This window comes from Bufo bufo, chromosome 1 (assembly GCF_905171765.1).
Source record: "Bufo bufo chromosome 1, aBufBuf1.1, whole genome shotgun sequence".
NCBI classification, from domain to species: Eukaryota; Metazoa; Chordata; class Amphibia; order Anura; family Bufonidae; genus Bufo; species Bufo bufo.
The window spans coordinates 443,882,254-444,004,149 of NC_053389.1; the positions used below are offsets into that span (position 1 = coordinate 443,882,254).

Genomic DNA, 121,896 nt, shown 5'->3' on the forward strand with positions numbered 1-121,896 from the left:
CAAGCTGGTAAAAAAGGTGGGGGGCAGCAGGAAAGACATAGTGGGGGATTTATCAAAACTGGTGTAAAGTTAAAACTGGCTTAGTTGCCCATAGCAACCAATCAGATTCTAGCTTTAATTTTCCAGAGGAGCTCTGATAAATGAAAGCTGGAATCTGATTGGTTGCTATGGGCAACTGAGAGTTTTCCTTTACACCAGTTTTCCTTTACTCCCCATTGTTAGAGAAACCCTTTTGCATTAAACAATGCATGAAATTCCATATTTGAAATTTATTACGGTAACTTATTGAGCTCTTTGGTGATACCGACACCACACTCCTTAGATGTTGGATTTTAACATGTTGATCCTTTGTTCTCACAGGAGGATTAGGCTGGAGCTACACAATGCGTTTGGCCTCACACATTGGGCAACCAATCCAAAGTTCACTTAGTAGTACATCCTCACAACATAATGGAAGTGGATGGAGTTAGAAGTGGCAACTCTCTGGCCACCATACAAGCCCATTCCTTTGCATTATTTAAAATTGAGTCAGTGCTACAAAGCAATCTTTGGTCATGGGCAAAGTCACTATGTAGACCCAGCCTTATTTCCTTCTCCCTTTCATATATGGCACCGGTTTCCCTAACATCCTCGAAACCCTAATGGAGGGGGGCCATTATCCCTAGCACACTTTCCACCTTTCTCCCGATCCATTTTCCCTAAAGCATACTCTCCACCCTTGCAATGAATAGGAGTAAAGAGTAGAATGAAGGTAGAGTTAAGGGAGAAAAAGGGGGTGTATGTAAGGGAGAAAGATATAATGGGGTGAGGAGATGAAGGGGTGTACACAAGGGGTTAGGGGAGGGTTGGGAGAAAGGTGTAGGGGGCTTAAGGCAGACAGGGTTTGTTGAAAGTGAGCTGTGCAAGGGTAATGGGGGGGGGGGGGTAGAGATGGTGATGAGAATGGGTTGTAGCAATTCTCTTCCCCTACCCCCCCCCCTTCCCTTGCGTGATTGACCTCCATTTTCTCCAGCCTAAATGGGCAATGCAATGGTTAAAAGCCATAGGAAATACAAGCAGTATCACCTGAAATGAAGATTAAAAACCTGCAGCACAAGTCAGTTTACGCTGCCACACTGTGTGTTATAGATATGTAAAAATCTCATCCACTTTGCTGCGGAGGCAAATCCAGTGTTTGGCAAAAATCACAGAAACCCCTTTGCTCACAGGAACTAGACAAGGCTAGGAACCTAAATTGCTCAAGCACCTTCCTGTAGAAGGAGGAGCCTTTAAATACCTCCTGCAGACCACCCATAGGCTATGAAAGATAGGAGGCGTGCGAATGCTGCCTCACATAAGGAGGAAAGACAAGCCCGCACACACCCTAATTGCACACAAGGAACTCTGAGCCAGAGTGCAAGGAGGGAGATGCTGGCGGCAGAATACAGTGAGGAAGCCCGGCACCCGTACCTGCGTGTGGGGACAGAAAGGTACGGGAAGCCGGGTTAACAATGTGGCAGAATTCTGGGCTGGTAGAAAAGGTGAAGACAGGCGGATTGGCCATAGGCCTTACAGGGAAATTTCCTGGTAGGCCAATGTCCAAAGGGCCACCCGAGCCCTCCTCTCTGCCGCTGACCGGGTACATAATGAGCTCTCAGTGGTAATTAATGCTGTGAGAATCAGGTAGTCATGTACCTGGCTGGTGAGCGCACATGCCCTCCTGAATTCAACTGCTGTGCCCAACTCTTACTTCCTGAGCCCCCAGCTCCATATCTTATGCTATATTCACACTTTCGCAACGTGTTTTGCGGATCCGCAAAACACGGACAGCGTCAATGTGCGTTTCGCATTTTGCCGGCACTAATAGAATATGCCTGTTCTTGTCCGGAATTGCGGACAAGAATAGGACTTGTTCTATTTTTTTGCGGAACGGAAGTGCGGATCCGCAATTCCGTGTCCAGGCAGCACATCGTGCTGCCCCATAGAAATGAATGGGTCTGCAATTCCGTTCCGCAAAATGCGGAACGAAATTGCGGACGTGTGAATGGAGGCTTAATCAGAGAGAACTGGTGGAAGAGGGCAGAAAATGGCAGCTATTGAGCAGCTCTTTGGGCAATATAGTGTGCTGCACTGCGATATATGGTTCTGCTGGGATGGTATTTTGCTCTATGGTATTGCCTACCCCGCTCAATTGTGTTGCCCTGCCTTCTGTCAATTTGGACTCTCTCTAAAACATGGGGCCACTTTTCGTTTTTTTCCGGGGCCACTTTAAGTTTCCAATCCGTCCCTGGGTGAAGATCTGCTTCAAAATTGAGGATCTAAAAAGGATGAAAATGACTCTTACTGGTAATTGGCTTTTCCATTAGCCTTCACAACAGTACTTAACAGGAGAATTACTCTGCTTCTCAAGGGACAGGAAACATGGAGAACAGCAATTAAAAGCTCCCCTCCCCTTTACCTGCTCAGTTAGTTACCTAGGACAAAAAAAAAACATATTATTACTATTCAGAACATAAAGTACCAGCAAGGGTGGGAATCCCCGGTGGCGTTGTGGAGATGAATGAAAAACCCAATTACCAGTGGGAGTAATTTTTATCTTTTCCACACACGTCTCCACAACGGCACTTAGGAGGATTTACAGAGAAACTAAAAAAATTTGGGTGGGACAGCAGCCGACAGAACTTTGCAGCCAAAAGACAAGTGTTTGTTAGATAAGAGGTCCTTGTCTGCAGAAAGTGGACAGACTGGCCAAAGTAGCTGCCTGGCAAATCTTGTTATAAGAAAGCCAAGGCTCTCACAGACCATAAAGTAGACATCACGCTGGTAGAATGGGCCTTGAGACCATCTGAGACCAACAGAGCACAATGGTCATTCTACTCAAGAAAGCAATTGTAGTTTTACTCACAACATTTCCCTTATTGGCATCCAGATACTAAATAAGAAGATGGTCCGACTTTCTTATATGTTAAGTAGCGTCCAGGTAATTTATCTTTGAACATTCAGATTATGAAACTGAACTTTTTCAAGAGACCCAGACTGAGAGCAAAATAAGGAAAGAGAAACTTCTTGTTGACGGTGAAATTTCAAAAATATGTTTGGCAAAAAGACAATGTTTCAGGACAATTCTGTCATCAAAAACAGTCAGATAAGGTGTCTTACAGGTGACCGTCTGTATCTCACCCACGCTCCTAGCTGCGGTTATGGCCAAGAGAAAGGGAGCCTTCAGAGAAAACATTCTGAGAGGAATCTCCTTCATTAGCTTAAAAGGGTGATCCAGAAGTACTAAGCGGACCACATTTAAGTCTTTGGAATGGTAGCTAGGACGAATCCTTCTAGCTTCTTTGATAAAGCATTTGATCAAATCAGTGCCTGCAAATCTTACTTCTATAAATGAGCTGAGTGCTTCCGTATGGACTTTAAGGGTAATGACTTTAAGACCTTTATCGAGACCTGGCAGTAAAAACTCCAAAAGAACCTTACCATCTGGAAACATACAAGGCTCCCATGAACCAGAGGAAGAATATAGAAAAGCTTTGCCTGTCCTGTCCTGAGATACTTTTTTGAAGTTACCGGTTTTCTGCTTTGAATTAAAAGGATTCTGTCACCTAGAGTTTGCATATATTGCTGTTTATAGGGTCTTCCAAATCTCCTATAGCATGTCTGCAATATACCTTTACCATAGATATGAATGCTTTATTTTATTCAGAAAATCGATTTTCTAACGTCTGGAGCCCGACCGCGCCTACTCTGACGGAGCCCAGCACTGCCCCACATCCCAAAGTCCCCTACTAGCTCCCTCGACGTCACTCAGAGCACTCGGCGCAAGCGCCTGTACTCCTGATGTAAGTGCCCACCCGGTCTTCCATCCCTGTACTGGCATCAGCCTCAGAGAACGGACTGCGCATGTGCAGTCTGTTCCCTGAGGCTGATAGTAATTGGTATATAATACCCCCCTAGTCTCCTAGGATTATTTTTAGGAAAACATGTTATCTGTTTTTGTTAATTTTTTAGGAATTTTTGCTTTTTCCCCCCCCCCCCCCTCCAATCTCTTGAACGAAATGACAGTATGTTTCAAAGCACATTGTGCCGTCGAATGTGTTAAGCTTTTTTATATTTAAAGCTTTCAAAAATTCAAAACACACATGGTGTTATGGGGGGGGGGGGGGATTAATTGTTGGGGGACCAAGCGTCCAAAAATTTTGCCTTGACGGGGTGAGAATGCCTACCCATATGACATGCATACGTATTAATTGTCAGAAGAAAAATTGGATCGTTGTGAACAAGCCTAGAAAATGTTTCCTTTTTAATTGGGAGCAGCAGCAGTAGAGTGTAAATGTGAAAAGTCTAATCATTAGACTCTAATGTATCAATAGTAGCAGAAGCAGCATAGCATGGAACATACAAGGCAGTAGATCAGCTGTCTATGGGTGGTAGTAGTAGTACTGGCAGTAGGGGATTAGCAGCTAAGGTGGTGGCGGCAGCAGCAGCCATATGGTACATGTTGGCAGGCAGCTGCATGATAGAGGTAGCAGCAGCAGTATGGGAACATGATGGTAGGCAGGCAGCAGTAGTGGCATGATAGAGGCAGTCACAGGTAGGCAGGCAGCAGCCACACGGAAGATGATAGTAGGCAAGCCGACAGCAACAGTAGCAAGATGGGGCACCGTCAGCAAGGCCTGATCTATTCATCAGCCTTAACCAGCGTATGAGAATCTTCCCAAATTCAGGCTTGGTTAAATTTGACAAAAGTGATATTTTGGAAACTGGCAGACACAACTTGGTCCATTTGGGTTCTTTGTTGCCACTTCTTAGGAAAAAGGAAGGCGTCCCACAAGGAAGGAGACGTGCAGACAGAGAGTACTCTACTGAAAGCCTTCTCTGAGGCTGCAAGGAGGAGGAGCAGGAGGAATGCTGCGAACCCTGGAACCCTGGGTCCAAGGCACGGTGTCAGACTTAGAAGTCACCTCCATGTCATCCTGCTGTGACCAAGAGGAGGAGTGAGCCATCCAATCCACTTTTTTATCCTCTTCTCCTCAATGATAATGTTGTGCCTTTTCAAAGCCAGGAAAAATTGTGGACTATTACAACGACTACTACTTCTGGACGGATTGCTGATGCTGCTACCACCCACATTTTGGCTTTGGGAGGACAAGGCCTGGCCCTGGGTCTTTCGTTTGGAACCCTTCCATATTCTTGACATTTTTGGACCTAATGTACACAGTCACTCAAAGTTGGCAAGTCTGTTATCTGGAACTTAGAAACAGAGAGGCGCAATAAAATGTCCTCCCAGATCCAGAGCTCCCCCATTCATTCCTCTGTTAGACTCTCGTCAGACTGGCACCTCAGGGGTATGCTCTTTTTCAGAGGGGGTGTCCTTTCTGCTGCAGCTCTTTCCCTGTAACTGTCACAGTAGATATGGCTTATGGCAGTTGAATGATGGAATTGAGTAGACATGCATATTACTATACAGATTAAACACCAGGGGGCACCATTTTAATGAAGTACAGAGAATATATCACGATTGGAGCGTTTTTGTAACAGAAACAAATTACAAAAGTAACGTATGAGTTTTTCATGCAGAATTATATTAAATTCACATTTAATGATGGCACAAACGCTATATATAATCAATATGGAACATTCATTTTTCTTACATATGAAAAGCCTTCCCTCTACACAATCATCCGCATTCTCAATGTATCTTCTCAGAGGGAAAATGGTTGTGTATCCTGTCATGTATACTTTGATGGTAAGGAGTATCATTTATGTGGAAAATCTATGTTTCTCTTTTATTGTATGAATCCTGCTGCATATTCGATTTTTCTCTTTTATCTACAACTCTACAATATTCTCGTCTCAATTGTTCTTTTTCTGATTTTAGGTTTACTCCTTGTCATGTTTATCATAAGACCACAATAAAATAAATGAACTCATGTCACAAGATATGAATGAACTGCCTATATTTGTGCAACCAGGCAGCTATATTAAGTATCTGATATTTCCCACTGCTAAGAGTATCAGCCAGGTAACATGAGATTCCTCTCTGCGGCAACATGGGTGCTTCTTAAAGTATCACGCTGCTAAGCAACAACAATCGTGACTGATATTAAGCTTTTGAAACATGTACCTTCTGCATCAACCAGGCCTAGCATTTAACATAAAGGGCAGTCATATCCTGGCACCATAGTATGTGACCACCGCAGCAGTAGTGATCAGTCAAAATAAGCAAACTGCATGGACGCTTCACTGAAATCTTTGTAATGAGTACATACATATACAGTCATTATTTTAAGTGTCATTTCCCAGTGCTATACATTAGCAGCGCATGTCATAAAAGTGAGCATACAGATAAACTACAGCATACATTATCAAATAATTATTACAAACATATCTACAATGTTGTAAATTTATCAATTTCTTTTAAAGGGGTCGTCCGCTTCTTCTCTTTACTGATGACCTATCCTCAGGATGGGGGGGGTGACTTCTGGCACCCCCACCGCTCAGGTGTGTGAATAGACTGCATCGCTCGTACAAGATCAGCCTTCTCTTCTCTGTTTACATGCTCGCCGTAGCAACCGCAGAGGCGAGCAGTGTAATTACAACTCTGCCATCACTTGAATGCGACGGCTCCTTCCTATTTGAACAGGAAGGGGCCAACCAATTGAAGTGAATTGGACGGTGGAGTTGTAATTGCACTGCTTGCCACTGCGGTTGTGATGGCAATTAGGTAAGCATGAAGAAAACACAGGGCTCTTCAAACAGCTGATCGATGGAGGTGCTGGTAGTCGGAGCCCTGCCAATCTGATATTGATAACCTATCCTAAGGAAAGGTCATCAATATAGAAAAAGTAAACAACCCCTTTAAGCCAAAAACAGTATGTATGAGGCTGCAACTATAGTTGTGATTGCAGTACTTTGGTGATTTGGTTTTTCTCAGTAATGCAGGCACATATGGACATGGGACCAACACAGATGTCTTCAGCTGCCAAGTGCACATGTAACAGGTCAGCCAGTTTCCTAGGTACAAATCTGCAGACAGATGTCCTTTAAAAATTTAAAAGCTGTGCACACCTTTGCAATGATTTTTAATGATCATACAGATTGAGCAACAAAATATTGCACTGGAAACTCTGTGTACAGTTTAGTCCTGGTCCGTTTAATTTGTTTGCTACTTCTTTCTCATTTATATGTGGTAGGTTAGCAGAAGTAAGGAACGGATGGAAAAGAGAATGACTGCAGGATCAGACCATTTCTCTCTAAACACTATGGAGAAACATAGGTGTGCATTGGAGCTGCAAACACCAAATTGTTGGATATTTTAAAGGGGTTATTCACTTATCTGAAGGACTATTGAGCATGTTAGTATACTTCTGAATAAAAGAGGAGGTGGACCAGAAGGTTAAATAGCAGGGGGCGCTACCAGATAATCTATATAAAAAAAAAAAAACGTACTATATTTTTATTGCATGTATATTGCAATACTACTTCATTTGAAATGCTCTATTTGTTGCATAGTAATACTGTGTGCGGTGTGACACAGTAAGGGCCCTTGCAGACGAGCATTGGTCACGCGGAGAGTCTGCAGCCCAGCTCTCGGGGGTCACATAGCATTATATTGATTTATGATGCTATGTAACCCTTACAGTTCTGGAATGTATTGGATAACACTGACATAATGCTGCCAGTGTTATCCAATACATTCCAGAACTGTAAGGGTTACATAGCATCATAAATAAATATAATGCTATGTGACCCCCGGCAGCGCTGGGAGTTCAGGCTGGGAGCTGCGCTGCGGACTCGCAGCGTGACCAACGCTCGTCTGCAAGGACCCTAAAGGGAGTTGTATGTGGAGGCAGGTATTTTCCTCCCAGTGTGTGCTGCTGGACTAATTAGCAGTCAGGTAAGGTCAAACACCGGACTGGATCACAAGTGCCAGTCCGGGTTTTTGTTAACACCTAGCTGCCAGACAACTGGGTTCATGCAGAGGGGATCTCTGTATTGGGATCTGAGGCTTGTGACGGGTGGAGGGCTAAGACCTATGTGAGGGGAAACAGGCCGACTAAAGCCTGCTGATGGACTCTTGTTGGCAGAACAGGCCGCATGGTGTGAACTGACACCAATACTGCAAGGTGACTTTTTTGCTTGAAAGTGTTTTTTCTAACGTGTGAATAAACACTGAACTTTTGGTTTACAAACTGGTTAGTGCCTCTATACTGCATCCGCTTATCCTGTTTACCAGAGCGAATCCTCACAGTGGGTAACCCCTTTAAACAAACCCTTTATTGAAATGCCATCTAATGATAGGCAGCACAGTGAAGTGGAGTTAGTAAAAGACAATAAAAAAGAGCAGGCTGTTCAACCTGCAAATGACATTTCTGCCACACTGGAAAACCCCATAGCATGATTAGATGTCTTTACGGACCTGATGTCTCTTGGGTGGAAAAGAAGTTTGCGGTGTTGGATAACGTCCAGGAATGTGGTACCAAGCAGATTTATGAACTATTTTACAATGTTCAGATTTTGCTGATGATCTCCTGAAAGGAACTAAAGACAGAAGATCACTGTGGGGACCTGACATAGAGGTCTGACAAGCACTCCCTGGACGAGAACAGAGGCTATGTGTCAAGCAGCTTGTTACTGATACAGGCCTTTTTTTAAACTGTGATAGGGGAAACACAGAGACTGCTTCCGAATCATTGTTTTGCTCCTGTATTAACTGGTCCTCTTGATTACAATGCATGTTAGGGTTCTTGAGAAGACGTGCACCAGTCATGGGTTCTAGTCTGCTACCGGACATTACTAAAGAGTGATCTGATCTACTTCCAAATGAGAAATGTAAAGCCTCTGGGGACATTCTGCTGTAGTCAGAATTACTATGGTGTCTTCTTGGTTGAGCACTATATGATTTCCTCTGTGGAGGCTGCTTATCATCCTCCAGCAATCCAGGCACTTTGCTGCTCCAGTGGGGTCTACGGTTTAATTCTTTCAGACAACTAGAAAACAGGATAACACAGCTGGCATTACAATCCTTAAAGGGGTTGCCTCACTTCAGTAAGTGCCATTAGAGAAAGTTGATACAAGCCATTTACTAATGTATTGTGATTGTCCATATTGCTTCCTTTGCTGGCTGAATTCATCTTTCCATCACATTATACACTGCTAGTTTCAAGGGGTTATGACCACCCTGCAATCCATCAGCGTTGGCCGTGCCTACACAATATAGGAAAAAGCACCAGCCTATGTGAGCTCCCAAGGTCCCGACCACCAGAGAGGCCGACAATTTTTCCTATATTGTGCAAGCACGACCACCACTGGTGGATTGCTGGGTGGATGTAACCATGGAAAAGAGAAGTGTATAATGTGACGGAAAAATTTATCCAGCCAGCAAAGGAAGCAATATGGATAATCACAATACATTAGTAAGTGCCTTGTATTAACTTTCTCTACATGATAAATGTAACTTACTGAAGTGACAAAACCCCTTATGTTAAGGGGGAAAAACATCACCAATTTCTAATAATGTTTCTCAATAATTATTACAATTTCAGATGTATAATTATGTAATAATGAAAGAGCATTTGTCACCATGATCATTCCTATTAAACCAGGCATGCTGTCTGGTAGTATTAATCATGGTGACTAAAATGAGCCCTTTTTCTCTGCGATCAGTATTACTGAGGGAGAAATCTTATTTTTCGTTGTATGCAAATTAGATGATCTCACACATGCGCTGGCGCAGTGAAGATCTCTTGTGGTCGTCCCTGCTCTGAGATCCTCACTACACATGCACAAATGGTATTGCCACCGGCACATAAGCGAGATTTCAGGGCCAGGCATCATAGCAGTGAGGATCTCACTGGGGAGGGAGAGGCGGAGATGAAGCAGTGCTCTAAGGGGCGAGGGCAGCTCCTTGGTGCTCTGAGAATCTCACTTAAAAATAAGTAAAAGTAAGAATTTCTCTGCACTAAAAAAATTCGGATTGCACAAAGAAATGGCTTATTTTAAAAATCACAATAAAATGTTACAGCTCCGAATCCAATATTCCTTTAGCCCAGGTGTACAGTGGTTACACCACCTCCATGTGTGAACTACTTTAAATACATTCCAATACACAACTTACTTTTGCTATTGTCCATATATTTACCAGACCATATAAAAAACATTTGTCCAGCTCACCTATTCGACATGTAATATCCTGTGTGCCTGGAGTCAAACCAGCAAGTTCCTGGATGTGTAGAGAAATAGAAAAAGAAAGACGATTCCGGCACTGTATATTCTTCCCATAAAATCTTCCTCTTTATTGAATCACAGCATATGCGGACAGTATCACAAACAAGCAGTTGTTTACGCGTTTCGGAGACCTTCTCCTTAGTCGTAACAATGTGGTCTGAGGGTTTGGAAAATTTAAAGACCCATCTACCCTCCCCCAACTAGTGGGTGGTGGTAACATGATGTCATAGCTTAATCAACCCAAAGACTCTCACCTGAAGTATCATTCTCAGTTAACACATGGATTAAAATAGCCCCACACAATGTGTTCCTCACTACCCTGCGCTTGGACTATGCATGTGGCTGGAAGCCTTTGCATATCAGGAAAGTAAGCACAAGCGCAAGGTGTGAGGAAACGCATCATGTGAATAAGGCATATACAAAATGACAAATAAAATATACATACATATAACCTGTAGAGAACTCTACATGCGAAATGGGTGGAAAGGTGGATTATATACGGCCAGAATCTTCTAGTTGTTATAATATAAATATATACAGTGCAGACCAAAAGTTTGGACACACCTTCTCATTCAAAGAGTTTTCTTTATTTTCATGACTATGAAGGCATCAAAACTATGAATTAACACATGTGGAATTATATACATAACAAACAAGTGTGAAACAACTGAAAATATGTCACATTCTAGGTTCTTCAAAGTAGCAACCTTTTGCTTTGATTACTGCTTTGCACACTCTTGGCATTCTCTTGATGAGCTTCAAGAGGTAGTCCCCTGAAATGGTCTTCCAACAGTCTTGAAGGAGTTCCCAGAGATGCTTAGCACTTGTTGGCCCTTTTGCCTTCACTCTGCGGTCCAGCTCACCCCAAACCATCTCGATTGGGTTCAAGTCCGGTGACTGTGGAGGCCAGGTCATCTGGCGCAGCACCCCATCACTCTCCTTCATGGTCAAATAGCCCTTACTTTCAAAGTTTTCCCAATTTTTCGGCTGACTGACTGACCTTCATTTCTTAAAGTAATGATGGCCACTCGTTTTTCTTTACTTAGCTGCTTTTTTCTTGCCATAATACTAATTCTAACAGTCTAGTCAGTAGGACTATCAGCTGTGTATCCACCTGACTTCTCCTCAACGCCACTGATGGTCCCAACCCCATTTATAAGGCAAGAAATCCCACTTATTAAACCTGACAGGGCACACCTGTGAAGTGATAACCATTTCAGGGGACTACCTCTTGAAGCTCATCAAGAGAATGCCAAGAGTGTGCAAAGCAGTAATCAAAGCAAAAGGTGTCTACTTTGAAGAACCTAGAATATGACATATTTTCAGTTGTTTCACACTTGTTTGTTATGTATATAATTCCACATGTGTTAATTCATAGTTTTGATGCCTTCAGTGTGAATCTACAATTTTCATAGTCATAAAAATAAAGAAAACTCTTTGAATGAGAAGGTGTGTCCAAACTTTTGGTCTGTACTGTATATTGTGATTGGCTTATAAATAAATAGACGAACCATGATAAGCAGACATATAATATTGCAAATATCATCCAATGACAACTAAAGGGTTAGATACTGGCTTCAGATATGAGAAATTATTGGTAAATATACATCAGTTCTTTCTTTTGATTCAGACCTGTTGGTACCCTTGTATTTAAAAGGAAAATCCAAAAATCCTCTCTCAAAAGTATTTTCTTTTGATAGTCCCCTCCCCTAGTTGGCACCATTACCTTCTTAATTGCAAATGCACGGAGGGATCCAGTACCACGGTTGTGTGCGTGAATGAAGTGTTTGGCAGCACCAGATATATTAAGAATAGATGGATTTGAAATGTAGTTCAGATGTTCTAATATTCCGTTTTTTAACTTGCGTATGGTGCTGCCAACATACATCAAGTCACACTCCACACATTGGATAACATAGATCACCCCCGTGCTATTGCAGTTGATATATGTTTTTATAGGAAAGGTTGTAGAATGGTCAGCATTATGAAAGCTTTTTTTGACCGAGACATACTTGCATGTTTTACAAGGATGGCTGCCACATTTTGTGAAGCCTTTGTAACTGATCCACATGCTCTGTAATTTTTTATCTTTGTTGGCCATGTACAGGGAAGGGGATAAGTAACTTGCGATGGTTGATGCTTTTCTGGGCACTATTTTACAGCCATATTTTAAAGCATTGTATAGAATATTGTCATCAAATAGAATAGGCAGACACTTCTGCACAATGCTTCGTATTTTATTAAACTGCTGGCTGTATGTCGAAACCAAAGTTGATGGATCTTTCTTTTCTATTTCCCATTTGTGTTTATCCTTAGCCTGCATGTAATCTCTATTCATAGCTTTCTTACTGGTTTGATTAGCTATTTTCATATATTCACTGGCTTTTTGGTCTACAATTTTTTTATAAGTATTTTTGGGTCCAAATAATAGATCGCATCTGGGTTTATTTGACACAATATTAATCCCTCTTTCTCACATCCAATGCGAATATCCTCTGATTTTTAATCTCCTCTTAATTCCTTCACATTCCTTTTGGAAAGCCACTTCTGTATTACAGTTTCTGTGTGCACGCATGAACTCCCCCACAGGTATGGCCCTTATCACATGCGCCGGATGATGGCTATTGGCATGTAGTGTAGAGTTTCCTGCTGTTTTCTTCCTATAGGTCTCAGTAAAAATTACTTCATCCGGAACACCAGTTAGCTTCAAATCTAGGAAACTAATGGAGACCACCTCCACAGTACACGTAAAACGCAAGTTGTACATGTTGTCATTCAGATAGTGCTTGAAATCCGATACGGCAGACACATCGCCGTCCCATACAATAAGCAGGTCGTTGATGTATCTGCCGTACCACGCCAAACACCGACTGAAAGGACAGTCTACACTGTATATGAATCTCTCCTCCCAGTATGCCATTGTGAGGTTTGCCAAAGAGGGCGAAAATTTTGCCCCCATTGACACCCCTCGTATCTGCAAGTAATATTTGTTATTGAACATGCAATAATTGTGTGTGAGCAGAAAAGATGTAACTTCACAGACATAATCGAAAAGAAAACAAAATACTTTTGAGAGAGGCCTTTTGGATTTTCCTTTTAAATACAAGGGTACCAACAGGTCTGAATCAAAAGAAAGAACTGATGTATATTTACCAATAATTTCTCATATCTGAAGCCAGTATCTAACCCTTTAGTTGTCATTGGATGATATTTGCAATATTATATGTCTGCTTATCATGGTTCGTCTATTTATTTATAAGCCAATCCCAATATATATATTTATATCACAACAGCTACAAGATTCTGGCCGTATATAATCCACCTTTCCACCCATTTCGCATGTAGAGTTCTCTATAGGTTATATGTATGTATATTTTATTTGTCATTTTGTATATGCCTTATTCACATGATGCATTTCCTCACACCTTGCGCTTGTGCTTACTTTCCTGATATGCAAAGGCTTCCAGCCACATGCATAGTCTAAGCGCAGGGTAGTGAGGAACACATTGTGTGGGGCTATTTTAATCCATGTGTTAACTGAGAATGATACTTCAGGTGTGAGTCTTTGGGTTGATTAAGCTATGACATCATGTTACCACCACCCACTAGTTGGGGGAGGGTAGATGGGTCTTTAAATTTTCCAAACCCTCAGACCACATTGTTACGACTAAGGAGAAGGTCTCCGAAACGCGTAAACAACTGCTTGTTTGTGATACTGTCCGCATATGCTGTGATTCAATAAAGAGGAAGATTTTATGGGAAGAATATACAGTGCCGGAATCGTCTTTCTTTTTCTATTTACCAGACCACCCACAGTTAGGTAGCCCGAAAACTCCTTTGTTCAACGGAATTCTTTAAAATACATAGCAAGAACTTTTGTTAGGCGGAGTTCACATCACCGTTTAGATTTCTGTTCTTCTGATCCGTCAGAAGAAGAAAACAAAAATTAAACAAAAACAAAAGGATCCTGTTGTGGCGAAACCAACCTCGCCACTGGGTTTTGGAGAGGCCTGGCTGCTGGCCTCTTGCCCCAGGATTATGGGCCATATACTAACTTTTAAACCCCTGAACCTATTCAAGTGAATTTTGGATAGGTTTGTCCCCAAGTTATACTGTTTAAATTGATGTAAGTTATATGTATGGCCAATGTAAACTCACAAAGTTGTAACAAGTTATAATAAATGTAACTTGTCAGCTTGGGAGGAAAATGCTGGGTGTGTTTCTATTGTGCTATTGTCCCATTGTGTGTTTAAATGGTGATGTCTGTCCTGTTATATCCGCATGTGTATTGGTGACTTCTCTTTGTCTTGAGAGATAATTGGATTATGCCTCGGGTGTCTCCAGGGCAGAGAGGAGGAAACCATGATGCATTGTGGGGATGTATTGTCTCTGTGTATCCTACAGTGCTGCATATCTGTCCTATGTCACAAGTCTTCATTCTGGTCCCCTAGGGGTGTGTACACCAGATGGGCTTGGTTGTTTTATACCTCCCTGTGGGCGGACCTGTATTTGAAAAGACTGTAATAAAAACCAGGCTGGGTGTGCCAGCACCTCAGACCACTGCTTGACCCTCAACACGGAGCCTTGTCTCGTTATTGGGGGGATCCGCTGTATGCTGTTAGAGACTGATTGCCAGGAGTGTAAGCTGATTCATGTTCGTCTGCTAGCAGCTATTCGTGAGGTTCCAGTTTGGAGTGCTACTTTGTATTCAGTTCGGGAGCTTGGTGTCCTGCAGTAGCTGTGCCTGTCTCTCAGAAAGGGGCATATCGCCTAAACGGATTTTAACCCCTTGTCTGCTGAAACGGTCCGTTACATTGGTGGCAAGCAGCGGGATCGTTCCTACAGCCAGAAGGACAAGTACAGGAGACAACATTTCTGTGGATTCTACAATTTAAAGGCAACGCATGTCCCAGTACAGCGACCCTAAAAGCAACAGGATGGAACCAGCAGTGTTATACGAGGAGGAGGACCTGGATGGCCGGGATGCATTAAGGAAAGGCATCTGGTACCAGGCCCTGGATAATGTACAATACCAGCGGGGTGAGAGTCTCCCCAGTGAAGAGCAGCGATTGCAGAAGCAAGTGGCCCTGCGGATGCCCTTCCTGGGAGAGCAGCCCCTGAAGGAATGGGTGAAGGATCTAGAGCACCGGGTATGGCAGGAGCTATGGCTGGAGGATGCCTACCAGGCGCTTTGGTGGTATATGACACAGTATATACCCTGGACAGCCGAACATGACAAGCCAGAGGGAGAGGCGTTTGATGGTCCTGGCTTGTTATGGGAGTCCTTTGCAGAGCCTGACTTCGGGAGCCCTGCACAGTCCAGACTTCAGGACATTTTCTATGAGAGGGAGGCTAGGCATGAGTGGGATGACCCCCATGAGGTAGAGCAAGACCTGGCTCACCTAGCAACCCTGGAGTGGGAACTGGAGCAGGACTACCGAGATCTCTTCTACTCCATTGGGAAGGCTCAGCAGGACGGTAAGGTGACAGACCCAGATCCAGACCCATTCAGCTGGGCAGATATTGTAGAGTGTTACTGGGAAGGACCCCAGGTGGCCGGTAGAGATGGGACCGAGGTCTCTCCACCGGTCCTGCATGGAATTGGGAGCCCAGTCTCCATTCCCCAGCGGCAGTGTGAAATGCAGGGAGAGGAGAGCAGCGTCCTCCCTCCCCAGCGGCAGGCTGAGTTACAGGGGGCAGAGGTAGTTGTCCCTGCCCCCCAGCAGCAGAGTGATATGCCGAGAAGGCAGTGTGAAATGCAGGGAGAGGAGAGCAGCGTCCTCCCTCCCCAGCGGCAGGCTGAGTTACAGGGGGCAGAGGTAGTTGTTCCTGCCCCCCAGCAGCAGAGTGATATGCCGGGAAGGCAGTGTGAAATGCAGGGAGAGGAGAGCAGCGTCCTCCCTCCCCAGCGGCAGGCTGAGTTACAGGGGGCAGAGGTAGTTGTTCCTGCCCCCCAGCAGCAGAGTGATTTTTTGGGAATTGGGAGCCCAGTCTCCATTCCCCAGCGGCAGAGTGTCCAGCAAGGAATAAAGAGCCCAGTCTCCTTTCCCCAGCAGCAGGACACTGTATTGGGAGCGGAGACGGTCGGTCGCCCTCCCCAGCGGCTGAAAGTATGTATGGGAGAGGAGCTCGTTACCCCCTCTCCCCAGCGGCAGCTTAACGCACCAGGGGGAGACAGTAACCCCCACAACAGTGCAGATGGGACCGTGGTCTCTGCACCTACAGCACAGGGGGTAGAGACAGTCGGTCTCCCCCTCCAACAACCAGACTCTAAGCCAGGGAGCAACACAGAGACCGGGAGTACCAGCTTCCAACATAACCTTGGTGGACTCACTGGACAGAGACAGGCTACCAAATGCAACAGGTCCAGTATTGGGTTGTGGGTGGGCTGCCAGACTAACTCAGGTACCGACCGGCGTGAGGTCAGGTATCTGGTTAGTCTTCCCTGGGGGGGGGGGGGAGATGTGTGGCGAAACCAACCTCGCCACTGGGTTTTGGAGAGGCCTGGCTGCTGGCCTCTTGCCCCAGGATTATGGGCCATATACTAACTTTTAAACCCCTGAACCTATTCAAGTGAATTTTGGATAGGTTTGTCCCCAAGTTATACTGTTTAAATTGATGTAAGTTATATGTATGGCCAATGTAAACTCACAAAGTTGTAACAAGTTATAATAAGTGTAACTTGTCAGCTTGGGAGGAAAATGCTGGGTGTGTTTCTATTGTGCCATTGTCCCATTGTGTGTTTAAATGGTGATGTCTGTCCTGTTATATCCGCATGTGTATTGGTGACTTCTCTTTGTCTTGAGAGATAATTGGATTATGCCTCGGGTGTCTCCAGGGCAGAGAGGAGGAAACCATGATGCATTGTGGGGATGTATTGTCTCTGTGTATCCTACAGTGCTGCATATCTGTCCTATGTCACAAGTCTTCATTCTGGTCCCCTAGGGGCGTGTACACCAGATGGGCTTGGTTGTTTTATACCTCCCTGTGGGCGGACCTGTATTTGAAAAGACTAATAAAAACCAGGCTGGGTGTGCCAGCACCTCAGACCACTGCTTGACCCTCAACACGGAGCCTTGTCTCGTTATTGGGGGGATCCGCTGTATGCTGTTAGAGACTGATTGCCAGGAGTGTAAGCTGATTCCTGTTCGTCTGCTAGCAGCTATTCGTGAGGTTCCAGTTTGGAGTGCTACTTTGTATCCAGTTCGGGAGCTTGGTGTCCTGCAGTAGCTGTGCCTGTCTCTCAGAAAGGGGCATATCGCCTAAACGGATTTTAACCCCTTGTCTGCTGAAACGGTCCGTTACACCTGTAAAAAATCTGATCTTGTTGCATCAGTTATGCATAGGATCCTTTTTTTTACAGGATCCTGTTGCATCAGTTGTCATCTGTTTGGACCATTTCCGTCTGAGATCCGTTTGCTTAGAGGAAAAAAGGTTCTGCATGCAGGACTTTTTTCCGTCTAAAAAAACGGATCTCAGACGGAAATTGCTCAAACAGATGACAACTGATGCAACAGTATTCAGTTTTTCACAGGATCTTGTTTTGTTTTTTTCCTCTTCTTCTGATGGATCAGCTGAATGGAAAGATAAACAGTGATGTGAACTGAAGTGTAATCCATAAGGTCCTGCCATGCAATGTTTTTGGGGCCCTGCCCCCTTCTTCATGTATCACCCCCCCGATGCCCTCTGAAACATAACATGGCAGGATCTACACTTCAGCTGAGACAAAGTTCTCACTATTTATATGTATGACTGTACGGAGTGACGCACCTCCATTAGGCTAATGTAGCCGTGATACTAGGTTGCTAGTGGCGAGTGGAACTAGCCCATCCCCACATCTCCAGGAGTATACCTTGGCATCCGCCCCCCATCCCTCCCCTATACTGTCTGACCTATCAGACACTAAGGAGATACGGCCGCAGTAAGGGGGATGGTCTCTTCGCCGCACCCGATCATGTGACTCCTGATAGTGACGTGTCGGTATACGTCATGCGTCACGTGACTGATCATGTGCTGCGGGGGGAGGAGCCTATGCGATGCGCGAGGTTTAAAAAGGACGCCAGCGCTAGTCACCCGCTCCCACTGCCATACGCAGGAGAGGTGCGGACCGAGGACGCAGGTTAACTACTTTGGCAAGCTAAGTATTTCCGATATACTGAGTGGATTGTCTTATTAACTGCTAGAACCTATGACTTAGGCTGTAACAAGCACACATTGTCTTGTTGTTGTTTGCCTGCGTTCCTGGCACTATTTTGGTCCCCTGATGATCTGGCATCTGTCAGTGAAACGCGTAGGGACATTATTCTATTTATTTTCATCTCTTGTCTGCCTGCCCTAGCAAGTGACTGGTCTTTCATTGCTTCTGACGAAGCTGGGCAGTCAACGGATAGGTCTGAGGGCCATCTAGGGGCAGTCAGAGAGGGTTTGCTTATAGTTCGGATACAGGGACGTATTGAGGGGAAGAGACCCAGTATCTGTCTCCCTCCTATATTCTATCCCTGTCTTTTCCTAACTCACCCTCTGAGTGAGCCAGTGTACACACCGCCTGGCTTATATATTTTTTCTCCCTACCAGTTCATCTTTGGTTGGCAATTATTTTGTAACCTCCTAGTGAGGTATTGTTCATATTAATCACCGTTGGGCCTATTATTTTTAATGGTATTAATAAAATACACGTTTTAAGGTACTCCAATACTCAATTTATTCAGATTCTATATTTTGGGCACCATTCATATTTTGTTTGACCAGCTTTCACTTAGGTTGTGTTCACCCATATTTTAAAGAAGGGTATTAAATAAAGGAGTGTTCCTACTTGGACTACCTAAATGTGAGCGCTATGGTGAATGTATGGACAATAGCCTAAGAAAAGTGTGTATGGGAATCAGGGATGACGGCCGCTTCATCCGAAGTCGATTCGCATAAAACTTTGTTAGAATACTGTACAGAGCGAGCGCTCCATACAGTATTAGAATGTATTGGCTGCAATGAACCGAAGTTAGTACTTCACGAAGTCTCGGTAGCAAGGTTTTTTACAGTAGAAATTAATTTACATAGTTATTACTGAAGTCTCGCAAGACTTTGTGACGTAATAAATTCGGCTCATCTGAGCCAATACATTCTAATACTATACGGAGCACTCGTAAAGTTAATTCGCTCATCCCTCATGGGAATATAAAGGGCTCATTTTAGTCACCATGATCAACCCTTCACGGTAGTATGCCTGGTTTAATAGGGTTGATCATGGTGACAGATGCTCTTTAAGGCCTCCTGCACACGAACGTATTTTTTTGCGGTCCGCAAAAACGGGTCCCGTTTTTCCGTGATCCGTGACCGTTTTTTCGTCCGTGGGTCTTCCTTGATTTTTGGAGGATCCACGGACATGAAAAAAAAGTCGTTTTGGTGTCCGCCTGGCCGTGCGGAGCCAAACGGATCCGTCCTGAATTACAATGCAAGTCAATGGGGACGGATCCGTTTGACGTTGACACAATATGGTGCCATTTCAAACGGATCCGTCCCCATTGACTTTCAATGTAAAGTCTGGAGTCCCTTTTATACCATCGGATCGGAGTTTTCTCCAATCCGATGGTATATTTTAACTTGAAGCGTCCCCATCACCATGGGAACGCCTCTATGTTAGAATATACTGTCGGATATGAGTTAGATCGTGAAACCTCATTTCCGACAGTATATTCTAACACAGAGGCGTTTCCCATGGTGATGGGGACGCTTCTAGTTAGAATATACTACAAACTGTGTACATGACTGCCCCCTGCTGCCTAGCAGCATCCGATCTCTTACAGGGGGCTGTGATCAGCACAATTAACCCTTCAGGTGCCGCACCTGAAGGGGTTAATTGTGCTATCATCTCCCCCTGTAAGAGATCAGGGCTGCCAGGCAGCAGGGGGCAGACCCCCCCCCCCTCCCCCCTCCCCAGTTTGAATATCATTGGTGGCCAGTGCAGCCCCCCCCCCCTTCCTCCCTCTATTGTAATAATTCCTTGGTGGCACAGTGTGCGCCCCCCCGCCCCCCCCCCCTCCTCCCTCTATTGTAATAATTCGTTGGTGGCACAGTGTGCGCCCCCCCCCCCTTCCTCCCTCTATTGTAATCGTTGGTGGCACAGTGTGCGCCCCCCATTGGCCCCCCTCCCTCTATAGCATTAACAACATTGGTGGCCAGTGTGCGGCCTCCCATCTAGCCCCCCCCCCCCATCATTGGTGGCAGCGGGTTACTAGCAGTAGTGATTCATACTTACCTGGGAGCTGCGATGTCTGCTTCCGGCCGGGAGCTCCTCCTACTGGTAAGTGACAGTTCATTTAGCAATGACACTTACCAGTAGGTGGCGCTCCCGGCCGGACACGAACATCGCAGCAGCCGGTAAGTATGAATCTTCTACTATTGTACTATTGCTAAGTAACCATGGCAACCAGCGTCCTGGTTGCCATGGTTACCGATCGGAGCCCCAGCGATTAAACTGGGACTCCGATCGGAACTCCGCTGCCACCAATGATGGGGGGGGGGGGGATGGGAGGCCGCACACTGGCCACCAATGTTGTTAATGCTATAGAGGGAGGGGGGGGGCCGATGGGGGGCGCACACTGTGCCACCAACGAATTATTACAATAGAGGGAGGGAGGGGGGGGGGGCACACTGTGCCACCAACGAATTATTACAATAGAGGAAGGGAGGGGGGGGGCGCACACTGTGCCACCAACGAATAATTACAATAGAGGGAGGGGGGGGGGGGCCGCACTGGCCACCAATGATATTTAAACTGGGGAGGGGGGGGGGAGGGTCTGCCCCCTGCTGCCTGGCAGCCCTGATCTCTTACAGGGGGCCGTGATCAGCACAATTAACCCCTTCAGGTGCCGCACCTGAAGGGGTTAATTGTGCTGATCACGGCCCCCTGTAAGAGATCGGGTGCTGCCAGGCAGCAGGGGGCAGTCTTGTACACAGTTTGTAGTGTATTCTAACTAGAAGCGTCCCCATCACCATGGGAACGCTTCTGTGTTAGAATATACTGTCGGTTCTGAGTTTTCACGAAGTGAAAACTCAGCTTTGAAAAAGCTTTTATACAGACGGATCTTCGGATCCGTCTGTATAAAAACTAACCTACGGCCACGGATCACGGACACGGGTGCCAATCTTGTGTGCATCCGTGTTCTTTCACGGACCCATTGACTTGAATGGGTCCGTGAACCGTTGGCCGTGAAAAAAATAGGACAGGTCATATTTTTTTCACGGCCAGGAAACACGGATCACGGATGCGGCTGCAAAACGGTGCATTTTCCGATTTTTCCACGGACCCATTGAAAGTCAATGGGTCCGTGAAAAAAAGCGGAAAACGGCACAACGGCCACGGGTGCACACAACGTTCGTGTGCAGGAGGCCTAACAGTTCATGCTCGCCACTATATTGAACGCTGTGACTCCCATCTCACCACTTTCAATGCAGTAAATGTATTGACTTACATATAGAAACTGGACACTGTGGGGATCATTTATCAAACTGGTGTAAAGTGGAACTCTTAGTTGCCCATAGCAACCAATCAGATTCCTCCTTTCATTTTCCAAAGGAGCTGTGAAAAATGAAGGGTGGAATGTGATTGGTTGCTATGGGCAACTAAGCCAGTTCTACTTTACACCAGTTTGACCCCCTGTATTTTTAGTGAGCTAAAAGACATATAAAGCTGTGCGTGAACTTATTAGATGCACTACAGACACAACATAAAGTCGTCATAGACAGGTTACACAAAAACATACGGATATCTTAATTAGCATGGATTATAGCCATAAGTAGCCAGAAAAGAAAAAACAGACAAAATTCCAATAAACCCAGAGCTGAGTTTCCCAGAAAGGATTTGCTGTCTTCTAGAACTGAAGGTACAACACAGTGTGAAATCTACAAACCTGCTTCATATCAGTTACACCATCTGCTGTATATACTGCTCCAGGCGTCACAGGCAGTCATGCATTTAGTATTAAGTATTGCATACTAAATCTAAAGGGTCTCATCTATAAAGACTAAACCAAAAGCAAAATTGCACATAATGTAGCAGCCAATCAAAACATTTTATCGTCTAATTTTTGCAGAATTAATGAGAGCTTGAATTTGGCATCTATGAAAAACATAAATTTTTTTCTTTTAACTATTTTTTATACATGAGACCCATAGTATATACCAGGGGTACTCAACTAGTTTTATTAAAGGTCCACATACAACGGTCTGCAGTCAGGTGAAGGTCCGAGCTGAATGCCAACAGTAAAGATGAATGCCCCCATTAGTGCCCCCAGTAAGAATAATGCTGACTGGAAGCTCAGGACGGGACCTGCGCTCCAGTGTGATGACGTCTCGCAGGTCCTATCCTGAGCTTCCAGTCAGCAGCGAGTGTTTCCTACAGCGTGAGCAAATGGAGGAGGTACGTTTTTTTAATTTTATTAACACAAGTGGCGGTGGAGGTAAAGGCTGTACTAATTAAGGCTCTGCAATGGAAGCGCTCATTAGTAACAGTCCATACAGGAAAATACCGGAAGGCCACTAAAATACCGGCCTTGCTGGTGAGCTACTGGCCGGGTGCCAAAGCTAGCCGCAGAAGAGACATATGTATTTTTGTTCCACATCCAATCCCCATTATTAGTGGATTGGATGCGGACCCCTTCATTTCAATGGGGCCACAAAAGATGCAGACAGTACACAGTGTGCTCTCACATCTTTTGCGGCCCCGTTGAAATGAAGGGGTCCGCATCCAATCCACCAAGAATGGGGCTTGGATATGGAACAAAAATACCATGGTGTGAATGGAGCCTTATCTTTTTCACCAGTAGGCTACTTTAACAATAGCGTTTTTGCTGGATCCGGCAGGGCTCAGTAATAACGCTTCCGTTACTGATAATACAACCGTCTGCATCCGTTATGAACGGATCCGGTTGTATTATCTGTAACATTGCCAAGACGGATCCGTCATGAACTCCATTGAGGGTCAATGAGAGACGGATCCGTTTTCAATTGTGTCAAAGAAAACAGATCCGTCCCCATTGACTTGCATTGTGGGTCAGGACGGATTAGTTTTGCTTCGCATCCCATGACAGAAAGAAAACCGCAGCATGCTGCGGTTTGCTCTCCGGTATGGGAACGCAACCAAACGGAACGGAATGTATTTTGGTGCATTCCGTACTGTTCACTTACGTTTTGTCCCCATTGACAATGAATGGGGACAAAACGGAAGCGTTTTTCTCTGGTATTGAAATCCTATGACGGATCTCAATACCGGAAAATAGAAACGTTAGTGTAAAAGCAGCCTTTCAGAGAGAGGCACAGGCAAGATGGGAACACACCACTGACACTGTAGAGTCCTTTCCTGAGGTCAGTGATGCGTTCCCGCCCCTGTCTGTACCCCTCAGTCCCCTGCACACCCCCCAAGTTGATTTTACCTTGAGTTTTTAAATCCCGGTCGGCTGTGGAGTGGGAGGGGTGTGTGCTAACCGATCTGGGGCGTGGCTTAGTGGATCCAGGGACAGCGTTTTATAGTACCTCTTTTAAGGCTGGCAGTGGCAGTGGTGATGCCTTCTCCAGCAGCACGTAAGTGTCCTTTGGAGCTTGAAGCTCCCTTACGTGCTGCTTCTGCAGGAGAGGAGGGACTGAGCGCGCTGAGAGAAACCGCTTCCTCCACGTGCAGGCGCCGGATGAAAGCGCTAAGAAAGACAATTCCTGGTGCCTGCGTGAGGAGGGACCTGTCTCTTTCAGCGCGCTTCCATCCAGCACCTGCATGGGGAGGAGCTTGTGCCCCAGCTCTTTCCGGCGCACTGGGAGATTAGAAGGCATGGCAGGGGTCCAGAGAGCTGGCGTCCGCGGTCCGTATTTGGACCGCGGTCCGCCAGTTGAGTACTCCTGGTATATGCCTTCAAACTATCAGCATATACAGTTCACTGAAACAGGCATAACCCTTCATATCAACTGTATACTTATGTGTGTGTGTGTGTGTTATATATATATATATATATATATACACACACACACACATACACTGAACAAAAATATAAACTCAACACTTTCGGTTTTGCTCCCATTTTGCATGAGCTGAACTCAAAGATCTGAAACATTTTCTACATACACAAAAGACCCATTACTCTCAAATCTGTCTAAACCTGTGTTAGTGAGCACTTCTCCTTTGCCGAGATAATCAATCCCACCTCACAGGTGTGGCATATCAAGGTGCTGATTAGACTTCCCACAATACAAGTCCACTCTGAAATGTGCAGTTTGGTCATACAGCACAATGCCACAGATGTCGCAACGTTTGAGGGAGCGTGCAATTGGCATACTGACTGCAGGAATGTCTACCAGAGCTGTTGCCCGTGCAATGAATGTTCATTTCTCTACAATAAGCCGTCTCCAAAGGCGTTTCAGAGAATTTGGCAGTACATCCAACCGGCCTCAACCGCAGACCATGTGTAACCACACCAGCCCAGGACATCCACATCCAGCATGTTCACCTCCATGATCGTCTGAGACCAGCCACCCGGACAGCTGCAGCAACAACCGGTATGCATAACCAAAGAATTTCTGCACAAACTGTCAGAAACCGTCTCAGGGAAGCTCATCTGCATGCTCGTCGTCCTCATTGGGGTCTGGACCTGACTGCATTTCGTTGTCGTAACCGACTTGAGTGAGCAAATGCTCACATTCAATGGCGTCTGGCACGTTAGAGAGGCATTCTGTTCATGGATAAGTCCCGGTTTTCACTGTTCAGGGCATATGGCAGACAGCGTGTTTGGCGTCGTGTGGGTGAGCGGTTTGCTGACGTCAACGTTGTGGATAGAGTGGCCCATGGTGGCGGTGGGGTTATGGTATGGGCAGGCATATGTTATGTACAACGAACACAGGTGCAATTTATTGATGGCATTTTGAGATACCGTGACGAGATCCTGAGGCCCATTGTTGTGCCATTTATCCACGACCATCACCTCATGTTGCAGCATGATAATGCTCGGCCCCATATTGCAAGGATCTGTACACAATTCCTGGAAGCTGAAAACATCCCAGTTCTTGCATGGCCAGCATACTCACCGGGCATGTCATCATTGCCACAATCAACAACCTGATCAACTCTATGCAGCGGAGATGTGTTGTACTGCGTGAGGCAAATGGTGGCCACACCAGATACTGACTTGGTTTTATGACCCCCCCCCCCCCCCCAGTAAGGCAAAACTGTGCACATTTCAGAGTGGTCTTTTATTGTGGGCAGTCTAAGGCACACCTGTGCAATATTCATGCTGTCTAATCAGCACCTTGATATGCCACACCTGTGAGATGGCATGGATTATCTCGGCAAAGGAGAAGTGATCACTAACACAGATTTAGACAGATTTGTGAACAATATTTGAGAGTAATGGGTCTATTGTGTATGTAGAAAATGTTTCAGATCTTTGAGTTCAGTTCATGCAAAATGGGAGCAAAACCGAAAGTGTTGCGTTTATATTTTTGTTCAGTGTATACAGTGAGGAACAGAAGTATTTGAACACCCTGCGATTTTGCAAGTTATCCCACTTAGAAATCATAAAGGGGTCTGAAATTCACATTGTAGGTGCATTCCCACTCTGAGAGACAGAATAAAAAAAATAAAAATTTGGGAAATCACATTGTATGATTTTTAACCCCTTCCCGACATATGACATAATAGTAAGTCATGGCGGCAGGTGCGTTCCTGCATTTTGACGTACTGCAGGGGCCCGGCACTTCCTGATAGCTGGGCCCCTGCTGTATCCGCCGGCATCGTTGTACAAGCCGATGCCAGCGGATTAACCCCTTCTATGCCGCGATCAGGGCTGACCGCCACATAGAAGGGATTTGAGATGGGTGAGGGAGCCCATCGAGTCCCTGCACCGCTGTGGCGGGGACCCGATGGGTGAGAAGGCACCCCGATGCCGTGCAGGGGCTGCCCAATGCCCTGCACGGCATCGGGACCTGCCTTTTACAGGTGTATTGTAATGCATTGCAGAAGGGATCAGACCCCCAAAAGTAAAGTCCCAGAGTGGGACAGAAATAAAGTAAAAAAAAAAGTAAAAAAAAAAAGAGTTTTTAATAAAAAAAATAACGTTTTAAGTAAAAAAAAAACATAAAAGAAAGAAAAAACGCCCCTTTCCCCCGATTTTATAGAAAAAAATAGAAAAAAAAAAGAAAACACACACATATTAGGTATCGCCGCGTCCGTAACGACCGGCTCTATAAATATATCACATGATCCATGCCGTCCGATAAACACCGTAAAAAAAATACAATAAAAACTGTTTAAATAAAAGCCATTTTTGTCACCCTACCGAAGACAATCGCCAATAAAATAAAATAAAACTATAGCTCTCAGAACATGGAGACACTAAAACAACATTCTTTTGGTTTAAAAAATGCAATTATTGTGTTAAAGTAAAATAAATAAAAAAAAGTATACATATTAGCTATCGTTGCCTTCATAACAACCAGCTCTATAAAAATATTACAGTAAAAAAGTAAAAATATAAACTGTGCCAAGCGATCAAAAAGGCGTATGGCCCCAAAATGGTACCAATCAAACCGTCACCTCATCCTGCAAAAAATGAGAGCCTACATAAGACGATCGCCCAAAAAATAAAAAAATCTATGACTCTCAGACAATGGAGACACTAAATTATTATTTTTGCTTCAAAATGTTAAAGTGAAATAAATAAAAAGAAAATAGATATGTTAGATATCGCCGTGTCCGTAACAACCTGCTCTATATAAATATCCACATGATCTAACTCATCAGGTGAACACCGTAAAAACAATAACATAAAAACAGTGCCAAAAAAGCCATTTTTTGTCACCTAACATCATTTAAAGTGCAACACCAAGCGATCAAAAAGGCGTATGCCGCCAAAATAGAACCAATCAAACCGTCATCTCTTCCTGCAAAAAATGAGCCCCTATCTAAGACAATCGGTCAAAAAATAAAAAAGCTATGGAGACACTAAAACAATTTTTTTTGTTTCAAAAATGCTACTATTGTGTAAAACTTAAATAAATAAGAAAAAGTATATATATTAGGTATTGCCACGTCTGTAACGACCTGCTCTATAAAAATATCACATGACCTAACCCCTCAGGTTAACGCTGTACAAATAAATAAATAAAAACTGTGCCAAAACAACCAATTTTTTTGGTCACCTTGCTTTATAAAGTGTAATAATGAATGATCAAAAAATCATATGTACCCAAAAATTGTACCAATAAAAACTTCAACTTTTCCTGCAAAAAATTAGCTCCTGCACAAGACGATTGGCAGAAAACTAAAAAAAAAATGGCGTTCAGAAAATGGAGACACAAGAACATTTAAAAAAATAAATAAAAAATGTAACATTTTTTGTAAAACTGAAACAAAGAAAGTAGACATATTTGATATTGATATAACCGCATCCGTAATAACCTGCTCTATAAAAATAGCACATGATCTAGCCTGTCAGATGAACGTTGTAAAAAAAAAAAAAAAACTGTGCCAAAACAGCAATTTTTTGGTTACCTTGCCTCACAAAAAAACTTAATATAGAGCGATTAAAAATCATATGTACCCCAAAATAGTACCAATAAAACTGTCGCCTAATCCTCTAGTTTCCAAAATGGGGTCACTTTTGGGAGTTTCTACTGTAGGGGTGCATTTGAGGGGCTTCAAATGGGACATAGTGTCTAAAAACCAGTCCAGCAAAATCTGCCTTCCAAAAACCATGTGGCAGTCCTTCCCTTCTGCACCCTGCCATGTGCCCTTACATCAGTTTTATGACCACATGTGGGGTGTTTCTATAAACCTCAGAATCAGGGTAATAAATGTTGAGTTTTGTTTGGCTGTTAACCCTCGATGTGTTAAAGAAAAAAATTGATTAAAATGGAAAATCTGGCAAAAAAGTGAAATTTTTAGATTTTATCTCCATTTTCCTTTAATTCTTGAGGAACACCTAAAGGGTTAACAAAGTTTGTAAAATCAGTTTTGAGTAACTTGAGGGGTCTAGTTTCTACAATGGGGTCCTTTATGGGGGATTCTAATGTAAGCGCCGATAAATGACTCCAGACCTGAACTGGTCCTTAAAAAGTGGGTTTTGGAAATTTTTTAGAAAGACTTCTTACGACCCCCGCACCGCCCCCAAAAAAAAAAAATATTTACAAAATAATCCAAACATGAAGTAGACATATGGGGAATGTAAAGTAATAAATATTTTAGGAGGTATCACTTTCTGTTTTAAAAGCAGAGAAATTAAAATTTAGAAAATTGCGAATTTTTCTATATTTTTGGTAAATTTGGGGTTTTTGCAGAAATAAAGGTGAACTATATTGACTCAAATTTATGACTGTCATGAAGTACAATGTGTCACGAGAAAACAATCTCAGAATGGCTTGGATAAGTAAAAGCGTTCCAAAGTTATTACCACATAAAGTGACACATGTCAGATTTGCAAAAAATGGCCTAGGCAGGAAGGTGAAAACTGGCCTGGGGTAGAAGGGGTTAAAGAATTTATTTGTCTTGCACTGCTGAACATAAGTATTTGAACACATGAGAAACAGCAAGAATTCTGGCTCTCAAAGACCTGTTACTGTGCCTTTAAAAAGTCCACCTCTACTCCACTCATTAATGTAACTTAGCAGCACCTGTCTGAGCTCTTTAACCACCTCCGGACCGCCTAACGCAGATTCGCGTTCCGGAGGTGGCAGCGCTGCGCACAATCACGCATATACGCGTCATCTCGCGATGGCCGGGATTTCCTGTGAACGCGCGCACACAGGCGCGCGCGCTCACAGGAACGGAAGTTAAGAGAGTTGATCTCCAGCCTGCCAGCGGCGATCGTTCGCTGGCAGGCTGGAGATGTGTTTTTTTTAACCCCTAACAGGTATATTAGACGCTGTTTTGATAACAGCGTCTAATATACCTGCTACCTGGTCCTCTGGTGGTCCCCTTTGTTTGGATCGACCACCAGAGGACACAGGTAGCTCAGTAATATGTTGCACCAAACACCACTACACTACACTACACCCCCCTGTCACTTATTAACCCCTTATTCACCCTTGATCACCCCATATAGACTCCCTGATCACCCCCCTGTCATTGATTACCCCCATGTCATTGATCACACCCCTGTAAAGCTCCATTCAGACGTCCCATGATTTTTACGGATCCACTGATAGATGGATCGGATCCGCAAAACGCACACGGACGTCTGAATGGAGCCTTACAGGGGTGTGATCAATGACTGTGGTGATCACCCCATATAGACTCCCTGATCACCCCCCTGTCATTGATTACCCCCATGTCATTGATCAACCCCCTGTAAAGCTCCATTCAGATGTCCGCATGATTTTTACGGATCCACTGATAGATGGATCGGATCCGCAAAACGCACACGGATGTCTGAATGGAGCCTTACAGGGGCGTGATCAATGACTGTGGTGATCACCCCATATAGACTCTCTGATCACCCCCCTGTCATTGATTACCCCCCTGTCATTGATCAACCCCCTGTAAAGCTCCATTCAGATGTCTGCATGATTTTTACGGATCCACTGATAGATGGATCGGATCCGCAAAACGCACACGGACGTCTGAGTGGAGCCTTACAGGGGCGTGATCAATGACTGTGGTGATCACCCCATATAGACTCCCTGATCACCCCCCTGTCATTGATTACCCCCCTGTCATTGATCAACCCCCTGTAAAGCTCCATTCAGATGACCGCATGATTTTTATGGATCCACTGATAGATGGATCAAATCCGCAAAACGCACACGGACGTCTGAATGGAGCCTTACAGGGGCGTGATCAATGACTGTGGTAATCACCCCATATAGACTCCCTGATCACCCCCTGTCATTGATTACACCCCTGTTATTGATCACCCCCCTGTAAAGCTCCATTCAGATGTCCACATGATTTTTACGGATCCACTGATAGATGGATCGGATCCGCAAAACACATACAGGCGTCTCCCCTGGAGCCTTCCAGGGGGGGTGATCACCCCATATAGACTCCCTGATCACCCCCCTGTCATTGATCACCCCCCCCCTGTCATTGATCACCCCCCTGTTAGGCTGCATTCAGATGTCCGTATGATTTTTACGGATCCACGGATACATGGATCGGATCCGCAAAACACATACCGACATCTGAATCGAGCCTTACAGAGGGGTGATCAATGACAGGGGGGTGATCACCCCATATAGACTCTCTGATCACCCCCCTGTCATTGATCACCCCCCTGTCATTGATCACCCCCCTGTCATTGATCACCCCTCTGTAAGGCTCCACTCAGACATTTTTTTGGCCCAAGTTAGCGGAATTATTATTTTTTTTTCTTACAAAGTCGCATATTCCACTAACTTGTGTCAAAAAATTAAATCTCACATGAACTCACCATATCCCTCACGGAATCCAAATGCGTAAAAATTTTTAGACATTTATATTCCAGACTTCTTCTCACGCTTTAGGGCCCCTAGAATGCCAGGGCAGTATAAATACCCCACATGTGACCCCATTTCGGAAAGAAGACACCCCCAGGTATTCCGTGAGGGGCATATTGAGTCCATGAAAGATTGAAATTTTTGTCCCAAGTTAGCGGAAAGGGAGACTTTGTGAGAAAAAAATAAAAAATATCAATTTCCGCTAACTTGTGCCAAAAAAAAAAAAATTTCTATGAACTCGCCATGCCCCTCATTGAATACCTTGGGGTGTCTTCTTTCCAAAATGGGGTCACATGTGGGGTATTTATACTGCCCTGGCATTCTAGGGGCCCCAAAGCGTGAGAAGAAGTCTGGTATCCAAAGGTCTAAAAATGCCCTCCTAAAAGGAATTTGGGCACCTTTGCGCATCTAGGCTGCAAAGAAGTGTCACACATCTGGTATCGCCGTACTCAGGAGAAGTTGGGGAATGTGTTTTGGGGTGTCATTTTACATATACCCATGCTGGGTGAGAGAAATATCTTGGTCAAATGCCAACTTTGTATAAAAAAATGGGAAAAGTTGTCTTTTGCCAAGATATTTCTCTCACCCAGCATGGGTATATGTAAAATGACACCCCAAAACACATTCCCCAACTTCTCCTGAATACGGCGATACCAGATGTGTGACACTTTTTTGCAGCCTAGGTGGGCAAAGGGGCCCATATTCCAAAGAGCACCTTTAGGATTTCACAGGTCATTTACCTACTTACCACACATTAGGGCCCCTGGAAAATGCCAGGGCAGTATAACTACCCCACAAGTGACCCCATTTTGAAAAGAAGACACCCCAAGGTATTCCGTGAGGGGCATGGCGAGTTCCTAGAATTTTTTATTTTTTGTCACAAGTTAGTGGAAAATGATGATTTTTTTTTTTTTTTTTTTCTTTCTTACAAAGTCTCATATTCCACTAACTTGTGACAAAAAATAAAAACTTCCATGAACTCACTATGCCCATCAGCGAATACCTTGGGGTGTCTTCTTTCCAAAATGGGGTCACTTGTGGGGTAGTTATACTGCCCTGGCATTCTAGGGGCCCAAATGTGTGGTAAGGAGTTTGAAATCAAATTCTGTAAAAAATGACCAGTGAAATCCGAAAGGTGCTCTTAGGAATCTGGGCCCCTTTGCCCACCTAGGCTGCAAAAAAGTGTCACACATCTGGTATCTCTGTATTCAGGAGAAGTTGAGGAATGTGTTTTGGGGTGTCTTTTTACATATACCCATGCTGGGTGAGATAAATATCTTGGTCAAATGCCAACTTTGTATAAAAAAATGGGAAAAGTTGTCTTTTGCCAAGATATTTCTCTCACCCAGCATGGGTATATGTAAAATGACACCCCAAAACACATTCCCCAACTTCTCCTGAGTACGGAGATACCAGATGTGTGACACTTTTTTGCAGCCTAGGTGGGCAAAGGGGCCCATATTCCAAAGAGCACCTTTCGGATTTCACTGGTCAGTTTTTACATACAAAGTCTCATATTCCACTAACTTGTGACAAAAAATAAAAACTTCCATGAACTCACTATGCCCATCAGCGAATACCTTGGGGTCTCTTCTTTCCATCTGAGGAAGAAGGCAGATAGCCTTCGAAACGCGTCTGGTGAGGAGCAATTGGACCTGACAAAAGACCGGCTACAATTTTCTACTATTGACTGAATTGAGAAAGCGCTTTCTAAAAAAGGACATCTGAATTGCGGCCAACCGAACTGTGGATCCCTTTGGATATAGTACAGCGGGTGAGACTTTCTATCACCAGTACTGACCCAGACAGGTGGGATACTTATCCTAATCAAAGAAACCTGACGTGGACTCACAGCTTGAGATAGCCAGTGCTCCCGTTTACAGTCGGGTAGACACAGCATTGCCAGCGGATAACAAGACAGACTCTGATCGTGCTACCTAAAGGCAAGTCCTCCTGAACCCATACCACGCGGGACGCCACGGTGGGAGTAGGACTGCACGTGAGTAAAACCGATTCGGCACTGCTATATTTGAACCGGAGTAACATTGCTGGCTACATTTGAACCGCCGTAACATTGCTAGATACATCTGCACTGTCTCTGTAACATTGCCGGAGAAAATTGTATTGTTGCTCAATTACCTTGCAACATTGCTGGACACATTTATATTGCGGCACAATTATCTTGCCGCGCTTGTTGCGGCTGACTGCGTTCAAGCCTGCCTAGGCAGATATTTGCTGGAATCGAGTCTACCTCTAGGAATTGTGTGGATCCAGTTGATATTCAGACCACACTTCCTAATATTAAAGAAAGACTATACCAGTAGGACGCAGCAAATTATTTCATACTATTTCATACTGTTGACTCTCTAGAGATACTTTCACATTTATTTATATATTCATATATTTATATTTTCAATTTTGCACAGATTGTACACCATTTTTTCTATATTCACTATTTTTATATATTTTAGATAGGAGGTATAATATGCACTAAACTGTTTTATATCACATGATACACTATTTAATCATTATTCACTTCATTTATCTATGGAGATATATTTGCTGCTAGCCACTGTTCTAGATAACAGCAATAATCTATTTAGCGCAATTATTTGCACCGGATTTCTATTAGCTACAACAGTGGATTGTTATATATATTTGTGTATCTTTTATTATATATCGTGTATTTTATGTAAGTTTTATCTATTTAGGATATATTGGGGATATTGCTCTATTCAGGTTATAATATTAATTGTGTATGGTTACAATATTATTGATATTTATCTGCACACATATATTGCTATAATAAACTAATATATTATTATCACACCACCCGAGTCGCTTTGCCTACTTTGTGTACCGGATATATGAGTGCCCATTCTATTTTTACTACTATTGTTTTTTGGTGATTGGGTACAACATCTGTTTGGTGCACCTGGCCATCACTAATCAGAGGTGAGCCGTCCTTTACCTCTGTTTCCAGTATAACTACCCCACAAGTGACCCCATTTTGGAAAGAAGAGAACCCAAGGTATTCGCTGATGGGCATAGTGAGTTCATGGAAGTTTTTATTTTTTGTCACAAGTTAGTGGAATATGAGACTTTGTAAGAAAAAAATAAAAATAAAAAATAATCATCATTTTCCGCTAACTTGTGACAAAAAATAAAAAGTTCTATGAACTCACTATGCCCATCAGCGAATACCTTAGGGTGTGTACTTTCCGAAATGGGGTCATTTGTGGGGTGTTTGTACTGTCTGGGCATTGTAGAACCTCAGGAAACATGACAGGTGCTCAGAAAGTCAGAGCTGCTTCAAAAAGCGGAAATTCACATTTTTGTACCATAGTTTGTAAACGCTATAACTTTTACCCAAACCATTTTTTTTTTACCCAAACATTTTTTTTTTATCAAAGACATGTAGAACAATAAATTTAGAGCAAAATTTATATATGGATCTCGTTTTTTTTGCAAAATTTTACAACTGAAAGTGAAAAAAAAAATCGTTAAATTTCGATTAATAACAAAAAAAGTAAAAATGTCAGCAGCAATGAAATACCACCAAATGAAAGCTCTATTAGTGAGAAGAAAAGGAGGTAAAATTCATTTGGGTGGTAAGTTGCATGACCGAGCAATAAACGGTGAAAGTAGTGTAGGTCAGAAGTGTAAAAAGTGGCCTGGTCTTTCAGGGTGTTTAAGCACTGGGGGCTGAGGTGGTTAAAGACCCCTGTCCACCCCACAGTCAGTCAGATGCCAACTACTACCATGGGCAAGACCAAAGAGCTGTCAAAAGACACCAGAGACAAAATTGTGGACCTCCACAAGGCTGGAAAGGGCTGTGGGGCAATTGCCAAGCAGCTTGGTGAAAATAGATCAACTGTTGGAGCAATTGTTAGAAAATGGAAGAGGCTAAAGACGACTGTCAGTCTCCCTCGGACTGGGGCTCCATGCAAGATCTCACCTTGTGGGGTATCACTGATGATAAGAAAGGTGAGGAATCAGCCCAGAACAAGGGAGGAGCTGGTCAATGACATGAAGAGAGCTGGGACCACAGTTTCAAAGGTCACTGTCGGTAGAACACTACTCTGTCATGGTTTCAAATCATGCATTGCATTGAATTTTCCCCTGCTGAAGTCATCACATGTCCAGGCCCGTCTGACGTTTGCCAATGACCATCTGGATGATCCAGAGGAGGCATGGGAGAAAGTCATGTGGTCAGATGAGACCAAAGTAGAACTTTTTGGTCTAAACTTCACTCGTCGTGTTTGGAGGAAAAAGAAGGATGAGTTGCATCCCAAGAACACCATCCCTACTGTGAAGCATGGGGGTGGTAAAATCATGCTTTGGGGGTGCTTTTCTGCGAAGGGGACAGGACGACTGCACTGTATTACGGAGAGGATGAATTGTAAGATTTTGAGCAACAACCTCCTTCCCTCAGTAAGAACATTTAAGATGGGTTGTGGCTGGGTCTTCCAACATGACAGCGACCCGAAGCACACAGCCAGGATAACCAAGGAGTGGCTCCATAAGAAGCATATCAGTGGCCTAGCCAGTCTCCAGACCTAAATCCAATAGAACATCTTTGGAGGGAGCTGAAACTCTGTGTTGCTCAGTGACAGCCCTGAAACCTGACAGATCTAGAGGAGATCTGTGTGGAGGAGTGGGACAAAATCCCTGTTGCAGTGTGAGCAAACCCGGACAAGAACTACAGGAAACGTTTGACCTCTGTAATTGCAAACAAAGGCTTCTGTACCAAATATTAACACTGACTTTCTCAGGTGTTCAAATACTTATGTTCAGCAGTGCAAGACAAATAAATTCTTTAAAAATCATACAATGTGATTTCCTGATTTTTATTTTTTATTCTGTCTCTCAGAGTGGGAATGCAACTACAATGTGCATTTCAGACCCCTCCATAATTTCTAAGTGGGAGAACTTGCAAAATCGCAGGGTGTTCAAATACTTATGTTCCTCACTGTGTATATATATATATATATATATATATATATATATATATCTTTTTTATTTTTTTTGTGGTGATGTGTACGGTAAAGTTGTGGAGGGAGTGGTTCCTCAGAGAAAGATGTATTTGCTTCAGCAGAGCATAGTCTGCTGGAGCTCTTTGTTTAAGTTTGTATGGGCTGGATTTTTTTGGACTGGGAGATAGGCTTGGCAGAGGGATTTTCCAGTCCACACCCTTTCATCACAGGCTTTTCCCCTAGCCCGAGGTAATCTCAGGAGAGGCCTGCTGGGATCATCACTGGGGAATAAAGCAGACCTCAGAAGGTCAGTCTGGGGGAAATGATGCCTGTAGATCTGAACTCTGTGGTCAGAGCCTGGAGACTGGCTGACCGTGAGGCTGATTGAAACCTGATCTCCCCTGGTTCATACATTCTTATATGTGACGTATTATATACCATAAAAGGATGTTCCGGTAGTATGTGTGTGAGCACCAATGTTTATCTTTATGATTGGTTTAACGCTGTTGTTATGCAAACTTTTCTACTGCCTATATAAGGCCAAGCTATAGAATAATAAAGTTAGAGTGTTTCTCAGTGATGTGTGTGTGTGTGTGTGTGTCCATTATTGCCCACTGAGAAACATCTCTCCTGACGTCAGTGTTTCAAACCAAGGTTGTCGTAGAGATCCAGAAAGGTCCAAATCCTTTCAGTGGGGAATCAGGGTTCCAGGCCAGAGAGGGAGCGTGAGAAAGAGAGACCACATCCAAGGGAGGATTCATTTTTTCAAATAAAAAATTATAGAGTTGAAATATGGGAGAAATTATTAAAGCGTAAAAGTGTGAAACTTTTCAAAGTTTAATTACTGAATAATATATAAAATTTTATTCTCTGTCACCTATGCATAGCAGGTGTTTATTCACGTCTAAAATTGTATGTCAACCCAAGAATGTAACAGAAAAATTATTGAAATTTATAAAGCTGTCAACTAGGTAGAGGAGGGGTTTATTACACCCAAAAATTGGTGAATTTCACAAAAATATTTAACTGACAATTTTTTTTTGTTTTAAAAACCTGTCTACTAGGTATAGCAGTGGTACATCACACCCAGAAATTGGTGAATTTCACTGGAAAATGTAACTGACTATTTATTTTTTTAACCTGTCTACTAGGTATAGCAGTGGTACTATACACCCAAAAATTTGTGAATTTCACCCGAAAATGTTAATGACAATTTTTTTTTTTTTTAAACGGCCTACTAGGTATAGCAGTGGTACTATACACCCAAAAATTGGTGAATTTCACACGAAAATGTAAATGACAAAGTAGTGAAATTATATAAAATAAAATACGTACAAAAAAAAATAAAAAAATTTGATTTATGAGGTGGAGTTCCATATGGAGTAGGAGTTTGAGGAGGCGGTGGACGTAGCGGTGTAGGTGGAAGCGGGGGTGGAGGAGGACGAGGTAGCCAACACAGGTTTTTGGTTTTAATAAAAAAAATTCAAATTAGGGTACACTCTAAAAGAGTGTGAAATATCCAAAATACAATGAGCAATTGCGCTGCAGTATAACAATGGCTGGTTAGTGCCGGTATACATGTCTATTCTGCACAAGGTACAGACAAGTCCTGAGGGATCCATGCCTGGTTCATTTTAATGAACGTGAGCTTGTCCACATTGGCTGTGGACAGGCTGCTGTGCTTGTCTGTGATGACGCCATGTGCCCAATTTGGAGACCCAGAAGTTGAAGGGGACAGAACCGTCATTCAGTACGTGTAGGCGTGTGCACACATACTGCTCCACCATGTTGGTGAAATGCTGCCTCCTGCTAAGACGTTCCATATCAGCTGGTGGTGCTGGTTGTTGTGGCGTGCTGACAAAGCTTTCCACATTTCGGCCATGCTAAGCCTGCCTTCTGAGGTGCTGGCAGTGCCCCAGCTGCGTTGGTGACCTCTTCCTCGTCCTCTGTCTTCGCCTTGTGCTTCCACTGTGCCCCGCTGTCAGATGGGAATGCCACTAGCGTGCGCTTGTACTCGCGCATCTTACGATCACGCTCCAGTGACGGAATTAAGGACGGTACGTTGTCCTTGTAACGGGGATCCAGCAGCGTGGCCACCCAGTAATCAGCACAAGTTAGAATGTGGGCAACTTGGCTGTCGTTGCGGAGACACGCAGCATGTAATCGCTCGTGTGCCAGGCTGCCCAGAGGCAACGAAAAGCTGTCCTCTGTGGGAGGTGTATCGTCTGTGTCCTCTGTATCCCCCCATCCACGCAGTGATGGCCATGAGCTGGTCTGGGTGCCACCCTGCTGTGAACATAGTTCCTCCTCCTCCATCTCCTCCTCCTCATCCTCCACCTAGTTATCCTCCAGAACTGTGCCCTGGCTGGACAATTGAGTACCTTGGGTTTGTGGGTGCAGGAACCCACCCTCGGAGCCACTTGGGAATGACTGGCCGGAAACCCTACGAAATGATCCCTCTTCCTCCTCCTCCTCCTGTGCCACATCCTCTTCCATCATCGCCAGGAGTGTTTTTTCAATGAGGCATAGAAGTGGGATAGTAACGCTGAGAACGGCGTTATCGGCACTGGCTATGTTGGTGGAGTACTCGAAACAGCGCGACAAGGAACACAGGTCTCGCATGAAGGCCCAGTCATTGGTGGTGAAGTGGTGATGTTCCCCCGAGCGACTCACCTATGCGTGCTGCAGCTGAAACTCCACTATCGCCTGCTGCTGCTCGCACAGTCTGGCCAGCATGTGCAAGGTGGAGCTCCACCTTGTGGGCACATCGCATATGAGGCGGTGAGCGGGAAGGCCGAAGTTACGCTGCAGCACTGACAGGCGAGCAGCAGCAGGGTGAGAACGCCAAAAGCGCGCACAGATGGCCCGCACTTTATGCAGCAGCTCTGACAAATACTGCTGCAGGTTTTGTCGCCTACTCGCACCTGAGAAAGGGGTTTCACTTGTGCGTGTAGCTAGCACAGATCGACCACGTCCTCTCACTGCAACAGGAGCTCCACCAGCAGCACCACGACCTGGGCCACGTCCCTGATTTGACGCTCTCCTCATATTTTTTGAATTTAGGATCTTGCCCTAAATGGATGTTTAATTAATAGTAGAATAAAACGACAGTATGTACAGGGTGTATCTCACATGGCCTGAACCAGACTAGGCTTCAATAAATAAAAAAAATTGCCCAAAATGGCTGTATTTCAAATGCCTGAATCAAACCCCTGTATGTAGAGGGTGTATCTCACAGGGCCTGAACCAGTATAGGCCTGAATTAAATATTGCTTTGCCCAAAATGGCTGTATTTCAAATGGCTGTATTTCAAGTGCCTGAATCAAACCCCTGTATGTAGAGGGTGTATCTCACACGGCCTGAACCAGTGTAGGCCTGAATTCAATATTGGTGCACCAAATGGCGGCATTTCAAATGCCTGAATTAAACCCCTGTATGTAGAGGGTGTATCTCACACGGCTTAAATCAGTGTAGGCCTGAATTAAATATTTCTTGGCCCAAAATGGCTGCATTTCAAATGCCTGAATCAAACCCCTGCATGTAGAGGGTGTATCTCACAGGGCCTGAACCAGTGTAGGCCTGAATTAAATATTTCTTTGCCCAAAATGGCTGTATTTCAAATGCCTGAATCAAACCCCTGTATGTAGAGGGTGTATCTCACACGGCCTGAACCAGTGTAGGCCTGAATTCAATATTGGTGCACCAAATGGCGGTATTTCAAATGCCAGAATCGAACCCCTGTATGTAGAGGGTGTATCTCACACGGCTTGAATCAGTGTAGGCCTGAATTAAAGATTTCTTTGCACAAAATGGCTGTATTTCAAATGGCTGTATTTCAAATGCCTGAATCAAACCCCTGTATGTAGAGTGTGTATCTCACACGGTCTGAACCGGTGTAGGCCTGAATTCAATATTGGTGCACCAAATGGCGGTATTTCAAATGCCTGAATCAAACCCCTGTATGTAGAGGGTGTATCTCACACGGCCTGAACCAGTGTAGGTTTGAATTCAATATTGGTGCACCAAATGGCGGTATTTCAAATGCCTGAATCAAACCCCTGTATGTAGAGGGTGTATCTCACACGGCCTGAACCAGTGTAGGTCTGAATTCAATATTGGTGCACCAAATGGCGGCATTTCAAATGCCTGAATCAAACCCCTGTATGTAGAGTGTGTATCTCACACGGTCTGAACCGGTGTAGGCCTGAATTCAATATTGGTGCACCAAATGGCGGTATTTCAAATGCCTGAATCAAACCCCTGTATGTAGAGGGTGTATCTCACACGGCCTGAACCAGTGTAGGTCTGAATTCAATATTGGTGCACCAAATGGCAGCATTTCAAATGCCTGAATCAAACCCCTGTATGTAGAGTGTGTATCTCACACGGTCTGAACCGGTGTAGGCCTGAATTCAATATTGGTGCACCAAATGGCGGTATTTCAAATGCCTGAATCAAACCCCTGTATGTAGAGGGTGTATCTCACACGGCCTGAACCAGTGTAGGTCTGAATTCAATATTGGTGCACCAAATGGCGGTATTTCAAATGCCTGAATCAAACCCCTATATGTAGAGGGTGTATCTCACACGGCCTGAACCAGTGTAGGCCTGAATTTAATATTGGTGCACTAAATGGCGGTATTTCAAATCTCTGAATCTAACCCAAATGTATTAAGGATGTATCTCACAATGACATCTGCATCAAAGGCTGCCAACAATTTTTTTTTTGCCCAAACGAGTGTTTGTTTAACAACTGAATTTGACAGCAGTATATAAGCCTGTAATTTCACACGTGCTGATGCTGCAAGGCCTGAAAATTGTGTTTTTTTGTCAAAAAAAAGTGTGTTTTTCAAACCCCAGAAAATGATGGGTGTATTTCTACCTTAAATTGCATACTGACTAATCCAGATGTTGTAGATTGCCAAAAAAGTGTTTTTTTGGTAACAGAATATGAAAGCTGTATATATTAAACTTGAATTTAACACTTGCAGATCAGGGAAATACAGTTTTTTGGCAAAAAAGTGTGTTTTTAAAACCCCAGAAAATGATGGGTGTATTTCTACCTTACATTGCACACTGACTAATCCAGATGTTGGTGCACTGAGCTTGCATAAAATGGCCGCCGCCGCCTCCCGCCTAACTAACAGAATTATAAAAGTTGTTTTTTTTTGGTCAATGGGCTCAGGGCAGGGTAAAACGATTTTGCCCTGCACCCACTCAACTATTTATATGTAGATCGCTGAGTTAGATTCTCTCCTATTCTCTCCCTGAAATCACAAGTCCAGCAGCATTCTCTCCCTACACTTGTAACAGCAGAGTGACGTGCAGCACTACGTGACTCCAGCTTATATAGAGGCTGGGTCACATGCTGCTCTGGCCAATCACAGCCATGCCATTAGTAGGCATGGCTGTGATGGCTTCTAAGGTCAGACAGTTAACCTCTTGTTGATTGGCTGCTCTGCAGCCTTTCAAAAAACGCCAAGAAAGCGCCGAACACCGAACCCGAACTTTTACTGAAATGTTCGGGTTCATGTCCGGGGTCCAAAAATCCTAAAGTTCGGTATGAACCCGAACTTTACAGTTCGGGTTCGCTCAACCCTACTCTCCATGTGTCAACCATATTCCACATACACTGCTAGGCTGAAAATAAATTTACACAGCATATCCTAGCAAGAATCCGTGAATACCACAGACCAGACTTGTGTCATCCGTGATGTGTTTTCATGGACCCATAGACTATGATTTGTGTGAAGGATCTGTAACCACAGACAAACACAGGGCATGCTTCCGTGTCCCCCCACGGTCCATGGAAAACCACTGACGTATGAATATGCACAATAAAATTAATGGATACGTGAGCAGTACGTGGAGACCATGTCTGTGATTCACTGATGTGTGAAAGAGGCCTAAGGAGTATGTTTGAACACCAGTATAAATTTTTACATATATAATTAATCTACATAAAAGTAATACCTTTGTACTAAATGCATTACATAATTTATAATAATCTACTCATACAGTCACACAGAAACCAACTGATTTGTGTGGCCTAATGCAACAGATATTGAGTAATAACCATATAAAATATATATTTACATAAACCATCAAGTAATGAACCTGCTAAGTATTAACTTAGACCCAACTTACAGTTGAACTTCATAGGTCAAAGGGTGATCTATGCCAACAATGCTGGTTCTGAGGTCCAGGGATCTTTTAAGCATTTCAACAGACTCTTTCCTGCTTCCTAAACTATCATATGAAAGTAGCTTTCCTATTGCAATTGATAAAAACAGAAATAAGTTTATTAGGTCTGAAAACTTTTAAATAATCAAGTTAAGGATGATGTCCAGTTTAGAAAGCTAATTTTCACATACCATATTAAGAAATTCTAAGATTCTAGAAGACGGACCCCTTTTCAGGATCTCTTGGTCAGAATACAGAGTTGTTACAAAGATGATCTATTGCTCTGAGGACCTGTCCTGTCCTGCATTACACAGATGGCTATTAGTTTGAATTGGCACTGTTTTTCCCTGCACAGCAGCGCCAAGGTCACCTGCGGTGTAGTGAACTGCAGGGTGGGCCCATTCAAATTGCAGTTTTCTGAATATTTGGGTGGTTGTGGTGCATTTGTGTAAGGACAACATAGAAGCAGACACAGGATTCTATCAGCACCATATCACCTTCATTCTCAGGAACATTAAAGGTCCCAGGGGTCAGGTCTCCACAGATCATAAAGTGATGGCATATCCTCAGGAAAGTACTGATGTTAGGGAAGTACTGGCGGTACTGCTGTCCCTGACGGAGCTAGGTCACTTCAGGTCTGTGAACACTGTCAGCCTCATTAGTATTCACTTCAGTGCAGTAAATACTTATGAAGCTGTGTCACCCTTCTATTAGATATAGGCTGGGGAAGGGGCCCTCTCTCAGCACACAGATTAAAGAAATTATTTTACAGGTCTCTGTTGGGAATTGAACCCTAGACCTTCTGCATGATAGGCTTACCACTTCACTATAGAACCACATTGTTATAAGGATAGGAATGGATTTTCTGTGCCTAAAAAGCTACTAAACACTATTTAGTAGTATTTTCTTCACAGGCATAATATTAAATAAATAGTATTACTGTTTAGTAGCTTTTTAGGCACTTCTACTTTCCAGCTTTTCTTTTACAGTTAAAGAAAAGCTGGATAGTAAAAGTAAAATTTTTCTGCCCTAACTTTTACCTTTTACAGTTCTCTGTTGGTAAGGCTACATTCACAGTAGCGTTCGGATATCCCGCTGGCTGTTCCGGTAGCACTGCTGTCAGCCAGACAAAAAACAACTGAATGCAGAGGTATTTGTCGCCGAAACCCGGCATTTATGACAAAAAGTGGCCAGATCACCGTTGGATCCCATTATAGTCAAAGGGGATCCAGCAGTGACTGGCAGTATACAGCAATGCCAGATATGGTGAAATCAGGCAGGCTGTTCCCCAGACCGTCTGCATGGCAGGCAGCAAGTTTACCACTACACTATAGAACTGCACTGTTTTAAGGATAGGATTTTCTGTAAACAGAATTTCTATTTTCTTCACAGACATAATATTAAATAAATAGTATTAACAGTATATACATTTTACAGTAAAAGAAAAGCTGGAAAGTAAAAGTAAAATTTTTCTGCAAAGTCAGTGTTACTATATTAATTAGAGATGAGCAAATTTCATATTTTGAAATTTGTTCACGCTTCGTTTACTGGTAAAAGGTGAATTGCGTTATGGATTTTGTCACCACGGACCATAGCGCAATTCTATGATGGAATGCTTAATGGAATGTCTTTCGAGGCATTCCGTTATTCATTCCATCGTAATAGAAGTCTATGGGCTGTATAACAGATCCGTCCCGTTTCTGCTATGCAGGAGAGGACTCCCCTGAATAACGGAAACGGGACGGATCTGTTATACAGCCCATAGACTTCTATTATGACGGAATGAATAACGGACTGCCTCTAAAGGCATTCCATTATGCATTCCGTCATAGAATTGCGTTATGGTCCGTGGTGACGGAATCCATAACGCAATTCACCTTTTACCAGTAAACGAAGCGTGAACGAATTTCAAAATATAAAATTCGCTCATCTCTAATTGTATTGTAACTATTACAATAAATGTTTTTTTTATAACATAATTATATAACATACTATTAAATATTACATATGGTATTTTGTATCACTGTAATGATGAATAAAAAAAAATTGCAATTGTTCTTTTTTCCCTTCATTCAATCCATAATATAAATTGCTAGAGATTAAAATCTTACTTATGTGTAAGGCAAAATTGCCTAATGAAAAAAAAAATAAAAACTATGATTGTGAGAAAGGCCAGGGTTTGTGGTTTGCCTTTAACGGGACCTTAAAATCCTGATGGCAGCCCTGGTCACATTTTAATATCTTATTAAAGTTAATATATAATATAAAAGACTTTCGGACTCAAATCTCTATTACTCGTGTTTTCTTCAGCTGTAAGGCAAATCACTTTATATGAAGGTCTTTTATATGTCTGTTGTATTAAACAGGTAAGTGGTTTATGTCTTAAATGGCATTCCTTAGAAATGATTAACCCAAATGCATTATAACTTGTGTACTGTGCAAGACTTTAAGATGCATGTCCTGAAGACAAGAATTCCAACACAACATTACTCTAACATTTCTTGGAACATTGTGTTCTATAAAATTGGCCTTCAGGAAGACGTTTCTTGTTTTTCACTATTTCCCAAGCTAATAAAGCATTTATGCAAAACCAAGTACTCCATATTACCTGATTTCACTAATGTGTTGCTGAGACTTAACCTGAGATACTGTCTCCTCTCTGGGGATGGAGAGTATTTTTCAGTCTCCTCTTTGATTTTTATAACATTTGTGTAGTTTTCGATTGCATGTTGCCTTTGAGAGCTGAAAATAAGGAAAATGTACAAGAAATCATAAAGTGTACTAGCACATTGACATCAATATTGCAACAATATTCCACTGCAGTCTATGTCAGAAGATCTCATGTTCAAGTCCCCTATGGGGACTAAATCACAGTTAAAAAAAAAAAAAAGTAAAAAAAAAGTTTAAAAAAAATCTATAAAACAAAAAGCTGAAATAATAAAAATTCTAATTACCCCCTTTCCCAATTTTACATATAAAAATAAATGAACAATTAAAAAAAACATAACGGGCATTGCTGTAATTTTTTAGTCCCCTTGATCCCACAAAATAAATTAAAAATTATCAAAAATTCATAAGTACCCCAAAATGGTATATTTAAAAACTACAGTTCGCCCCACAAAAAACAAGCCCTAATATAGGTCTTCAAAGTTTTATTTTTTTTAGGTTTTTTTAAATAATAAAATGTAGTATTGCCGTAATCATACCAATCAGCAGAAAGAGGTCATTGTGTCATTTTTAGCACAAAGTGAATGGTGTAAAATAAACCCCAAAAAACCTTGGCATAATTGCATTTTGTTCCAATTTCACTGCACAAAGATTTTTTTTTCCTGTTTTCCAGTACAAGCTATGGTAAAATGAACAGCGCCATTAAAATTTACAACTTGTACCATAAAACATAAGCCCTCATATGACTATGTGAACAGAAAACAAAAAACATTTTGGAAGGCAGGGAAAGAAATACGAAAGTGAAAAAATTAAATTAGGCCATCCCCCGAAAGGGTAAACTAAGTGATGGCATATTGCTAGGATATGCCACCACTTTCTGATTGGTAAAGGTCCAACTGCCAGGACACCACTTATACTGTGAACAAATGTTGGTTTACCAGTTTTTCTATGATACCCCTCTAAGAAAAACACACACTGAAAATAATGGGGGCTATTGTCCGTTTCTTGAGTATGATGCAGTAGATGGAAGACGTCCATCTTCCAGAACCCTCTATTGCTCCATTCAGAGTTAGCAATGTTATATGAGGAAAAGAGAAATATGAAAAAATACATGTAATAACAATATTCTCAAACTTCTATACTGTATGTATCCATTTATGGCTTTATTGTAAGAAAATCTTATACAAAAAACGTACTGACTTATGATGGACAAAAAGCATCTTTATAAAAGCCAGCTCAACTCTCTGAGCATGCAATCACTCTTTCCTAGGGTAATGGGAATTACTGGCAGGTAAATGAGTGTCAGAGTCCTTTTTACTCTTACATACTGTATATGCAGTAAATGAGGCTGTATATAATCCATGGGCTGGCTGTTTCTAGTGCTCATCCATGTTCACACATGGATGATTCGTTGCAAACATTTCTGCAACTGAGAATTTCTTTCTACATAGCTTATTTTTTTTCCTGCAGCTCATGCATTGATTTCTTCAAGCTCCACTCAGATGAACAGAGCAGAAGCAGAAATTTCACCAACAAATCTGCCATGTGTGAACGTATCTTAAGGCTCTTATGACTGGTTAAGGGCTCAGCAGCATAAAAACGGGTGGACAGCAATCCTAAGTGACAATGCAGCGGGTGCTCGTCTCCAGGGGGGTGGTAAAATGCCCCCCAAAAACAACTTGTGAATGTAAAAAATAAAATAAAATGGAGACAGCACGTCCAAAGAAATGGAATTTATTCCAAATGCAACGTTTTGGCTTAGTGATAGCCTTTGTCAAGCATGGTTAAGGGCTCATTCACACGAACATGTGCTGCCTGTTGCTGTATAGCGGCCCGCATTTGCTGATCTGCAATACACGGGCACCGTTCCGTGTGCATTCCGCATCACGGATGCGGACCCATTCACTTCAATGCGTCCGCAAATCCGGAGATGCGGAACGGTGCAGAACGGAAGCACGGAATGGAACACTACGGAGTGCTTCCTGGGGTTCTGTTCCGTGCCTCTGCACCGCAAAAAGATAGAACATGCTCTATCTTTTTGCGGAACAGACGGATTGCAGACCCATTCAAGTGAATGGGTTCTCGAACCCCCATGCGGCTGGGCCACGGTCGGTGCCCGTGCATTGTGGACCGCAATTTGCGGTCCACAGCACGGGCTTTACACGGTCATGTGAACAAGCCCTAAAACTGTAGGCTTGGGGTGCCATCACACATGGCTGAATTTTGTTGCTTCCTGACAAAACGCCCCATTCAAATGAATGGAACTAATTTTCAGTCAGAAATTTTTCTTCAAAAAAGTCTAACATATGTACACTTAGGCCTCCTGCACGCGTTGTGAAATACGTGCGGTTTCCCATGCAGAAAAACCGCAGTGTATTATATTACTAGCACAGTGTATGAGATTACACAAATCTCATGTACACTTTGCACATATTTTCTGTGAGGAAATTGACGGGCATTGGGGATTTCAAAATCTGTAGCATGTCAATTATGTTTGCCGTTTTAGCTGCAGATTTCACCCTTTTCAAGTGCAGGATGAGCTCTGCGGCAAAACTGCACCATATTCGCACCAAAAAACGCTGTTAGACATTGCGGATCTTATGTGCGTTCTCCTACACCCGTGTGCAGGTGGCCTTAGGGATAAAGGGGGAAAGCGGCATATTAGCTCATTATCCCTGCAGTCAGCAAACAATAAAACTATTTGGATCTATTAATGTAAAAAATGTAACGTAACAATAAAGTGGGGTAAATAAAGTGGCGAAAAAATGCAGAAGAGCCGCCATGGGTAAGAATAAAACATAAATATTGATCATGTCCTATAAAATGGATTTGAGATAGAGAAACAACTGAAAGCTTCCTATTGCAGGAGCTAGCATTGTTAGGTAAGTACGGTATAGTGGTATTTATGCACATGTTGGACCCCGTCAACATATCGGTTCCACCGATGTGTCTGTCATATTTTTTCTTTCAAAACTATGGAATTTACTATAGAGCCTCCTAATGGCTCAGATATAAACATGAATAAAAATGTTCTTCTTATGCCCACAGCGCCGCATATCAAACCACTATATCCTTACTAGTTACTGGATCCTGGGTGACTCTGTATGTCCGCTATGTACTCCTGGGTTTCTCCACACAGGATGTGATTCTTGCCGTAAAGCTTGTGTCTGATATCCAAACTCTCAATAAGACATTTTTCCGATTCAGAAATATCACCAATACTAAATCTACAAAAAAGAGCATGGATATTAAAAACCGGTCATTGCTGCATAGCATGCGAGACATTAAAGGGGTTTTTAAAATGTTGTAATTAATAATCAGTATTTTTTTTATTACTGTGTAATTATTCACTGTCACCACAGGAAATATGAACTCACTTGTAAAGACCCTGCCAAAGTTTCAGTGCAGCTTGTTCGTACGGCCCTAGTGTGCGTGGGTCGAGCTGTTGAATAGGATTTTCAAGTATCTGACTTTGCTGTTCATAGCATATTTGGGCTTCCAATGTTGCTTTCAAACACAATAGCCTATCTAAGGAGCAAAACACAGGAATTGCATGCAATTCTAATTAATGTAATTACATTCGAAAACAGATTCCCATTAGTAAGTAATTAGTAATCAATAACTAATCGATTCAATCATGTTCTTTTCAACATCTCTCGAATTTAAGATGTCGATTTTTGTACCTTTTTTCCATCATACTCCCATTTTACACTAGCATTAAAGGGCTGAGTTCCCCTTCGGCTTAAAAGGGGTTATATCACCATAACAACTTTTTATACCGAAGCCAGCCTGTTATCCCTGTCGGTCCAGATTCAGAAACCCCTAGCAGTCAATGGTGAAGGAAAGACTATCTGGCCATATATTTACCATACAAATGTCCTTTTACGTGGTAGCCATTTATATGAATGGTCATCCATGTAAAGCAGAAATTTGCTAAGGAGCCACTATACATATATAATAATTACATATAAATATATTACAAAAACACAATCACTCTCCTTATACATTAAAATTATGAAATGAAAGTTACACTTTAATCTCAAAATATTTACATTTCTGGATTAGTTAAGCGTGATATAAAATTTATTTGTAATACCGGTAGTAGGGTACCTCTAAATGCTAATGTACAAAATGCTAGAATCTGTAATCTGCTTTATATTCTACTGGATTTGTGAGACATCAGATTATTTTGCAGTTCTGTTCTGGAAACAGGTTATTGGTTGTGATAATCATTTACATCTACGGATGACTGTCTGGAAATTCCTCTCGACTTGAAGCTCTATCTAGTGTCTACTGGGCTATATGTGTCTGCTTGAACTAATTGGCTTCTAAATAAGTGGCATTAAAAACTGGAGTCTGGTGCGGAGAGTGGTTGCTTATAGGTTTATTTTATTTTCTGAGAGCGTAGAACTACTGACACAATTTTAAAACTTTTCCTTTGCCATGCACCTTATTAGGGCTGATTCACAAAACCGGCATCGGCCTGGGAAACATAGTCCGTGTATTGTCTGCATTTCCTGGGTCGATCACGGGTCCACTGACCGGAACTGACTGTATCTTACTGGTTTATGATGCAGGCAGTTCATAAGTGATTGCGGATCGATTGTACTGTCCTCACATCTTCATACAGTATGAGGACAGTACAATAGACCTACGAGTAGATATGAACTGACTGCATCATAAATCACTATGATACAGTCAGTTTGGGTCAGGGGAGCAGTAGTAGGCCAGAAAAAGCAGCCGACATGCGGACCATATTTCCCTGGTCAATCAATGTTGTGTGAATCAGACCTTAAAGAGGACCTTTTCATGGGTCCAGACATTATAAAATAAGTATCAGGATATGTAGGGCATAGTGCAGGGATCTAACTGCACTTACTATTTTTTCTGCGCGCCGCTCCGTTCGCCTGCTGTGACCCCCGTTGTATTCTCCCGCCTGGTATGCTAATTTTAGCATCGGTACAGGGAGGAGGAGACTGCCCCGTTTCTCAATGGGCGGATCCTTCTACCTGGCTGTAGCGCTGTCCAATCACAGCCAGGGAGAAAAAATATAACTCACCTTCTCTCTGGCTGTGACACTCTCTGCTGTGATTGGACCGCGCTACAGCCAGGGAGAAGGAGACGCCCATTGAGAAACAGGGCAGTCTCCTCCTCCCTGTACCGGAAGGCCCTCCAAGGTGGTATTCTCCAGAATACTGCCTGTGCCATACATAATACAGGAATGACAGCAGGAGTTCAGGGGGCTAAATGCATGGCTTTAGTATTGGTGTAGGGAAGAAGGTTTTGGGTTCCTAAAGCAATGGGCTGACTTTTTATTGGGGTACAAATTTTTCACTGATAATTTGCACCTGCTGTGCTGGGGGAGCAGCCAATAGCAGGGCGCAACGGGGAACGAGCCTCCCTAGTATTGCGAATGACCTGTGCTGGCGGTGGATCCGCCAGAGTTATGTAGAGGTGCCGCTTCTAAATGTAAGACAGCTTCCTAGCTGTCTTATATTTAGACCATTTTCTATGCCTAAATCAGGCGTAGAAAAAGATGAATGAGAAGGACCTTTGCCCCGCAATCTGCGCCAGAAATACACATACAGGCGTATTTCTGTTTAATAAATTAGCCCCAGAATGTTTAAAATGTTTGAGAATTTATCGAAAAGCAAAAACTAACATTTTGCTCTGACATAAGTGTTCAGACCCTTTACTTAGTTTAAGCACCTTTGGCAGCGATTACAGTCTCCAGTCTACTTGAGTATGATGCCACAAAGTTTGCACACCTGAATTTGAAAATTTTCTGCCATTCTTCTCTGCAGATCGTCTCAAAGTCTGTCAGGTTGATGGGGACCGTTGGTGGAAAGCCACTTTTAGGTCTCTCTAGAGATGTTAAATTGAGTTCAAGTCAGGTCTCTGGCTGAGATACTCAAGGACATTCACAGAGTGCTTAGAGTCATTGTCTTGTTGGAAGGTGAATCTTTGACCCGCTCTGGATCAGGTTTTCATTAAGAATATCTCTGTACTTAGCTCCAATCACCTCACCAGTCTCCCTGTCCCAGCTGTTGAAAAACACAATGCTTCACTGTAGGGATGGTAGTGGGCAGGTGATGGGCAGACCTAGAAGTTCAATCTTGATTTCAGCTGACAAAAAAAAAAAAATCTTGTTTCTCACAGTCTGGGAGTCCTTTAGGTGCTTTTCTGCAAACTCAAGGCGGGCTTTCATGTTCCTTCTACTGAGGAGAGTCTTCTTTATAGCCACTCTGCCATAAAGAAAAATCACAGAATAGAGTGGCCTAACGGGGAGGAAATGCTCAGACCCCAAATACTGTAGCATATTTATAACCGGGGGAGCAGATCCTTCACAAGTGATCCGTTGCTAACGGCAATCCCCAGCAAAAATGCATACAATGGAGGATGCCGGCAGCGGACCACATGTACCACAAAAACATCCTACACAAGATTACATTTCAATGGGTCCGTTGAAAACTCGGCTAATGCACCATTTGTCATCCGCGTCCGTGATCCGTGGTTCCAGTCCGTCCAAAAAATATAACCTGTCCTATTATTTTCGCGGGACCGCTAAAAAACACGGAGGCACACAAGATTGTCATCCTCGTCCGTTTTTTTCCTATCATTTGCATAGCAAACCTGTCTTAGATTTTTTTTTACTTTCCTTCATGTCTGGTGATCCTCCAAAAATAAAGGAAGACACACGGAAACAAAAACGGAAACGGATCACGGAACAACAGAACCCCATTTTACGGAACGGAACACAACAACGGTCGTGTGCATGAGGCCAAATAGGGATGTTTCTTTCCAAAATCATGTCCAATCAACTTAATTTACCACATGTGGATTCTAATCAAGGTGGAGAAACATCTCAAAGATAATCAAGAGAATGGGAGGCCCCCAGATCGAAATTTTTTATTCAAAGGGTCTGATTCTGAATACTTATGTCTATGCAAAATTTTAGTTTTTCCTTTTTAATTAGTTAGCAAAAAATTCTGACATTCTATTCTGACATTATAGGGTATTGATTTCAGAATGGTGAGGAAAAACTAGATTTTTTTATTTTTATTGTAGCACAAGGCTGCAACATAAAATGTGAAAAAAGTGAAAGATTTTGAAGACTTTCCAAATGCATTTTAGCTCCTGCATATCAGGACACCATTAGTACATTGTTTTTGACCCTTTCTGTACTGTTCTGTGTTGTAATCAGTTAATGGAACATATGCCAACAGTGGCACGCCAATGTAGAGTAACAGTAGTGTGTACCTTATCCTACAACATGCTGCAGCTATTGGACTCGTCTCACCATGTGCCTGGCATCATTCACTGCCACTTTCTTGAACCAAAGCATACCTTGGAGTTTCAGCAGTTTGTAATTAATCTGTAAATTATTCTTGATAAGACCTTGAAGGTTATCCAGCGCCTTTTCATAATAAATAATTGCTTCTTGCCTGGAACCAATGTCTCGATAAAGATCTCCAGAAATTTTTTGTCTCCACATCAGTACCTTATTGTTTCTGCTTTCTGCTGCTTCCTGAACAAAATAAGAAAGAAGTAAAATGAAAGAATATGTTAATATGTCTATACAGTGGATTCTGATCATTTCATATGAATCTCATATCTGGTCATATTGGTGTGCCTGCATGCGCTGGAGTTCATTTAGAATATGTGCAAATCTAAATCAATGATCCAATGCACTTGCCGAAAAAGATGCAGCACTTCTTGTAGCATTGTAGCAGACCAGTCAATTACAGGACAAAATAACATTGCAGTGATTTAGAAATTCAGAACACACTATTATACTGCTATACAGTCAGACACACAGCTTCTAGTGGTTGCATTTCATTCTCGGACTTTCTAAGCACATGGTATCATTTTGTTTCCTACCTGATGCACTGCTTGCAGGCTGCACTATCCTGGAGTCCTAACCTGAGAGAGTAGCACCATCTACAGACAAGTGGTGTTACTACATAGCTTTCATTCATTCCTCCTCCACAGACTTCTGTCCAATGCAGTAACACTTTTACAGTTTACATACTGTTAGGTGACAAAAACTGTTAATTACCTGTTATTTTGTCAGTACTGTATGTTAAAAGGGACAGTTTTACTATCAGATTCTAACTGGCTAGGCTAAGGCAAAGGTGGCAATTCAATATGGCTGTACTGCTCTGTTATTACTCTTGCAAAAATGGCTGCTTTTTCTGAAAACTGTTAAAGTGGCAAAAGATGCTAATGCAATTATAGTTGGAAAAAACCCACTACTGCGCTTATAGCCATATTGTCATTACAAAGACCCCTGCACCTGCCCACTCATTCCATTCAGCAGCACCAAGATGAAGTCCCATCACTCTGCTAAGCATCCAATGCTATGCTCCAGGGGACTGGCATTCTTGTATTTTGGGCAGTGATTTTTTTGTTTCTACCACATATACAACGTCATTTTGTTCGAATCACTACTCACCAGATGACGTTCGATAGATGAGAGTATTAAGCCAGCTTCTTTGGTCTTCCCAATATCCTTGAGGCACTGTGCAGCAAATAAGATCACTCTGCATAAAGTCAAATCAGCAGCATTCCCTGTAACAAGCAACAGCACATTAAATAATAACACCAAGAGTAATTACTATATCACACCAAAAAGGGAATTTAAGAGGTTGTGCAGTGCAAAGATACTGATGACCTATGCTCAGGGTAGGCCATGCATCATGCATCATCTAGTTATTGGGCAGACTAGATGGGCCAAATGGTTCTTATCTGCCGACACATTCTATGTTTCTATGTTTCTATCAGGTCGTTGAGGGTCCCACTCCTGGCACCCCAGCCGATCAGCTGTGTGAAGGGGTAGCGGAACTCGTGTAAGCACTGCTTCCACTTGAAAATTACCACGAGTCGTCTTGCTTGTGAAGACAGCACAGTGTAATTACAACTGCTCCGTCCCTTTCCAGTGAATGGGACAAGCAGTTTTAATTACACTGCATGGCCGCTGCAAATGAGAAGGCGCACAGGTAATTTTGAAGTGGAAGCAGTGCTCACACAAGTGCTGCTAGCCCTTAAAGCAGCAGATCAGCGAGGGAGCAGCAAGTTGGACCCCCACCAAACTAATACTGATGACCAATCCTGTGGCCAGGTCATCAATATCTATGCATTTCACAACCCCTTTAAATGTCATGTTTTGATAGGAGCAATCCTCTGCCTCTTTCGTTTTCAAAGAGCACTGAAGGGGTTGCAAAAATCCATATACCCTACATGGAGGTCACAGATGGGAGGACCCTCACTCTAGACCATCTGGAGGAAGGAATTTTCACCCTAGTATGGGGTACGTAGGCCTTTTTGCCTTCCTTCTGAATCAACACAGTAGGATTATCAATAGGTATAATCCTATTGTAAAGTGATTAAATAACCCATATACAATTAATAATGTATATACAACAATTTCTGTGAAGGTTCTCATTTAGCCAGGTCATTGTATATCTGTAAAGAATAAATCAAGGCAACTGGACTTACTGTAGATTTCTTGAAAGCGTTTCACTCGTTCTTCCAAGAAGCTTTCTCAATTCTGAGTGACTGTACAAGAATTCTCTGGGAATAAATATGTAACTGAATCAGCATCTGGTAATTATACCCAGCATGGGGTCAGAGGTCATTATACCCAGCATGGGGTCAAAGGTGTTGACCTCATTATCCTAATTGGATAAGGAGGCCAATTGGTACAAACGAGGTGTGAAGGGGGTCATCTACGTGAAAATGGAGAAGCCAAGCTTGAATAGAGGCGGGTGGGGGGGGGGGGTTAGACATCTATTGTCTGCCACATACAATGCTGTCTTGACACCTTTTTCTGGGAGGTCATTATCACCTACTGACTTCAATTAGGATAATGGAATCAAGACCTTTAACCCCATGCTGGGTATAATTACCAGATGTTGATTCAGTTACATATTTATTCCCAGAGAATTCTTGTACAGTCACTCAGAATTGAGAAAGCTCATTGGAAGAACGAGTGAAACGTTTTCAAGAAATCTACAGTAAGTCCAGTTGCCTCGATTTATTCTTTACAGATATATACAACAATGATTAACTGATCTTGTACACCTGTTGGATTGTTTTCTTTCTCTTCTAACAATATGGTGCCATCTGCTAGAGATGCTGCATCTCTATGAAATAGGACAGCGTCAATGGTACATAAGGCATCACCTGTTATATTGTGTAGCAATGTTTGACATTCCGTTGCTGGATCCTTTCCTGAATATAACAGCATTTGCCAGTAGAGAAGAAGATCCATTTTCATTTGACATCCATGCTTCATGTTTCTACAGATCAAGTCTAATGTCCTGAAACAAAGAAGTAATCAGGCAAAAGAAATCCAACTATAACAATAAGAAATAGGAGCACAAAAGTTAACGTAGAAAAAGTCTGTTACATTGTGTCCGCTCTTCTCTACATAAGTGCACTGTTATCAGCAGCTCTCTACCAATGATAGTACTTATTGATGGAAGGAATATTCACCTTTGATTTAATAGAAACCTGTACAAATCAATGAGCCTGCTAGTCATCTTCAGGTGCCAAGGGACTTCTTCATACACCTGCCGAGAAAATTCTGTTTGCTGGAAGTACTTGAGAAGACAGTGATGAAAATGTTTTCTTTTACGACTGACGGTGTTCTGAAAAGTAGAATCCAGGCATTCACCAACTGGTATGGCGACACCTGCATCAGTGAAGGAAGACAGACTAGTAGTATCGATATAAAGTACAGCATAGTGAAAACCAACAGGTGGAAGCGTATTTAAAGGAATTGACCCATCTCATCGCTAGGATATTGTCACGGACGTTCCCGTGGCAGGTACCAGGAGATCGGAGAGACTGGCAACTCGTGGGTTAAATTGACAAGTTCACTGTGGATCTTATTGTGTCTGTGTTTTGGTGAATGCCACACCCCTTGCTTCAGGTGTTGCTTGTTGGTGATTTGCCTTTCTCATAAGTAGCCGCTTTTCACTCTTGGAGGTGCGGTTTATAGATTTTCTTCCTGCCTTCTAACTAGCTGGTCGGTTGTACTCTGTGGTGCTTCTGGAGTTGCCAGCTACTTTCAGATAAGTCTTGTCTTTTCTTATTGTATTGTGTTTGTTATAGTCCCTGTTTGTATCTGGGCCTGAGACAGGAGACTTCCATGCGTCCATCTGGGGAGGAATGGGTTGTCTCTGGTCCTAACCTCATTCTAGGGCCTTATAGGGATATAAGGGCCTAGGTATCCAGCATATGAATATTGATAAGTAGTTAGGGCCCGGATTAGGGTTGTTTAGGAGGTGACCTGTTCCTTCCCTAGTTTCCAGGCCCAGTTACTCTTCCCCTTCCCTCCTGTGTTTAGTGTGGAGTTTTTCCCCCACACTGATCGTGACAGATATTCCCCCAATGTCTGATAGGTGCAGGTCCCACATTTGGGACCCTTACCTATCTCTAGAATGGATCCCGCAAGGTAATGGAGAGCAAACCTTGCACGTATACTTACCCTACACTTATTTCTATGGGACTGCCGAAAATAGCCGAGCTGACTCGACTATTTCCATCAGCCCCATAGAAGTGCATGTGGTGGTGGCCACGCTTGCGCGGTGTGCTTCACATTCATTTCTAGGGGACTTACGAAAATTTTCAGCACTGCCATAGAAATTAAGGGAGGGTGGCCACACATGCGTGGCCTGCTCTCCTTCACTTTGCAGGCTCTGTTACAGAGACAGATATGGGTCCCAGAGGTGAGACCACACCTATCAGACAATATCCTAGAGATATACCCCCAATGTATAAGATGGGCCAACCCCTTCAAAGGAGAATTCAAGACTTCCACTTTACACAATTTATTACCTATAGACAGACCAATATTGGCTATTTAGATCCATGAGAAATTGTGTTGTTTGACCAATGAAAACCAGAATCATCAAAGATGAAACCTGCTCAAAGATACTGATCTTTGAAAATTCAAATTACAAGAAAGTACAAAATTGTACAGAGTTAACCGTATGTTGCCATGAAAAAGTTTGTACATTTTAAGATGGTTGTCCCGTGATAAAATATTACATTTCTGTACTAAATCATGTGAAACATAACTTTTTGATTGAAATTGTTTTACAAATGTTCCTGAGATTTAGCTTTTACATATATCCTATGGTGCCCCCTGGTGTTCTTTTGATTCCCACACAGAACATCACTTAATGAGTCCAATGATTGTGGTCACACGTGCCCAGTAGCTCTGTCCCACTCCCTTGAACCCCTAGTACAGCCTAGCTAATAATAAATTAGCCCACTGGAAGTGTTTTCTTCTCAGCAGCACAAAAAAAAAAAAAATTATATAGAAAGCTTATGTTTTACTGTGATCTAACAGAGTGGGACAACCCCCATCATGCAAAATTATGCTTTACATAAATTTGATTGACATAAATAATCTTATAGTAAAAAGAGAGTTATTTCCTGGCTTACCAAATAGTAAATGGACAATAGCATCAATAAAGGATTGGTGGCGAATCTGTAGCAATCCATCTGGTTTTTCCCAAATCCATTTTGAAGTTGCTAACCGAAAGGCTGCCCAGTGTAGTGGGGTTACTTCATACTGGTTTTCATACCCTATTCTTTTCAGCAACTGGAGAATGTCATCTTCATGTAAGCCACAGTATGAGGTGGTAAGCAAGCTCAAGACATCTACTACCCACCCTAGTACACCAGGAACACAAGCACAATGCTGTCACTTCAGTGGACAATAACATTTTATTATCTCTCTAACCTAGAAGCATCTTAAATATATATGTAGATTTTATACAACTTTCACTCTGTAGGCGAAAAACATGGGGAGAAAAGAAATGACCAGACTAAGATTCTGTTAAAGGGAGTCCGCCAGCAGTTTTGACCATGCAAAAATGCTGACAGCACTAGGTAAGGGCTGTGTTGAGCAAAGCTTTAATCGTCAGAATTAGTGTGAATATTATGTATCATATAGCATATTGATTAATGCATTATTTGTCTATTTTTGTGTTCATTGTATGCAGGAAGCTCCTAAGCATCCCCTAGTGGTGGCTGCAGGCAGACAGAATTTTATTCATTCTGTGCAAAGGATTTGGAGCTCTCTAGCTGAAAAACGGAGCCTGAACCACGATAAAAACATACTTATACACAATTATGGACTTTTATTGAGTAAAAGGGAAACTAAATCATACTTAGGCAGTGACATTCATTATAAGGCTACTTTCACAGGCTGTTCTTCGGCAGAGAAACAGCATTGCAGGATGTTCCCGGAATGCCCGCCGGCCCCGTTAACTATAATGAAGTCTGGTGGTGATCTGGCCTCTACAGAGCAAAATGCTTTGATTCGAATGGACAAAAAAAACAAGGTCATTCTACGCCGAAGAGCGTGCTGGATAGATGAGCTGTAAATGTGAAAGTAGCCTTGTAATGAATGTCAGTGCTTAAGTATGATTTTGTTTCCCTTGTACTCAAGAAAAGTCCTTTAAAGTCAATATTAAAAAAGTAGCCTAAGCCTCCATAGACATTGGAATAATGTCCTTTTTGGTGGGATGCTCCGACATCTAATATGTATGAAGGCTGACAAACTCTTGGTTGAGTTATCTTACACTTATACACATACAGGCTCAGGTACAAAATATTCCAACAGATGCTCAGTTTTTTGTTTCGTATTCACAGATTTACCTGAATTATGAATGTCACTGCCAAAAGCAGACTTGGGTGTCTTACTCTTCCTTTTCCATTCACAAGGCCAACTATAGTGCTTAACCCAGTGCTTTATGAGAAGCCACCATAGCTGTTCTGTGGACAAGGTTTCCAAAGGACTGTCAATGCAGTAGGCCACATCAGGGCAAATACGGAGCTCACTAGCCAGGACTGCCAGCTGAAGAGGGCTGATTTTCCTTTTCTTGTTTTCAAAGCTCTCCATCAGACAAGGTGGCACTTCTCGGCTTGGCATTGCTAAGTGCTTGCGGAAGATGCACAAGCGTTCATTTTTATCTGATTGAATTTCCAACTCTTCTATCTGGACATCTGAACGTGACATCAAACATTTGTAGGACAGGTGGGAATTCCTGACTGTCATAATCATTTTGCAATAATGGGGTAATTTGGAAGGAAGCCAATCAAACCCTTTTGCCTAGCAGTAAAATAAAAAAAAGTGTTAAAAAGAAAATGTATAAAAAGGTTACTTTGGAGATGTCAAAAGCCATACTAGATTCAGATCACCCGCTGCATCAATATCTACATCTTACTGGCTTAAATACTGGAAACTATGAGGAACATTTATTAAGACCGGCGTTTTAGACGCTGGTCTTAATAAAGGCCCTGTGCTAACGGTGGATCCGCCAGAGTTCTGAAGAGGCGCAAGCCTCTCCATAACTTTGGCGCATTCAGTGCCGGTTCTAAATGTAAGACAGCCTCCTAGCTGTCATACATTTAGACCTTTTTCTACCCTAAAACAGGCATAGAAAATGGTGAATGAGATGGGCCTGCCGGCCCATCCTCTTCCCCACCGCGTCCACAATTTTAAACCTAGTGTTAGCGGGGCAAAGTTGCACACAGTTTCGCAACTAACCATTGCGCCGCCATCTGCGCCTGCAGTACACCTAATTTAGGCGTATTTCAGTATAGTAAATGACCACCTATGTGTGCATATGTGTGGAGATGGATGTGAATGGGAATTTTAATTCACATAAGGATGCAAATCATAAATCATAAAAGAGTGTGTCTTCAGAATCTCTTATTAGTATCTCCTCAGCAAGGACCCCAAAGTGAACAGCTGCACATGCGCGGCCATGCTACGGGAGTTCAGAAAATAGCCGGCTCAGCTATTCCAGCATTCCCATGACAGCTAAAGTAGCAGTGGTCATGTTGGCACAGTGTGCCCTCCATTCACTGCTATGGGACTTCCATAAAAGAATGAATTGATTGTCTCACGTCAGTTGAAGCCTGACAAAAAAAATGAATAAAGTCCTCCAGATAAGTAAGTAAACGAGTTTTAAAAAGAGTTTTAAATTGTGGGATATACCCATTAATAATGAAAATAATAATTAGTGAATCCTATTTGAATTTTTTAACATCCAAAAACTATATAATCTGCTGTAAAGACTATGCTACTCTATGTAAATCACCATAAAAAGGAAGGATGCTGGGACATGTGAGCTCAGCATCTGCAAAATTCGTAATAAAAAATGGGCTAAGATATAAGACGTAACTCTATATCTATAAAAGAGCTATACCTGCTGTGCATTTACACCATGAATTCCCGATAGCTCATCCACTCCATCCAGAATAAGGACACACGGTTTTAGGGCAACAGATGCCAGGAAAGCCTCCACAAGCAGTGGGAATTCCCACAAGTCCTTAATGTTCTCACTGGAATAAAAATCATCCACCTGGATACCTGAAGAATGATGAGGCCCAGAATCAATACGTGTTTATGACAATTTACTATAGAAATGAATACAGGAGGTTGTTAATGCCTTGAAGAGGTTTCCGGATTCTAGATATTGATCACTTATCATCAATTCAGATCATGGGAGTCCAACACCCGACACCCCTACTGATCAACTGTTTGGAGAAGCCCCTGGAGCTAACACTTCAATAGGAGCGAAGCTGCATTAACTTGACATGGCAACTACACAGTGGATGGAGCCTTCAGCCTTCAGCTCTGTCATGTTATTTCTGGTGAAGCTGCTGAGAACGGCTGATCTGTGAAGATGTTGGGTGTTAGACTCTCATGATCTGATACTGATGACCTATCCTAAGGATAGGTCATCAATATCTTGAGCATAGACAACCTCTTCAACACCTTCCCATATCTAACTTATATAGAAGCAGCTAGGTTTCATTTTTTTTTCATCCTGACTTTGCAAGAGCCTTAACTTTTTTACTTTTCCGATCACATAGCTGTATGAGGACTGTTTTTGCAGGACAAGACATTTTTGGCACCATTTAAGTTAAGAAATTTTGGGGTGAAGTTGAAAAAAAAAGAAAATTCCATCTTTGTTATTGGCTTTGCAGTGTTCAATGTGTCGCAGGCAGGACTTCCTAGGAAGATTATAATGCCAGACTTTGCGCCAGAAGGTATCAATTGGTGTACTATTTTAGTACACAAAACTTTCCCCATTGTGTTCCATATCATTCCTCTGGAGAATTGGCCACTCCACCTACGAGGACTGAGAAGATACCGGCTGCACCGACCCCCTGTCCTCACGAGTGTTGTGCCTACGTATGCACAACACCAGAAGGTGAGCACAACCATTGATGTCTTATTTTCATACATCTTTTATCGAACTTACTACCCTATGAGCGCCTTCCTATCTTTTTTCGCCATAATGACAACCAATAGGAAGCCCATGATTTTGCGGTGTGGGGGGAATTGAAGACAGGCAAAGCCCAAGGTGTCACAGGAGACACATTTATATGGATCTTTACAATAGTAATTGCACAAAGAATGATCTAGCCACTTACAAAAAGCAGTGCTTTAAAGGGGATGTCCCAGCTGGACTACCACTTCTAAGAATCAGGCCCGGGATTCTTCTGTTGACGGCAGATCTGGCTTCCTTAAAGGGGTATTCCAGGATAGTGGATAAATACTAGATCGTGGGGGTCCTACCACGTGGACCCCCTCTGATCACAAGAACGGGAGCCCCATACCATGTAGAGCGGCCTGAAATTAACGGAGCGGCTCCATTTATTTCTATGGGAGTTGTGGAGCGCTGTACTCGTCTATCTCTAGAACTGCCATAGAAATGAATGAAGTGGCCTTGCACATAATCGACGGGCCTCTTGGCTTTTTCAGGGGGCTCAACTGAGTACCCCGACAAGCTGTTACCTACTGGGGAGGCTCCATGCTGCCACTCAGATGACTAGGCATGCATGTACTACATGGATGCATTGACTCCAACACAATGGGAGCCAATCTAGCAGTTGCTCTCCACCCTGGCTGATATGACGTGCATATGCTCTAATACAGCATATGGAAGACTGTTGCCAATATGTGACAAACAGAGTCTCCAGAAAGCAGGCAGCTGCAGTATCTTACCATTGTCTATAATCACTGCCTACACAATGAGAACTATGAGTGTATATAGATTGTGAGCCCCACTGGGGACAGCAAGTGATGATAATGTCTGTAAAGGGCTGTGAAATATGTTGGCGCTATATAAGCAAATAAAATATGGATGAATACAATGGATGTTGTAGTGCTGGTGGAGGCTTTCTGGATCCTGGTCAATAGGTTTTCCCACACAGCATTTTTCATTAGGATATTGGCATGTATTCCGCACCAAAATCCACATGAAATCTAAATCCCATTGCTTTTAATGTGTATCTGCGAGTGTGTCCCCATTCCCACATCCATGGATTTTCTTATGTCGCTGCTTATCACGGATTCCACACAGAAACCATACTGGGTTTGGTACATGCAGATTAGTCCCACTGAATGAGCCTAACCCATGTGTGGGCACATGGAAAATCAAGCTACAAAATCGCGGCAGAGTTCGGGGGGTCACCCTCGGATTTATGCCATAGACTCCACATTGGATTTTCCACATACAAACGCATGTGGAAAATCGTTGCCCTAACCTGAGATTAAAATTCTGGATAAAATGGGAAAGAAATGTTAGCATTCTGCTAACTAAAAAACGGCAGCAGTGCGAATCCCTCTCCTGTCCTTGACTCCATACTGATGACTCCTATATGAATGCATATATAATCCCAAACTGCAGTTGCAGTCTTGGCCACTGTGTTTTCTTTCATTCACTGACAGCAAATGTAAGAGTAAAGAACTTTAGAAAGTTTTCTTAAGGCAAAAGCTGAGCTTTGTTTAAAAAGTAACTGCCATTCTATTTGTGTTTTTGTAATGTATAGGGGCAGTGATACTGACCATTTTTGTAATATATTTTAATTACTGAACTAGTATATTTTTATTAGAAAAATAGCTGTAAAGTGGCCCATTTTGAGCCCTAGCAGCGCTCCTCTGTCTTCTGTTTACATAACAGTGGAGACTTGCTAACACTGACTGTGTTATGTAAACAGAAGACAGAGGAGCGTTGCTAAGGCTGAAAATGGGCCACTTTACAGCTATTTTTCTAATAGAAATGTATGATTTCAGTAATTAAAGTATATTATAAAAACGATCAGTATCACTGCCCCTATACATTACACAAATGAAAATAGAACGGCAGTTACACTTTAAAGCCCAAAGTACATCAATTACCATTTATCTCAACAGAGATTAGAGGTAAATGTTATGTTTATTATAGGGTACTCATTATTACCTATTCAGGTCATACATTAAATTAACATTACAGAATTTTATGAATGCTAATAATAGTTACCAAAATAATCACACTGTAGCAAAATGATGCAATGTCGCATGAAGCTCAAGATGTCATCGCTTCGTCCACTACTTCCCACAAAATAAGAGATTACTGAAACATTGGGGCTGTATCTTCTAAATGAGCGCAGCCATTGGGCCACTGCTGTTGACTTTCCACAGCCCCTGGCTCCATGCAGTAACAGAATGGACTTCTCAGTTTCCAACCTGTGGCCAGAGACAGAAAGTGGGTCCATAGGTTAGTGTTTGTTGTACTAGTATGCCATTATAAAAAATATTTAAAGCTCCAAAATCCACTTGGAAAACGTTCTGCATTCTTGGCGCTAATAACATATTTGCAATTTAATAACCTGAAAGGAAAAAGATCCCAACTGATCAAAACTGGCCTTGTTTCCCACAGCAACCAATCACAGCTTTAATTTTTCTATAGCAGTTTAGGAAATTAAAAGGGTTTTCCGAAACTTTCCGCTGATGACCTCTATCCTCTGGATCGATTCAAATAAATCTTTGTCGCACTCTTGTGAGGAGCTGTAAGTAGGGTTCCAACCCCGTTTCCAATGAAGCATACAACTACAGCTTATTTGGTTTGCAATTATGTTGATTCAGGTTTTTATTTGACTTGCGGCAATTTTCATATCGTATAACGTTTCGGCACGCAGGCCTTCTTCAGATACTATGCCGCAGGATTGAAAGAGGAAGAATTGGTAGTACCTACCAATTCTTCCTCTTTCAATCCTGTGGCATAGCATCTGAAGAAGGCCTGCGTGCCGAAACGTTATACGATATGAATATTGCCGCAAGTCAAATACTAACCTCTGGATCAGCGCTTGAAGTAGTACCGCGGCCTTCTCACAGCTTTTTCTAGGCCATGTGACGTCACGCTCAACGGTCAGATGGCCTAGGCACAGCTCAACCAGAATGAAGTGAAAGGGACATGTCCTATTTTCTGCCGTATTTTGCAGATTGCAGAACAATTCAAGTAAATGGGTCCGCATCCGCAGCACAGAGTGCACAGTGCTCGTATATTGCGCACCACTATTTGCAGTCCTCAGCACGGGCACAGAGCCCTTAGGTTTGTCTGAATGAGCCCTAAAAGTCTTGGAAAACCCCTTTAACTTTAATCTCTGGTTGCTGTGTGCAACGACAGTTTTCATATTAGAGAGTTCTGTTGTAACGTAGGGGACCCATTTAGTACCTTTCCGGTACTGCAGCTAAAAAATAAATAAATCACAGTATGAAATAATATATAGTGTAGGAATATAAGGCTGTATATCACTGAATAATTATCCTACTAAAACTTAACTTTTATATCATTAACAATTAAAATAAGTCCCACAAATAAAGTGTTTAGATAGTGTTTAGATAGCTGCATATATAGGATAAGATAAGCTTATGCACAAATAGGCACAGGGTATATAGGCATAAGGAGTACGATTTTGGACTAGATAGTCCCCACTCACGGTTTGATGAATTTGCTGTTGTGGAGATGTATCGTGCCACAGCAGAGTATACGTGTTTGTGGTAGGAAGGTCCACAGGAACAAAATGGTAGATATTCACTGCAGGTATCATAGAAAAGTGATGTAGTCACCGGCTCTCCTTATGCAGGACGGGTAGGTAGCTGGGAGAACTAATGTCCCTAGCCAACCAGTGAGGCCCTGCCTAAAAGCGGAGAGGTCTCCCGCCTATATGCGGGAGAATCACCCCCAAGGGAGCGACCCCACTTATCGATGGCTATCCCTGTTATCCTGGCCCTGAAAAATATTCTCCCAGTGTCAGCACAGCCAAAAGAGAGATAATCTGTTATCCCAACGCGTTTCCTCCGATAAAATATGTCACCGGATTCATGAGGCAGTGGATTCCACTGCAAATGAGGCAGTGGAAAAATGGCAGAAACCCTTCTGTCCTGTGAGGGGGGCCTGGTTTGATTCTCGCTATGGGGTCCTTACTTCTCTATGTACACCACTGGTTGCTAGGTTAAAACATTCTGGACCTGGGACCCAGATGTTTTTTCCCAGGCCCCGAATGTACTGCCTGCCAGATAGATACAATTGTATTGTCGTTCTCAGGACGGCAATACAAATAGGGTGGCCGGTTTTAGGCCTGACAATCCGGCTTTCAGACTCCCTGTCCTCCGTCCGGGCATGGGGCCTGGACGGATGCAGGGATGTCCTCCTTTTCAGTAGCTCACACTCAGGCAGCAGCATTGAGCTATCTGAGCGTGAGCTACAACTACAAACTGACTGACTAACAGGCTTCTCTCACCTCCAGTCAGTCACTTGAGCCCGCAGACATGGCTCCCTGTGGCTGACAGAGGGGGAGAGAAGCACCCCGGGCTGCCCCAGCTCACCTTCCCATGTGAAAGTTCTCTCCCCCACCCTATTTTTTTGGCAGGCGATGGGGGCGTGGCTTCATGGAGCGGGGTGTGGTTTTCCATGTGGCTTAGCAATTTGGGGGCGTAGCTTTCTGGGGTGAAGCCAGTGGCCACCCTAAATGCAATTGAATCTAATGCACTAGAAGAGCTGAAGGACCTGTGATGACATCACAGTCCATGTGATCAATGCTGAAGGCAGTGGTTGAGAAGGACCTGCGATGATGATACTATCATGTGACCAGTGCAGGAGAGGATAGTGCTCAGCAGTCAAGAGGAGAAGTCCTGGGGAAGAAGCTGTGGTGAGGTCTGCTAAAGTAATGCTGGGAATTGTGGTTATTTAACTGGGATTATATGTTAGGGCCAGGGAGGGATGTTATTTACATGGGACTGTATGTTGGAGTGATGTTATTTACATGGGACTGCATGTTGGAGGTGGCTGGGGCAGGCTGATGTTATCTACATGGGACTGTATTTTAAAGGTTGATGTGGGAGGGAGTGATGTTATTTACATGGGACTGAATGTTGAGGAGGTGATGTTCTTTACATGGGATTGCATGTTGGAGGTGGCTGGGGAGGGGGTGATGTTATTTACATGGGACTGTATGTTGAAGGCGGCTGGGGAGGGGTTGATGTTATTTACTGTATATTGAAGAGGCTGAAGGAAGGGGAGTTGTGTTATTTACCTGAGACTGTATTTTGGAGGGGGCAGGAGAGATGGTGCGATGTTATTTACATGGCACTCTATGGCGGAGGGAGGGAAATAATGTTATTTAGATAGGACTGTATGGTGGAGGGGCTGAGGAATTATCATTTCTGAGGACACTAAAGGGAGGAATATAACTACAGGGGGCACTTCAGGGCAAGCATTATAACAGTAGGGGGCAGTATAAATACTGGGAGCAATGTAGGGGCATTTTAAATACAGGGGACATTAGGTGTTGTTACTACTGGGGGGTCTATTGGAGTGACTTATAGATCCGCCTTATTTCTACTAAGAGCACTATGGGGGGCCTTATTACTACTGAGGGGTCTGCAGAGAGCTTTATTACCACTGGTGGAACAATAGGGAGCCTTATTTGTACTCTGTGAGGGCATGATTAATACTGGAGGGCTTTTCTACTAATGGAGGCACTCTTGGGGAGCATAATAACTGTAAGGGGCAGTATTACTAATGAGGGCATTCTAGAAGAGAATTTCTATTGGTGGGACTTTGAGGGGCACTATTACTATGGGCGGGGACTATCTGTATGGCACAAATTTTTCTTCAGGATAGTATTTGGGGGTATTGGGGAGCACAGCGAGCAGCAGGATAACACTGTTGGGTCTCCAGGATAGAAAAGTGAGGAAGCTAAGATGTCTGTGTGTCAAACTCTGCAGAGACGAGAAGCAGCTGAAAGAAGTTGTCCGGACCGAATGGAGAAGATGATGACAGAGAAGATGTACATCAGAGGAGACGTCACCTGGGAGGCCTGTATGTGAGAGGTATAGCAAGTACAGTAAAATGTCTTTAGTGCTAGAACAGTAGTGGCAAACCTATGGCACGGATGCCAGAGGCGGCACTCAGAGCCCTCTTTGTGGGCACCCCCACCCTAGAAAAAGTCTATGGTGTACCAATATGCCTTAGACTTTTCCTGCCATTCATCAGCGCAGGACGCGCTATGAACTGCACAGGCAGCGCACTGAATGTAGGCAGGCTGTTATAGCTAAGGGATAAAGTACATGGAAGATATACTATATTGGACTGTAGTATTCAGGGTAAATTGCTGTGTGGGCACTTTGCAATAAATAAGATGGTTTTGGGTTACATTTTGGGCACTCAGTCTCTAAAAGGTTCACCATCACTGTGCTAGAGTGTCCGGGGGTTTGGTTGGGGGGTTGACTTGGGGAATTGGGCTATATGCATTGGGGCTTGGGCCCCGGATCTTTTGAGACCCTAGCAACGTCCCTGGTGAGATGTTTGATAAATATGGCAAAAATGTTGTCAATGCAAAAAAAAAAACGAATTAAAAAATCCCCCTCATGATAAATTCCCTCAGAAAAAGCAGGTAAAAAAAATCAGTGAGATGAAGGCTTCTTTCAGTGCAAGATACCCACCTTGAAGATGCACTGGCACTATCTGTCTGTTCATTTGTCAGGTGCCCACATGCAAACGTATCCAAAACCGTGAAGAGCTTGTTTAACCCTTGTGAGGCCACAAACTCTTTGCAAAGACGTTCAGCGTATGCTTGGTGGTAGGCTTGTGCAAGGTTGTGTTCATGACCTTAAATACACATAGTAAGGAACATTATCTCGCTGCCAGACAAATAATTCCAGCCTAAAGCATGGAAAAGCTTATCAAAATGTGCAAACTCTGCTCCCTGATTAGATGCAAGGACCAGCATTACCTACCTTGTGCTGAACTGTAATACATCAAAAACTTGAATATTTCATAGCATGTAGAACAAAATGCACAGGGCTGGGAAATACATGGACAGGATTTCTAGAAAACTGTGGTCAGTGAACTAATGCAACAGAGGGTGAAATCTGGGGCGAACCCGAAACAAATTCACTTAGGCCTCTTTCAGACGAGCGTGTCCTGTGCGGAAATCCCATTCAGTGTGTGAGCGTGATTTCCTGTTATGGACACTGCTTGTTTTGCAGAAGGGCATGGCATTATAATGATTTATAATGCTGTGTGTCTCTGCGTGACCTGTAACTACTGAATTCTATGTACATAAAGCTGTCAGTGTAATACTGTAGAAGTAAGGTCATGCAGAGACACACAGCATTATAAAGCATTATAATGCCACACGCTGCTGCAAAACGAGCAGTGTTCATAACAGGAAATGACACCCACACACGGAGAGTGAATCCCGCACAGGACATGCTAGTCTGAAAGAGGCTTTGGGGAGATTTATCAAAACTGGTGTAAAGGAAAACTGGCTTAGTTGTCCATAGCAACAAATCAGATTCCACCTTTCAAAGAAGCTCTGAAACATCAAAGGTGGAATCTGCTATGAGCAACTAAGTCAGTTTTCCTTTATAACAGTTTTGATAAGTCTCCTCCACTGTGTTTTATAGTAGCAGCAAAGTTGATAAGGCATTTTTAATGGAATGATAATAAAGCCTAGCTTAAAGGGCTTCTGTCACCCCACTAAACTATTTATTTATTTTTTGTATACTTATAATCCCTATCCTGCCATATTGCCATACATCATGTTATTAATAATTTCCGTTCAGTAGATTTAGCAAAAAACGTACTTTTATGATATGCTAATTACCTTTCTACCAGCAAGTAGGGCGTCTACTTGCTGGTAGCAGCCGCAGAAATCCGCCCCCTCCTCTTGTTGATTGACAGGGCCAGCCGCGATCTCCTCCTCGGGCCGGCCCTGTCAGCATTTAAAAAATCGCGCGCCTGTGTTCATTCGGCGCAGACGCTCTGAGATAAGGAGGCTCGCCTCCTCAGAATTCCCTCAGTGCGCCTGCGCCGATGACATCACCGAAAGAGAAGACGTCATCGGCGCAGGCGCACTGAGGGAGTGCTGAGGAGGCGAGCCTCCTTATCTCAGAGCGCCTGCGCCGAATCAACACAGGCGCGCGATTTTTGAAATGCTGACAGGGCCAGTCGGGGGAGGAGATCGCGGCTGGCCCTGTCAATCAACCAGAGGAGGGGGCGGTTTTCTGCGGCTGCTACCAGCAAGTAGACGCCCTACTTGCTGGTAGAAAGGTAATTAGCATATCATAAAAGTACGTTTTTTGCTAAATCTACTGAACGAAAATTTTTAATAACATAATGTATGGCAATATGGCACGATAGGGATTATAAGTACACAAAAAAAAAAAAATTAGTTTAGTGGGGTGACAGAAGCCCTTTAACCACCTCAGCCCCCAGTGCTTAAACACCCTGAAAGACCAGGCCACTTTTTACACTTCTGACCTACACTACTTTCACCGTTTATTGCTCGGTCATGCAACTTACCACCCAAATGAATTTTACCTCCTTTTCTTCTCACTAATAGAGCTTTCATTTGGTGGTATTTCATTGCTGCTGACATTTTTACTTTTTTTGTTATTAATCGAAATTTAACGATTTTTTTGCAAAAAAATGACATTTTTCACTTTCAGTTGTAAAATTTTGAAAAAAAAACGAGATCCATATAGAAATTTTGCTCTAAATTTATTGTTCTACATGTCTTTGATAAAAAAAAAATGTTTGGGTAAAAAAAAAATGGTTTGGGTAAAAGTTATAGCGTTTACAAACTATGGTACAAAAATGTGAATTTCCACTTTTTGAAGCAGCTCTGACTTTCTGAGCACCTGTCATGTTTCCTGAGGTTCTACACCCCACAAATGACCCTATTTCGGAAAGTACACACCCTAAGGTATTCGCTGATGGGCATAGTGAGTTCATAGAACTTTTTATTTTTTGTCACAAGTTAGCGGAAAATGATGATTTTTATTTTTTTTCTTTTCTTACAAAGTCTCATATTCCACTAACTTGTGACAAAAAATAAAAACTTCTATGAACTCACTATGCCCATCAGCGAATACCTTGGGGTCTCTTCTTTCCAAAATGGGGTCACTTGTGGGGTAGTTATACTGCCCTGGCATTCTAGGGGCCCAAATGTGTGGTAAGGAGTTTGAAATCAAATTCTGTAAAAAATGACCTGTGAAATCCGAAAGGTGCTCTTTGGAATATGGGCCCCTTTGCCCACCTAGGCTGCAAAAAAGTGTCACACATCTGGTATCTCTGTATTCAGGAGAAGTTGAGGAATGTGTTTTGGGGTGTCTTTTTACATATACCCATGCTGGGTGAGATAAATATCTTGGTCAAATGCCAACTTTGTATAAAAAAATGGGAAAAGTTGTCTTTTGCCAAGATATTTCTCTCACCCAGCATGGGTATATGTAAAATGACACCCCAAAACACATTCCCCAACTTCTCCTGAGTACGGAGATACCAGATGTGTGACACTTTTTTGCAGCCTAGGTGGGCAAAGGGGCCCATATTCCAAAGAGCACCTTTAGGATTTCACAGGTCATTTTTTACAGAATTTGATTTCAAACTCCTTACCACACATTTGGGCCCCTAGAATGCCAGGGCAGTATAACTACCCCACAAGTGACCCCATTTTGGAAAGAAGAGACCCCAAGGTATTCGCTGATGGGCATAGTGAGTTCATGGAAGTTTTTATTTTTTGTCACAAGTTAGTGGAATATGAGACTTTGTATGAAAAAAAAAAATCAAAAAAAAAAATCAGCATTTTCCACTAACTTGTGACAAAAAATAAAAAATTCTAGGAACTCGCCATGCCCCTCACGGAATACCTTGGGGTGTCTTCTTTCCAAAATGGGGTCACTTGTGGGGTAGTTATACTGCCCTGGCATTTTCCAGGGGCCCTAATGTGTGGTAAGTAGGTAAATGACCTGTGAAATCCTAAAGGTGCTCTTTGGAATGTGGGCCCCTTTGCCCACCTAGGCTGCAAAAAAGTGTCACACATGTGGTATCGCCGTATTCAGGAGAAGGTGGGGAATGTGTTTTGGGGTGTCATTTTACATATACCCTTGCTGGGTGAGAGAAATATCTTGGCAAAAGACAACTTTTCCCATTTTTTTTATACAAAGTTGGCATTTGACCAAGATATTTCTCTCACCCAGCATAGGTATATGTAAAATGACACCCCAAAACACATTCCCCAACTTCTCCTGAGTACGGCGATACCAGATGTGTGACACTTTTTTGCAGCCTAGATGCGCAAAGGGGCCCAAATTCCTTTTAGGAGGGCATTTTTAGACATTTGGATACCAGACTTCTTCTCACGCTTTGGGGCCCCTAGAATGCCAGGGCAGTATAAATACCCCACATGTGACCCCATTTTGGAAAGAAGACACCCCAAGGTATTCAATGAGGGGCATGGCGAGTTCATCGAAATTTTTTTTTTTTGGCACAAGTTAGCGGAAATTGATATTTTTAATTTTTTTCTCACAAAGTCTCCCTTTCCGCTAACTTGGGACAAAAATTTCAATCTTTCATGGACTCAATATGCCCCTCACGAAATACCTGGGGGTGTCTTCTTTCCGAAATGGGGTCACATGTGGGGTATTTATACTGCCCTGGCATTCTAGGGGCCCTAAAGCGTGAGAAGAAGTCTGGAATATAAATGTCTAAAAAATTTTACGCATTTGGATTCCGTGAGGGGTATGGTGAGTTCATGTGAGATTTTATTTTTTGACACAAGTTAGTGGAATATGAGACTTTGTAAGAAAAAAAAAAAATAATTCCGCTAACTTGGGCCAAAAAAATGTCTGAATGGAGCCTTACAGAGGGTGATCAATGACAGGGGGGGTGATCAATGACAGGGGGGGGTGATCAATGACAGGGGGGGGTGATCAATGACAGGGGGGGGTGATCAATGACAGGGGGGGGTGATCAATGACAGGGGGGTGATCAATGACAGGGGGGTGATCAATGACAGGGGGGTGATCAGGGAGTCTATATGGGGTGATAACCACAGTCATTGATCACGCCCGTGTAAGGCTTCATTCAGACGTCCGTATGCGTTTTGCGGATCCGATCCATCTATCAGTGCATCCGTAAAAATCATGCGGACATCTGAATGGAGCTTTACAGGGGGGTAATCAATGACAGGGGGGTGATCAGGGAGTCTATATGGGGTGATCACCACAGTCATTGATCACGCCCCTGTAAGGCTTCATTCAGACGTCCGGATGCGTTTTGCGGTTTCGATCCATCTATCAGTGGATCCGTAAAAATCATGCGGACGTCTGAATGGAGCTTTACAGGGGGGTAATCAATGACAGGGGGGTGATCAGGGAGTCTATATGGGGTGATAACCACAGTCATTGATCATGCCCCTGTAAGGCTTCATTCAGACGTCCGGATGCGTTTTGCGGATCCGATCCATCTATCAGTGCATCCGTAAAAATCATGCGGACATATGAATGGAGCTTTACAGGGGGGTAATCAATGACAGGGGGGTGATCAGGGAGTCTATATGGGGTGATCACCACAGTCATTGATCACGCCCCTGTAAGGCTTCATTCAGACGTCCGGATGCGTTTTGCGGATCCGATCCATCTATCAGTGGATCCGTAAAAATCATGCGGACGTCTGAATGGAGCTTTACAGGGGGGTAATCAATGACAGGGGGGTGATCAGAGAGTCTATATGGGGTGATCACCACAGTCATTGATCACGCCCCTGAAAGGCTTCATTCAGACGTCCGGATGCGTTTTGCGGATCCGATCCATCTATCAGTGCATCCGTAAAAATCATGCGGACATCTGAATGGAGCTTTACAGGGGGGTAATCAATGACAGGGGGGTGATCAGGGAGTCTATATGGGGTGATCACCACAGTCATTGATCATGCCCCTGTAAGGCTTCATTCAGACGTCCGGATGCGTTTTGCGGATCCGATCCATCTATCAGTGCATCCGTAAAAATCATGCGGACATCTGAATGGAGCTTTACAGGGGGGTGATCAGGGAGTCTATATGGGGTGATCACCACAGTCATTGATCATGCCCCTGTAAGGCTTCATTCAGACGTCCGGATGCGTTTTGCGGATCCGATCCATCTATCAGTGGATCCGTAAAAATCATGCGGACGTCTGAATGGAGCTTTACAGGGGGGTAATCAATGACAGGGGGGTAATCAATGACAGGGGGGTGATCAGGGAGTCTATATGGGGTGATCACCACAGTCATTGATCACGCCCCTGTAAGGCTTCATTCAGACGTCCGGATGCGTTTTGCGGATCCGATCCATCTATCAGTGGATCCGTAAAAATCATGCGGACGTCTGAATGGAGCTTTACAGGGGGTGATCAATGACAGGGGGGTAATCAATGACAGGGGGGTGATCAGGGAGTCTATATGGGGTGATCAGGGGCTAATAAGGGGTTAATAAGTGACGGGGGGGGGTGTAGTGTAGTGTAGTGGTGCTTGGTGGTACTTTACTGAGCTACCTGTGTCCTCTGGTGGTCGATCCAAACAAAGGGGACCGCCAGAGGACCAGGTAGCAGGTATATTAGACGCTGTTATTAAAACAGCGTCTAATATACCTGTTAGGGGTTAAAAAAAACACATCTCCAGCCTGCCAGCGAACGATCGCCGCTGGCAGGCTGGAGATCAACTCTCTTACCTTCCGTTCCTGTGAGCGCGCGCGCCTGTGTGCGCGCGTTCACAGGAAGTCTCGCGTCTCGCAAGATGACGCATATATGCGTGACTGTGCGCAGCGCTGCCACCTCCGGAACGCGATCCTGCGTTAGGCGGTCCGGAGGTGGTTAAGCTGTATTTGAATAACACAGGGAAATCAATTTTAAGGGTTATTAGCACAGCAGTGTTTCCGGTATGGACACCTACATTATGCAATCATATGGAAAGCATGCAGCAGCCAATCAATGCTCTTATTCCCCCTATTACTGGTAGTAGCACTGACTGTGTGAATATATTTCCCGATTTCCCATGACCACTAGTGACAATCCCTTTAATCCCTCTCTTCTACGTCCTGAGGGCTAATCTGTGACTGTTAACTGAATCGCTCTCATTAAAAGGTCTTCCCCAAAAACGAAGAGTGGCTATGATGTCATTATTAGCCTGGAAATTTCTGGAAGTGGAGCAGTGACAGTTCATATGAGCGCAAGAACACAAGTCCATTTAACTGAATTCATAGGGTACTGACACACGTGGCGGGTGTGCTGGATATTTCTTCAGTGAATCTGGCTGAAATCCACTGTCGTTTTCAGTCTGGAAACACTACGGATTTGTCGCCAATTTTATAGTGTGCATTGTAAATAGTGAAATCAGCAGCAGCTATCCACAAGCATGTCCTGGATTTAAAATCCACACCACATGTCAAGTTACGTGGAGATTTTTACAAAGTATGCTTTAGGCCTGCACACGACCGTTTTTTTCCCCGTTTACGGGCCATTTTTTGCGTTCCGTATACGGAACCATTCATTTCAATAGTTCCGGAAAAAAAAAACTGAATGTACTCTGTATGCATCTCGTTTCCGTATATCCGTTGAAAGATAGAACATGTCCTATTATTGCCCGCAAATCACGTTCCGTGGCTCCATTCAAGTCAATGGGTCAGCAAAAAACGGAACACATACGTAATGTACTCCGTATGTCTTCTGTATCCGTTCCGTTTTTGTGGAACCATATATTGGAAATTTTATGCCCAGCCCAATTTTTTCTATGTAATTACTGTATACTTTATATGCCATACGGAAAAACGGAACGGAAAAGGAAACACAACGGAAACAAAAAATGGAACAATGGATCCGTAAAAAACGGACCGCAATACACTGAAAAAGCCATACGGTCGTGTGCAGGAGGCCTTAAGGTGACCATAGGTCGCCAACCCCCCCACACACACGTGCTCAGCATCTCATACATGTGCTCTCAATAGGGAGAGGGGGAATAACCCACTGCCAAACACCTTACTAAATGGTCAACTAGTCCTGTCAAAATCAGTGTGTTTGGCTGACGTTCATCTAATGTATGAGCACCTTTAGTATTCTAAGTACTTACAGCTGGCATCTACTAGAATAAATGGATTGTACTGTACGTCTTAGACCTTTTACATATATACAAATATGAGTATATGACTGACCTATATTTACAGGTGTGGTGCTGAGGGGATATAGTTTCTCAATGACATCACACCAGTCTCTAAGAACCAGAGTCCCAAGATCTTCTTTTGTCTTGAAAAACCTCACAGGTAATCCTCTGTCCACAATGCTGACCTTAAGTTCCCATATCTTCAGTTCTTCCACTTCATTTTCACTTGCAAAAGATGATAGGACACTCCACTTGTCATTAGCCTGCTGTAATTTATCTTCTAGATACTGATAGTCTCTAAAGTAGAAGTACTGAGACCGAGTATCCTGCAAAAGTAAAGCTTGAATGACCTCAAGTTCTGTGAAGCTACAAGACTTGTTACTTCCCTCTAAGACCCAAGGGTAGCCCCCATTAGCTGCCACTAGAAGATTCTGCTCTACGTCTGATAAACCATCAGCAGCAGAATCAGAGGATACTTGGGTCTGGCTCTCTTGCACACAGTCCCCATAGGTATGACCAAGTATACATATAAGAAAGGGGGCCGAACTGTTAATATGATCCAAACTCAGCTTTAATTGCTCGCGTGTTATATGATGATGCACATGTGACTTGAAATCCACATTATCAGATCTATTTTCTTTTGGCCAATTGAGATCAATGGGTTGAAATGAAGTCCCTCTTGTGAAACAGAGATGGTCAAGCTGAGGGAATATTGCTTCAGCCAAATAGCTTCTCTCTTCTAGAAAATCTCTTGGTGTTGAACATATATATGGCCGGATGGGTGGTCTGCTGGTAAAATAATACTGATGATCTTTCCTTGTAGTAGGCTTTGGCATGGTACGTGGTGATTCCTTCACGAATAAGACAGGTGGTCAGTTCACTGTTGTTATATGAATCACTATGGCTTTGAAAAGAGTCTTATTCACATTCTTCATCGACTAAAAAAAACTGCAAAAAAAATAAGTTATACAGTCACACTGGGATAAAAGATTCATTTTGCATCTTAGATACAAGAGATGTGGCCAAATCATCTTTACCCCTCCATAAACATTCACGTAAGACTTTAAAATGTTGGCTATAATCATGAGAAATCCCATGTATCTCCCATTACTTCCCTATCCGGATATGATATGAACATACTAAAGAAGAAGCTGGGCAGCGCTACTTCTTTCAAGCCTGTCCACATTAATATATTCACAATGCAACCACCCCTTGGATATTTGACAAAGGCACCGAACATTTAAAGGGAACCTGTTACCATGAAATGCAGTGCAATATGCAGGTAGCATGTTCTAGAGCAGGACGAGCTGAGCAGACTGAGATATAGTTTTATGGGGAATATTCCAGAAAACTTGTAATTTATGCATTTATATCTCTGCTCTCTTATGTGGGGGTTCTACTCAGTGGTTGACAGCTAACTCTCCTATTACAGATTTACCATTGAATAAGGACTGAAATCAGTTATTCAGTAATTATATTACTCCATCGTCTATGCCATACTAACCTGCATTGTGTTTGGCTTATGTACTACCATTTACATAGCAAAGTTTTCTATGAAGAGTCATTGATTCTTCTTTTAATACTGTCGACTGCCAAATCCTCATCAGGCCCCACAAAATTCCCTACAGAGTAAGATAATCCCCAGCAGGGGAGCCATCACAATGGTATAACAGGGTGATCTAGGGCATTACTTTCCCCTAAGTGCTACCAGACAGTGGTTATGCCCAGATTGTGCCCCCTCACAGTACTAATGCCCACATTGTGCCCATTACACCATGTAAATGTTGAAGTTTGGGGCTCTATGAAAAGGTTCTTCCACACTGATGTTCATGCCAGAGAAGGTTTGGAGCTCCACAGTTCTTCAGTCAGCAGAGCATTTTTATGCCCTAATCACCTCAGCACTTGGTGACCCCGCTCTGTGACTTTACGTGGTCTGCCACTTCATGGTTGAGTTGCTGTGATTCCTACATGCTTCCACTCTGTAATAATACCACTCACAGTTAATCGTGGAATATCTAGGAGGGAAGAAAAGCAATGAACTGACTTGTTGCAGTGGTGACACCCTATTATAGTACCACGCTGGATTTCAGAGAGCTCTTTAGAATGAGTGATTCTTTCACAAATGTGTGTAAAGACAGACTGCATAAAACACCTGCATTCAATGACTTAAAGCGAACCTTTCACCTCATTTTCACTTTATAAACTAGCAACAGTACCTTATAGATCATCTTCAGTGTGTTCTTATACATGTTAGTGCCGCTTTCCTGCGCTGTTTATTGTTGAAAAAAATTGTCTTATAAAGTTCACATTTCCTGCTCCAACAGTCACGCTAGATGTCAAGGGGGTAGCCCTTCCCTCACCTCTTGCTGTACCTCCCCTGCCCTAACCCCGCCTCTATGCTCTGTAATTGACAGCCGGCTCAGTCGCCGGGACCGCGCTTGTGAATCCTGCGCATGCGCCGTCCTCCTCATTCGCCGTGCGATCCCGTCTTTCTTGCGGACACAAGCGCGATCCTGTAACAGAATCGCGCATGCGCCGTACGCGATGCCTGCCTGTCTGCTCTCCCTCCCGTGCGCGCGCTCCCCTATCTTCAGGCTCCAAGTGCCCCACGTGATCACTGTAGACTTGCCGCAGATGGCGAATGAGGAGGACGGCGCATGCGCAGGATTCACAAGCGCGGTCCCGGCGACTGAGCCGGCTGTCAATTACAGAGCATAGAGGTGGGGTTAGGGCAGGGGAGGTACAGCAAGAGGTGAGGGAAGGGCTACCCCCTTGACTTCTAGCGTGACTGTTGGAGCAGGAAATGTGAACTTTATAAGACGATTTTTTTCAACAATAAACAGCGCAGGAAAGCGGCACTAACATGTATAAGAACACACTGAAGATAATCTATAAGGTACTGTTGCTAGTTTATAAAGTGAAAATGAGGTGAAAGGTTCGCTTTAACCCCTTAAGAACACAGCCCTATTTCACCTTAAGGACCAGGCCATTTTTTGCAAATCTGACCAGTGTCACTTTAAGTGCTGATAACTTTAAAACGCTTTTACTTACCCAGGCTGTTCTGAGATAGTTTTTTTCGTCACATATTGTACTTCATGACACTGCTAAAATTGGGTCAAAAAAGTAAAAAAATTTTGCATAAAAAAAATACAAAATTTACCAAAAATTTTGAAAAATTTGCAAATTTCAAAGTTTCAGGTTCTCTACTTCTGTAATACATAGTAATACCCCAAAAAATTGTGATGACTTTACATTCCCCATATGTCTACTTCATGTTTGTATCATTTTGGGAATGATATTTTATTTTTTGGGGATGTTACATAGCTTAGAAGTTTAAAAGCAAATTTTGAAATTTTTCTGAAATTTTCCAAATCCCACTTTCTATGGACCAGTTCAGGTCTGAAGTCACTTTGTGAGGCTTACGTAATAGAAACCATCCAAAAATGACCCCATTTTAGAAACTACACCCCTTAAGGTATTCAAAACTGATTTTACAAACTTTGTTAACCCTTTAGGTCTTCCACAAGACTTCATGGCAAATGGACATAAAATTTAAGAGTTCTTTTTTGGAAAATTTTCCAATATAATAAATTTTTTCCAGGAACAAAGCAAGGGTTAATTGCCAAACAAAACTCAATATGGGTTGCCCTGATTCTTTAGTTTGCAGAAACACCCCATATGTGTTCGTAAACTACTGTTTGGCCAAACGGGAGGACATAGAAGGAGGGGAATGCCATATGGTTTTTGCAAGGCAGATTTTGCAGGACTGGTTTTGTTTATACCATGTCCCATTTCAAGCCCCCCGTTGCACCCCATGAATAGAAATTTCAAAAAAGTGACTCCATCTAAGAAAGTACACCCCTCAAGGTATTCAAAACTGGGTTTACAAACTTTGTTAACCCTTCAGGTGTTCCACAAGAGTTAATGGCAGATGGAAAAACTATTTTGGAATTTCAATTTTTTGGAACATTTTCCATTTTAACCCTTACTTTATTACTGGAAAAAAAATGGGTTAACAGCCAAACAAAACTCAATATGGGTTGCCCTGATTCTGTAGTTTTCAGAAACACCCCATATGTGGTCGTAAAATACTATTTGGCTAAACGGCAGGACATAGAAGAAGGGGAACGCCATATGGTTTTTGGAAGGCAGATTTTGCTGGACTGGTTTATTTACACCATGTACCCTTTCAAGCCCCCTGATGCACCCCTAGAGTAGAAACTCCATAAAAGTGACCCCATCTAGGAAACTACAGGATAAGGTGGTTGTTGTTTTGGGACTATTTTAGGGTAAATAGGATTTTTCGTTGCTCTATATTACACTTTTTTGAGGCAAGGTAACAAAAAATTTAAATTCTAAAATTGTTTCTACATTCGCTATTTAGTTTTGTGGAACACCTAAAAGGTTAACAAAGTTTGTAAAGTAACTTTTGAATACCTTGAGGGGTGTAGTTTCTTAGATGGGGGTCACTTTTTTGGAGTTTCTAGTCTAGGCTACATCAGGGGGGGCTTCTAATGGGACATGGTGAAAATAAACCAGTCCATCAAAATCTGCCTTCCAGAAACCTTATGGCGTTCCCTTCGTTCTATGCCCTGCCGTGTGGCTATATAGCCATTTACAACCACATATGGGGTGTTTCTGCAAACTACAGAATCAGGGCAATAAATATTTAGTTTTGTTTGGCTGTTAACCCTTGCTTTATTACCGGAAAAAAAGGATTCAAATGGAAATTTTGCCAAAAAATGGATGTTTTGGCACAGTTTTTATTTTATATTTTTAACGCTGTTCATCTGAGGGGTTTGGTCAAATGTTATTTTTATAGGGCAGATTCTTACGGACGCGGCGATACCTAATATGTCTATATTTTAAAATTTATTTAGATTTTATACTATATTATCATTTTAGGAACCCAAAAAAATAATTTTATTATCTCCATAGCCTGGGAGCTACAGTTTTTTTTTTTTTGTTGGGCGACTATCTAATGTAGGGGCTCATTTTTTTGCGGGATGAGATGGCGGTTTTATTGGCACTAATTGGGGGTGCATATGACATTTTGATCGCTCGCTATTACACTTTTTGTGATGTTAGGTGACAAAAAATTGCTTCTTTTTTTTTTTAACGCTGTTCATCCGGGGGGGTTGGGTTAAATGTTATTTTTATAGAGAAGATTTTTACGGACGCGGCGATGCCCAATATGTATGGCTCTCAGACTTTGGAGACACTAAGCAGGCATCCTCAAACTGCGGACCTCCAGATGTAAAACTACAATTCCCACCATGCCCTGCTGATGGCTGTAGGTTGTCTGGGCATGCTGGGAGTTATAGTTTTACAACATGAGGATGCCTGCACTAAAACTAATATTTTTTGGGGAAAAAAAATTGTTTCCGTGTCTCCAAAGTCTGAGAGCCATAGTTTTTTATGTTCTCTAGGGGACTGTTGGGGAACTTGGGGATTATAAAAATTTTGTACTCCATGGAAGTGTGATACTCCCTGAAGCAATCCATAACACAGAGGCCCGGATGATCGGGGCAAGTGTCACATTGAGTGGTGGTGTCCTTCCGTATCCCCCTCTTGTGACATACTCTGCATCTTTTTTGGGTTCGTCCCTTCTTTCCTGTATGGGGGACCACACCTGGAAAGTGTTGGCCAGGGACGATTCGGGCGCCTCCAGTTCCCGAGGTACTCCGGTCTGAAAAAATCAGGTCCTTAAGGACTGCCTCATAGAATTGGAGGAATGTCCCTGTGCTGCCAGCGCTTCGGGATAGTACAAAAGCGTTGTACAAGGCAACCTGTACCAAGTAGACCGCAACTTTTTTGTACCATGCCTGGGTTTTGCGCATGGCATTATATTGCTTGAGGACTTGATCAGAGAGATCAACTCCTCCCATATATCGATTGTAGTCGACGATACAATCGGGCTTGAGGACCGTTGCCGCGGTACCTCGCACAGAGACGGGGGTGGTGCTGTTACCATGAATTGTGGACAGTACAAGGACATCCCTCTTGTCCTTATACCTGACCAGCAACAGGTTTCCACTGGTAAGGGAACGGGTCTCACCCCTGGGGATAGGTACCTGGAGGGGGTAGGCAGGGAGGCCGCGCTGATTTTTCCCCAAGGTCCCACAAGCGAACGTGGATCTGGCGGCAAGGGACCTGAACAAGGGAATGCTAGTTTAAAAGTTATCCACGTACAAGTGGTAACCCTTATTTAGCAGTGGGTACATAAGGTCCCACACGAGTTTCCCGCTAACACCCAGAGTAGGGGGACATTCTGGGGGTTGAATACGGGAATCTCGCCCCTTGTACACACGAAATTTGTAAGTGTACCCTGAGGTACTCTCACAAATTTTGTACAGCTTCACGCCATACCTCGCCCGCTTAGTGGGAATGTATTGGCGGAAACTGAGTCTCCCCTTGAACGCAACGAGAGACTCATCAACCGCGACCTCCCTTCCATGTACGTAGGCCTGCGCAAATTTGGCACCGAAGTGATCGATGACCGGCTGTATCTTATACAGACGGTCATAGGCAGGATCACCTCGGGGGGGACATGCTGCATTATCTGAATAATGCAGACATTTCCGGACGGCCTCAAACCGGGAGCGTGTCATGGCCGTACTGTAGAGTGGGGCCTGGTAGAGGACGTCCCCACTCCAGTATTGCCTGACACTAGGTTTTTGCACTAGACCCATGTGCAGCACGAGGCCCCAAAATGTCCTCATCTCAGCTGCACTGACCGGCGTCCAGCCACTGGGTCGAGCCAAAAAGGAGCCCGGGTGCTGAACAACGAACTGTTGAGGATGCGGATGACAAGAGGAACGTGGGATCATCCTCATCCTCACTGGGGCTCTCGGAGTCGGGGGCTGGGGGGGCAAGGGGGGTCTAGGTTCTCAAAGCTAAAAAACAATACATTTAGACAAAGGTTTTTTTTTTTCCTAAGTAACTTTTCTCTTCTATCCCTGCCTAACGGTGCCTCTCCCTCACTGACCCTAACCTATCTGGAGGGTGATGGGTGCAGGAGGGTGATGGGTGCCGATGGGGGGATCGCAGGAGCCTGGTGAGGACGGTGCTGCATGGTGCAGGTGCTGAAACAGGAAGAGGAGGGGAGAGAGGAGCGATGGGAGTTTGAATCTCCCGTCTCTCTCCAGCACCAATCAGCACCCTGGACAGCGGCCATCAGCACCACCTCTCCCAAATGCTCGGACTGTGATTGGTGGTGTGTAATCACACCACCAATCACAGTCCTTTTCCGGTTCATCGGGTCACCGGAGACCCGAATGGACCGGAAACGCAGCAAACCGCAGGTCTGAATTGACCTGCGGTTTGCTGCGATCGCCGATTGTGACAGGATGCCCGCTGAATGATTAACCCCCGCCGCGCCGCAATCTTGTTTTAAACCCATGACGTACCGGTACGTCATGTGTCCTTAAGGACTTGGGAAACATGCCGTACCGGTACGTCATGTGTCCCTAAGGGGTTAAGGGGGCTGTATCACAAAAAAATTCTTTTGTAATTGCATGTAATAAAACATTTTGTATAATTAATTAGCTATTCAATGAAATGTACATGTATAGCGCCACCTGCTGTTTGTTCTTTTCCACCACACTATTGTCCACAGCCATATTGTCTGTTAGAGGTTGCCATAGTTACAGGGAGAGAGCTGCAGCAAAAGGGACAAACACCCTGAGCTGCCAGTCTGAAATAAATCTAACAGAACAATTGGAGATCTCTGGATCCATGTGAGGTACAGGGCTGGTTCTAGCTTTTAGAAATTGTCATGTCCTACATTTTGACTGATTTTCAGTTTTTACATCAATCATAGCATAACCCCTTTAATAGGTGTGTCCCAATGCTTTTGTTCATCTAGAGCAGGGATGGCCGCCAACCTGTGGCTCTCCAGCTGTTGTAAAACTACAACCATCCCTGATATAGAGTATGTAACCTTAAATGTCTGATAGGTGCCGAGTCCACTTTAAGGATCCTATCTATTGGAAGAATGGGATCCCCTTCTCCCCTGTGTGCCATCCAGAAAGGAAGAGACCATGAATGCATGCTTGTCTCTCCACGGTAGTTTATCTGAGGCACCTCTCCATAGCCATACATTGTGATAGTACTTCCCTGTCCCTGCTCTGCTTTGTGGCATGGCATGGCATTGCGGGACACAAGCACCATATAGAAGAATGATGGCAGAAAAAAGACCACATGGCCCATCTATTCTGCACTTATATTATTTTCTTTTTATCATCTCTCAAGAAGCCCAAGCATCTTAAATATCTGCCTCCCAAGCGACTGCTATTTCTCCCGACTCCCCAATACACACACGCTCGGTCGGCTGAGTATGCATGTGTTGTCACTGTGGAAAGAGGAGGAAGCCACTGTCAGGAACTTCTGATGGCAGCTTATCTCCTGGAAGAACAAAAGAATGGGGTGAAAGATTTCAATTTGCTCGATCCTTCGATGGAACGTTATCTGTCGGGGGAGGATCAGGACCTCTCTATACACATTAGATTGGCAGTCAGTCCTGCCGAAAAAGGTGGGTTTGGCCAATGATACAAGTGTATGGGGGTGTATGGTAAAGAAATGTTTATCTTAGGCATGTGTAAATTTGCTGACTGGTGCTTTTCCTACCACATCTGCTGGAAGTTTGTTCCAAGCATTTTTTACTGTTTCAGTAAAATAATGGAGGAATCCAATATTCATGGCGTCCAGTGTCTGGAGGGGTGAGGTGGCAACTCCAGATAATCATCACTCTAAGGGCTCTTTCACACGAGTAGATCCTGTGCGGGTAATCTGCTGTGTGAAAGAGAGCTAAGCTCCGTTCCGGACAGCAGAGACACTGAGCATTACCCGCACAGCATCCGCTCGTGTGAAAGAGCCCTTAACCTATTCCAATATGAAGCACTCTCCCATTTCTTTTGAGCTACGTGAATCTACCATGAAGGCAGATGTCAGGGGAAAGAAGGTTAGGGCATGTTGGACTTCAATATCCCTGATACTTTATTCCCACATGAGATAAGCCGCTGCCAGAGGTGTCTGGCAGCCGCTTATTCCCTTTTGCACATTAAAGAGGTTTTCCACAAAAAGTATCACTAGAAATTGACTGCTGGAACCCTCAGTGATGCCAAGAACAGAGGGTCCTGGAGCCCCCTCTCTGAACAGAGCAGTAGTGCTCACATTGGTCTACCGCTTTCACTTCTGAATCTCCCAGCATGCCCAGCTGGTTCAGTGTCTGTACAGAAGCTTGGTTTAGTGATTTCCATTATTGCAAATGAAAACTGTAATCTAATATTTAATACAGTGTAGTACACTATACAGTGATGGCTAACCTCCAGCACTCCAGCTGTGGTGAAACTACGACTCCCAGCATGCTCCATTCATTTCTATGGAGCTCTGAGAACAGTCAAGCAAGTGTGCATCTTGGGAGTTGTAGTTTTACCCCAGCTGGAGTGCCGGAGGTTAGCCATCATAGCACTAGGAGTCGAGCTGTGCTGTGCGTTATAGGCACATCACTATCTGCAGAACTGTGAATGCATCTCTGGACTATCCAGTTATGATTATAAACCCATAGAGCACAATCTATAATTAACAGTTATATTGATTAGGACCATGATGGACAGCCCAGGGGGAAAAGGCCAGTAACACTAAGACATAAGGGATTAGCCCGTGATCCCAAGCTGTCTGATGGAGAGGTAAATTAGTTGTAAAAGATAGGTCATTAGAGGAAATTGATTGCCTACGAGCTATAGGTGGGGGTGCCTGGGGGACTGCTTCTGTTGAAGTTGCACCAACCTTGGAACATCAATTAATGGGTGTGATTACAGCAAGGTGACTATTAACATGAATGGTCAGCCCAGATGACCGCTTAATGGCAATTTGCACATGGCATACAGCATTTACACTAAACATTTTCACAAAATTTATATGAAGGCATATCTGTAGTCAATGGGAGCAGCACTGTAGTAGCGAGCTTCCTCCACCACACTTCCAGGAGCTACACAGAACAGCTGATTCATGGGGGTACGTTGGGTCGGACCCAAATGATCAACTACGATCAGGGGTGTAGCTATAGGGGAAGCAGCAGCTTTGGGGCCCTGACCCAGAAGGGGACCCTCCAGGAGGAGAAGGACTAAAAGATTTTGTCAGGGCCCCCTGAACAGTATTACACAATTAAATTATATACAGTGGCAGTATAGACGGATGGAACAGCTGTCGGGCCTGGTCTGAGAGAGAGATCTTTACTAGCCACAGGAATGGGGGCGGCATGAAAGGAAGGGGTTGCGAAAAAAATTACAGGGGGAGGGGGGTCCCATTAAAAAATTTGCTGTGGGGCCCAGTCATTTCTAGCTACGCCACTGACTACAATCAGTAACTACTGACTACTAAAGGCAGGACAGCCCCGTTAATCACTGAACTTAGGTTTCATTCAGTCCCATTGGCACAGGTGTATAAAATCCAGTACTAGCCATGCAGTCTGCCTTTAGAAACATTTGTGAAAGAATGAGTTGCTCTAAAGAGCTTTTTGAATTCCGGTGTGGTACTGTAATAGGATGCCACCTCAAGTCAGTACATGAAATTTCTTCCCTCCTAGATATTCCACCATCAACTGTAAGTGGTATTGCTGCAAAGCATACGCATTTAGGAACCACAGAAACTCAACCGTAAAGTAACAGAGCAGGGTCAACGAGTGCTGAGGTGCTTAGTGCATAAAATTCACCATTGCTCTCCTGACTCAGTAACTGCACAATTCCAAACCTCCTCTGGCATCAACATAAGCACAAAAACTGTATGCCAGGCGCTCCATGGCTGAGCAGCTGCGTGAAAGCCTTACATTGTCCAAGCACAATGCCAAAAGTCAGATAGAGTGGTTTAAAGCATGCAGCCACTGGACTCTGGCAGTCTGGTGATAGACGAGTCTAGGTTTTGCAAATACCAGGAGAACATTACCTGCCTGACTACATTATGCCAACTGTAAAGTTTAGTGGCCTAGGTTCCTTAGTTCCAGTGAAGGAAAATCTTAGGGCTGTTTCACACGAGCGAGTCCATTACGGGAATCACGCTCCATGTGTGAGTGTGATCCTCCTCTGTGGACTTGCAGGAGCGCACGGCATTATCATGGTTTATAATGCTATGTGTCTCTGCTTGACCTTATTTCTACAGAATCATACTGACAGCTTTATGTCACTATGATTCTGTGGAAACAAGGTCATGCAGAGACACATAGCATTATAAATCATGATAATGCCGTGCCCTCCTGCAACTCCAGAGCGGAGGATCACACTCACACGGAGCGTGATTCCCGCAATGGACTCACCCGTCTGAAACAGCCCTAAAGAGAGTCTGTCACTACATTTGAGCATATTAGCGTTATATGTGCCACCCAGAACTTAAAAACGGTACCTTTGTTGTATCTAATGGAGTTTTCTTTCAGCCAAAAATGAACTTTTAAGATTCTGTAAATGCGCCCTCTCAAGTGCCCAGGGCGGCGTCTCAATCCTCCGAGCCCCAGGCAGCACCTCCTCAACGGCTCATAACCCTGCGCTACGAATTTGACAGCGCAGCCGCAGTGGAAAAGGAGAGGAGGAGAGTAAACGGGCGGGCAGAGGCACACAGAGGGCAGGGTTATGAGCCGTTGAGGAGGTGCTGCCTGGGGCTCGGAGGATTGAGACGCCGCCCTGGGCACTTGAGAGGGCGCATTTACAGAATCTTAAAAGTTCATTTTTGGCTGAAAGAAAACTCCATTAGATACAACAAAGGTACCGTTTTGGCACATATAACGCTATTTGATCAGTCTAATATGCTCAAATGTGGTGACAGACTCCCTTTAATGTTACAGCACACCAAGACATTTCGGACAATTGTATGCTTCAAGCTTTGTGGGAACAGTTTGAGGAATACCATTTTCTGTTCCAGCATGACTGTGTCCCAGTGCATAAAGGCATGGTTGGGTGAGTCTGATGGAAAAGAACCTGACTGGCCTACACAGAGACCTGACCACAACCCCATCCAACACCTTTGGGATGAACCAGAATGACATTACGAGCCCGGCCCTCTCATCTAACATCAGCTTCTGACTTCACAAATGAGCTTGTGGATGAATGGGCAAAAATTCCCACAGATACCCTCCAAAATGTTTTAGAAAGCCATCCCAGAAGAGTGGAAGCTGATTTAGCTCCAACAGGGAAAAACAACTCCCTATTAATATCTATGGATTTAGAACGGGGTCATAAAAGCACCTGTAGGGGTACTTTGATATGCATGAATTTTATCCATAAAAAGTGTTGGGGCTAATTCACCTAACCGCACTCACTCCAGGAATCACGCACCGGGCATCAGCCAAATCTCCTATACCTGACTCACTCCAGGAATCACGCGCCGGGCATCAGCCAAATCTCCTATACCTGACTCACTCCAGGAATCACGCGTCGGGCATCAGCCAAATCTCCCATACCTAAACTGACTGCATAGTAGTAATTTATGATGCAGTCAGTTCCTATCTGATCGCAGGTCTATTGTACTGTACTCACATCATCATGTGAGCACTGTGCAATAGACCCGCAATCAGGTAGGAAATGACTGTATCATAAATCACAATGATGCAGTCAGTTCAGGGGAGCCGCAATTGGCCCGGGAGATGTGTCCGACACGAGGCCGGTGTATTTCGGACTGAGCACAGTTGTGTGATTTAGACCTTAGTCAATTTCATAGGACAAGGGAACATGGAGAAAAATGCTCTCAGCCAAGGTTGGGGGAGCTGACAGCAGCTTTTTTGCCCCCCCCCCCTCCCCCCTTGGAGACATGGGCACAGTGGACTTTTCTAATTCTAGCTGAGCCAAATTACACCAAATTTTTGCACTGTGGTGTTTGCAATCTTGAGTACTGCAGCTGTGAAAACTCAATCAGTAGCACTTCAAAAAGTCTCAGTTTGGCTTCAGCCTTTGGTCATGTTCACACATCAAATTGTCAATGTGGATTTTTACTCCAATGGCGGATTATAATAGGGACATTTGGGTCGGCAGCCGCGGGCCCAGTGTCAATGAGGGGCCCATTGCCACCCCAAACACCCAAGTGCCAATACATTTACATTTTCACCCACCGTGGGGCAGCCGCATGCGGATCGCGGACCCATTCACTTGAAAGGGGTCCGCGATACGCATCCGACGGCCCCCACCACAAAAAAGTAGTGCATGCACTACTTTTTTGCGGTGCGGAGGCACGGCCAGAAACACCATGGAAGCACTCCGTAGTGCTTCCATGGGGTTCCGATCTGTGCTTCCGCACTGCATCTCCAGGTTTGCGGACCCATTCAAGTCCACATTCGTGATGTGGGGTGCACACGGCCGGTGTCCCGTGTATTGCGGACCCGCCGTATGCGGGTCGTGTGCATGAGCCCTTAGGGTCAGAGAAAGATTGGAGCATCAGCTCTGCTACTCTAGTGCATATATATTCTTTGATATGGGACCTGAGGCATGTGCTGGATACAGGGTGCCAGCTAGCCTACCTCTAAGGTAAAAGGATGGGACATGACTAAAAATGCTCAGCTCTGCTCCCTGTTAATAACAAAGGGAGAAGTTGAGCTGTGAGACAGAGATCTAATGCTGTGGACCTGCAGAAGATCAGTCCCAGGGGTCACATAGAACAGTGTGGACAGTCCTCTGCTTTACACCTATCTAAAAGTAAATAAAACTTAAAGGGTAAGGTCGAGTACAGTACATAATATGTTTTTGCCATCCGTTTCACATATACAAAAAATGCATACGTTAACGTATACATATAGTGGCATCCTTAACCCTTTCAGGACCCTGCCATTTTTCACCTTAAGGACCAGGCCATTTTTGCAAATCTGACATGTGTCACTTTATGTGGTGATAACTTTAAAACGCTTTTACTTATCCAGGCCATTCTGAGATTGTTTTCTCGTCACATATTGTACTTCATGACATTTACCAAAAAATTTTAAAAATTCACAATTTTCAACATTTCAATTTCTCTGCTTTTAAAACAGATAGTGATACCTTCTAAAATAGTTATAACATTACCCATATGTCTACTTCATGTTTGGATAATTTTGTGAATGCCATTTTATTTTTTGGGGACATTAGAAGGCTTAGAAGTTTAGAAGCAATTTTTAAGGATCAGTTCAGGTCTGAAGTCACTTTGTGGGGTTTACATAATAGAAACCACCCAAAATGGCCCCATTTTAGAAACTACAACCCTCAAGGTATTCAAAACAGATTTTACAAACTTTGTTAACCCTTTAGGTGTTTCATAAGAATTAAAGGAAAATGTAGATGAAATTTCAGAATTTCACTTTTTTGCCAGATTTTCCCATTTTTTCCCTCAAACAAAGCAAGGGTTAACAGCCAAACAAAACTCAATATTTATTGCCCTGATTCTGTAGTTTACAGAAACACCCCATATGTGGTAGTAAACTGCTGTATGGGCACACGGCAGGGCGCAGAAGGAAAGAAACGCCATAAGGTTTTTGGAAGGCAGATTTCACAGGGATAATTTTAAGTTGTCATGTCACATTTGAAGACCCCCTGATGCACCCCTAGAGTAGAAACTCCAAAAAAAATTACCCCATTTTGGAAACTACGGGATAAGGTGGCAGTTTTTTTGGTACTGTTTTAGGGTACATATGATTTTTGGTTGCTCTATATTACATTTTTTGTGAGGTAAGGTAAAAAATATATAGCTGTTTTGCCACCGTTTTTATTTTTTGTTTTTTACAATGTTCATCTGACAGCTTAGATCATGTGGTATTTTTATAGAGCAGGTTGTTACGGACACGACAATACCAAAATATGACTACTTTTTTGGGTTGTTTGTTTCAGTTTTACATAATAAAGCATTTTTGAAAAAAAATGATTTTTTTATGTCTCCATATTCTTATGTAGGGGCTAATTTTTATTGGGATGAGATGACGGTTCGATTGTTACAATTTTAGGGTGCATATAACTTTTTGATCGCTTGGTATTGCACTTTTTGTGATGTAAGGTGACAAAAATTCACGGTGTTCACCTGAGGGGTTAGGTCATGTGATAGTTATATACAGCAGGTTGTTACGGACGCAGAAATACTTAATATGTATACTTTTTTATTTATTTAAGTTTTACACAATAAATGCATTTTTGAACAAAAAAAATCATGTTTTAGTGTCTCCATATTCTGAGAGCCATAGTTTTTTTATATTTTGGGCGCCTGTCTTAGGTAGGGTCTCATTTTTTTGCGGGATGAGATGACTGTTTGATTGGTAATATTTTGGGGTGCGTATGACTTTTTGATCGCTTGGTATTTCACTTTCTGTGATGTAAGGTGACAAAAAATGGATTTTTTAACACCAGTTTTATTTTTATTTTTTACAGTGTTCACCCGAGGGGTTAGGTCATGTGATATTTTAATAGACCTGGTTGTTACGGACACAGCGATACCTAATATGTCTACGTTTTAAATTGTTTTCACTTTTAACACAATAAAAGCATTTTTGAAACAAAAAAAATCATGTTTTAGTGTCTCCATATTCGGAGAGCCATAGTTTTTTTTTTTTTTGCCCGATTGTTTTATGTAGGGTCTCATTTTTTGAGTGATGAGGTAACGGTTTGATTGGTACTATTTTGGTGGGCATACACCTTTTTGATCACTTGGTGTTGCACTTTTTGTGATGTAAGGTGACAAAAAAATTGTTTTAGCACAGTTTATTTATTTTTTTCTACAGCATTCAGGTGAGGGGGTGGATCATGTGATATTTCTGTAGAGCCGGTCATTACGGACGTGGCAATACCCAATATGTCTGTTTTTCTTTTTTACATTTTTTTTTTTACAATTTTATATTTTATTTTGGATTTTTTTTTTATTATGAATTATGAATAATTTTTTTCACTCTGGGACTTCAACTTCTGGGGTCTGATCACCTCTGCAATGCATTACAACACAACCTGTATTGTAATGCATTGGCTGTCAGCTTCCATGCTGACAGCCTGCCTGTGAGACCCAACCTCAGGGCTGGATCTCACAGGCTTCCGTAGTAGGCAAGTCCCGATGCCTATGGAAGGCATCAGGTTGGCCTTCTCTGCCATCAGGTCCCCGCCACTGCAGAGCGGAGACCCGATGGGGAAGCGGAGGGCACCCGTACCCTCTGCATGCTGCTGTCAGCTTTGACTGCGGCATACAAGGGGTTGATACGACGGCATCTGTGTTTTCCCCGATGCCGCCATATGCAACAGGGGCCCGAATGTCAGTGACTGCCGGGTCCGTGCCACTGATCGGGCGGGCACAGCTCCTGCACCGACCCAATCAGCCCGCCGTACATGTACGACGCTGGTCCTTAAGTCACGTCCAGCAGCGCCGTACATGTACAGCGAGGGTTCTTAAGGGGTTAATCATAGAGTTCCTTTGAAAAACAAATGTATATGTTAACGTATATGTTTTTTTTTTTTTTTTACTGAACTCTGCAGGATAGAAAAGCATTAGGTGCTGCACTTTTTAATCCCTTTTTACCCCAACATATACGTAAAAACAGATGGCAAAAACGTGATGTGAACACAGCCTAACCTTTTATTTAACCCCTAACGTACAGCGCTGGTCGTCTATTTTAAATATGGCGCCTGTAAGCAAGTGCAGCAGGTGCCATGGCCGCAGGGTTTCTGCTTTTTAAACAGCATAGGCCCGAGGCTAATGTCTGTGACCAGGGTACTATATACTGTAGTATACTATATATACTGTGGGGTGTTGTAAACTATACATGTACATGTTGTATTATTTTCTTTAATATTTACTAGAAGAAAAAAAATGGGGTGGAACTCAAAATGGGGGATGGTCGGGGCAAATGGAAGGGGCCCAAGAAGGTTAAACAGCCCTGGGCCTATGATACACTTAAAGGGGTTGTCCCACAAAAAATATTCTATAGTTTTCAAACCAGCACCTGCATCTGAATACTTTTGTAATTGCATGTAATTAAAAATTTTGCATAGTCACTGAGTTATTCAATAAAATGTATCTGTGTAGCGCCACCTGCTGTTTTTTTTTTCTTATTTCTTTGTCCTGCTCACTGAGATGGCCGCACATGCTCAGTTTCATCCTTCAACTGCCTCCTGAGCTGTGATAGGGAGAGCATGGACACACCTCCTGAGGTGCAGCAGAAAGGACACTCCCCTTGAGCTGCCAGCTTGATATAAATCTAGCAGAGTAATGAAAGAGGAGATCTCTGGATCCATGTGAGGTACACGGCTGGTTCTGGCTTTGTTGGAAAGCGATTGTCATGTACTATATGATGTCTGTTGTTGATACAAAACATTGTCTAAAAAATCTTCAGCATTGTGGAAGAAACAACATGGATTTCTGCATTAAGGCAGTTGTCGCAGTTTCTGCCACGTGTGAATATACAGGGAGTGCAGAATTATTAGGCAAGTTGTATTTTTGAGGATTAATTGTATTATTGAACAACAACCATGTTCTCAATGAACCCAAAAAACTAATTAATATCAAAGCTGAATATTTTTGGAAGTAGTTTTTAGTTTGTTTTTAGTTTTAGCTATTTTAGGGGGATATCTGTGTGTGCAGGTGACTATTACTGTGCATAAATATTAGGCAACTTAACAAAAAACGAATATATACCCATTTCAATTATTTATTTTTACCAGTGAAACCAATATAACATCTCAACATTCACAAATATACATTTCTGACATTCAAAAACAAAACAAAAACAAATCAGTGACCAATATAGCCACCATTCTTTGCAAGGACACTCAAAAGCCTGCCATCCATGGATTCTGTCAGTGTTTTGATCTGTTCACCATCAACATTGCGTGCAGCAGCAACCACAGCCTCCCAGACACTGTTCAGAGAGGTGTACTGTTTTCCCTCCTTGTAAATCTCACATTTGATGATGGACCACAGGTTCTCAATGGGGTTCAGATCAGGTGAACAAGGAGGCCATTAGGGCTGTTGAATATAATCGATGCATCGATGCATCGCGATTCGACCCCCGGCGATTCTGCATCGATGCGGTTGCTTTAAATAATCGATGCATGTTGATGACGTCAGCGTCGCGTCCGCCGTGCAGCCGAGTCGGAAAAAAGTTTTTGGGCGCCTTCTTTCCCGCCTCCCGCTGACGTGTCAGAGGGGGTGGCCACAACATTGAGTGAGCCAGGTCTGACTGAGTGAGGAGGAGCCGGAGGCGTGGTTTCTGCGCATCTCCGGCTCCCAGTCAGACACTCAGAAGCAGGCGGCAGTGCGGACGTGCGGTGGCTGGCGGCGAGGTAAGTTCTGTCACCTATGAGTATGTAATATCTACCTCCAAAGCGCCTGCCACCTACACAGCATATACACCCACCTACCGCCTGCCACCTACACAGCTCATATTGCCGCTTCTCATACCTTTGCCGCCCGCGCCATGTTTCTTCTTTATTTTTTTCGGTTGTGTCTCTTCTTATTCTTCCCCTCCGTCTACTACAGTGGACGGAACTTTAGGTTCCGGGTCTATGAAAGGCGGTCAAACAGCGGCCCCTAGTGGCCAGTCTGGGAATGTCTACATTTATCTCACAGTATTGGAGATTGCTCCCAGCAGGAGGTGATCCACACTGACAACTCTCAGCTAAGGGCAGGAATCTGAAACTGCTGGGGTGTCAGATTTACTGACAGTTACTGATCCTGCACCATCAGAGCCCCTTCACACGTGTATCAGTCCCTACTGAGAGGATGGTTATTGTGGATACAATGTAGCATACACAGGATCTATCAACCTGAAACCTCCAGGACTAACATACTGATGGTCTCTCAGGTTCTTTCACACTTGCGTTTTTCTTTTCCGGCATAGAGTTCCGTCCTAGGAGCTCAATACCGGAAAAGAACTGACCAGTTTTATCCTAATGCATTCTGAATGGAGAGCAATCCGTTCAGGAGGCATCAGTTCAGTCCCTCTTACGTTTTTTGACCGGAGAGAATACCGCAGCATGCTACAGTTTTCTCTCCTGCCAAAAATCCTGAACACTTGCCGGATCCAGCTTTAAACTTATATTGAAATGTATTAGTGCCAGATCCGGCATTAAAATTGCTGCATTGACGGATCCGTTCTTCCGATCTGCGCAGACCTTTAAATCTGTGAAAAAAATAAACACCGGATCCGTTTTTCCAGATGACACCGGAGAGACAGATCCGGTATTTCAATGCATTTGTCAGACGGATCCGCCTGACAAATGCATCCGTTTGCGTCCAGATTGCCGGAATCCTCTGAAAAACAAGGGGACTTGGGTAATAATCTTGATGCATCGTGATGCATCGCCGAATCGAATCGAATCGTGGACTTGATAATCGTAATCGCATCGAATCGTGAGACGAGTGAAGATGCGCAGCCCTAGAGGCCATGTCATTAGATTTTCTTCTTTTATACCCTTTCTTGCCAGCCACGCTGTGGAGTACTTGGACGCGTGTGATGGAGCATTGTCCTGCATGAAAATCATGTTTTTCTTGAAGGATGCAGACTTCTTCCTGTACCACTGCTTGAAGAAGGTGTCTTCCAGAAACTGGCAGTAGGACTGGGAGTTGAGCTTGACTCCATCCTCAACCCGAAAAGGCCCCACAAGCTCATCTTTGATGATACCAGCCCAAACCAGTACTCCACCTCCACCTTGCTGGCGTCTGAGTCGGACTGGAGCTCTCTGCCCTTTACCAATCCAGCCACGGGCCCATCCATCTGGCCCATCAAGACTCACTCTCATTTCATCAGTCCATAAAACCTTAGAAAAATCAGTCTTGACGTTTCAGCTTGTGTGTCTTGTTCAGTGGTGGTCGTCTTTCAGCCTTTCTTACCTTGGCCATGTCTGTGAGTATTGCACACCTTGTGCTTTTGGGCACTCCAGTGATGTTGCAGCTCTGAAATTTGGCCAAACTGGTGGCAAGTGGCATCTTGGCAGCTGCACGCTTGACTTTTCTCAGTTCATGGGCAGTTATTTTGCGCCTTGGTTTTTCCACACGCTTCTTGCGACCCTGTTGACTATTTTGAATGAAACGCTTGATTGTTCGATGATCACACTTCAGAAGCTTTGCAATTTTGCATCCCTCTGCAAGATATCTCACTATTTTTGACTTTTCTGAGCCTGTCAAGTCCTTCTTTTGACCCATTTTGCCAAAGGAAAGGAAGTTGCCTAATAATTATGCACACCTAATATAGGGTGTTGATGTCATTAGACCACACCCCTTCTCATTACAGAAATGCACATCACCTAATATGCTTAATTGGTAGTAGGCTTTCGAGCCTATACAGCTTGGAGTAAGACAACATGCATAAAGAGGATGATGTGGTCAAAATACTCATTTGCCTAATAATTCTGCACGCAGTGTACTGCTGCTGCCTAGGCCAGTGATTTCCGGGCCAGAACTCTGCTCCTGTAATGGGACATCACAGCATTATTATAATTTATGTTTCAATAGTATTTATTGGATTTTTTTTTTTCAATAATAAGGTGTACAGTAAAATGTACTTAATACAGGGGACTTGGAGTCCAGTTATTTGTACATTCCAAACATATAAAATAAAATAAGAAATAAATAGAACAAAAAGACATACATAAAATAAGATTTAAATAAAAGGGAAGCGTCAGGAAATCAGGGGTATTAGACTTATACTTACAAGGTACATAGGTCTGGTGTCAGGAGGCGATCAAGAGTAGAAAGGTTCATAACTGCATAACCCCCCTTCAGTGTGCAGTACATCCATGACAAATTATCAGAGCCCCCTGTAAAGGGAGAGGTCAATAGAGTGTGAAGAGGACGACCAGGGCTCCCAGACTCTTTCAAACAAAGCAAATGTATCTGAGCGGATTGCCGACATCCTTTCAGATTGGTATATCTTGTTGACTCTATCAATTACTGCTTGATAGCTTAGTGACAAGGCACGCCACTGGGAGGCAATGTAGATTCTAGCCGCAAGCAGGATAAATTGGGTCAATTTGAATTTGGCATTTGTTAATTTCGACGGCTTGTCGCCAAGTAGCAAGACCGAGGGTGTGGGGAGGAGGACGCACCCCAGCAGAGAAGAGAGCAGGTCACAGATGCGACCCCATAGCCTGGCCACCACTGGGCAAGTCCACCAGGTATGGAGCATCGTGCCCTCCTCATCACATCCTCGAAAGCAAGTAGAGGGAACCTCTGGGTAAAAGCGATGTAATTTGGCTGGTACTAAATACGTCCGGTGGAGTATTTTAATAGAGGTCTCAGCCAAGGTAGTTTGCCATGACCCTTTGGTTAATGTCTGGGAGCGCTGGTGCCACCTAGATACGCTTGATTCTTCCGACAGATCCGCCTCCCACTCCAACATATAGTGGAGTTTGGTGTCCTCTGGAGGTGCAGTGAGGATGGAGTATATCCGGGATAATAGACCCTGTTTATATAGAGAGAAGGACATTGTTCTTTCAAAAGGTGTATATTCAACTTTATGGAGGCTAGTCTTCAGGGAGTGAAGGAAGGAGAATACTCTCCGGACATTGAATTGTTCACAAGCTGGGGGGGAGTATTTCTCAATAAAGGCTGACATAGTCATTAGTTTACCCCGCTCTAGGAAGTCCCGGAGGGAGCACAATTTTTTCCCAACCCACCATGAGAAGGTCCTAGATTGAAGTCCAGGGGGGAAGGCAGGATTGCCCCACATGTATTCTAAGGGGGATGGTTTGGATTGGAGAATACATTTGAATCTGATGGATCTCCATAGGAGTAAAGCATAGTATGAGAGTTGGGATTTGGAGCGGAGAGACGAGGGCAGGGTGGATGTGGTCCAAATGAGGGCTCTCCAGGAGAACGGGCCAAACAGCGACTGCTCAAGGGTGACCCATATAGGTTGAGCTTGCTCGGATAGATGTGTCAGGAACAGTTGCGCTAATCTGGCTGCCTTGTAGTATTGAGCTAAATTTGGTACTGAAAGGCCTCCGTGAGCCTTGTGACGGCACATTACCAGTTTTGAAATACGGGCACGTTTATGGGCCCAAATAAATTTGAGGATGTCCGCCTGAAGAGCCCTCAGATCAGACGCTGGGATTGATACAGGGAGGGCACGGAACATGTATAAAAGTCGAGGGAGGACTACCATTCGTACTATGTGTATCTTACCCACCCAGGACACTGGAAGGGATTCCCATGACTGTAGGTCTTTCCGTATCCGAGCAAACATGGGGAGATAGTTGTGCTTATATAGGGTGTCGAGCGTTTTGGTCAGTGATATACCTAAGTATGAGAGGAGATGTGGATTGTGTTGAAATGGGAATCCTCTTTGGAGAATTTCGGAATCTCTAGTGGGGACATTACTTAACAAAAGTTCAGATTTGGACTGGTTAACTAGTAGGCCAGATGTGGTCGAGAAGGACTTGAGAGCTGATAAAAGGCAGGGGAATGAAATGACAGGGTTGGTGAGTGTCAACAAAAAGTCGTCAGCAAAAAGGCTTAGTTTATATTCCACACCCCCAACCGAGATCCCTTTTATATCCGGATGAGATCTGATCTTAATTGCTAGCGGTTCCATGGCTAAGGCGAAGAGGGCTGGGGATAGGGGGCATCCTTGACGTGTTCCCCTAAAGATTGGGATAGATGACGAATGTGATGAGGGTAATTTGAGGCTAGCCTGTGGTGAAGAGTATAAAGTTTGGATGGCAGAAAGGAAGGGACCTTTAATGTTAAAATGGGAAAGAGTCTGCCAGAGGTAGGTCCAAGACACCGTATCAAATGCCTTCTCTATATCCAAAGCTAATAGAGCAATTGGGGTTACGGTTCTGTTTGCCTCTTGGACAAGACCCAACACTTTTCTTATATTATCTGGAGCCTCCCTGCCCGGGATAAAACCAACCTGGTCTTTGTGAATCAGATCAGGGAGAAGTCTATTTAGTCTACGCGCCAGGATGGAAGTAAATAGTTTGTTATCTATATTCAGGAGTGAGATGGGCCTATAGTTAGAAGGGAGAAGAGGATCTTTGTGTGGTTTGGGAATTACTGTGATTTTGGCCTCTAGGAACTCGGCTGGGGGTGTGGAGCCCTGCAGCAAATGGTTACAATATTTAGTAATGAAAGGGATTAATTGGTCTGAGAATTTTTTAAAATAAAGTGCTGTGTAGCCGTCTGGGCCTGGGGCTTTTCCCAGTTTTAGGGCTTTGATTGAATAGGTCACTTCTTCCATTGTAATGGGGTTATTAAGTTCTACTAGTGCAGTAGGAGAGACCTTAGGGAGAGGAATGGATGAAAGGAAGTTATCAGTCCCATTGCTGGGGCTATTATTGTGGTCTGAGTATAGCTGTTTATAGTAGGATTGGAAAGTGTCATAAATGATGTCCGGGTGAGTAGTAGTTCTACCAGATCGTGTACGGATCTGGTAGACTAGATTTACTTTCTGCTTAGCCTTAAGTTGGCGAGCTAACATTTTATCTGGTTTGTGGGCATACCTATAGTAATAGGAGGAGGTCCAGCGGAGTGCTTTTTCTGTATTGTTAGAAAGTATGGTATTCAGTTGTGACTTAGCGTCCCTTATTTCCTTCAGTAAATATAGGGATGGGGTTTGTTGATGAGCTCTTACTAGTTTAGCCAATTTAGACTCCAGGGTAGTCTGAGCTGAAGACCTGTCCTTTTTAAGCCGCGATGCCACCTGAATGAGCTTACCCCGCATGACAGCCTTGTGAGTCAACCACAGGTTCATAGGGTCAGTATCTGGCGTGTCATTCAGCAAAAAGAACTGTTTAAGTTCATCTAATAGTGAATCAAACACAGCCGGACGGGTCAGTAATGACTCATTCAGGCGCCAGGCAGGGGGAGTACTAGGGTTATTGTTGAATGCAAAGTCTGCTAAAACCATATCATGGTCCGATAGAGAGGACACAATATGTCTGGAGTGGGTTAGTGAAGGGAGACATGAAGAGGAAGCTAGGATTAAATCAATCCGGGAGTAGAGTTGATGAGAAGGAGAATAGTAGGTGTATCCCCTTTGTGGGCCATTGTGCTCCCTCCAGGAATCCGCCAAGGACAGAGATTCCATCACCTGTTTAATTTTGACATTATGGGATAATGGGCGCGATTGGGCCGGGGGGGCGGATCTGTCGAGAACCGGGTTGGGTACAAAATTGAAATCACCACACCATAGTATCTTGTGGAAGGTGAGGGGTTCAATAATAGAATGCATAGTAGCAAAAAACTGAATAGGGTCTTCAGTGGGTGCATATACATTCACTATACATAGGATTTCCTCCCTATAGGTGCCTAGAAGAATGACATATCTTCCATTGGGGTCAGCCATAGAACTCTGCAATGTAAAAGGGAAGGAATTACGCAATAGTATTATAGCCCCCCTACTCTTAGAAACATAAGTAGATGAATAGAAACGTGAATATTGTGGATGGAAATATTTGGGATGGGAGGTGGGCGTGAAGTGGGATTCCTGCAGGCAGATCACATCAGGTGTACGTTTAACATAGGTGGAAAAGGCTGACTTACGTTTTCTGGGGGAGTTAAATCCCCTCACATTATGTGAAAGTAACTTACACATGTCAGTATAACCAGAAGGGTATGGAATTAGCCCATGCGATCCGCCACAGGAATGCCACCTCAGGTCGCCTCCTGAACACCAATGCAGCATATTCAATTCCCCTGACACATATAATGATAAAGACAAAAAGGGTAAAAGAAGTGAAAATAACAAAAAATTTCAAACACATTAAACAAAATGAAATAAAGCCTAAATAGGCTTGAGAAGAGTAGGTGGGTGCTGTAGGGTGGGGAGAGGACAAAGTCACCCAACCCAACCCAAAGAACCCAAACATGGGGTCTAACATGACAGTCCTTCACGCCGATTCCCTGTTAAAAGACAATGATGTGAAAATATCAGCCAGTAGTGAAGGGGCCATAAAGGTAGAGAAGTGTTCTGCAACATTAGGGACAGAGTAATTAGTATGGAGCAAAGTTGTTGGGGGAATAACAACAGGTTGGGCCTTATAGCAGGCCTGAAGATCAGGAACATAAGTCCCAAATCTAAACAGATGGTGGTGAGGCCGGTTTCCGCGAGGATGAAGGTACCTTCGTCCAGATCCTGGCCGGACGCTGCGGCTCCGGGACGGCTTCTGGGGCAGGATCATGGTCGCATGGAATTCCCGCTTTCCGGAGGATCTCAAATCCTTCTTTTGGTGAGTGGATTGTATGATCCCGCGAATTCAATCGGAATGAGAGGGAAAAAGGGAACCCCCATTTATATCGCACCTGCGCATTTTGTAAAGCCGAAGTCACCGGTTTCATGTCCCTGCGTCTGCGGAGAGTGGAGGGGGCCAGGTCGGCGTATAGGTGAACTGATGAGGGTACACCAGGGAGTTCAGTAAGGTTGCGGGCGGCCGCCAAAATTAAGTCCCGAGTACCTGGGTGGTGGAATTTTAGTATAACGTCCCTCGGTAAGGCATCAGAACGAGGTCTCCCTAGGGCTCTGTGAACCCTATCCATCAGGAGTTTTGCTGGTTCTATTTGCGGCAGCAGGGCCTGGAACAGATCCATCAAAGTGACCTGGAGATCAGTGAAAATTTCAGGTAGGCCCTTGACCCGGAGATTGCCCCTCCTGGTTCTATTTTCCAGATCCTCTAATTTGAGTTCCAGAGCTGTAATCTGGGCAGCTTGCGCTGAGATATCCGCCTTGTCAGCATGTAGGGCGTCCGCCAAATCATCGGTGCGTGTCTCCAAGTCTGAGACCCGTGCGCCCAGGTCGTTAATCTGGCGGGAAAACTCGTCCACAGCTTGGGACAGTTCTGAGCGGAACAGGGATGCAATGTTCTTATACAGCTCAGCCTGACCTGGATCATGTATCTCCGGCGGCTGTGAGGCAGTGCTGACCTCTGAGGACGCTGGACTTCTGGGTGTGGGAGCAGAGTCCGCCATATTGCTTCGGCCGGAGTTTCTGAATAGTTCCGGCAAGGTTTGGGAAAGCATGGGTGTTCCCATCGATTTTGTCCTCCCTTTGTTGCGGGTCTTCATAGGGGTCCCTTTCATGTAGAATCAGGCCCGTGGAGCTGACGAATCAGCGCTAAATGTGGGAAAAGTTCGGCGCTAGGAGCGGAGCTCAGGGGAACACGTCCGCCATGCGAGCCTCGCGCATTATTATAATTTATAATGCTGTGTATCCCTGCCCAACGTCAGCTGTTTACTGACATAATCCAGTGAACACAGTTCAGGGACACATAGCATTATAAATGATCATGCACACGGCGGTAGTTTTGGTCAGCATTTTTTGCGCATCTATTCATTTTAATAGAGTTGCAAAAGATGCAGACAGCGTCTTGTGGACAAGAATAGGCAGTTCTAACAGAAAGCAGGACTTAGCAATCCGCAAAATGCGGAATGCACACGGCCAGTATCTGTGTTTTGCGCCATGAGCATGAGCCCTAATGCTGTGAGGTCCTGTTACAGGAATACAGAAATCATGCCACCACACAGTGCGCGTTTCCCGCAGTCAATTTGCTCGTCTGAGACTGGCCTTAGATTCCCAGCTACGCACGAGACATGCATCTTCTAGAAAATCCAGAACTGCTTATTGATAAAGCACACTATATATTATGGGCTTAAAAGCATTCCTTAAATTATTAAAAATTTTGCATGATTTGCCTTCTGCAGCTCCTCCTGGAACCTTCTGAGCGATCATCTAGGATGAATTACGGAACTTCACATGTGGCAGATTCATAGCATTGTACAATATCAGGAAAGAGGACGATACCTTAAGGCCTTTTTCACACAAGCGATACGGATAGCATCGGGATCTGTTCAGGGAAAAACTGATAGTTTATTCTGCGATTGCGTATTCTATAGATGCCTTCCGTTTTTTATGCAAGCCCCATTCATTTCAATGGGACCAGGGCTGCATTAAAAATGAACAATATAGAATAGGCTGCAATTTTTACACACGTGCACAGACACATCAATAAATCAGGATTCAGTCTGGATACTATGTGTTCACTACACGCATCGCATCTGGACGGAAAAAAATCAGCCTAAGGCCTCTTTCACACGAGCGTGTCCGGATGCGTCCTGGTGCATTGCGGCAAACCCGAGCGAGTAGGTACGCAATTGCAGTCAGTTTTGACTGCGATTGCGTTCCGTTGTTCAGTTTTTATCGCGCGGGTGCAATGCGTTTTGCACGCGCGTGATAAAAAACTGACTGTGGTACCCAGACCCGAACTTCTTCACAGAAGTTCAGGTTTGGGTTCAAGGTTGTGTAGATTGTATTATTTCCCCTTATAACATGGTTATAAGGGAAAATAATAGCATTCTGAATACAGAATATAAAGTACAATAGGGCTGGAGGGGTTAAAAAAATAAAATAATCATTTAACTCACCTTAATCCACTTGTTCCCGTAGCCGGCATCTCTTCTGTCTTCTTCTTTGAGGAATAGGACCTTTGATGACGTCACTGCGTTCATCACATGGTCCATCACCATGTGATGGACCATGTGGTGAGCGTAGTGACATCATCAAAGGTCCTATTCCTCAAAGATGAAGACAGAAGAGATGCTGGCTGCGCGAACAAGTGGATTAAGGCGAGTTCAATTATAATTTTTTTTAACCCCTCCAGCCCTATTTTACTTAGCATTCTGTATTCAGAATGCTATTATTTTCCCTTATATTATAACCATGTTATAAGGGAAAATAATAATGATTGGGTCCCCATCCCGATCGTCTCCTAGCAACCGTGAGTGAAAATCGCACTGCATCCGCACTTGCTTGCGGATGCTTGCGATTTTCATGCAGCCCCATTCACTTCTATGGGACCTGATTTGCGTGAAAAACGCCCAAAATAGAGCTTGCTGCGATTTTCACGCAATGCACAAGTGATGCGTGAAAATCACCGCTCATGTGCACAGCCCCATAGAAATTAATGGGTCGGGATTCAGTGCGGGTGCAATGCGTTCAACTCATCCGTGCGGAAAACTTGCCCGTGTGAAAGGGGCCTAAGAGCTCTCACCAACCAAAAAATTCGGCAGTGTAAATTGACCTGTAGTGCGGATTTAAAATGTGCAACATGTCAATTTATGCTGCAGACTCCAATGCGGATTTCACCCTTGGCAATAAATGGAGAGGTAGAACGTCACAGGCATATCCATCTGCAGGAGGCTTCTCCTCTGTCTTTTACGTACCAGGTGGATTTTTCTTAAAATCTCATCCACTCTTCTGGTACTTCAAAGGCTGTGGATTTGCCACGCGAAAATCTACAATGGCAAATCTGCCAGAGCCGCCCTTAGGGTATGGCCACACATAGCACAAATGCAGTGCATTTACCGCAGTAGAACTGCATGTGGAAATTCCTCTATGTTCCCAGAAGCAGAAAAGTGGATGAGATTTTTACAAATTTCATCCACATGCTGTGGAACTTTTCTGCAACAAGCTCCGCATATAGTGTGATCTACGATGTGTACTTTGTACATGTAGCTGTTCCCTTTGGAGCTTATCTGATTATATTCATAGTGAATGGCATCCAGCGGCTAATATTGTACTGTAACAAACGTTGTAGAAGTCAAACGGTGCAAAATTTCTATTTACAAAAAATTACTAAATTCAAATGAATTGAATAAAAAATGTTTTTATTCTTTACAGGGGCTCTCTGGCCTAGGAGCCGACAATCCCTATGGTGCTAAAGTATAAAACACTTACGGAATCTGTTTTTCCGGATGACAACCGGAAAGACGGATCCGGTATGCAATGCATTTGTGAGACGGATCCGGATCCGTCTCACAAATGCATCTGTTTGCGTACAGATTGCCAGATCCAGCGATGGAACTGCCTGCTGGAATCCTCTGCCGCAAGTGTGAAAGCACCCTAAGTAGATGAGAGTTTCAAAATCTTATATACATAGTGTGCATTTACCCTATACCAGTGATGGTTAACCATTTAGAGGCCAAGTGCCCAAACTGCAACTCAAAACCCACTTATTTATCGCAAAGTGCCAACACAGCAATTTACCCTGAATACTAGTCCAATATAGTTTATCTTCCATGTACTTTATCCCTTAGCTATAATACCCTGCCTACATTCAGTGCGCTGCCTGTGCTGTGCATAGTGCGCCCTGCGCTGATGAATGGCAGGAGAAGTCTAAGGCCCCTTTCACACGAGCGAGTTTTCCGCGCGGATGCGATGCGTGAGGTGAACGCATTGCACCCGCACTGAATACCGACCCTTTCATTTCTATGGGGCTGTTCACATGAGCGGTGATTTTCACGCATCACTTATGCATTGCGTGAAAATCGCAGCAAGCTCTATATTCTGCGTTTTTCACGCAATGCAGGCCCCATAGAAGTGAATGGGGTTGCATGAAAATCGCAAGCATCCGCAAGCAAGTGCGGATGCGGTGCGATTTTCACACACTGTTGCTAGGAGACGATTGGGATGGAGACCCGATCATTATTATTTTCCCTTATAACATGGTTATAAGGGAAAATAATAGCATTCTGAATACAGAATGCATAGTAAAACAGCGCTGGAGGGGTTAAAAAAAATTAAAAATTATTTAACTCACCTAAGGGCTCTTTCACACTTGCGTTGTTGTGTTCCGGCATAGAGTTCCGTCGTCGGGGCTCTATGCCGGAAGAATCCTGATCAGGATTATCCTAATGCATTCTGAATGGAGAGAAATCCGTTCAGGATGCATCAGGATGTCTTCAGTTCAGGACCGGAACGTTTTTTGGCTGGAGAAAATACCGCAGCATGCTGCGCTTTTTGCTCTGGTCAAAAATCCTGAACACTTGCCGCAAGGCCGGATCCGGAATTAATGCCCATTGAAAGGCATTAATCCGGATCCAGCCTTAAGCTAAACGTCGTTTCAGTGCATTACCGGATCCGACGTTTAGCTTTTTCTGAGTGGTTACCATGGCTGCCAAGACGCTAAAGTCCTGTTTGCCATGGTAAAGTGTAGTGGGGAGCGGGGGAGCAGTATACTTACCGTCCATGCGGCTCCCGGGGCTCTTCAGAGTGACGTCAGGGCGCCCCACGTGCATGGATGACGTGTCGCATGGATCACGTCATCCATGCGCATGGGGCGCTCTGACGTCATTCTGGAGCGCCCCGGGCGCCGCACGGACTGTAAGTATACTGCTCCCCCTCTCCCCACTACTACTATGGCAACCAGGACTTTAATAGCGTCCTGGCTGCCATAGTAACACTGAATGCATTTTGAAGACGGATCAGTCTTCAAATGCTTTCAGTTCACTTGCGGTGTTACGGATCCGCCGGGCACCTCCGGCAAATGGAATACACGACGGATCCAGACAACGCAAGTGTGAAAGAGGCCTTAGTCCACTTGATCGCGTAGCCGGCATCTCCTTCTGTCTCCTTTGTTGAATAGGACCTGTGGTGAGCATTAAGTACAGTAGAAATAAAGAAGGTCACGGCACTCCAAAAGCTTCCTTGTTCAATGTTCTTTATTGCACCAAAAGTACAGCAGCATTAAGTACAGTTACAGGACCTTTGATGACATCACTCCGGTTATCACATGGTACGTCACATGATCTTTTACCATGGTGATAGATCATGTGATGACCGGAGTGACGTCATCAAAGGTCCTGTTCCTGTAATTAATGCTCACCACAGGTCTTGTTCAACAAAGGAGACAGAAGGAGATGCCGGGCTACGCGATCAAGTGGACTAAGGTGAGTTAAATTATTATTTATTTATTTTTTAACCCCTCCAGCGCTGTTTTACTATGCATTCTGTATTCAGAATGCTATTATTTAAACTGAACAACTGAACGCAATCGCAAACTAAAATTGCTTGCAAAATAGTGCGAGTTTCACTGAACGCACCCTGAACGTATCCGGACCTACGGCTGGGTTCACACGGGCGTTGCGGGAAAATGTGCGGGTGCGTTGCGGGAACACCCGCGATTTTTCCGCGCGAGTGCAAAACATTGTAATGCGTTTTGCACTCGCGTGAGAAAAATCGCACGTTTGGTACCCAAACCCGAACTTCTTTACAGAAGTTCGGGCTTGGGTTAGGTGTTCTGTAGATTGTATTATTTCCCCTTATAACATAGTTATAAGGGAAAATAATAGCATTCTGAATACAGAATGCATAGTAAACTAGCGCTGGAGGGGTTAAAAAAATAATAATAATAATTTAACTCACCTTAGTCCACTTGATCGTGTAGCCCAGCATCTCCTTCTGTCTCCTTTGCTGAACAGGACCTGTGGTGACGTCACTCCGGTCATCACATTATCCATCACCATGGTAAAAGATCATGTGATGGATCATGTGATGACTGGAGTGACGTCACCACAGGTCCTGTTCAGCAAAGGAGCCAGAAGGAGATGCCGGGCTACGCGATCAAGTGGACTAAGGTGAGTTAAATTATTTTTTAACCCCTCCAGCGCTAGTTTACTATGCATTCTGTATTCAGAATGCTATTATTTTCCCTTATAACCATGTTATAAGGGAAAATAATAATGATCGGGTCTCCATCCCGATCGTCTCCTAGCAACCGTGCGTGAAAATCGCACCGCATCCGCACTTGCTTGCGATTTTCACGCAACCCCATTCACTTCTATGGGGCCTACGTTGCGTGAAAAATGCAGAATATAGAGCATGCTGCGATTTTCACGCAACGCACAAGTGATGCGTGAAAATCACGGCTCATCTGAACAGCCCAATTGAAATGAATGGGTCGGGATTCAGTGCGGGTGCAATACGTTCACCTACCGCATTGCACCCGCGCGGAAATCTTGCCCGTGTGAACGCAGCCTAATCCGTCACGCTCGTGTGAAAGAGGCCTAAGGCATATTGGTACATCATAGACTTTTTTCAGGGTGCTGGTGCCCACAGAGAGGGCTCTGAATGCCACAGGTTCGCCCCCACTGTCCTAGGGTATGTTCACACGAGACTAAAAAGCTGGTGCGGAAAATCCGTAGCACATGACAGTACCAGCTAAGTGGATGGGATTTTAACGAATCTCATCCACACACTCATTAAAGGGAACCTGTCACCTGGATTTTGTGTATAGAGCTGAGGACATGGGTTGCTAGATGGCCACTAGCACATCCGCAATACCCAGTCCCCATAGCTCTGTGTGCTTTTATTGTGTAAAAAAAAACCGATTTGATACATATGCAAATTAAACACATAATGGTAAAAGTCCAGCTCACCTGCATCTGCAGTTTGAAAGGTGCACGGAAGGGATGAGACCCCGATTTGACAAACTTGAAGTAAAAGAAAATCCAGCACCTCGTATCTTTGCTTGACGGTGTTTATTCCACAATCCAAAATGTAAGCGGGGCTTGTATTTTGAAGGTTCCGTTACCGCTTACATTTTGGATTGTGGAATAAACACCGTCAAGCAAAGATACGAGGTGCTGGATTTTCTTTTACTTCATATGCAAATTAACCTGAGATGAGTCCTGTCCCTGAGATGAGTCAGGGACAGGACTCATCTCAGGTTAATTTGCATATGTATCAAATAGTTTTTTTTTTACACAATAAAAGCACACAGAGCTATGGGGACTGGGTATTGCGGATGTGCTAGCGGCCATCTAGCAACCCATGTCCTCAGCTCTATACCTAAAATCCCGGTGACAGGTTCCCTTTAAAAAAGTGCAGTGTAAATTGACTTGTGGTAAGGATTTGAATCTGCAGCATGTCAGTATCATCTGCGGATCGCCACCGGGGATTTCACCCTGTGCAATAGAGAGGATTTCTGCCGTAAAAAACGCATGTAATACATCCGTTTTGGTGTGGATTCTGCCACATATTTGCAGCATTTTTCGTCCTGTGTGGATGTACACATGGAGTTTTTTCATCATGGATTTTAGTGTGGATTCAGCACCCAAAAAAGATTTGCAAATAATCTCCACTGATTTCAATAGGAAACACTTGTTAATTACACAACGCTGTTTTTTCCCCCACTTAAAAACCTTGGGGTGGAAAAAAGAAGTGACACATTCATAAGATGGGTTTTGCCCATATTCCACAGCAGAACCGGCTACGGTTCCTGCCGTGGTCTGGAGAACCACGCATGAAAAATCCTCACTGTATGAACTGCGCCACAGTCTCTCATTGAAAACAATAGAAGGCTTTTCAGCACAGATTCAGCAAAGCTTTTGTCACCAAATCCGCGCCAAAAATTTTGTGAGCATATTCTGCACTCAAACTTCCTATTGAAAAACGTGCAGGATCAAAAACCCACATCGGAGTAAAAACCGCAAGGAATCCTGAAGCAGATTCCATATCAGGTTTTTTTTTTTTCAGCACACAGAAAACTCCATGTGAACATGCTTTAATAATATGTATAACGTCTGACAAGAGACCAGGAGAATTACCGGCGCCTCAGGTGACTGACGTCTTCCTCCTGTCTCAGCCGCCTCCAGTGCACTACACTGTCCCACTATGGCAGGCAACCTGTCCCTATAGCAACCGCCTGTAACTATGGTAAACCACAATACTAGTGCCCCGGAAGCATTGCTCCCTGCGACTTTTCTCGCGGAACTCTCCCAACCACTCATTTCCTTCCGTCAAATTGAAAGCGGTCACAAAAATCCGCGTGTTCGCATTGTGCGGAGAGCGCCGGGGACGTCAGCCAATCAGAGCGAGACACGCTCCTAGCGCTCGACTCCGTACATGGAAGAAGCCCATTGGCCGGTCCTGACAGCGACACGCATTGCGAGTAAGGCGTTCATTTGCTGGCTGTTGTGCGTGGTCGGCTGCCATTGGAGGACGCTTTGGGTCCGCCCGGAGCCTGTCAGGGGCAGATATTAAAGCACTGGAGGAGGTTCTGGAGCTGCAGTTCTCGGTGTACAACGAGGAACGGTTCTGTTGGAGCAGTGCGGGACACTCCCCCGGTGCTGGCGCCATGAAGAAGTTGTGGGTTGTCGGCCTGTGCATCGTCCTCCTGGCATGTGGTGAGTGCGCCTCAGAAGGAAGTGCTGGGGCAGTCTTCATGCTCTTCTTTCTAGAAGCTTCCATCGCTTGGTGGGGCTGCAGCTCCTTCACCTGTATAGAGGAGTGTACGAAGTCCAGTCATCCACTTACCTGCCTTGTGGCATGTCCTCTGTATTGCCCTAGATTAGGACCTGCTAGGAGGGGGTTTGTGTCATGGAGCTGTCTGGTGTGACAAGTGGAATAGGGCACCATTCCCTCTCTATGGCAGTAGTGATTATGATTACATAGACTTTGGGTAGTGTAAGGGCATCTATCTATTGCCTATGCCATGTGCATGAGACTTGGCTGTGACTTTCTCTTGCCTTATTTCAGTGATCTGACTCCCATAACCTCACCTCATCAACTTGTGTTGATCTTAAAGGGGAGCTCCATCTGACAAACTAAAAACACTCCCCCACTACTGAGGCTTGAATGGGTCTCTGTTATAGTTGAGTACTGGTCATTATTATACTCAAGTTGTTAAAGGCATCTGTCAGCAGACTTGTACCTATGACACTGACCTGTTACATGGGCCCTTGGCAGCTGAAAGCGTCTGTGTTAGTCCCATGTCCATATGTGCCCGCATTACTGAGAAAAATGATGTTTTAATATATGCAAATGAGCCTTTAGGAGCAATAGGGTTGTTGCTATTGCTCCTAGAGGCTCATTTACATATATTAAAACATAATTTTTCTCAGTAATGCGGGCACATATGGACATGGGACCAACACAGATGTCTTCAGCTGCCAAGTGCACATGTAACAGGTCAGCCAGCTTCATAGGTACAAATCTGCTGACAGATGCCCTTTACGGGATATGGTGTGCAATTGCTGGCGGTCTGGCTGCTAGGATGCCCCCATACCCCCTCCCACACGGAACAGGGGTCCTGAGTACCTGGTTTGGCTACAGCAGTGGTCATATTCTGTTCCATTCACTGTCTATGGAACTGTCGGATGGCTGACAGTTGTACTGGGCAATTGCCAGAAGTCCTGTAGACAGAGAATGGTGTGGTGGTCATGTGTGCACCACAGGACACTTGGGGCAGGCGGTGTGTGATTGGGCATTTGTTCAGCCCCCCATAACCATACACTTTATCACCTATCCTGTGCAAAGGTGATAAATATAGGCAAAGAACTGGAAGTCTTTAGGAGTCACTTGCAGTCTGGAAGAAGCTACCTGGACAAGAGTGTGTAATATGCTAGCAGTGGTCTATACTGTACCGCCATACAACTTGCAGGATTACACTGGCCATGGCATCTTAAAGGCATTTATCCTCTTTGCTGGTGCATGAAGGTATTCTGTCTTCCTAGGCACTGGCATTTATACCTTCATAGAGGAATATAGTGATGAATAGTTGCCTCATCAAATCTCTAGAGACTATACACATCTTGTGTGGCAGTACAAGTCCCACTACACCGATAATCTTCTGCCTTTGTGGCATGCTGAGACTTGTGGTTCCACCACAGCTTGCAGGATGTACCCAAGGATAACCAGATGGGTCGCTCGCTGTAGACTGATTTGCGCTGAGGTTCTGGTACATGGTGATGTGACTGCTAGATGTTATGACTTTACATATGAACGTTTTCAAGGACAAATAACTCAACTGCTGTTCAATCTGACTGTCTTACAGTTTCTGTCAGAGCTGAAGATGAAGTAGACCTTGATGGAACCGTGGAGGATGACCTGGGAAAAAGCAGAGAAGGTTCACGGACAGATGATGAAGTCGTAAGCAGGTCTGTTATCATGAGCCTATCTGCACCAGTATTAACATGCTGTTTAGCATTGCAAATCCCCTTCAGCTCCCAAACTGAAGATGGTAGAATATAGTCACGGGACACTAGACAAGCGGGTGGAGAACCTGTGATCACCCACATCACACCTTATTGCTTTGTGGAAATCTACCGGATGGCTGACAAATCCCTTCTTTCCTTTACAGAGAAGAGGAGGCCATTCAAATAGATGGACTTAATGCTGCCCAAATTAAAGAGCTCCGAGAGAAATCTGAAAAGTTTGCATTTCAGGCTGAAGTGAACAGGATGATGAAACTTATTATTAACTCTCTATACAAGAACAAAGAGGTAACTTTTTTTTTTTTTTTTTTATATATATATTTTTTTATTTATTATATCCAGCTTCTATCTATGACTTTAGCCTTTATAAATGGCAACTATTATAAGCTTTTTTTTTTTTTTTTTTTTACCCTCCAAGATTTTCCTTCGGGAGTTGATCTCCAATGCTTCAGATGCCCTTGACAAAATCCGGTTGATGTCTTTGACTGATGAGACTGCCCTTGCTGCTAATGAAGAGTTGACCATTAAAATCAAGGTAGGTTACGGTTTTGTTGGAGGCTTACCAAGTATGGAATCGTAAGACCTATGTGTATTATAAAGTCCACCCTTAGTGCATGTGCAAGACATTGGATTCTGCTTGCCCTGCTGCACAGATGACTACTGTGCATGCGCCAATAGCAGACTGTATATTCAGGATTACATGGCCAGGCAAAATTACTCAAGTAACTGGAGGGAAGAATGTCTAGCTCTTCAGATCAGAGGAGCAAAGGTGTACTGCGTGGCTTGGGTCCATGCTCAGTGCTCTTATATAGTTCAATATAAATTGACAGATTTCTCTGTAATGGTGCAGCAGGTCAGCTTAAAGGGGTTGTCCAAGAATAATTAACTTCAGTGATGCGTGCAGCCTGCTTCCACTATTGAAAGATTTGTACTTGCCTGCTCCTTGCTGCTGTGGCCTGTGCGCACTGTCTCTCTCGTGTCCATCTTCCGGTCCATGGGTTGTTTACTTTTGGCCCAGCTTGGTCACCTGCTCCACTGCAGCCAACCACTGGCTTAAGCGGTGACTTCTCTTGTGGACCCGGTATACCCCCAATGATCTAATATTGATGGCCCTATCCTGAGGATAGGCCATCAGTATCATAACCCTGGACAAACAGTTTAAGCTTCATTGTAACCAAAACTGACACAATCTTCTGGTCAGTTTGGAGGATTCCCAGCATATGTTGAGGAACATGGACCACCCCTTTAGGACCACTAACATATTTACAAATGTGTTAATCTGTTCACAGATGAAATTGTAGTAGATGTCTGCAAACCCATGTGTATGTTCCTTTCCCTTAGTGTGATAAAGAAAAGAATATGCTGCATATTACCGATACTGGCATTGGCATGACAAAGGACGAACTTGTGAAGAACCTGGGAACCATTGCCAAGTCTGGCACTAGTGAATTTTTGAATAAGCTCACAGAGACCCAGGATGATGGCCAGTCTACATCTGAGCTCATTGGCCAGTTTGGCGTTGGCTTCTATTCTGCTTTCCTAGTGGCAGATCGTGTAATTGTTACATCAAAACACAACAATGATACACAACACATATGGGAGTCTGATTCCAATGAGTTCTTTGTGACCAGTGATCCTCGTGGTGACACATTGGGCAGAGGCACAACAATAACGTAAGTTGGGCTTCTTTATGTATCAATTAGATGAAAGATTTCTGCGTGAATGTCGCTGACGAGCCCTAGTGGTCTTTAGTTGCCTTTTGAGAGCCACATAACGGAACCAGTTGGCGCATCAAACTGATAGTTTAAAGGGTTTCTGTCACCCTGCAAAACATTTTTTTTTTTTTGGGCTAGTTAGATTGCTCATAGTGCGATATAGCAGAATATAATGGTATTACTTACTTTCATGCGGCCGAACTTTTATAATATGTTAATGAGGGCTCTACCAGCAAGTAGGGCGTCTACTTGCTGGTAGCTGCTGCAGAAATCCGCCCCCTCGCTGTGTTGATTGACAGGGCCAGCCGTGATCTCCTCCTCCGGCCGGCCCTGTCAGTAATTCAAAAATCGCGCGCCTCGCGTCATTCGGCGCAGGCGCTCTGAGATGAGGAGGCTCGTATCCTCAGCACTCCCTCAGTGCGCTGCGCCGATGACATCACCGAAAGAGAAGACGTCATCGGCGCAGGCGCACTCAGGGAGTGCTGAGGATACGAGCCTCCTCATCTCAGAGCGCCTGCGCCGAATGACGCGAGGCGCGCGATTTTTGAATTACTGACAGGGCCGGCCGGAGGAGGAGATCACGGCTTGCCCTGTCAATCAACACGCCGAGGGGGCGGTTTTCTGCAGCAGCTACCAGCAAGTAGACTCCCTACTTGCTGGTAGAGCCCTCATTAACATATTATAAAAGTTCGTTTTATAAAGAATCGGCCGCATGAAAGTAAGTAATACCATTATATTCTGCTATATCGCACTATGAGCAATCTAACTAGCCCAAAAAAAAAAAAAATGAGTTTTGCAGGGTGACAGAAACCCTTTAAAAATAACAAGTCCACCTGCAGAGCTTAAAGGGTCAATGAATTTTCATGACTCTTGATATGTTAGACATATCACATTTTGATTGGTGTGAGTGAGCACTGGGACCCCATTTATCGCTAGAATGAGGATAGAGGTGCTTGTATCAGCTCCCTCAATGCAAAAGGTGAAATTTAGACTGGCCCACAGACTCTATTGAGACTGCAAGAGAGACAGTGAGGAGAGCGTGCAGTAGGCAAGCACTTCTCCTTCTAGGCATCAGCGCTCTGACCTCCCCTGTTTAAAACTTTTGATGTATATCTGACATGTTAAAAAATTTTGAGGGCCATCGGTTCCTTGGTTTTTGGTGATCCATGGCATCAATTTAACGTGAAGATGTAATTAGTTCTGGCTATTGAAGAGCTCCGCACACTTGTACAGTAGGGTTGTTGCGGGTATCGAAATTTCGATACCCAATCGATACTTTTGTCCCGGTATCGATACGATACCGGGATTTCCGTTTTTTCGATACTGGGCTGCGCTTCTGCGCAGTCTAGTATCTCTGAACATGAGCGCGCTGCTATCGGCGCGCTCATGTTCTCTCTCAGCAGCACGGGGAGAAGGAAGCAGTCCTCCCTCCCCCTGTGCTGCTGCCGCTGCCACCAATGAGAAGAGAGGGGCGGAGGAGGGGCGGCAATGAGAAGAGAGGGGCGGAGGAGGGGCGGGCGCACTGCGCCACCAATGATAGGATTACTATCGGAGCGATGGGAGGAGACATCAGCTTCACTAGTGGGCGTTCCTTTTCCCTGCGCTGCGATTGGACAGCGCTACAGCCAGGGAGAAGGAACGCCCACTAGTGAAGCTGATGTCTCCTCCCATCGCTCCGATAGTAATCAGCAGCATGTGGAGCAGGAGAGGAGACAGTAATGGGGCACTGCGGGCGAACGGAGCGGCGCCCAGGACTAAATGGTGAGTGCTGAGACATCGCTGGGCGCCGCTCTGTGTGGCCTAATAGTGAAAGTCTGGACTCATATACAGTAGTCAGTCTTTAACACATACAGGAGGCGGGTGCCGGCAGCAGAATCGCATTGCCGGCACCCTGCCCCTGACAGGGAGCTGCGATCAGCGGCAGTTAACTGCCGCTGATCTGCTAGTACCCGCCTCCTGTATAAAGGGGTAAAATCATTGGTGGTGCAGTGTGCCCCCCCCCCCCCCCCCCCCCTCAATCCCCACATCCCATTAAAATCATTGGTGGCACAGTGCGCCGGCCCCTCTCAACCCTCCGGTATTAAAATCATTGGTGGCAGTGGCCACAGGGACCTCTCCACTCCCCCTCATTGGTGGCAGTGGCAGCTTCTGATCGGAGCCCCAGCTGTGTAAGCCTGGGGCTCCGATCGGTTACCATGGCAGCCAGGAGGCTACAGAAGCCCTGGTTGCCATGGTAACATCCTTGATGCTGTGTGCACAAAGCACAGAGCAGCAGGGACAGTGTGGAGTCCTATTCACCCTGATAGAGATCTATCAGGGTGAATAGGAAAAGGGATGAAAGATCCCAGGTTCTAGCCCCTAAGGGGGGAAATAGTTATTAAATAAAAAGTGAAAAAAAAAAAAAACACTAAAATATGAAGTATAAATCACCCCCCTTTTCCCAATTTCACATATAAAATATATAAATAAACATATTACATCGCCACGTCAGAAAAGTCCAAACTATTAAAATATAAAAAAAAAATCTAGGTGGTGAATGCCGGAACAGAAAAAATAAAATAAAAACTGCGCGATTCGCCATTTTTAAAAATGAGGAATGCACGTGGCTTTTTTTGTTTGTTTTTTTCGCGTGGTATCGAGTATCGCAATACTTTTTTATGGTATCGAAACCGAATCAAAAATTTGGTATCGCAACAACTCTATTGTACAGTAAACTTGAAATGGGTATGGAGAAATAATCCTGTTCACAGATATTAAGTACATTATTTTTTTTAACAGCTTGGTCTTGAAAGAAGAAGCAACTGATTATCTTGAGCTGGAAACCATTAAGGCACTTGTGAGGAAATATTCTCAGTTCATGAACTTCCCTATTTATGTCTGGAGCAGTAAGGTAAGTAAATGCTCAGTTCATCTTGAATAATGTGATAACAGTGCATAAGTCATTAACACTTCTGACTATTTCTGATATGGTCTAGACTGAGACTGTAGAAGAGCCAATTGATGAGGATGAAGCTAAGGAGGAAAAGGAAGAGGAGACAGATGAAGAAGCTGCTGTTGAGGAAGAAGATGAGGAAAAGAAGCCTAAGACTAAAAAGGTGAGTTCTAACTACTTGCACCCTTCCCCCCCCCCCCCCCCCCCCCCCATTCCATTAAGTTGCCAGAGCAGAAGGTGCTGCTGAAACATGTTTTCCTATAGAAATACCAGATATAACAGTTGTATCATATTTCCAAAAACAGGTTGAGAAGACCATTTGGGACTGGGAGCTTATGAATGACATCAAGCCAATCTGGCAAAGGCCATCAAAGGAAGTTGAAGAGGATGAATACAAAGCATTCTACAAATCATTCTCCAAGGTGAGTGGAGTTTCCAAGTCCTTATGTCCCCAGAATTGAGCCTAATGGTTTTTTCTAATGCGATATCCTGATGTTGGAAACCTGCATTTTATCCTCCAGGAAAGTGAGGATCCCATGGCTTACATCCACTTCACTGCAGAAGGAGAGGTCACTTTCAAGTCCATCTTGTTCATCCCTACCGCCGCTCCACGAGGACTGTTTGATGAATATGGCTCAAAGAGGAGTGACTTTATTAAGGTATAATATTGATCTTTATCAAGTGCATTTAGTATAGGGGCCTACAAAGATGTTACTTGTTTATCTCCAACTTGCATATTCTCATTCCAGCTTTTTGTCAGAAGAGTCTTTATAACTGATGACTTCCATGACATGATGCCCAAATATTTGAACTTTGTCAAGGGAGTGGTAAGTCTGTTTTTTTTTTTTTTTTCTTTTTGTTTGTTCATGATTCATCCACTTTTCTTTCCCACCTTTTTCTCATCCCTCTCCTATATCTGCATTTTTTTTTTTTATATATCTACAGGTTGATTCTGATGACTTGCCTCTTAATGTATCCAGAGAAACGCTACAGCAGCATAAATTACTAAAAGTAAGCATTTAGTTGGTTTTATTTTTTTGGCGGGACAAGTTGTAATTTCTAATGCCACCATTAATTCTGGCATACAATGTAGTGGGAAGCGGTAAAGCTATTCCAAATTAGGTGGTATTGGGGAAAAAACGCAATTCCTCCACTGTTTGCAGCAAAATTGACCCATGCCCTTCATTCTCTGGGTCAGTACAATTACATCGCCCCATATGTTTAGATTTTTTTTTTTTTTTATGCCTAAATAGTGTAAATATTATTTTTTTAACATCAAAATTTATCACCATATTCTCACCCCCATAACTTTTTTTTATACTTATATCTACTGAGTTGTTTAGGGGCTCATTTTTTGCGGGACAATCTGTAGTTTTTTTATTGATACCATTTTGGAGTGTGCATGACTTTTTTGATATTTTATTTAAAAAAAATTGGGGGGAAGAGAAGCAATCAAAAAAATGGCAAATGATCCATTTTGACCCTTTTCTGTTACGCCATTCGCCATATTGGATTTTTATTTTATTAGCATGGGTGTTTTTCAGTCGTGGTGATACCAGTGATGTTTATTATTTGGGTGTTTATTTTTTAATTATACGGAAAGGGGGGTGATTTAAACTGGTTAAAGTAGCCATATTAAATTAGGAAAAATATTCCATTAATCTTTATTTTTTTAGGTCATTAGAAAGAAATTGGTGCGTAAGACACTCGACATGATAAAGAAAATCGCAGATGACAAATACAATGATAAATTCTGGAAAGAGTTTGGTACCAATGTTAAACTTGGTGTGATTGAAGACCATTCTAACAGAACCCGATTGGCCAAGCTTCTTCGATTCCAGTCTTCTAACCATAAGACAGAGTTGACTAGCTTGGAGCAATATGTGGAAAGAATGAAGGAGAAACAAGATAAAATCTATTTCATGGCTGGTGCCAGCAGGAATGAGGTGAGTTGTCCTTGCTATCCTGTGTCTCCTTCCATATGGTAACTGGAAAGATTTTGAAGTATCTAAGAACTCCTTTTTGCCCTCTAGGTGGATTCTTCACCTTTTGTTGAGCGCCTTCTGAAGAAGGGCTATGAAGTAATCTTCCTGATTGAGCCTGTGGATGAGTACTGCATACAGGCATTACCAGAGTTTGATGGCAAGAGGTTCCAAAATGTTGCTAAGGAAGGGCTGAAGTTTGATGAAAGTGAGAAGGCAAAAGAAGCACGTGAAGCTTTAGAGAAGGAATATGAGCCTCTCCTAACATGGATGAAGGAAAAATCTCTTAAAGACCAGGTAGATTTAACATCTTGGTCACCAGAAGGATATAGATACTCTAGAGAGAGTTCAGAGAAGAGCTACTAAACTAGTACATGGATTGCAGGATAAAACTTACCAGGAAAGGTTAAAGGACCTTAACATGTATAGCTTGGAAGAAAGACGAGACAGAGGGGATATGATAGAAACTTTTAAATACATAAAGGGAATCAACTCGGTAAAAGAGGAGAGAATATTTAAAAGAAGAAAAACTGCCACAAGAGGACACAGTTTTAAATTAGAGGGGCAAAGGTTTAAAAGTAATATAAGGAAGTATTACTTTACTGAGAGAGTAGTGGATGCATGGAATAGCCTTCCTGCAGAAGTGGTAGCTGCAAATACAGTGAAGGGGTTTAAGCGTGCATGGGATAGGCATATGGCTATCCTTCAAAGATAGGGCCAGGGGCTATTCATAGTACTCAGTATATTGGGCAGACTAGATGAGCCAAACGGTTCTTATCTGCCGACACATTCTATGTTTCTATGTCACTTGTACACATAAATTATTATTGACATTATACTTGTGAATATATTTGACTTTGTGAAAAGAAGCTAACTTTTTTTTAATTCTTTCTCAAGATTGAAAAGGCTGTTTTGTCTCAACGTTTGACCCAATCACCCTGTGCCCTTGTGGCAAGCCAATATGGCTGGTCTGGCAATATGGAAAGGATTATGAAAGCTCAGGCTTACCAGACTGGAAAAGACATTTCCACCAGGTGAGTGCATGGTGATTTTGGAGAAAGGCATATTTCACTAGTGGAAGATAATGACTAAACAACTTAATGCCCCAAGAAGGACACTTTGAAACTTTTGTTTTAAAGTAACTTAGATGGTCATTGTGTATCTGCACTCTTAAACCAATTTACCTTCCAGAAAATTCAAACCAGTCATTCGGAATGGTCAGGATGATTTACCTTTTTATGTCCTTTTATTTCAGTTACTATTCAAGCCAGAAGAAGACTCTTGAAATTAACCCAAGACATCCCCTTATTAAAGATATGTTGAGAAGAGTAAAGGTGAGCAATTTGCTGGAATTGGCAGTTTGTCCTGGACTTGTTGCCTGAATGTCAAACGACTGACTTGTATTCATTGTCTGTAACTAAGATAAAAGTGCACTTTACTTGCATGGGAAAAAAAAAAAAAAAAAATACAGAATCTTTTTACTGTTTCTTACAGGAGAATGAAGATGACCAAACTGTGTCTGACCTCGCAGTTGTACTACTTGAGACTGCCACGTTACGATCTGGATACCAGTTGCCAGACACCAAAGCATATGGAGAAAGGATAGAAAGAATGTTGCGGCTAAGCTTAAATATTGACCTTGATGCCAAGGTAATGGCACAACACCTTGGAATTTGAATGAAGGTGTTTTGTATAGAAATTCATATATCTGGTGTATTTCATCTCATTTTAAAAATAAATGTACTTTTGTAATTCCAATGCTGGCAATTATGTAAAATATTTTATTTTTGATCCGGCATTGAGGAAATAAATAAATCTAGGGCTATTTAAAGTTATCCCTTATCCACACGGTAGGTATTAGTTCAGTGGGTGTCCTAACGCATTCCCATGGATAGAGGATAATGCGAAATAACAGGAGAATACCCCTTTAATTTTGTTACTCTTGTCAGAAAATGACAGGCTAGTAATGCATAATGCCTGCAGGAGGATGTCTAGTTGTGCTTTGATATGTGTAGTCATGTCACTGCAAGTCGTTATAGTTTATTGGATGTTAATGTGGCTGCTTTTCACTAGGTGGAAGATGAGCCAGAGGAGGAAGCAGCAGCAGCAGATGAAACGGAACAGGAAGAGTCAGATGATGCTGAAGAAGTCAATGCAGAGGATGAAGATGCTGAAAAGCCAGAAGCAGAGGATCAGACAGACGAACAGGTGAGTTTCTTTTGCTGTCTTTCAGACTCTTCTCAGCAACAGAAACCAACACATTCTAATGCACTGACAGTGTGTGATACATTTCCCACACGCCTATGTAGTCCCCAGAGTGTTACACTGACTGAGCGCTGACCGCGATTCTCTACCCTCTACCAGGCAGCAATTGTGCTGGGAGAGAGTAGATTCACTGGCTTTGATCAGATACAGAAACAAATGCTTATGCAGTCCATGTGATTGCATACAAGGGATAATCTTTAATTGTGAGCTTCCTTTTTAAATCTGCCACTAGCGACCTCCCCATCAAATTGTTTGCGTAGGCACACAGCTGTGGTTCACCTGATTTAAAACAGTTTTTTTTTTTTTTTTTTTGGTTTATCTGCGGTTCCATTCCTGTGTTACACGTTCTGCAATTTAGGCCTTTGATGCAATGAGGGCATCAGTCCTCTTGTTGCACCCAAGCTCCTCTCCTTTCTGTAGTTCATCCCTGCCTCATTACCTTGATGGACAGGGTGAGGTCGCAGCAAAGCAGTGACTGAGTCTGGCCACAGAAAGGAGTGGAGCTTGGGTGCAACAAGAGCAATGGTGATGCCCTCATTGCATCAAAGGCCTAATTTGTATATTAAGAAAGTGTAACTCAGAAATGGAGCCTCAGATCAACAGAAGAAAACTGGCATTTTTTAATCAGGTGAATTACAGCTTTGTTTCCATGCAGTTTGATAAGAAGGTGCACGTTGACAGATTTCCTTTTAAGCAGTGTAACGGGTATTTCACAAGAGGAAATAATTCTGCTAACTATCTGTAAAGAGAACCAGGAATGCTCCTATGGGCAGCAAGTCCACAGATGTACTGCGCAGAACTAAGAAAATGTACACTAGATAAATAAAGCCCTAAGGGTCTATCATATAATTGAACAAACCCAGAGGATCCACTGTTTAGTTGATGGAATATCATTACTATATGCCATCAATGTCATGTGAGTTCCACATCTGGGACCCCCAAAGTGAACAGATATCAGCCATGCATATGCAGCCACCCTCTGTTCACTGCTATAGGGGGTTCTGAAAATGGCAAAGCAAGCTCAGATTTCCAGCAGTCCTACAGTGGTGACTAAGGAGGTGGTCGTGCATGCATCACAAGCTCCCCATTTACCACTATGAGACTCCCATAGTGATGAATAGGACTGTACTCTTTCACTTCAAGGGGCCCTGTTCTCTATATAGGTGCTGCCTCCACCTCTGGGCCCTGCACCGCTCTGACATTGATCATGTATTCTAGCTAGAACACCCCTTTAACTGTTTCAGGCTGCTATGGCCCTTAGCTGTGGAGCCTTTGGGGCTCATTTACTAATTTGCACACCAGTCTTGTCTCTGCACTGCTGAACTGCCAAAGTAGAGGCACAGGCAGTGTTATAAACTTAAATCTACACTGGCTTGCAGCAACATCTGCTATTGACTTATGCCACATTGTGGCGTACATCAGTTAATTGGCCCCTGTGTGTGTTTTCTGTTGGACTTTCTGCATAGTTAGTGTTCAGATTTATAAATTTTTTTATGCCAGGATTTCACCCTTTGCAATGCAAAGAGTGAAACCAACAGCCAATTGTGATTCCAGATTTTGCAGCAGGCTTAATACTTCTACAGTGGCTTTTCTCTGATGCCTGAGAACTTGGCCTAAGGCATATTTTCTAGACTTGCAGAATGTCTTCCTTGTGTGTGGTTACTACTTTGGTATTAGAGTATCACTTTTTCTAATTTATAAATGTCAGTATATAACCTCTATCTTTTTATTTATTTCAGGAATCCACACATATAAAAGATGAATTCTAAATACCATCTTGAATCTGTTTAGTGGGGGGGTTGGGTTTTTTGACAGTGTTGGGTGGGTTTTTTAGTTTTTTTTTGTTTTTTTTTTTTTTTAACATTCCTCACAAATGTAAATTTGTACTATTTATGAGTGTACGTTGTAAAATCCTTCACCTGACCACAAGATTCTGGCAATTCCATCTAACCAACTTGATTCAAAGCACTGCACGTTATAACTTAATTTGGATGTTGGAGGGGGTACCTTGTTCAACCTGCACTTACCAGAGATGGACTGGATATTTAACTGTGACTGCTCTCCCATCAACATGCTGATTGAAGTACAAAAGGACTGGACTCTGGCACAAATGTGAAACTTACCGCATCACAATCTTGTGGGTTTTGTTTTGTAAATGGGTAATGTCTTATTGGGAAAAAGAGCTCTATTCATTTTCCAGCCAAGTTGCAGCATCTTGTAACTTATTATTTTTTTTTTTCCCTGTTACCTGTTGTCACAATGTCTGTCAATTTCCACAATTTGCCTTTCGAAAAATAAAGTGGTCAGTGACTTTGGCTCACATGGCTTCTATTCTTGTTAAAAGAACTGACAACTCCTCTCTATTGCAAGAAAATTTAGACTAGAACCTTCAGAATCACAGGTGCATATCCATGAAGCAAACATAATTACAAAAAACAAAATGGCTGCACACCATTATATATACAAACAAAGCTCACAAAAAAAAAAAATGACAATGAAAGGAGAAGTTATCATTATGGGAGATTTCAATCTTCCAGATATAAACTGGAAAACCA

The 121,896-nt window shown here is 43.5% G+C and overlaps 2 protein-coding genes across 3 annotated transcripts; one reads left to right on the forward strand and one right to left on the reverse strand.

Moving 5' to 3' along the window:
* Positions 1 to 8,334: 8,334 nt before the first annotated feature.
* LOC120979245 (putative tetratricopeptide repeat protein 41) lies at positions 8,335 to 108,220 on the reverse strand. Of its 2 annotated transcripts, XM_040407896.1 has the most exons (17): positions 108,060 to 108,220; positions 105,494 to 105,495; positions 74,815 to 75,710; positions 67,288 to 67,453; positions 62,822 to 63,027; positions 59,717 to 59,880; positions 58,161 to 58,614; positions 56,940 to 57,170; positions 54,981 to 55,179; positions 54,669 to 54,805; positions 52,939 to 53,054; positions 51,831 to 52,011; positions 47,861 to 48,011; positions 47,561 to 47,710; positions 44,425 to 44,558; positions 41,781 to 41,904; positions 8,335 to 8,972 (listed from the first exon to the last, which is right to left on the reverse strand). In XM_040407896.1, the coding sequence occupies exons 3-17, from the start codon at positions 75,596 to 75,598 to the stop codon at positions 8,384 to 8,386; spliced, it is 3,786 nt and encodes a 1,261-aa protein (XP_040263830.1). In that variant the 5' UTR covers positions 75,599 to 75,710; positions 105,494 to 105,495; positions 108,060 to 108,220; the 3' UTR covers positions 8,335 to 8,383. The 2 variants fall into 2 exon arrangements, with proteins under 2 accessions (XP_040263830.1, XP_040263821.1); XM_040407887.1 differs by lacking the exon at positions 105,494 to 105,495.
* A 57-nt stretch (positions 108,221 to 108,277) lies between these two features.
* On the forward strand, positions 108,278 to 121,661 carry HSP90B1 (heat shock protein 90 beta family member 1). The gene is made up of 18 exons (XM_040407908.1): positions 108,278 to 108,638; positions 110,288 to 110,390; positions 110,594 to 110,735; positions 110,866 to 110,982; positions 111,789 to 112,120; positions 114,941 to 115,052; positions 115,138 to 115,257; positions 115,400 to 115,516; positions 115,616 to 115,753; positions 115,844 to 115,921; positions 116,040 to 116,105; positions 116,771 to 117,040; positions 117,128 to 117,373; positions 117,974 to 118,110; positions 118,332 to 118,410; positions 118,571 to 118,726; positions 119,150 to 119,284; positions 121,081 to 121,661. Exons 1-18 carry the CDS (start codon positions 108,590 to 108,592, stop codon positions 121,108 to 121,110), a joined length of 2,427 nt encoding a protein of 808 aa, XP_040263842.1. The 5' UTR covers positions 108,278 to 108,589; the 3' UTR covers positions 121,111 to 121,661.
* The last annotated feature ends 235 nt before the right edge of the window (positions 121,662 to 121,896 follow it).

Excerpts from the sequence above, each read along its gene's own strand:
- LOC120979245 (XM_040407887.1), bottom strand. The coding sequence starts at position 75,598 with ATGCCAAAGCCTACTACAAGGAAAGATCATCAGTATTATTTTACCAGC. Across the intron at positions 48,012-51,830 it reads CAAACTGCTGAAACTCCAAG|ATAGGCTATTGTGTTTGAAA; the intron begins GTATGCTTTGGT and ends TTTGCTCCTTAG. Across the intron at positions 8,973-41,780 it reads TTGACCTATGAAGTTCAACT|TTGTCTGAAAGAATTAAACC; the intron begins GTAAGTTGGGTC and ends CCTGTTTTCTAG.
- HSP90B1 (XM_040407908.1), top strand. The coding sequence starts at position 108,590 with ATGAAGAAGTTGTGGGTTGTCGGCCTGTGCATCGTCCTCCTGGCATGT. Across the intron at positions 115,922-116,039 it reads TGAACTTTGTCAAGGGAGTG|GTTGATTCTGATGACTTGCC; the intron begins GTAAGTCTGTTT and ends ATATATCTACAG. Across the intron at positions 118,411-118,570 it reads ATATGTTGAGAAGAGTAAAG|GAGAATGAAGATGACCAAAC; the intron begins GTGAGCAATTTG and ends TGTTTCTTACAG.